Source organism: Euleptes europaea, chromosome 14 (assembly GCF_029931775.1).
Source record: "Euleptes europaea isolate rEulEur1 chromosome 14, rEulEur1.hap1, whole genome shotgun sequence".
Lineage (NCBI taxonomy): Eukaryota > Metazoa > Chordata > Lepidosauria > Squamata > Sphaerodactylidae > Euleptes > Euleptes europaea.
In genome coordinates this window covers 61,580,864-61,725,042 of record NC_079325.1, presented here as the reverse complement: position 1 = coordinate 61,725,042, position 144,179 = coordinate 61,580,864, and the positions used below count along the sequence as shown (strand labels likewise).

Here is a 144,179-nt window from a genome sequence, read left to right as displayed (position 1 = left end):
TTATGAGATTTATCTGGGGTAAAGAAAGACACAGAATTGCATATAATAATTTAATAGAGTTAAAAGAAACAGGAGGTATGGGACTACCTGATTTGAAAATGTATTATCATGCAGCTTGCTTTACTTGGATTTAAAATTGGGTCCTCCTAGAGAATCTGAAACTATTAGAATTAGAAGGGTTTAAATTAAGGTTTGGGTGGCATGCATATTTATGGTATGATAAAGAGAAAGTGAATAAAGATTTCAATTCCCATATTATACGGAAAAACTTAATATTAATTTGGAAGAAATATAAGGATTATTTAGAAAATAAAACACCTGGATGGATTAATCCCATAGAAGCATTTTTGAGAAGAGGTGCACATCTAAATTTAGATTGTAATAATTATAGAGAGTTGATAGAATTTAAAGATGGGTTATGGATAATGAGATCACGAGAAGAACTTCAGATTAAAGATTGGTTTATGTATTATAAATTAAAAGATATATTTAACAAAGATATTAAAGTGGGCTTTAATCACTCTAAATCTATTTTTGAGATAATATTATATAAAGGTAATAAAGGAATGATAGGAAGGATTTATAAATTACTAATAGAGATGAATTTAGAACAGGAAAGGATTAAATTGGTGATGGTAAAATGGATGAGGAACCTTGGATATAATATAGATTTGGAGATATGGGAAAACTTATGGAAAAAGGAATTTAAATTTACTATTTCGAATGAAATAAAAGAAAATTTATACAAAATGTTTTATAGATGGTACATAACTCCAGTGTTATTGAGTAAGATGAAAAAAGAAGAAAAAGCGTTATGCTGGAAATGTAGTAAAGACACTGGAACTTTTATGCATGTATGGTGGTCTTGTAAAAAAATTAAAAGATTTTGGTGTTTAGTTTTGAATGAAACAAATAATCTGATTAAAGCAAAAATTAAAAAAGACCCTGCTTTTTGTCTATTAGGAATCCCAAAAAAAGGTTTAGATAAAGCTGATAGAGTCATATGCCAATACAGTTTTGCTGCAGCAAGAATTACTATTGCTAAAAAATGGAAGCAAACAAATAAACCTTCAATTAAAGAATGGAGGGAAAAATTATGGTTTTATATGCGGATGGCAATGATTACAGATTTTTTACATGGTAAAGGTTTGGAAGAATTCAAACATACTTGGTTAAAGGCCGCCGCATATTGGGATAAACTGGCAAAAACAGATTTTAAAGCTATATTTAACGAATTATAGTTTAATGTGATGTTTAATTAAGAAGTAGAATAACAGGCTGTTTTTATTTACTGTCACAACACTTCGCCGGAAGTCCAATGGTGAAGGGCACTTTGGTGGGTGATAGGTTATGACGCATTATAGACCACTGGCTTTTTTCTTAAAGAATAGATAGCAATTATTAATGTATTAGCATAGGTCTTAATACTGCGTTGTACATTTTTTTTCCTTTTTTTTGGTTATGTTTGTATTATTTTGTTTTTTCTTTCATTATTTGTATTATATGCATATATTTTTCTTTTTTTCTTTTTTTTGTATTCTTTATTAAAAATTCAGTAAATTTTTTTAAAAAAAACCTAAACCCTAACCCTAACCCTAACCCTAACCCAACCCTATCTTTAACCTTATCCCTAACCCTAACCCGAACCCGAACCCTAATCCTAATCCTAACCCTAACCCTAACCCTAACCCTAACCCTAACCTTAACCCTAAACCCTAACCCTAACCCTAACCCTAACCCTAACCCTAACCCTAAACCCTCACCCTAACCAAAACCTTAACCCTAAACCCTAAACCTAACCCTAACCCTAACCCTAACCCAACCCTATCTTTAACCCTATCCCTATCCCTAACCCTAACCCTAACCCTAACCTTAACCCTAACCCTAACCCTAACCCTAACCCTAACCCTTGCCCAACCCTAACCCTAACCTTAACCCTTACCCACCCCTACCCCTACCCCTACCCCTACCCCTAACCCTAACCCTGTCATGGTCTCTGACATAACTGGGGTATTCTGTGAACATGTTCAGGATTAATTCCATATAGAGCTAGTACACTTCATGCAAACTGGGCCACTGCAGAGGTTTGTGTAATGTATAATGAAATTCTGTGTAATGCTGACAGGATGATGGAATACTCTCAAGGTCAGCTCTATCAAGAGCTACTTAATAAAGTCGCTCTAGTCCTTGTCCTTGAAGGGGCAAAGCAGATCACCTTTCCTTATCTATCAATAAGACGCGACCAAAATCACCTTTCTGACTCAGCTGCCAGATGTCAGAATTACAAAAGCAAGACACTTTTGTCCTTCTCAAGGTCTTAGGATATCTTAATGTACTAAGAGTACATTAATAGCTGAAACTGTACTTCTTATAGCTTAAAGGCATTAAAGTTCTTTGAAAGATATAAGTAACATGCTTTCTTGCTCTTCTGTAATCTTGCTAAAGGCTATGTAAACAAAGACACTTTGCAAGTGACAATGTAAGCTATAATTGTGTTTTATGAGTTATATAGTTAAATGTTGTTCTACAGATCTGTTGTGCTACAGATCTCTAAGTAGTCTCATTTAATGTGTATTGTCCTAACGAAGAGGATGGTATACAAATTATGTATATAACGTGATCATGTAACTCAGAAATATGTGTTTATACTTTAAGCAAAGTGGACTGAAAGGAAAGGACGCCCATATATGGAAAAACAGCTGAGCAGATAATACTGAAATATTATCATGATTTAAGTTAGGATGCTTCTAACCAAATCTTTCTCCAAAGTATTAACCATATTTTGACAGGATTTCTGTAACCTTATATTTTGAAGGAAAGTGCATTGCACTAAGGATACTTTATGAGTATATTCTGACTCAGATACTCCTTCATTGAGGCATAGAGAGTGTAAATGATTACATGCTTTATAAACATGTTTAAGACTAATGATGTCTAGCCTTATATGATATTTTAAGGCTTTGCAACCAAAAAGCATATATTATATAATGTAAATAAATGTGTTTTTTATACTTCTACTCTTGTGCAGTATTATAAATTTATTGGCGTGTTCAAGAGATTTTCTAGGAACCATAATATGTTTCTAGGAACCGTTGTTTCCGGTCTAGTGGTGTCTCGCTGAATAAGATAACAAATCCCTTCTCAGGAAGGGATCCTTTCTAAGAATGTAGGCGCTTAATGGCCCGAACCACGACAACCCTGACCCTGACCCTGACGCTAACCCTAACCCTAACCCCAAAACCTTACCCTGACCCTTATCCTAACCCTAACCCTAACCCTAACCCAACACTAACCCTAAGGCAACCTAACCCTAACCCTATCCCTAACTCTAACCCTGTCATGGTCTCTGACATAACTATGGTATTCTGTGAACATGTGCCGGATTACTTCCATATAGAGCTAGTACACATCATGCAAACTGGGCCACTGCAGAGGTTTGTGTAATGTATAATGAAAGTCTGTGTAATGCTGACAGGCTGATGGAATACTCTCAAGGTCAGCTCTATCAAGAGCTACCTAAGAAAGTCGCTCTAGTCCTTGTCCTTGAAGGGGCAAAGCAGAGCACCTTTCCTTATCTATCAATAAGATGTGACCAAAATCACCATTCTGACTCAGCTGCCAGATGTCAGAATCACAAAAGCAGGAAACTTTTGTCCTTTTCAAGGTCTTAAGATATCTTAATATACTAAGAGTACATTAATAGCTGAAACTGTACTTATTATAGCTTAAAGGCATTAAAGTTCTCTCAAAGATATGAGTAATATGCTTTCTTGCTGTTCTGTAATCTCGCTAAAGGCTGTGCTACTGACTACTGTAAACAAAGACACTTTGCAAGTGACAATGTAAGCTATAATTGTGTTTTATGAATTATATAGTTAAATGTTGTGCTACAGATCTCTATGTAGTCTCATTTAATGCGTATTGTCCTAACGAAGAGGATGGTATACAAATTATGTATATAACATGATCATGTAACTCAGAAATAAGTGTTTATACTTTAAGCAAAGTGGACTGAAAGGAAAGGACACCCATATATGGACATAAAGAGCTGAGCAGCGGCTAGTAAGCCATTTTTGCACTGCACATCATATCAGACAAAGGGAATAAAAGGTATCCCTCCTAATGGATAAGAAAGAGGAGATAAAGGATCTCTCTTCACCCTTAATGAGTCTAGAAACAGTATAAATACAGCCACAGTACAGCCAGCACTTCAGATTGTTATTGCTGGCAGTCTGCAGCTGTCTGAAGTAACATTTCTCCATCTCAGAGGCCTGAGATGTAAGACATTGAGATTCTGATCCTTGCGTGGACAGCAGTTCTCTGAGGTATCTTGAAGTATCAAGATCTGGATATTTCAACATCTCTTACTTACAGTCTTCTTGTGAGACTGCTCTATTCCTAGAAGAGGATAGAGACCCTTAGAATTCTGATTCTTTGTATGGGAACCTAAGTGCAGTGATCTTCCCATATATTGGAACACTGAGAGTCCATTGGATTTATGGATTCTTACAAACTAAACCTATTTGGCTTACCAATGCTAAAGAGCATCCTGAACACAGGGCTAATAGCTAGACCTCTGAGATAGTGTCAGAATGTCCTCTACTTAACAGAGGGACTTCTGAACCTCCTCAGAGCAAGAGACCAGAGATGTTGCTGAAGGGAAAGGAGACTCTCTGTACTCTGTGAGATATGCACAATGCTGATACATAGTACAGCGCATACAAAGATTGGCACAACCAAAGAGACTTTAAACTGCTTTCAGCTAACACATAGTATTTATATATTCAGCATTGCTGTCTAAAACTAGAAAGAATATGCATAGCATGTACATAGACAATGCCTGATCTTAATGATGATCAGTTAAGAATATTAGAAGTCTTTAAAGGATTCAAGAGTTAGAAAATACAGATACTCTGGGATAACTTCATATGTTCTCATAGAGCTTAGATTCTTAGAGGACTACAGATGACACAGCAAGGTATAGTGTGTCTTCTGTACTGAAATATTATTCTGAATGAAAGTGCATTGCACTAAGGCAGTGATGGCGAACCTTTTAAAGACCGAGTGCCCAAACTGCAACCCCAAAACCCACTTATTTATCGCAAAGTGCCAACATGGCAATTTAACCTGAATACTGGGGGTTTAGTTTAGAAAAACCAACTCATACGTTAACATCTTTTGCCATAAAAGAAAAACACAATAAGCGAGCTTTCAATGATACAAACAACTTTTTATTGAAAGGCATGCTTTTGAATAATTACTGTGATTTTGCTGTTGTGTGCATGCTGATAATTTGTCTACCCTTGGCTCATACTTTGTAAGTTTGAGAGCAACACTTGCAGCACTCAGGTCATCTGTTAGTCTGTTTCTGGTGTCAGATTTGATATAATTGAAAGCTGAAAACAGCTGCTCACAAGCATAAGATGATCCAAACAAAATAAGGAAAGCAATCCCAAGTACTTTCATTGACTTAAAATTATTTGGCAGAGAATTCCACAATTTAAGGATTTCATTTTCAGAACTAACTGTGCTATCCTTTGTCATCCATAAAATTAAATCATGACAATGACTGACAAACACTGTACATTTTCCCCATCTGCATTCTCAAAACTCTGCAGGGGGGCTTATTGTTGAGTTGTGCATCTGAGTGGCAAATCCAAGGCAAAACCTCCCATTCACAAATGGCCAATAACCCCCCAAAACCCGGCAGCACTGTGAGGGGAGGGAAAGGGGGGGAGGAGGAGGGCGCTTTACCTCACACACTGTCCTGCGACCGGCCCTTCCCGGGGCGGCGCAGGCTTTTCCCCGGTCCCACCTCTCACCTGGAAACCGGGAGAACCAGGAGGCGGCCGCAACGACCTGCATGGAGGGAACGGGGTCCGGCCGAACGATCCAGATGGTGGGGTGGCCAGGAGGGCAGTGGCGAAAGAAAAGGTTGCCCCGTAAGCCCATGGGAGCCGGGTCGGCGTGCCTCCTCCTCAGGGGAACCTCCTCTTCCCTCTGCAGGCTGGTGACCGGACCTGGGATCGGGCGGAGATCCCAGGGAGACGCACCGCACAGGGCCCAACAGCCCCCAAGAACGCAGCGGACCGCTGCAGGGGCGGGCGCCAGGAACCATGCGCCAAGGGGGATGAGCGAGGGGGAGGTGAGGGGAGGCGGAGACAAGCGCCGCCAGCTTCTGAGCGGCCAGGTGGGCATCGGACAAGCGCGGGTGGGGCGGAAAGCGAAGGGTCCGACCCTTCGCCTTCTGCCCCGCCCGCACTCATCCGACGCCCAGCTGGCCGGCGGGCCGCTCAGAAGCTGGCAGCGCGTGTCTCCGCCTTCCCCTCACTTGCCCTCTTGTCTACCGGCTGTTTGTGGGGAGGTCCCTCGCTGTGCTCCTCTCTCGTGCCGGCCGCAGATCAGCTGAGAGAGAGGGAGAGAGCTGCGTGCCGGCAGAGAGGGCTACGCATGCCGGAAATGGCACGCGTGCCATATGTTCGCCAACACGGCACTAAGGATACTTTATGAGTATATTCTGACTAAGATACTCCTTTATGGAGGCATAGAGAGTGTGAATGATTACTTGCTATATAAACATGTTTAAGACTAATGATGTCTAGCCTTATATGATATTTGTGAGGGCCATGTGTCTCTGACTCCCCTTCCCCATCCCTGCTTCCTCTATCTCTGTTCCTTTGAACTCGTAAAAGCAGTTCACACCTCCCTTGCCTTCCTGGGCCCCGGCGCCTCATCCGTCTTTCCCAGGTGCCGCTCCTGCCCTCCCCTGCTGCGCTTCCTGCATACACTCCCTCGGGCCGAATATGGCCTTGGGGATCTGATAGTCCTAACAGTCTCTCTGGGACCTGTTTGATGTTTTGTATTGCACCAATCTATCTTGTAACTTCCCACGACAAAAGAGACTTGTAGTAGATATATACTGTAACCCCGATAAGCCAGCTCACTTGCAACTTCAAACCCGTGTCTGTCTTGTACTATCTGAAGTCTTCAATAAATCCTTTGTTTCTGCATCCAAGTCTGAGCAAGTGATTTAGCGAAGTTAGCACAGTTAGGTTGAGACTTTGACATTAAGTTGCAAGTCTTTGCCTTTTCGTTCTGCATCTGTACCTTAAGGGACAGTAATGCCAGGTGAGGAGGATACCTCAACTCCCCCGCGTTCACCGGACAAAGCCGAGGTTCCGGAGAAACCGGACCCAAAGGAGGAAGGTGCCAGGCGGAAGGTACCCGGTGCCCCCCACCCGGAACCGGGCTTGGGTATGAAACCCAAGAACACCTTCAACTCCTGGCTGGACTCTCCTAAGGGCTGGTCGCTTTCCCGGACCGAGGCGAAGCACCGCCGCTTGGGGTTGTCCGGTACGGGACTCGAGGACGACTCCGCGCGTAGGGAAGTCCTGATGGACGAGGAACGGAGGCAATGGCAGGAGGAACGCCAAACCATGCTGGAGCGGATGGATGCCATGCAGGCCGTGATGGGTGAGATGGCTGCCGCCATGGACGCTCTGAAGGTACAGCCTCCCCCCGGCAACCCCCCGGATGGAACGCCGACGGCTCCCCCCGTTCCTCCCAGCGCTCTGGCCTGCCGTGACCTGAAGATCACGTATGATGGGTCGGGGGATCAGTTAACCTTCTTTATGGTCCAAGTGGATATTTTTATGCGGGAACAGGCCCGGACCTTTACCTCGGAAGAGTCCCAGGTCCAGTACGTGGCCTACCTCCTACAAGGCGAAGCGGCCGCATGGATGGTGTTACAATATGAGCTCCGCTCCCCGGTGCTGCGGAACCTGGATGAGTTCATGATTGCGCTCCGCAACAGGTTCGAGGACCCGAACCTGGGGGAGCAGGCCAAGGCCACTCTGATGCAACTGCGCCAAGGGACTAAGTCGGTGGCGCAGTATGCGAGTGAGTTCCAGTCTCTGTCGAGCAGAATTTTGGACTGGAGCGAGGCTACCCGAGTGCAGTGCTTCAGGGAAGGACTAAACCCGGACCTGCAACATTGGGCCTTCATGCAAGGTAACCCCCCGGATGTCGAGGGCTGGGTGCGCCACGCCGCCGACATCGAAAATCGGAAGCAGCTTCTGACCCTGTCCAAACAGCGCACCGGCCGCGACTTTAAGCCAAGGGGGGACAAACCGGGCGGCACTAAAGACTCCCGAACCCCGGGTGGCGGCGGCCCCTCAATGGCCGAACGCCGTAAGCGTTTCGAAACCGGGGTGTGCTTGGTGTGCGGAGGTAAAGGCCATTTTGCCTCGCAATGCCCGTCCCGCTCCGGGCGCCCGACTCCCTCTTGCCCAAACCCGACCGAGCCGGAGAAGACCCCGGCGGAGGGCCAACCTCGACGCCGAAGCGGCGCTCCCGGACGCCGGAGCGCACCCACCGCGCTACACGCAAGCGCTCAAGAGGGAGCCTCCACCTCCACTGGTCCATCGGGACCCCGGATTACAAATGCAGCTTTTGACTCCGCCGAGTCACGGATTACAACTACCACATCTCCTTCATCCAGTGAGGAGGAAGAGTGGGAGATGCCGGCAAAAAACGCCGTCGGTCTGCTGTAAGAGGGGCTCCTCAGCAGACCGTACCTATCGTTGTGCAAGGAGCTCCACCGATGGTAAGCGCCCAAGAGGATAATGTGTACGTCCGGGTCCACCTGTCTTTACCCAAAGGGGGGCCAGTGTTAGAATTCCCCGCGCTAGTTGACTCAGGGTGTGCCCGTACCTTGATTAGTGAGGAGACTGCCAAGAAATTACGGGTCCGACGCAAACGGCTCCCGGGCCCTCTCCGTTTCTCTCAAATGGACGGTAGTGACTTTAAAAAGGGGCCCGTCACTCACCGTACCACTGCAGTGGTCATGGCGGTGGGAGAACATTGGGAACGACTGTATTTTACCATCGCCCCCATAGTTGCCCCCGTAGTTTTTGGGATGAATTGGTTACAGGGTCACAATCCCACTATTGACTGGGTCAAGCGGACCCTCACCTTCCCCGAGGACCCATGCGCCAGGCACGACAAGGACCAAGTACTTTGCGCCCCAGCCGCCGCGTTGGTGGGTTCCCCCGAGCCCATCTCCGCTACGCCCCATCTACCCTCGGAATACTCCCAGTTCGCGGATGTGTTTGATGTGAGGGAATGTGATGAACTGCCCCCACACGAGAAACCGATTGCGCGATCGAGATCGTGGGAGAGGGCAAGTTGTCCAAGGGGAAGGTTTACCCCATGAGTCCTAATGAGAAGACGTGTTGCGAGACTATTTGGACACTAACCTAGCAAGGGGCTTCATACGTCCCTCCAAAGCTCCGTACTCCGCCCCCGCCTTTTTTGTCAAAAAGAAAACAGGGGACTTGAGACTGTGTATTGACTTTCGTAGACTGAATGCTGTCACGCAGTCTAACGCTTACCCCCTCCCTCTCATTCCAGACCTTCTAGCACAATTGAAGGAAGGCCGAATATTCACCAAACTGGATTTGGTGGAAGCCTATCACCGCATCCGCATTAAGGAGGGGGACGAATCCAAGACGGCCTTTTCAAGTTGTTTTGGCATGTTTGAATATTTGGTGATGCCGTTCGGACTTTCTGGGGCTCCGAGTGTTTTCATGCAATTAATCAATGAAGTATTACATGATTTGTTATTTCGGGGGGTGGTGGTATTCCTGGATGATATTCTCATTTACTCCGACACCATGGACGAGCATGTCCGCCTGGTGCGTGAAGTCCTCCAACGTCTGCGGGACCATAAATTGTATGCTAAGGTGTCAAAATGTGAATTCCACCAACCTTCCATCACTTTCCTGGGCTATGTCATTTCCCACCAGGGGTTGGAGATGGATCCCGGTAAGGTTCAGGCAGTGCGGGATTGGGAACCCCCCACCACACGCCGACAACTGCAACAATTTTTGGGTTTTGCCAACTTCTACCGCAACTTCATACCCAATTTCGCGCAGGTGGCTCTTCCCCTCACTTCCCTCTTGCGCACCAAGGGGAAGGGAGTTAACGCCGCGCTACCCTCCGCCAGGTTGCAGTGGTCCCCCCCCTGCCAGCAGGCTTTCGATGAGCTAAAATTGCTCTTTTCGTCCGAACCCGTGTTAGCCCACCCGGACTGCTCTAAGCCCTTTGTGGTCCAGGTGGATGCCTCGGACATGGCCATGGGAGGGGCACTCCTGCAGAGGGATGACAGTGGGGATTTGAGACAGTGCGCCTACTTCTCCAAGAAATTTTCTCAGTCTGAAATCAACTGGGCTATCTGGGAGAAGGAGGCGGCGGAAGTAAAACATGCCCTCACCATCTGGAGATATTTTCTCGAAGGGGCGGACTTTCCGTTTGAGGTGTGTACCGATCACAAAAATTTGGAGGCTCTCAAGGGGGCTAGAAAGCTCAACGCCAAACAGATTCGGTGGGCTCAATTCTTCGCCAAGTTCCGTTTCACCCTTAAGCACGTCCCCGGGAAAGAAAATGCCCTGGCAGATGCCCTGTCCCGACTTCCCCAATACCGCAATGACTTTGACCGTCCCGTGGACTCCCTGTTCACCCCCGAGCAGCGGGGGGAGGTCCCAGGTTTAGCCGTCACCACCCGGTCCCAAGCCCGCCAACCGAGTAGTCCCATGCTCAAGGGCGTTCCGGAAGCCTTCCAGCAGAGACTCCGGGACGCGTCTCTGCAGGAAGCGGAACAACAGCTTCTTCCCACCGGCATGGAACAGCGGGATTCCTTCTGGGTGCAGGGTGGAAAGCTCTACGTCCCTTCGCCTCTCTGCAAGGAGGTCTTGGGACTTGTCCACGGGGCCAAGCTTGCGGGTCACTTTGGTTTTGTAAAAACCCTGCACCTGGTGAGACGGCAATTTTGGTGGCCGGGCATGAGAGCCGATGTGGAACTATATGTGCGCAGCTGCCCCATTTGCGCCACTGCTAAGAAAACGATGGGAAAACCCCCGGGGCTTCTGAAGCCCTTAGAAACGCCCTCTCGACCCTGGGAAGTGATCGCCATGGACTTTATCACCGATCTACCTCCTAGCCGGGGTAAAACGGTCCTATGGGTGATCACGGACCTTTTCTCTAAACAGGTCCACTTCGTCCCCTGTGCCGGACTCCCCTCGGCCCAGGGACTAGCCAAACTATTCGTTACTCATGTCCTGAGGCTTCACTCGGTTCCAAAGAAGGTCCTCTCCGACAGGGGGGTCCAGTTCGTTGCCAAATTTTGGCGCGCCTTCCTGAAACTAATGGGGGTGGAGGAGCAGGGGCTCTCCTCAGCTTACCACCCCCAAACCGATGGTCAAACCGAGCGTGTAAATGCCGTGGTCGAGTGTTACCTCCGATGCTATGTTAATTACCACCAGGACGATTGGGTGGACCTACTGCCATTTGCTGAGTATGCCTACAACAACGCCCCCCACTCCTCCAATGGGTTTAGCCCTTTCCAGGTGGTGTACGGTACGGAATTTGGCCCTTTCGGCTCCACCCCCGTCACTCCTGAACTCGAGACAGTCCCAGAGGTCCAGGAGTGGGTGCAGGTGGTTCAATCCACTTGGCCCTGGTTACAAAAAAACCTGGAAAGGGCCAAACGCAAGTACAAGGAACAGGCCGACAAACATCGGTCCCTGGGCTGGGAGCTCAAGGTGGGGGAGCAAGTTTATCTCTCCACCAAGAACCTGCGCTCGCTTCGGCCCTGCAAAAAGCTTAACGATCGTTTTGTGGGTCCTTTCCCCATTTCCCGGGTGATCAATGATGTCACTGTGGAGTTGGAACTGCCAAAGACCCTTAGGGGCGTTCACCCCGTATTTCATATCAGCCTTCTCAAACCTTTCGTACCTGCTCCCCAATTCCACTCCCCCCCTCGACCTGAGGTTCCGACAGTAGTAGGTGGGGACACACACCTGGAGGTGTCCAAGGTTTTGGATTCCAAGTGGAAAAAGGGAAAACTGTATTACTTTGTCCGGTGGAAACATCTGGGCCCTGCACATGATGAATGGGTGGCAGCCCCACACATGGCGGCCCCCCGCCTGATCCACGAGTTCCACTGCGCCTACCCCGATAAACCTCACCCTCCCGACCTTGCGGGAGGGGGGCCTTAAGGGGGGCAGAATGTGAGGGCCATGTGTCTCTGACTCCCCTTCCCCATCCCTGCTTCCTCTATCTCTGTTCCTTTGAACTCGTAAAAGCAGTTCACACCTCCCTTGCCTTCCTGGGCCCCGGCGCCTCATCCGTCTTTCCCAGGTGCCGCTCCTGCCCTCCCCTGCTGCGCTTCCTGCATACACTCCCTCGGGCTGAATATGGCCTTGGGGATCTGATAGTCCTAACAGTCTCTCTGGGACCTGTTTGATGTTTTGTATTGCACCAATCTATCTTGTAACTTCCCACGACAAAAGAGACGTGTAGTAGATATATACTGTAACCCCGATAAGCCAGCTCACTTGCAACTTCAAACCCGTGTCTGTCTTGTACTATCTGAAGTCTTCAATAAATCCTTTGTTTCTGCATCCAAGTCTGAGCAAGTGATTTAGCGAAGTTAGCACAGTTAGGTTGAGACTTTGACAATATTTTAAGGCTTTGCAACCAAAAAGCATATATTATATAATGTAAATAAATGTGTTTTTTATACTTCTACTCTTGTCCAGTATTATAAATTTATTGGCGTGTTCAAGAGATTTTCTAGGAACCATAACAAGTTTCTAGGAACCGTTGATTCCGGTCTAGTGGTGTCTCGCTGAATAAGATAACATATCCCTTCTCAGGAAGGGATCCTTTCTAAGAGTGTAGGCACTTAACGGCCCAAACCATGACAACCCTGACCCTGACCCCAAACCCTAACCCTAACCCTAACCCTAACCCTAACCTTAACATTAACCCCATCCCCATCCCCATCCCCATCCCCATCCCCAACCCCAACCCCAATGCCAACCCAAACCCCAATGCCAACCCTAGCCCTAGCCCTAATTTTAACCCTAGCCCTAACCCTAACCTACCCCTACCCCTAAGCCCTAAGCCCTAACCCAACCCTAACCCTAACCCTAACCCTAACCCTAACCCTACCCCTGGCCGTGGCCTTGGCTCTAACCCTAACCCTAACCCTAACCCCTAACCCTACCCCCTACCCCCTACCCCCTACCCCCTACCCCCTAACCCTCACCCTAACCCCTCACCCTAACCCATAACCCCAACCCCTTACCCCAACCCCAACCCCAGCCCTAGCTGCAGCCCCAGCCCTAGCCATAGCCCTAGCCCTAGCCGTGGGCCAGGCCAGTCGTGTGTTGGAGGAGCTCCCACTTCCTGGTTTAGCTTTTTGCCTTTTTAGGCTTTAAATTCTTAATTTTCTTTGGGAAGTTTGATTGCAATTTGTTCCTTAGAAGCTTCCCCAACTGGGGAGCGAAAAATGGAGGGCCCCACTGCGGGGGGGGGGACCCGGAAACGGCAATCAAAGTTTCTCTCATAGAAGGCAATGAGCAGTTTAGGCCGTGCCACCCTCCTTTGTCTACTACGGAGGTTTTTGCAACTTCTCAGCAAATCGCTTCAACCGAGGAAACCCTCCAGCTACAAGCCCTGGAACTCTCAGCAACACGGCAAGAGACCTCAGCAAGTTCACCAGTACTAGCAGAGTGTGACTCGTGCCAGTTAATATAATCAAAAGTACAGGTAGGAAAAGTTGTCCTTTTGCAAGAGGCTTCTCCTTTGGCTGCCTCCCCTTCTCAGGCCCAAGAAGTAAATGACCCAGAAATAAAACAGCAAATTAGCCTGTGTAAAGCCCCTCTGCAGCACCCAGAGGGTGTGCCTCTGGAATTGTCACAAGTTATGACTGGGAAGAAAGCCCAATTAGAGATTGCGTATGAAGAAACTAACTCTTCCCCTGGAAGAGTACTCACAGAAGAAGAGAATGCAGGAGGCAGCCATTTTGTCACCAGCAAGGGCTCTTGCAATTTACTGGAAAAAAACCCTCCCTTTGTCTTGCAAGCTGAACACCCAGGATATTGAAGATATTGGGAGGAGGGTTTTTGATGAGAGGAGACAAAAGGCAGAAGGCTTTTTAGATAGAGAAATGGGTTTATCAAAATCCCCCAGAGACGCTGGAAAAAGGGAAGCTTCTCTTAAAATGGCCGACAGACCTCAAAACCCAGCTGTAGCTTCCCCACCTTCTATAGACACCTCGGAACTTTCTCCACAAATACAAATACTCTCATCCCAGGGGCAGGGAACACCCTTAGCACAGGCAGCCCCAAACGTTCCGATGACCCCGGTGATCCAAGTAATTTCTAGTGTAGATGAGCAGGCCCATAAATACGCAGAATAAATTGATAAGGCTAACCGGCGGGCCATGGATGTTCACACTAGAATACAAGAGCTAGATGCTGAAATAATCTTATGTACCAACCCTCTCAACTTTACTAAGCTTTCAAAACAAAGAGATATCCTGTTGAAAGTTTATTACAGAGAAGAACGTATGGTTGATGCGTATACCCAAAAATTACAACTTTTGCAAGCTGAGAATGCAGGGAGAGAGCAGGGTATTGGACTTTCCAATATCTCAATAAAAAAGAGGCCACGTAGCAGAAGTTATTGTTTGGGGGAACAGTCGGAGAAGACATCAGGCTTGCTTGTGCCAGACCCTTCAGATCGACCTGGTCGTCCATTGAGTCCTCAACCATCTCAGAGACCCCCCTTTAACTTACAATATATTCGACCTGCAGGTATGGAAATGGTTATGGGTGGCTCTCCTCCAGAGACCCAGCCGGCTAAAAAGAAGAAAAAGAAAGAAAAACACACACATGAGGGGGCTTTCACTCAGGTGACCCAAACGCCCCAAAAACCCTTTACTCAACCACAACTAGAGGAAGAGGACTTTCAACCTTTCAATTCATTGTCTCAGGAAGATTTGACCATCCTTTTCAGTGGACACCCCACAACTGATGACAGTGGATGCAGCTACCGAGGGGAGGTTGGGAGCCACACGCCCTCATCAGCTCTGTCTGCTTCTTCTTTGGGTGAGGTTAACACAGTAGCATTGAAACCCACCTTGGGAGCAAGGGAGACTGTACTGATGGAAGAATGGGAAAAGGTCAAACACAGCCCTATGTCTGAAGGGCTAGAGCTGTTAGTTTCAGAAGACCATAAACTTGACATGGTAAAATTCTGGGGCTTTATCTTAAGTCATATGTATCTACCAGTGGTGCCAATGACTGGCTTGAAAAAACAAAAATAAGGATGCTATGCTCACCCTGCTGGACAAACAAAAAACTTACTTTTAGATTATATTACTGGCCAATTGCATAATGACTCCCGTGCGATGAAAAAGGTGGTCTATGGTAGATCCCTGTCTGTTAATATAGTGGACAGGATGGTCATTGGTTGTAGAAGCCATACTTCTTTAGAGGAATACCCACAGTGGTTGCATGGCCCTCCTGCGGGACATTTTGCGGTATTGGGAAACCAGACGGGTGGATGCACACCCTGGAATACTGGACCGACCTACAGAAAGTGACTCTGAACTTACCCAAGCTGAATGGGTGGCCTGGTGCACTCAGGCCATTCATGTTATTAAAGTTAGGATTCAACAAGCCAAGTCTGAAGCAGAATTCTCAGCCAGAGGGAGAAATGCCAACACGACTGCAAAGCAGCCTCATCGTCATGGATCCAAGATGCCTCCTACTGTTCGGGTGCCAACCTCAGTACAAATCCAGCAGATGGGGACCGGAGTAACAACATCTGTGCTTGAAGCATGAGAGGCCCGATATAGTCATCAGGGGGACTCTGATCCTCAGAGTCTGTTGCGTACAGGCAGGTCTGAGTCTCTGCTTCCCACACAGCAACTTATCAATGCTGGAGGAAGCAGGACCTGACGCGTATTTTACTCTTGCCGGGAGGGGCCGGCAGCTCTTTAACACAATACAGGAACAAGATCACAGACAGATACAAGTTCCTCACCTTTAAGGTCTTGGCTGCAGGCACGGCTTTCTTCCAAGTTCAACACCACGGCAAACCGGACTCCTACATGAAGCTTCTCAAGATAAGAGACAGTCAGCATGCAATAACATTTGCTCCCACGAGGCACTTAACGGTCAGTCTTGCTTATATTGCCTTCGTGACTCTCCAGGTGTTTCAGCTCAACTGTCGGTTTCAGACTCTGATTCCTCCTGCGCCAACTTACGTCTTTTGTCCAAAAGCCGGGCTGACTTTCTCCTTTGCTGCAATGCCATTCTGCCTTTTACTCTCCTTCTCTCCACTGGTGGAGGAGACCCTGAAGGTGAAAGGCTTTCTCTTCCCTGTTCTCTTGTTTCAGCCGGCCGATCCTCTGGCTCAGAGGCCCCATCTTGCTGTTTCGGTGTTATCTCTTGAGAGGGAGTGAGGGCTTGTTCAGTCTCCTCTTCCTCTGAAGAGTAATTCTCAGGCTGACTCACGACAGAGTCTCCTGCAAACCGGTGAGGAACAGAGGTCTTATTTTCATCCTGGGAAAAAACTCTTCTTGGGAAAGAAAAAGCAGGGTGGACAGGGGGATGGGGAGGAGCAAAGTTTTAGCAAACAGGAGAGTGGGAATGTGTCTGGAGTGGAGTCCCTTCCTAGCTCTGAAGCGAGGTCTGGGAGTGAACTAGATGATAGCTCTGAAACGGGGGGGGGGATAGAGAAATGTGGAGGGGAGGAGGCTGTATTAGATCTTAAAAGGAAGAGTGTCTACACACCATCTGTATTGCAAAGCAACATTATGCTGGCAGGAGTGTCTTGTTCTTCCCCTCCAGGAAAGTTTTTCTCCCAAGGGGAGGTGAATAGAGGGCCGCGTTCCTCATTACCAAACTGTTTTCAACTAGAGATGACGGGTTATTCTCAAGTTATTCCATATTTGGGAAAACAACAGCCATTGCCCCAGAGACAAGGCCAAAAAAGGAAAAAGACTTTGGAAGGTTTGGAGAGAACAGAGACTGATGCGTTTTCCGCTCTACCTGCCCGAGAACTTTTCCGTAATCGACTTGAGTTATTCCCAATCCGGACGGAAGGACTCTGTAAGTAAAGTGATCATAACACCTGTAACATCTGCAACACATGTAACACCTGTAACTATTCCAAATCTCCCTAGGATCTCGTTCGAAGAAACACAACCAATTGTAGATGTCTCTGTTAATAGTTCTGTAAATGATCCCGCCCATACAAATGCGGATTTAGGGACCAACAGGTCAGAGTTATTGGTTGAGGAGCTTACACCAATCATAGTAGACACATTGGAGGTGGATTTAATCCACCCTGGCCAGCCCCCAAAAAACCCACACGTACCTACAGGTCTGTGTGTAATCACATCAGATGAACTTACGAAGTCCCTACCCCTCCCTATACACAAAGATGATAGAAGAAAAGAGGAAGAATTTTTATCCTCTTCATCCTCAACTACAGATAGGGGTACTCTTCCAGGGGAATCAGAGGAATGTCAAAAGCTAAATCCACACAAAGAAGGGGAAGGGGAAAGGAAGCACCCTTCTCTCCTTCACGAGAGGCCTTCTGCACCAACCACTTATGCAGACTTACATATAAATCCAAACCCGACTACTAATTTGCCTTCCTCTTCCTTTCTTACATCTGGTCAGATTATTAACTCTGGCCAGACTACTACATCTACTACATCTATTTTTTCTGGAGCGTCTGTACCCACTGTAACAACTGCACCTACCCCGAGATCTATGTCAAACTTACCTACCCCTTTAACTACATCCCTTCCTGTCATCCTACCTGGGGCTACTGTTACAACTGAGACTACTGTTACACCAACAACTGAAACCTCATTTAGTCAAACAAGCACACTTGCATCCCCTTTGACATCCCTTTTGACAACCACCCCCCAAACACCTACCCTTCCAATACTGACACAACCAAGATCATATGCACAAACTCTGAAAGGGACCACCAGGAATTCTGGGGGACTTGAGGAACAAAGGAAGGAGAGGGCCCCTGGGGAGCTGCCCCGTAGAACTTTTGACTATGGAGCGAATGGAAGATGAAGATTTCTTAGAAAAGTTCTTCGATGAGAGAATGGATGCCGATACTGATGATTTTGACCCACGTCAGCGTTTTGTGATTAGGTTCAGATACAAGGGCCTAGATTTGGAGAAACTAACAGAGGACCACATGGTAGAGGTCATCCTCTTAGGCTTTTTAAAAATCCCGAGAACTGATATCCTAGCAGTCATTATGCCACCAGGTTTTCGAGAAACTGATGTCTGTTTGACCTCAGAGAGGGCCTACCAAAGGTTTTGGGGGACGTTTCGGGACTTGGCACACTACCGCCCAAATCCCCTGCAAGAGTATGACGTGATACCTCTCTTTAGAGGTGAATCTAGGGTTCTCACTGTGTCTTTCAGGACAACTAACATTCCAGAAGAGGATGTTGATCAATGGTTACAGAGGTACTGTAAAGTGTTGATGCCGCCCAGAAAAAGTCTCAATCAATGGGGCATTTGGAAGGGAGAATATAAAGCAGTAATAGCCTTACAAAGAGATCAAAGGAGTAACCTGCAACATCTCCCCAAATATTTTTTCTTGGGAAATGATAGGGGGATCACTAGGTATAGTGGCCAACCCCCAGCCTGTTTCCAATGTGGAGCGTTTGCTCACATCCACCAGCACTGTACCACTTACTTGTGCTCCGTGTGTGGGAAACCGGGTCATGCTTCCATCCACTGCAAGGTTGGCATAGTTTGTAACCTATGTGATAAACAAGGCCATACTTACCTACTATGCCCCCGGGCCCACTATAACCAGATTTACCCCAATGTTTTTCAGAAGCTTATTAAATCCCACCCCCACCTATATCAACCAAATCAAGAAGGAACTATGGATTCCTTTTCTGACATAGTCAAGGAAGGGGTTTAACTCACCCAGCTCTGTGTTTAGCTAAATAAAGAACTGTTTGCTTTTGAACTTAACCTCCTCCTTGCTGTCTGTTCATTGGACTCTTTCTGTTTGATGTTCTGGGAACTGACTTCGTTCTGGGAACCTACTTTTGTTTTCAATATGTAATCTCTTACCTTTTCTGTGCATCTATATTACCAGGTTTCAGCAAGACAGCTCCATAGCTGTCATTCTTTCCTTTATGCTCTGTTATTCTATTTGACCAGTAAAGACCAGCTTCTTTGGATCTAATTGTCTATGTCGTGGTTTCTGGTTCATTTGGATCATTATGACAGCTATCACTCAATTTCTGCCTACTTCGTCAGGCTGGAGCCCAGGAGAGTTCGCCTGCCACTCGGATGGGAGCGTGGAGAACGCTCTCTGGGTGATTCCACCGGGGCCGGTGCCCCGTGCGGTTCGTCTCAAGTCAGCTGGTTGTGATCCCCAGACTACGGGTGTCTGGATCAACCCTGGAAGGTGACGACCCCAATCTCTTACGGGACGTTGTAGCCGAGCTGAACAGGACTAGCACGGAAGTTAGTCACCTTAATGGATTACTACAGTCCCAATGGCGTTCTCTAGTGACTTTTCCTTGGATGTCTGAAGTTGAGGATACCAACGCCTGTCTAGACCTCCAAGTCCTTGATCGGTTGGTGGATGATGCCCAACTAGCAGCGGAGGATTTACAAATACTAACCGGTCTGTTGGATAAACTTATTACTCGTGAAACTCACTCAACAGGAGCCATGGCAGGTGCTGCACCGGCAGGTTTTTCCTTAGTGCCGAATGCAGCCGACTGTCAGGCAGAGGCGAGACGGATCGCTATCCAAACAGCGCTTCTATTTGTGGATCTCACCAAGGATACTACGGTAGCCACTCTGTCACAAGTGTTGACCCCAACTTTTGGGGCTGATGCACCTGCGCTCGCGGTCCAGATTCAACCGCTATTGGGTGGGGAGTCCGCTCCTCGCTCTCTTGGAGAAGGAACTTTTACCGCTCGTGACCGCTGATATTGCCTTGAAACTTGAGGCCGCTCAAACTCTCGCGGATAGAGAGGCAGCGGTGGCGAAGGAAGCGGCGGCCAAAGATCAAGCCGTGCGGGACAGGGAGCAGCAGTTGGCTGCGGAACGAGCACGGGCGAGTGTGCGCCCCAAAGATCCCGAGCAGACCGGCCCTTAGTGGGGACCAACGTTCTCCCCGACTTTTGCCCCGTCCCGCACCACCCAATGCACACGGCGTCTCGCAGAACGGCTTCGGGGATCCGACAATTCTGACGAGGAGGACTTATATGGAGACAGCTCACACTGGGCCACGGGTTTCCGGACCAGCCGGGTGCATCGTACGGGGGGACCTGAGGACGAGGTACACTTGTTGCGAGCGCAAAACCGAGAATTATATGATCGTGTAGACCGCCTCCAGGAACAAATGGAGCGTTTGTTCCAGGAAAACGAACGATTACAGTGGGTGCAGGTAACTCCAGCGCAGCCCATCCTTCCCGGGCCCGCCGCACCAGTTCATCTACCGGTTCAACCGGTGGTGCCACCCCAACCACCGGCTAACCTCTCCATTCAACCACTTGCCCCTGGAGCGCCAGTTGCCCCAGCCCCCGGGGCACCCGTACAACCGGGACAACCCATACCCGGTCCATGGAAGCAACCTCGATTGAAAACGACCTATGATGGCTCGCTCGAGACCCTACCCTGTTTCCTACATCAAGTGGACAGTTATATGCGGGAACAAGGACACTTCTTTCCCACAGAGGATAGCCGAGTCCGCTTTGTAGCTTCTCTATTGACGGGGAAAGCCGCTGACTGGATGGTCCTTCACTTTGACACTCGGTCTCGGTCTATCCGCTCCCTCAACAATTTTATGACTGCCTTGCGGAGATGATTCGAAGACCCCTTTATGGGAGAATGAGCCAAAGCAGAACTTCTACAACTCAGACAGGGCTCTTCTCCAGTCCGAGAATTTGCTGATGAATTCCAGAGGCTAGCCAGTAGAATAGTAGACTGGCTGGAAGCCACCCTAATCCACTACTTCAGGGAAGCCTTACACCCGGACATTTTGAACTGGTCATATATGCGAGGCAATCCTAATACCCTCGAGGATTGGATTTTACTGGTGGAAGAAGTTGAAAGCCGCCGGCGTTTCATATCCCTGGTCCGGCAACGACACAAGGATAAGAGTGCCCAGAAAGCCCCAGCAAGAGCGCCGCTCCCCAGCCTGCGGAGACCAACGCGACCACCTCAGGATCGCGAATCAAGGTTCCAGAGGGGAGCTTGCCTCGTGTGTGGGGAATTGGGCCACTTTGCAGCGACTTGCCCTCAACGACCGGAGACCACCCGCCCCAGTGTGTCACTCCGAGCTTGAGGAAGACCTCAACGCAGAGGCACCGCGGCCACCAGCAGCACAGCGCCAGGACAACCCACACCCTCTGCACTTCACGTTGAGGAATCAGCTAACCTTTCTGCACCAAGCGACCCCGCAGGGTCTCGGATTACAAATGCCCCAGTGGGGGACGATTCTCCTTCTTCTGACGAAGATCAATGGACTGCTCCAGCTCTAAACCTGGAAACCCCTCTTGATCTGTCAAAAAATGGATTCGGTCTATGGTGAGTGGAGCGTCTCCACAGACCCCTGCAGAATCTCCTGCTAAACCCAAAGCTCCCGACAAGGTGAGTGAAGTGGAAACCACTGTTTATGTGGATGCAGTATTACAACACTATAAGGGGGGCCCCCAACTGCCTGTCAAGGCACTTATTGACTCTGGCTGCGGGCGCACTTTAATTAGTGAAACCACATTTGCAGCTCTCAAAGTCAAGTCCGAGGCACTACCCGCTCCCGTCCAATTTGCCCAGATGGATGGAAGCCCTTTCAAGGGGGGACCAGTTGATCATCGCACACAGGGAGTGGCGATGGGTATAGGTTCCCATTGGGAACAAATAGACTTTACCATAGCCCCCATTCGGTTCGAAGTTGTCCTAGGGATTAATTGGCTCAAGGGCCATAGTCCTTATATAGACTGGGAGACGGATACTATTTCCTTTACCAATCCTATGTGCGAGCAACACCGACAAGGAGTCGCAGTGACGTCTCCACCCACTCCGGCTTTAACTTCCAATACCGCATCACCACCGCTTTTGCCCGATGCCTACAGAGACTTTGCAGACGTCTTCGATATTAAAGAATGTGACGCCTTACCCCCCCATCGTACCACTGACTGTGCCATTGAGGTAGTAAAAGACTGCACACTGACTAAAAGCAAGATTTACCCCATGAGCGTTTCCGAACGCGCTGTGTTACGTGACTTTTTGGATAAAAATCTTGCTCGAGGGTTCATTCGGCCATCGAACGCTCCCAACTCAGCCCCAGTGTTTTTTGTCCGCAAAAAGGAGGGTGACCTGCGTTTATGCATTGACTTCCGAAAGCTTAATGCAGTTACCCAAGCCAACGCCTACCCCATACCGTTGATCTCAGATATCATGGGGCAGTTACAGGAGGGTCGTATCTTCTCCAAATTGGACTTGGTGGAAGCTTACTACCGCGTCTGAATTCGTGAAGGGGACGAACCCCTCACCACCTTCTCTAGCTGTTTTGGAATGTATGAATTTCTTGTGATGCCGTTCGGGTTAAAAGGGGCCCCGGGGGTCTTCATGCAACTCATTAACGAGATCCTCCATGATTTGTTGTACCGCGGCGTGGTGGTTTATTTGGATGATATTCTTATTTATTCAAAAACCATGGAGGAACATGTTGTTCTAGTCAGAGAAGTTTTGCAACGCCTACGTAACCACCAGCTCTATGCAAAACTGTCTAAATGTGAGTTCCACCAAAAGCAGATAACGTTTTTGGGCTACATAATCTCTCATCGTGGCCTTAGCATGGACCCCGCTAAAGTCCAATCGGTACTGGACTGGACTCCGCCCTCCACCTGCAAACAAGTACAGCAATTCTTGGGCTTTGCCAATTTCTACCGAGGTTTCATTCCTAACTTTGCTCAAGTGGTGCTGCCAATTACTGACCTCCTGAAAACGAAGGGCAAAGGGGTTTCTGCAACCTTGCCCTCTGCCAAAATACTGTGGACGGCTCAGTGCCAGACTGCCTTTGTAGCTCTTAAACGACTTTTCACGTCCTGCAGCACCCGGATCCGAACCAAATGTTTATTGTGCAGGTCGATGCATCTGATGTGGCCATGGGGGGGGCCTACTCCAGAGAGGACCGGACAGTCTCCTACATCCCTGTGCCTACTTCTCAAAGAAGTTTGCACATTCCCAGCTGAACTGGCCCATTTGGGAAAAGGAAGCTGCAGCCGTCCACCATGCCCTTACACTGTGGAGGCAATTCCTAGAGGGATCCGGGATCCCCTTTGAAGTTTGGACCGATCACAAGAATCTAGCTGCCCTCACTGGGACCCATAAGTTGTCCGCGAAACAACAGCGTTGGGCAGACTTCTTTGCTCAATTCCGTTTCGTTCTCAAGCATGTGCCCGGGAAACAGAATGTGCTTGCGGATGCCCTATCCCGGTTGCCTCAATACCCAATAAAACGTGATTGGCCAACAGACTCTTTATTTACCCCGGTGCAGAGGGAAGCCCTGCCCCTGCTAGTTGTGCAAACCTGAGCCCAAACCCGGCTCCGGCAGGATAACCATACCGCAGCCGACAAAATATACAGCCCGGACCAGCAGGCTCCCTCGCCTGTCCCTCTTGCGCCACCTGTTTCCAGCACTCCGCAGCAACCAGTCCCTCCTCCCCCTCCACCTCCACCAACTCCTGATTTGCCCCCTCCTACGAAAGGAGAGGGGGTGATCATCTCCAATACCTTCCTGAACTCCCTTTGGACTCAGTGCCTAGCCGAGCGCACTGCCCAAACCTTGCCCCAAGGTGTGCTTGAGAAAGGGGGTTGTTGGTACAAAGACTCAAAACTCTACGTGCCTAAAATACTCCGACGAGAAGTTCTACAGTTAGCCCATGGAGCCAAAACTGCAGGGCACTTTGGGTTTCTGAAAACTCTCCACTTGTTGCGCAGACAGTTTTGGTGGAGGGGAATGCGTTCTGATGTGGACTCCTTTATTCGCAGCTGCCCCATCTGTGCCACGGTCAAACGATCTCAAGGCAAAACCCCAGGACTACTGCAACCACTGGAAACTCCCAGTAAACCTTGGGAAGTGATTGCCATGGATTTCATGACGGATCTCCCCCTCAGTGGGGGAAAAACTGTACTCTGGGTTGTTACTGACTTATTTTCCAAACAGGTGCATTTAGTTCCATGTGCGGGTATTCCCTCTGCCCCCAAATTGGCCCGCCTCTTCATGTCACATGTGGTCCGGTTGCACTCGTATCCGCGCAAGTTAATTTGCGACCGCGGAAGTAGTTTTGTGGCGAAATTCTGGAAGGCGTTCCTTAAACTAGTGGGGGTGGAACAAGGGTTGTCAAGTGCCTACCATCCCCAAACGGATGGACAAACCGAACGTGTTAATGCTGTGTTGGAATGTTATTTATGTTGTTATGTTAATTACCACCAAGATGACTGGGTAGAACTATTATCTTTCGCAGAATATGCGTACAATAATGCTGTCCATCAATCTACAGGGTTCAGCCCTTTCTATGCTGTGTACAGTCAAGACTTCGGTCCTATTGCCCCGGTAGAAATACCTGAAGGGGAGGGGGAGTCCGATATAGCCTCTTGGGCACATACCCTCCGCACCACTTGGCCCTGGCTGATAAGCAACTTAGAGAGAGCCAAGCGCAAATACAAGGAGCAAGCAGATAAGCATCGCTCCCCCAGCAAAGAATTCCAAGTCGGGGAATTAGTGTACCTTTCCACTAAAAACCTACGGTCTACCCGACCTTGCCATAAGCTCAGTGCCAAATACGTTGGACCCTATCCAATTGCCCGGATCATCAATCCTGTCACTGTGGAGCTGACCCTTCCCAAAACCCTGAGACGTATCCACCCAGTTTTTCACGTCAGCCTCCTAAAACCCCATGTCGCCTCCTCAGACTGGCATCCAGAACCGCCTCCGGAGCAGCCAGTGATGGTGGGGGGGGGAGGAGCATTTCGAAGTGTCAAAAATCCTAGATTCACGTATACGACATGGATCCTTGCAGTATCTTATTCGATGGAAACATTTCCCCCCTGCCTACAATGAATGGGTGCGGGCGCAGGATGTCTCCGCCCCGCACTTAGTTACTGCCTTCCACACCGCCTACCCAGATAGACCGTCCCCTTCGCAGGCCGGGAGGGGGCCTTAAGGGGGGCAGAATGTCAGGCATATCAGTGTTGTTGGTTTTGTTCACATCCTGCCATCCAGACTCAAGGAATGTTATCCCTACCGAACCGCAGCCAAGGTTGCAAGGACTGTTATGCCTACCACTGTTATGCCTACTTTCTGTTTGATGTTTTGGGAACTGACTTCGTTCTGGGAACCTACTTTTGTTTTCAATATGTAATCTCTTACCCTTTCTGTGCATCTATATTACCAGGTTTCAGCAAGACAGCTCCATAGCTGTCATTCTTTCCTTTATGCTCTGTTATTCTATTTGACCAGTAAAGACCAGCTTCTTTGGATCTAATTGTCTATGTCGTGGTTTCTGGTTCATTTGGATCAAGGGCTTACACACTTAGAGACCTTGCTGGAAAATCCATTCCACGTTTTCTTTGCAACTCTGTTTGTGCTGTAATGTATTTCAATGGGCCCATGCAAGTCTATGGACATGCCAGGCTCCTATTATCTTAAATGGGCTGTGCAGCCTCTCCCAGTATTTCTAATTGGCTAGCCTGTCATTCGTTTTAGTACACCCCCCACTGAGCTAGTGGATTGAAGGATCCTTGAAGGTTTTACCACAATTGTATCCTGAACATTTAGTCCTCCCTCCCCATTTATTAATTTAGCTCGCCATCTCAGCCAGTGCTGTGGCTGAGATAATCAACTGGAGCCATAGTCGCTGGGTCCCAGGAGTTGTTACTTCTGATTTGTAAGTAGGGCATTCATATCACTTTAGAGAAAGGCGTGGGAGCAGTTGCAGAGTTCTTAGTGCAGAGACATTTTCCCCTCTACTTGCTCTGCACATTGCAACAGCAGAATTTCCCTGCTTTCCTCCCCTTTCTTGCAGCTATGAAGCTGTCTTTCAGCCCATTTCTTTGCAGACACAGCAGAACACCTGTGGAGATGTTAGTGTTTTCCACTCTGGCTCTCCTCTTGGTGTTGCTGGGGTACAGTTTGCTGTATGAAATGGTTTCTTAGCTCTGGAAGCTGTTTCCTGCCTTTTTTCCTGTGCTTCCTCAGGTTGCTGAAAAGTTTCTTTTTGCAGAGTTGGAAACTATTTTCCCACCCTTTTTCCTGGCTGGCACAACAGAGTGGCTTCTTCCCCCCCTTTCCTTCTCATGCTTGTTGTGAGACAATAGGAGGAAGAATTATGTTGTACTTGACAAGGAGATACTTTTTCTCTGCAGTTATTTATTTTGTTTGCTTGCTTCTTTTAGCTGCCTCTTTGGAGTGTTAAAAAGAGTGGTTTCAAGTGAGGCTTGCTCCTCTCAAGTTCATTGAGTCTTCTGGGATAACTTTGAGTCTCCTAGACTATTTTGAAATGCAACAGTGACTGGCAACATTATCTCAAAGCAGGATGATATAATTCATAAAGTTTGCCTTTTTTTGAGAGTTAATGATCTCATATTGCCTACTATACTGTTGTTATTCAAAGAACAATATCTACAAATCACTAGCCTTAACCTTAACAATTACTCCAACTAGCCCATCTATGGCACAGTTGTCTGGTATTTGTTTTACCTATTAGGAAATGTCTTGTTAAAAATGTTTGGGTGACCTTTTGAGCTGCTTGATTGTCCTTTGAGAGGACCATCCCCTTACCCTGTTGGGTGCCCAATAGGTTTTCTCCTCAGCTGCTGCCTGTGCATTAGCCCTGTTTACTGATTTATAATCCCAGGAGGCAGACCGCAGTTGCTGGTGCCTTTGGGACTCTTGCAAGTGGTAGGGGGCAAAGGATATAGAACACTTTTTATAAGACTGTTGTGGTACTTATCTTAAAATAAAAAAATATAAATTGTCAGTTGCATTTTTTCAAGAAACTAATCTGTTTAAAACTGTGCCCCTCTGAGGTCTGCGCCCTAGGCAAACCGCCTAGTTTGCCTAATGGTGGCACTGGCCCGGCCTACAGCACCACTCCACCTTCCCTTCAACATTTTCAGTTGTCTTGCACAGCTCATATCCATCCGCTACTACATTCCAGTCACGAGAATCGTCCCACCAAGTCTCTGTAATGCCTACTAAATCATATCCCCCTGTCTGCATTAGAAACTCAAGCTCTTCCTTCTTATTGCCTGTTTTGGTCATTGGTACATAAGACACCTGAAGCCCTGCACTTTTGGCTCCTTTAGACCCGGCTCTCCCAGGTGGGTCTCTGCTGTTTGCTCTCTTTGATTGAAATCCCTATGTTTGTTGTCTCCTTCCCCTTGTGGAAGTTTCAAACCCTCCTGATGAATCTCCCCAGGTTCTTCCAAACACATTCTTCCCCAATCTTGATAGGTGAAGTCCATGATGTGCTAGTAGGCCGTCTTCCAGAAAAGCTAGCCCGTGGTCCCCGAATGCAAATTGCTCCTGCCGGCACTAGCAACATAGACCCTGGTTCACCTCCATTATCTTCTGTTCACATCACATTCCCTTTTCTGTGATAGGAAGGATTGAAGAGAAATCCACCTGGCCCCCGTTCCTTTCAGCTTCCTCCTGAGAGCTTCACTGTCAGCCTTAGTGCTTGTGATGGTTTTCACAGCTATGTCATTTATTCCTACATAGACCATCACAAATGGGTAATGATCTGTAGGTTTTTCAAGAGAGGATCCATCTTGAGGCAATTTTCCTGAAGTCTTTTTTGCCTTCTGCAAGTACAGTGTGCAATGATCTCTTTCTAAGGACAAGTTCTTAGGATAGATAAATTAGCTCATGTGTTTCAGCTGGGAACCTAGTAGTGGAGGGGGGAACTCATTCATACCAGAGAAAGTTCCATGGGTGCAGCTCCATGATTAGTTGCAGAGATTAGGAGGCTAAGGCCAGGTTTCTCCATAAGTGAAGTTAATGAGAAGAACACATCTTCACCCTTTCCCCCTTACCTCCTCCTTGCTGCCACAAAGACACTTATATTAACTCCTGGAATCTATTTGCATCAAGAACCAACTATGCTGTATTAGGACTCCAGTAAGTAAATAGCTAGTCAGCTTTATTATTTTATATGCATCCTGCTACCATCGAACTGTATGCCTTGCTTTTAAATATATTTTCTAGCTTCCTTCAAGAAAGCCTTACTTAGGGTGTTTTTTTTGGCCTGGTTTGCTTGCTGTTGCTTATTGTCCAAATGCTTGTGTGATTCTCTAGGCCACCTTGTTACTCATAGCTCAGTAATTCCCCAAATTTAGCATTTTACATTGAACTTCTAGTCTCGCTTGGTTTTCCTATATCTTCTTGCTATTTTCATATGTCCAATAAAAATTAAAACTCGAGTATCATCTCTCTCACTGTCTGCTACTTCAAATCGTATCCCAAGGTATTGCCTAAGTTTGCACCTGTTCAATCACAGATCAAGCTATCTTGTCCTAGGAATCTGGAACTGAATTTGTGAAGGAACGTTCACAAGTACCTGTGGGTTTCCAGAAGATATTTTTCTTCAAATTAAGAATTACTCTTCTACTAAAAACTTCAAAACTAACTTATTATAGTGATAACATGAATACATTAATATCCAGGGAGATGCCTGTCTGCCTTTTCTTTGTATCCTGGTAAGCATGAGCCAAGTAGACTTTCATGCGGGCGTTAAACAGACCACTACACCATCAATTTCAGGAAAAAAATAACTTTACTTATATAAGAAGCCATTCTTTACAGAATGAAAATGGGTATGTTTAAACAAAAATTGACTGAACATCTGATCAAAGGAAAATAATATTATTAATAAAAGTATCTTCTCAGCCTAGGTCTAACATTTGCCATCCTTAAAGATTCCAGATTTATGTTCAGGCTATGTTCATGTATCTCTCCTCCATGATTTTGTTGGCCTCCTTCCCTGAGATATCTCTCACCTCTCCCAAACCAAACGAATAATCAAATATCGTCTTCCTCCACAAAAGAAAACATTCTTCTACCTATGAGACCCCTCCCATTCTAACTAGTGGAAAACAACCACTGAGCTCTCAGAAGATCCTTGCAACCTTCAATGGTTAGAACTGCTCCTGGGGGCTCCAGGAAAGAGTCTTTGTTCTTGTGGCTGTCTCCATCAATGTATGAATGGACAGACTGAAAGCTATATAGGAAAAAATTGCTCTGCGATCTTCTGCCTATTCTATGTTAATATTCAAGCATTTACAGAGTGCAAATTCAAGATATACAGTACATTTTTATCCAAATATCTGGAGTGAAGTGGGTCTCTTGCCTCAGAAGGCAAGAAGGACAGTGAGGAGTCTGGAAACTAAACTCTACAAGGAAGTGAGTTTCAGCTTAATATCAGGGAACCCTTTCGGCAGGATCGCCACAGGTGGTAAGACTGAAGGTTTTTAGGGAGGATGAATGGCCATCTGGCAGGAATACTATAGTTGCATATTCCTGCACTAAGCATGGGGGACTGAACTAAATGATCTCAAAGACACCAGTGAAACATTTTTAAACAAGCTGTTTCTACCCCCCCCAAGAGAGTTAATCCTAACCACAAAACCAACTATTTTAATCTACATCCAAAACCTTACATTTCCACATTTTTCTTTAAATGGTATCCAAAATCATATTAAACAGAGGTATACTCCTGTAGGTTGATTATGACTTCGACCTACAAGATTAAGCCATTTAATGGAAAATATTTTGATTTTTTAAAGCCCAGTTCTGAAACCTAAAAATATCAATGTGTTCCAAATGCATATGTGGTTTCCAAATGCCTCCCTGTGGCAGCCATGCTAGGTTTGCCTTTTCTTCTCCAGGCCTTTGGAAATGTCTGTTGTGCCCAGTGACAGAGACCCTGCTCAGTCAGTGAACTTTGCTCACATTCTTGAAGCCAGATATCTGACCATGTTTTGAGGTTGGGATGTTCACTTGAAAGTCAACCTTGCTAACTTTGATCAATTAGAAATTGTTCATTCTAATCCTGTCCAGCAGCAAGTCTAAATATAGACACTGTTGGGATGTTATGAGAACACCTGAGTTTTCTTTATAAAAGGAACAGATTGAGTTGGTGGAGCCCAACGAGCCAAAACTGATTCCATGAGAGACTGTGCTTTTTATCAATGCTATAAAAAGATGTGTTCGAGCGCTTTGAGTCGACCTTTCTTTTCTGTTGGAGAGTTAATTTGCATCAGAATTCTCCCTCTTTCCAGGTGAAAACAGACTGGCTTGTTTAAGGCAACTGGGCAACAACCAGCGGCTGGGAGGCCTAGCCCTTGAACTGCCACGTCTCCCCAAAAGGACAGTCTGTGACATTCCACCTCCCAAAGCGCTGCCTCCACCATCTTCATTCCCCTTCTCTTACCTGGACTGGCGGTGACAGCAGCAGGGGAGTTCTGAGGCCTTTCTCTTTGCTGTCTGGGACATCATTGTCCCAGAAAGACCCAGGGAATTGTGCTCAAATTGGAATACACCAGCTGAGCAAATTTGTATTCAGAATCATCGCCACCACTCCAAGTTTCAGCAGCACCATTAATCTGAGAACCTTCTAAGTCATTCTTGGGAAAGCAGATTCCTGTAGGTTTCTTCCATTGCACTAAAGTAGGCAACCCTCAACAAACATGCTGAACAGCAGCATGCCAGACCATTTTGCTAGGCATTTGGGGCCTGTTTTCCAACCAGGGTGAACCCAAAGGACTGGCAGTGCTTCTGGGCTCAGTGGCATGGAAGAAAGTTATGGGCTTGGTTTATGCCAAGCCCATCACCTGGATCCTCACAGCTGACAGTCAGGCCCAAGGTGAATCTCCGAGGAGCTGGTAAGTAGCACTGCTAGAGCTTGGCTTGCTTCCAATGTGTCTAGCCAAATATAACTCTCCTCTTCCCCTGTCCCATAGGCAGGTACAACATCTTCCCAGGCAGGCTGCTTTATTGGCACTCAGGCCAACAGGACTGCCCACTTGTACATTACAGTGTGTGTTTCCCTTTCACTGAAATAATTCCAGATACAAATTACTGGTGCTGGGAACCAAGTGTTGGATTTGATGGTTCCTGGGTCAGACCCTGTAACAGGACAATTCTTAATGCACTATAAATATGCGGAGAAGAGACGCATACCTTCTTTCCCAATCTTTCACTCCACATTTAATAAAAATTGAACAAAATATCACTTTAAAAAGCCTACTGTATTTCAGTACAGACCTTAATAATAAGTAGAGGTGAAAATTATTATTATTATCTTAATGTCGACTGCCTGAAAACTGTCACTTGGAGCATGTGCTGCTGACCATACAACTGGCATCCGTGATCTCTATATGTTACTACACAGAAAATTAAAAACATGAACTGTGTTGTCATTCTGTAAATTATCAGATTCTTAGACAGTTGTAAAACCCTCTTTCTATATTTAGATGTATAATCTTATGTTTCTACATAAACACTTGAAAACATTCCCCCCTCAAGTCTTCAAACCCTCTTAGACTAACACTAAAATCACACAGCATGTAAGTGTGTTACAAACTAAAAAATGTTTTGTTTGTAACACACTTATGCAGACAAAACACCCCAAACAATGCTTTTGTTCACTCTGTCTCGGACAACAGTTGGTGCTTCCTGTTGTTCAGAAACTGCAAAGCCAAGATCAGAGTCCAAAACTGGTAGAATGGACAGCGCTGCCCCTTCTATGTACGGTTGAGTGTCTGGAAAATACGAGAAATCTGTAACATGACAGGCCCCGTTTCTGGATCATTCATCCACTGAGTACTATTTAAGGGATTTTCAAGCATATCTTCAAAGGCTGCAAAATAAAGGATAATAATCAGTTGTTAGGTGTAACATACAGGATCACTATAAAATATTCATGTCAGTGACAGTTGACCGACGGCTGCTTTGTGGTATACTGGCAATTCTTTCTGTCTCCCCCTCTCTTCGCCAATATTGTACATTTTATTAGCTGGCTGGCTGGGCTGAGAGGGGCATGCCAGTTCTACTCCCCACCTTCTTCTCCCTAGCACTCTTTTCTTTTCGAGAGTTTGCCTCCTTCATTGTAAGTTTGCCTCCTTCATGCAGTTTCTCTTGCTTTCAGCTTGCCTCTCCCAGCTATAGCCTCCTGGGACTCAGCAATTACAGCTATGAAGCCCTATTTTTATTTACTTTTTAATGTATTCATGTTATTTCTAGTCCACCTTTCTCACTGAGACTCAAGGCGGATTACACAGTGTAAGTCAGTATGATCCACAGGCTGGGATGTCCAATGAACAATGCAATGGAGTTTGGATTGCAGAGATCTGAAAACAAGATGCAGCTGAAACAAAGCATAAGCATTTAAACATGACACATTAAAATGGTGCAGAAATTACTTAGTAGGAGCATGCTTTCATCAACAGATAGTACACAGTAGTATAGTGTACAGTCCTTATACATTTACCAAAGCATTTTTCTGAACCATAGTTTATGCATAGTTTGCAGAAAGCCAGGAAAGTGGGAGCCTTCCTGCCCTCCTCAGGCAGGCCATTCCACAAGGTGTGTGTGGGGGGCACAACGGAGAATGTGCATTGTTTTCACCCATTTGCAGGGTGGTGCCTACAGAAAGTGCCTGCTGAGATCAGCAAAGCTCCCATGGCTGAGCACAGGAAGAAGAGGCAGTCCTGAAGATAGAATCAGAGAATCACAGAATTGGAAGAAGCCAGACAGGCCATCTATCAACTTACACGTGTGACAGGTGAAGTCCATCTTGTCCTCAGGGAGGAAAAGAAACATGGCACACTCCTTGCAGGTGACTGGAAATGGTTCATGAGCATCACCCTTGTAGTGAACTCTTTCACGCTAGAAATACCTTGGGGAGTTGATCGAACCTGAAACTAACAGACCTAAATCCTGTCTACTGAAGGCAAAAGAGGTAACAAGAACACCAATGTAAAAGCTTCTTAACTACTTATATGGTCTCCAGGCCCGATCCCCATGCTAAGAGCCTTTTAGCTCTCGCCCTTTGGCTCATGCCAAAGGCTCGCGTCTCTGGTGAGAGAAGCCTTGTAAATCAGTTTTGGGCATCACAATTTAAGAAGGATGTAGACAAGCTGGAACATGTCCAGAGGAGGGCAACAATGATGGTGAGGGGTCTGGAGACCAAGTCCTATGAGGAAAGGTTGAAGGAGCTGGGTATGTTTAGCTTGAAGAAGAGAAGACTGAGGGGGGATATGATAACCATGTTCAAGTACTTGAAGGGCTGTCCTATGGAGGATGGTGCCGAGTTGTTTTCTGTTGCCCCAGAAAGTTGGACCAGACCCAATGGGTTGAAATTAAATCAAAAGAGTTTCCGTCTTGACATTAGGAAGAATTTTCTAAAAATCCTCAGTGGAACAGGCTTCCTAGAGAGGTGGTAAGTGCTCCTTCCCAGGAGGTTTTTAAGCAGAGGCTAGATGGCCATCTGTCAGCAATGCTGATTCTATGACCTTGGGCAGTTCATGGGAGGGAGGGCATCCTGGGCATCTTCTAGGGGTCACTGGGTGTGTGTGTGGGGGAGGTAGTTATGAGTTTCCTGCATTGTGCAGGGGGTTGGACTAGATGACAATGGTGGTCCCTTCAAACTATGATTCCATGAGTGTGACTAGCCCAAGGTCACCCAGCTGGCTTCTTGTGTAGGCGTGGGGAAACAAATCCTGTTCACCAGATTGGCCTCCGCCACTCATGTGAAGGAGTGGGGAATCAAACCCAGTTCTCCAGATCAGAGTCAACTACTCCAAACCACCACTCTTAACCGCTACACCAAGCTGGCTCTCTTACAGGCTGGGAAGGCTGAGTTCTTACAGGACATTGTGCTTTGCACTTTTGATGGTGTCCAACAGATACTAACTTGGTTAAGAGCCTACAGGTTACACTGGATCCAGCACTATTGCTGCAGAAGCAAGTTAATGGTGCTGCTTCGTGATTCACTTAGCCCAGAATATGGTCCTCTAGCTTGTCTTGGCTGAGCTGTCCATCTGGATCCATGCTATGGGGACTGCTATGCTGAGCTCATCTGAGCAAAGCCTTCTGAAGGTGCTACCCTGCAAACTGCACTTTAATGCACATTCTCCGTTATATATTCTCTGTTGTGGATCCCACCCTGTGGGACATGTTCCCCTGTATTCCCTTTCCCACTATCTCCTTTTTCCCTTCCATGGCAGCCCCCATACCTTTTCCTGCTTCCATTTCTCTTTCTCAATCAACCAACCTACCTTTCCCTGCCCTGCTGTCTTCATCTTTTCCTCCTTCCCTACCCCAGGCATCCTGTTGCCAGGATAAGTCTGGCTGGGATGCACGGTGGCCAGGCCCTGTTTAGCCTGAAGAGGAGAAGGCTGAGAGGGTATATGATAACCATCTTAAAGTACCCCAGAACGTCGGACCAGAACCAATGGGTTGAAATTAAATCAAAAGAGTTTCTGTGTAGACATTAGGAAGAATTTTCTAACTGTTCCTCAGTGGAACAGGCTTGCTCAAGAGGTGGTGAGTGCTCCTTCTCTGGAGGTTTTTAAGAAGAGGTTGAATGGCCATCTGTCAGCAATGCTGATTCTATGATCTTAGGAAGATGATGAGAGGGAGGGCACCATGGCCATCTTCTGGGCATGGAGGTGTGGGGGGAAGGTGGTTGTGGGTTTCCTGCATTATGCAGGGGGTTGGACTAGATGACCCTGGTGGTCCCTTCCAACTCTATGATTCAATATACGTTGATAGATCTGATAGATTTCTCAAAAAGACATTGCAGAGATGAAAGAAGTACAGAGGAGGGCAACCAAGAAGATCAAGGTGTTCAAGCACCTTTCCTATGAGGAAACTCTAAAGAGTGTGATTTTTTGGTTCGGAAAAAAGATTATTAAGGGGGGAATATGATAAAGATTTATACATTTGTGCATGAGGTGGAGAACTTTTTCTCCATATCCCATAATACTAGAACTTGGGGGCATCAAATGAAGTTGATGGGCAGACAAAGTACTTCTTTAGTCAACGAGTAATTAAATTATGGAATTAACTGCCAGTGGAGAGGGAGGGTGGGAATTTTAAGGGAATGGAGGATTTTGCCTATGAGAAAAGCAACTCTGAACCCCAAATGCAGAGTCTCTACTCACTTATGGGAAACTCTTTCCCAAATGGAGTATCAAGAGAATCCAGTGTCCACTAAAACTCTTTGGCTATAAGGCGTGTTAGCAATTTTTTTTAAGGATAATAAAACACTGAATGCCATGAATATCCATTCAGAAACGTTTGCAGACAGTGACGTATATTTTTATCCAAGTGTGAAGCTGAACATCATACACCCATAGTCCTGATAAATTGGGATTTCTGGCCTCCTTCTCTTCTGTTTGCAGCTTTAAGTATTTTATGTCTCTGCTGACTGAACAAAGCACTTCATGTATCTGATGGGTGGTCTCTAGCTCACAAAAGCTTATGCCACAATAAATAAATCTTTCATGTGCCTCTCCAGTGTATGGGCTACAACAAACTAATGCAAAACTTGCCTGGATTCTCTTTCTAAAACTTACATTGTCCTTGCAATAGCTACCTGATGAGAGGACTAAGGAAAAAAGTTATTTTGCAATGAACTTGCGAGATGATAACGATATTTCCAAACAGAAATCAATCCAGTGAACTACAGCCCTGTACATATTTTGCATACTAGCAGCACCACTTACCAAGTAGTGTTTTAGGATTTGTTAGACCCAGCTGTACCACTGGGTTTTCTAGGATGGCTTGGAAGAGGGGACTGGAAGGGTCAATTCCCTTGTCTAAATCCTCAGGAGTGGGTTTCCGGTCTCCCAGCAGCCATTCACACTACAGAAGTCAGAAGGAAATATGAAGTGACAAATAAGAAAAATTATTATGTGGGAGAGCAATGGCTGTTGCTTAAAAAAATGGTTCATATCTTACTATCGCTCCACTGGCAGCAGAACTTTCCCTGCCTTCTTCTCACCCCGTAATTGACAAGAATAACTGCTGCACTGCTGCCCTTAGCATCCCAGAAGCATTTCAAATAGAGTTCCAGCTTTTGGTATTCCTTAATAGAATGTCCAGAGGTGCACAGTAGCTATCCTTCTATGGATCAGACAAAGGAGCTCACCCCAGCAGCCTCCCGTGACCTCCCCAATGGGATTGCTGTGGAAAGGGAGCCTCACAGACAAAATGGCAACGTGGGTTGGAGGGCTGTGAGACAGCCTCTCCTTCCTCTTCTGCCCAGAGAGCAATGGTGGGATACAACCCTATGCCACAGAAGGGGCAAACCAGACAACCCCCCTGCAGGAAGGCCAGCGGCTGGAACGGGATTCTCATCTTACACTGTGTGTTGCTTGTTACCCACGTGACGGTTTGCGCTTTCATCCCCTTCTGCTGTTACAGAGTCCACAAAGTCTAAACATACATTAAATGGTGACTTTTCTATATGTGGATTTTTCTATAATTTGTTTGCTGCTAGAATCAAATAGTATATTTTGTAATCCATTAGCTGACTGAAAAGTTTTTATCATAATTGAAATACATCTTGAGTCCCACTGAGAAAGTTAGACTATAACTGTCGATGATGCTGATAATTATGGCAGTTTGTATCAAAATTAACAACAAATATTTTAAAACACAGAGATTGCACCATTAGATGAGCCAGTTAACTGAAACAGTGGGCAGGATGTGCATCACACTAGAAAATAATACAAAAGCCAGGAAGTGCCACGTAGTAGTATACTCACTGCTGCATTTTGCTGGTTGTTGTTCACTCTGAGTGCATCCACCACCTCTTTCTCATCAAAGCCCATCTCCATCAAGGCAATGATGACCTAAAACCAGAATTGCAGAGCCCATTACTACTTTGTTCCACTTCCCCCCAGCACACCCACCCTAGCAACCTTGGTCTCCCAACAGAACAAGGAGGGCAAGGGGTGTATGAAGCACCATGCCACACCCAAAGTGGAAGCAAAGGTCGTGTTTCCAGCTGTGGGAGAACAACCCTGCAGGCCCCTATTTTTATTGATTCAGCTGTCTCAGATATCAAGCTGCTGGACCTCAATGAAGAGTTCAGCTCTTCAGCTATATACCATTGATTCCCTTTCACAGACAAGGTTTACTCTCCACCGCTGCCAGAAGGCCACTAAAAGCATTGCAGTCTAAAGAACTGCAGTCAGCCTCTGTTCCAAACGCAAAATCTCTTTTCTTATTCTATATCCAATGTATAAACAAGGAAATCTTGGAAATCGCCCACTTGGGACATTAACAGAGCTATACAGACTGATGGCATCTCCTTTGAATTTTGGTAAATGTGACCCAACTCTGAATAAAAACAGAGTTTCACTTACCTGTAACTGTTGTTCATCTGGTGGATCTTCTATGCAGGCACACATTGGGACTGCGCAGGCGCACGCCAGCCATGGCGTGCTTCTAGATTTGTCAGCTTCTAGAAAAATCTAAGAGAGTGCTCCCCCTCCCCTTGGGGCATGCAATCTTCCCGTCCCTCAGTCACATGACCCAAGGGAGAGGGAGCACTCTTCCCTCCAGTTCTCCAACCTGCCCCCAAGGAACCAACCACTGGTCTAGCGGAGAGGTCCCACAGCGGGGAAGGAGGGAGGGATGTGTGCCTGCATAGAAGATCCACCAGATGAACAACAGTTACAGGTAAATGAAACTCTGTTTTTCATCTGCGTGGCTTCTATGAAGTCCCACATTGGGAGAGTAGAGAGCTCGCTTACCAGGACGGTGGGTGTGGGACAGTCACCGAAATAAAGACTGCAGTACAGCACGTCCCACGGCTGCATCTCTCGCAGAGTCCACATCCACAGCGTAATGTTTCATAAACGTGGAGGGCGTGAACCAGGTGGCAGCCTTACAGATCTATCTTTGAAGAAAAGGCGATAGAAGCCGCATATGCTCTGGTAGAGTGTGCTTTGATCATAGGAGGGCATTCTTGGTGAGCAAGATCGTAGGCCAATTTGATGGTAGACGTGATCCACCTCGAGAGAGTCTGAGGAGAAGCACGACAACCTTTACGGTGTCCCCTGAAGCAAACAAAAAGGTTATCGTCCTTACGAAAGTTCTGAGACCTCTTAATGTAAAAAAGGAGGGCTCTTCGGACATCGAGGGAGTATAACGCCCTATCAGCATCTGAATATGGGTGAGGGAAAAAAACCAGGAGGACAATGTCCTGGGTAAGGTGGAAGGCTGATACTACCTTGGGCAAAAAAGAGATCTTTGGCTTCAGTACCATCCTATCTGAGTGGAACTTAGTATAAGGAGGGGAGTGTGAGAGTGCTGATAAGTCACCCTCGCGGAGGTAATTGCGACCAAAAAGGCCGCCTTGAACGATAGCAGAGCCATTTCAGAGGTGGCCAATGGCTCAAAGGTAGGTCTCATGAGTTGAGAAAATACTAAGGAAAGACTCCACTGAGGAACGGGCAGAGTGACAGGACGATACAAATTAGTGAAACCTCTAAAAAACATTTTGGAAAGGGGATGAGAAAAGACTGAAAAGGAGTCGATATCTGGGTGAAAAGCCGAAATTGCGGCTAAATAAACTTTAATAGATGAATTAGATAAACCATCATCTTTGAGGGTTAGCAGATAATCAAACACAACAGACAGTGGGCAAGTAATTGGCGAAATATCTTTGACTTTAGCCCAATCAGAAAAATGTCTCAATTTTGCGTCATAAGATCATCTCGTGGAGGACTTTAAAGAGTGCAATAAGACCTTAGCTACCCTGTCAGACCACTGCCCTGGGGCCGTACCCTCCAGGCAGCGAGTTGTAGATCTGGGGGGAAGGGGGAGGGATCCTTCGGGAGAAGGATGTAGTTCCCTTGCGCAAGTGACATGAGCACTGCGAACCACGGCCTCCTGGGCCAAAAGGGAGTGACAATGATGGCATCTGTCTTGTCGTGGTTCAACTTGGCTAGGACTTTGTGAAGTAGAGGGAATGGGGGGAAGAGATAAAACAGAGCCCCATTCCAAATCGTCTGAAAGGCATCCCCCAATGAGCCCGGGCTAGCTCCCGCCCTCGAATAAAACCTGCGACACACGGAGTTGAGGGGTGTCGCAAAAAGGGTTACCACTTGTGGGTAACCCCACTGTCGGAATATTTGGTGGAGTCAGTCGTCGCTTAAGGTGCGCTCATGCGTTTGATTGGGAAGGCGACTCAGAGCGTCCCCTAACGTGTTGCTCCTGCCATGATGTGAATCGCTACGAGAGTAGAATGATGAGCTATGGCCCATTCCCAAATGTCGCTGGCTTCTTCGGAGAGTGAAACGGACCCTGTGCTGCCCTGCTTGTTTATATAATACTGGGCGGTGGAGCTGTCCATAGCGATCTGAATGTGATGTCCGTCCAGTTGCCCTGCAAATGAAGACAGAGCGAGACGGATGGCATGAAGCTCTAATAAATTTATGTGCAACCGGGATTCTAAATGTGACCATGTACCCCGTGACGTAAGGTTACCACAATGAGCACCCCATCCAGAAAGGGAAGCATCTGTGAACAGGTACCTCTCAGGGGAAGGACAATGAAAGGGGACACCTGAGAGGATGTTGATGTCATATGCCCACCACTGCAGGGAAGCAATGACATATCTGGGGATGGATAGGCATTCGTACTGGGAGTCAACATTGAGCCTGAATGCCCGGAGGAACCAATTTTGGAGCGGAGGCATACGAAGTCGTGCACAGCCTCCACAGCCGTGGTGGAGGCCTAACAACTGCTGAATGTGGTAGGCTGTCTGAAAGCATTTCTTAGTGAACTTGGCCACCAATTTTTGGATTGCGCGACCTCTTTGAACAGGGAGGAAGGCCCTGGCTTGTTCGGCATCCAAGCGCACTCCAATAAAGGTCTGTACCTGTGCAGGGACAAGTTTTGACTTGGAAAAATTAACTAAAAGACCCAGATTATGAAGGACTGCAAGGACTAAGTCCACTTGCGTGGCCAACTGTGATTGAGAAGGACCCACGATTAACCAATCGTCGAGGTAAGGAAATATTACACAACCCTTTAGGGCAAGGTGAGCTACCACAACCGCAAGGCACTTTGTGAAGGTCCTGGGGGCCGTAGATAACCTGAAGGGTAACACATTGTACTGGTAACATTTTCCGTTACATTCAAACCTCAGGTACTGGCAACACTCTGTGTGAATCGTGATGTGGAAGTAAGCATCGTGGAGATCTAGCACTGCGAACCACATGTGCCTGTCCAGGAGGGGAAGCACTTCTGGGAGCGAGAGCATTTGAAATTTTCTGGTCTTGGAGATCCAGGATAGGGCATTTCCCTTTTTATCCACAAGAAAAAAGCGGGAGTAAAACCCGCGGTTCTGGTTGGCAGATGGAACCTCTGAAATAGCCCCCTTAGAGAGGAGATTGTAAACCTTTTGTACAAGAAGGTCAGGGGCCAAGGGTCTATGTGGAGGTAACGCAAGAAACTCTATGAAGTAACCGACATTTATTATTTTCAGAACCCATACATCACCACGAATGGAAGAAATCAGACAGGCGATCACTAAAAACAATGGACACGTCTAGTCATGCCTGTTACGGTTTGTTGAAACGGCCCGAAGACCCTCTGGGGCCTTTGTGGACCCTAGGTTTGTTTTGGAACTTCCTTTCATTCTGAGGGCGAGGAAAGGAAAGGCGGAATGAAGGTTGTGTGAAAGACCCTTGAAAACGGTATGGACGGGAAGGTTGGTTGGTTTGTCGGCCAAAATAATGCCGCTTGAAATCAGGCGCCTGAGGGGCAATCCCTAGAGACTTTGCATTTGTCTTATTCTTTTTCAAGCGATCCAGGAAGGTATCTGTTTGGTCGCTAAATAGGGCCGTCCCTTCAAACGGAAGGTCTTCGATACGTGCCCTAGTATCATAGGGGAGCGCAGACTGACGAAACCAAGTGTGTTTGCAGATGACTATGGCGGAAGCAATGGCTTTACTGGATGAGTCCGCCACATGGCGTGCTGCCGTGAGCTGCTGCCTTGCTAAAGACATACCCTCGGACTGAATGGCTATCGCCGAAGGGCATTGGTCATCAGGAAGGACGGAAATTTGAGGGGATACACAATCCCAAAGGGAGTACTGATATCTGGCCATGACCGCAAGGAAGTTGGAAATGCGGAGGCCTACCGCACTAGAGGTATAAATTTTTCTAGCAAGGAGATCTAGCTTGCGACCCTCTCTATCCTGTGGAGAGGAATGTGCTCCTGACCTATATTTACCAGGCAAAGCCTCCACTATAACGGAATTAGGAGGGGGATGCTGGTAGAGGAATTCTCCACCTTCTCTGCGAATCTTATGTAGATTCTCTACTCTTTTGGTGGAAGAGGGGACTGAGGCAGGCTTAGCCCAGTTGGTACGGACCACTTTGAGAATGCTTTTTATCATAGGGAGGGCCACAGGGCCTACATCAGGGTTATGGAGAATATCCATTATATCATCGATAGGACCGGAATCCTTCGGTTTAAAATCAATTTTAAGAGCTTTCGCCATGTGGATTAGTTGTTCCGCGTATAAGCGAATGTCCCTCATAGGAGAAACTGGTTTAGAGTCCCCAACAGTGTCCTCGGGTGAGGGAAGTGAAGCGTGGGATTCCTCATCCTCATCAGGGGAGAAGGAGGCATCATACTCGGATGGATCAGTGTCCCTTGACATAGAAGGAGACCTGGATAGAGGCTTGCGAAGCGACGCTTGCCTTGGACGGAAGGAATCCTTGGAATGATCATCAGGATGGCGAGACGGCGTGTGTCGACGCCGACGAGAGCCTCCAGAAGGCGAAAGTGAACGGGAGTGCCGGTGACGACGACGGTCGACCGAAGAGCCCGAGTAGACAGAAGGAGTAGGATATCGGCGTCGAGAAACATCTTGACACTGACGAGAAGGAGACCGGCTCCTAGAGGAGTAACGGCGCCTCTGAATGGTCAGACTGCGTGAACGAAGTGAACGGCTATGTCCGGTGTTTGGCTGTTTGGATGAAGAACGGTGAGACTGGGAGCGGCAAGAGGTAGATTGGCGCCGACAAATGGATCGGCTCCGATGATAGGATCAGCTCCGATGAGAGGAACGGCTCCGACGACGGGATCGGCTCTGACGAGAAGAACGACTCCGATGAGTAGATCGGCTCCGACGAGAGGATGACCGGCGTCTGAGGGAAGCGGATCGACGTCAAGAAGAGGATCGGCTCCGACGGGTAGAGCGGCGATGGCGCGAGTTCGACTGACGTCAACTGGATCTGGACGAAGCCGGAGTTTGAGAGTGGTGTCGACAAGTCGATCGACGCCGAGGCTGTTGGCCGGGTTCGAGATGGGACGAACCTTTTGGAGACTCCACTTCTTTTCGACAGACTGCTGCAAGTCTTGTTGAGCGCTCACAGGAGGGGGTGGTTGATCAGCACCGACCTGGAGCTCTGTAGGTTCTGCCCGAGGCCCTTTATCATCAGGCCGAGGGGACTTTGTAAGCACCGGAGGCACATCTTTATAGAGGTGAAGGAGGTGCTGTTTGAACTAAGCCGAGTCTTCCTGGGCCCTGCTCGGACACGGAACCAAGGGGGTAGCCAGGGAATGAGGAGGCGAATCCTCAATGGTAATGGGCTGCTGCACAGCTACTTCGGAGGTGAGAGACGCCGATGGTTGAGAAGCTTTGGGTTCGGCGTCGAGGAGAAGCCGAGGATGATCGGCATCGAAGAGACTTCAGTGAACGTGAAGGTGATCGGCGCCGAGGCGATCTTCGCATGGCGCGAAGAGCTGCGGCCGCAGCCATCTTGCAAACCCGGAGCAATAAACTTTGCCGGATGAACAACGACCGATGAGGGCTTCTTAGAAGGGCCACCCCGCTTGGATTTTTTTGTTGGGGGACCCGGTTCGGATTGCGGCTTACCGGTCGAAGGACCAGGCTCAGCAGATTGACCTCTTGGGCGAAGAGACTCCTTATAAAGATGAGAGAGCAGGCGAGTCGACCGAACCCTCAAGGCCTTGTTGGTGAGTTTGGAGCAACTTTTACAAGTTGCAGGAATATGGCCTTCCCCCAAACAAAGGAGGCATTCAAGGTGAGGATCATTCTTCGCCATCTTGGTACCACAGGAGGTACATTTCTTGAAAAGTGGAGCTTTCTTGGGACTCCATGGCTAGAGACAAAGCTAACACGTTCTCTATCCATGGCGGCAGGAAGAGAACTGAAGAGTGCTCCCTCCCCCTTGGGTCATGTGACCAAGGGGCGGTAAGATTGCATGCCCCGAGGGGAGGGGGAGCACTCTCTTAAGATTTTGCTAGAAGCTGACAAATCTTATCTGTGGCTGGCCTGCGCCGTCCCAATGTGTGCCTGCATAGAAGCCATGCAGATGAACATCAATTCCAGAAAGTGGAAAATGTATCTAAGCAATAACAAGTACAAGCATTGAGTTGAGCAGCAAAAAACAAGCATCTGAGTACAGAACAAAATCAAACAGGTATAAACTCAATCCCTCTTTCCCTAAATCTAGATATACCCCTATGATGTTAAACAGGCACAATTCTAGTATTGGTTTTGAGTTGTTTAGGCTCATAACAGTTTTATCTTCTGCATCCATCAGGTTGGTCACCTCTCTTCAGATCATGTGCTTGTGTATGTATGTCCCCCCCCCCATGTAGATGCTTCTCTGTCTCATGCACGTTTGCCTTCTTCTTCCAAGCCCCCCCCCCCCCAATCCCTCCAACTGGAAATTCACCAGGTAGAGAAGGGGAAAGACCAGCAAACTCTAGTAACTTCTAAAACTCACTGCATAGATGTTCACAGGCCATACCTGTGCTGGCCACTTCTGGGTTGCACCGATTACCATAAGAATAGCTACTGAGCAAGCCTCTTCAGCTTGGAATTTAGGTAGAAACTGACCATCCACAGAGTATAAACCCAACATTCTCATAACAAAATGGCAAATTCTTCCATGGATAACTCTCATTTTCCCACAGGAGCTATAGGGAAACTGAACACATTCATATCCTGGCCAGTATAAAGTCCTTGGCAGTGCCATCCTACACAGACTGCTGACACCCTTCAAGCAATGCAAGTGTAGATAGAGGATAATCTGGGAATAGGAGAACCTGAACATGTTTTCCTGTCCCATTCCAACCAGAGTGAGCTGTATTTCCACCTGGTGTGGGAATTATCTTTTAGTCTGTCACCGGCATCCAGCAGACACAGTTCAGGCTCAACACTTTCCCAGTCCTCAGCCAGCTGCTGATGTGATGCATTCTTGGATGCCTTGCTGCAGCATCTGCACTTTCCTACCACTGAAGCCAAGCTCAGCTGGCTGCACACTGGCTTTGCCAAAACTGCCATCTCCCTCAATTTGCTTGGGGCCTTGGGCTATAGACATGCTGCTCTTGTAACTCTACAATAAGAACCACTGGTCTCCAGGAGCTGAATGCACTACCACAACTCCTGATTATCCAGGCTGCCTGTAACAACAAAGGAAGTGTTTGCTGGTATCTTCACTAAGGTCCATGACAGTAACCATGATGCCAAATCTTTGCTGTTTCTGGCCTTAACTGTCCTCCAGGTGGCTGGAGGCTAGGGAGGAGTTTGTGGGATGGCAGGGTTCTGATTGTTGACTGGTCTCAACCTCTCCAGGTGGCCGTGAGGTGCAGCCCCATTCTCCTGCACCCAGGACCCAGGCTATGTCATGGCCCACAAGATCCATGGAAACCCCTTGGCTCTGCCAGTTGGTGGTCTCTGAACCTTCCCCTTTTTTCTGCCATGCTTGCTCACAATTTATCTTCAGGATGGGCCACTGGACATGTGTTGACAACTGGGCTCCCAGAGGGTTCACATGGTTGTGGGGTGGGCATTTGGTTAACAGAAGATGCACTGCTAGCCCAGGGTGCTGCCAGGCCATGCAACCCATGCTGTCTGTGCCATACTGCACATCATGGTGTGGCATACTCCCCTCCCCCCACAAGACCCATTCTTTTTGATACCCCAAGATCTTCTGGCCTTGTGAAGTCAGAGGCTTTGATGATGCCATCTTTGGATATCACATCAGAGTCTCTCAATTAAGGCATGTATTTCTCCAGGAGCTTTCAAGACTGCCATGAGAACGCCAGGAGTACGTTTATCAAGGCTTTTTTGTGTAGTCAAGAAATTGAGTCCGTTTAATGCAGTTTCCTGTTCCCTTAAAGATTGGTTCAGGCCTACATTGGAAAAGTTTTAAGTTGGAAAATATCTGTGCTGTTGCTTGAAACTTGGCAAGCTGTGACCTTTAGAAACCCAGATAAGAAAATCCAGGTGCAGTTACCGGGCCTCTGAGCACTGTGAAACCACATTCCATCTTATTAACAAAGATGAGATCATGAGATAGAACCTCTGAAGGGCTGGGCTGCACCAAGCTGCAGATTGGTCTCATCACGCCATCAAACTCTTCTGACCCTCATGGTTACATGCCTAGCATGACATCACCAGCTATGTATCTGACTGATCATCTAAGATCATGCCAACTCAGACCCTTGCCCATATAGTTCGGGACTTCCATTCTAGTTTTGTTCTTGGTACCTTGCTCATGGTTCCATGATTAACTGGACCTTTGATTTTGCACCTGCCTGGTGGGTGAGACTTGTGGTCTATCCCTGCTTGCTCTTGGACAAAAGTGGACTTTGAAAGCTGAAGGACTTCAGTGGAATGGTAACATCTTGTAATTTGAACCAAATGCTAGTACTGTGTAATTTTATTACTTTAATCCTCATCTAGTAATATTATTGCACAATTTTAATAAATCCCTTTGATTATAATTTTGTCATGTTTTTGTTTCAGGAGGCTTCAATCTAATTCCAGTACATCGGCCTGGACTGGATGCACCTACCGAGTTAACTATTTTTTCTATTAGTATATATTTATTTTAAATAATAATAAATACAGAAGGTTAAAAACATATTAAAAAGATAGAACAGATAAAATTGAGATTACTATTAAACATAAAAGTATCTAGCAAATTCAAAACAAGGACACATTGAAACAGAATAAACATGCTTAATATAATATACAACAGAAAACAAGACATTGCTTCAGAGTAGCTACAAAATTCAAAAGTAGCTTAGCTAATAGTCAAATCTATCATATAAAATAGTTAAACCAATAAATGGGATATGTAAGCCAGTGTGATCATTTCTATGATATCTATAATTATTTCTATTCATTTCTATATACCGTTGGTTTTTAGATGTGTTAATAGATTATATTTGTGTACTATATAATCAAAAGTTAAGTCATTATTTATAATGTCCAGGCAATATACACAGAGAATATAATCAGTCCCTCAAATGGTATAAGTAACACGGTTTCCATTCATCATAAAAAATCATTACTTGGACTTTTGTGCACATAGCTTGCCAATTTTGTCATTACAGCATATTCTGCAATTTTGGTTTTCCAGTCCTCTAGATCTGGGCATTCTTCTAATTTCCATTTTGTTGCTAACATAACCGGCTGCTGTTACTTGAACAGTTCTACTGAAATTTTGATACCTATTGATATCTTTCCCAACAGCATTGGAAATCTAACCTTAACCAAGTTAACTGTTTTCAGGTGAAACTCACTTTGCAAGTGGTCTACCTTGCAGGGGTGACTTTCTTGACTTTAATCTCAGGAAGGTTGGAAGTGTGTGGCTGCTGGCTGTTTGAGTAGAGAAAGGGACTAGGGCAGCTACTCAGACTGAGGAGTGGGGATTTACACCTTGGGAGTTTTATAATTTGTGCGTTAACCTGCCCATCCTGAGAATTCTTTGGATTAGGGGGTTTTCGATACACCTCCAGAAACGTCTCATACCATGTCAGTGGGGAGCAGCCCCATGTCTGCAGGGCCCCCACTTTCCCAGTATCCTCATCCATACGCATTTAATCAAATGCCCAGGAAGGGACCATCAGCTCATCTTCTTCCCACTGTTCAAATTGAGATAGTTTTAAACCACGTTTTAAACCATGTATTTATATTTGTGTATTTATTCTGTTAAAAGGAGCCCCATGGCGCAGAGTGGTAAGTTGCAGTACTGCAGTCCAAGCTCTGCTCATGACCTGAGTTCAATCCCGACGGAAGTTGGTTTCAGGTATCCGGCCCATGGTTGACTCAGCCTTCCATTTAAGGTCGGTAAAACGAGTACCCAGCTTTCTGGGTAAAGGGAAGCTTGCTGGGGAAGGCACTGGCAAACCACCCCGTAAAACAAAGTCTGCCTAGTAAACATCGGGATGTGATGTCACCCCATGTGTCAGGAATGACCCGGTGCTTGCACAGGGGACCTTTACCTTTTTATTTATTCTGTTGGAAGCTGCCCTGAGGCCAGTGTTGCTGGGGGAGGTCAGGGTATAAATTTAACGAAATGAATGAAATGTCAATAAATCTGAATCACACTTGACATGCCAATTAATTCAGTCACTTGCCCCGGACACATTTCCTGTTCCCATTACATCACCTAGGTATACCCTTTACAATAAACAGTTTGAATTATCCAATGACAGCTCAAATTCTAACCTTCCCATTAATGGAGTCTCAGATCTGTCCCAAATGCCACTGCAAATCCTGGTTCTGTGCCAATTTCACTGCATCCTCTGTTCATGCCCAGGTAAATAACTTTAACTGGGTATAGCTTAAAATAATACAACTGACCACCAAAACAGTGCAGAGGTTTTTATTGGATTGCCACAAGTAAATTGCTACGGTATCGTGTAATTCAATCTCACGCTCTTCCACTGCTTTCATTTTTGTTTTCTCTTTCTATCCTGTATCTTGGAAAGCTCAATAAAATTACTTTCTGATTTTATATTTCCTTCTTTTCTGCCCTGGGAGACTTCTAGTGCCATTAAGGAACTGGGTATACGGTAGACTCAAATTATCCCTACCCCAGAATCAGTGTTCTCATTCTACATATGTAGAAGTTCTTCACACGACTGCCCTGACATGGGAACTGATCTGGGTAACAACAGTCACTGTGATAGTGAGCACCACCCTGCCCCCAATGCTGGGAACATACTGCCACACCCAGCAATATTGACCCTGGCTGGGGCCCAGGAACCTTGCTGGGTTCCACCAGGTCAGTGCCTTGTAATGATGTTGCATTGGCAACATGGCCTCAGCTGGCACCACCAGCGGGTGCATGCTGATGACATTATTGTAGCCCGGATGACAGTTACAGCAGCCCCATGGTGGAGGCAGGATGTAGCAGTCCAATAGGCCCTGCCAGCATCGTGGGCCTTGATTTTCTGGGACATAGGGGCAGCCATCTTGCTCCCCCTGATGGCCAATACCATCGCCCCCAAAGGGGGGCCTGGTTGGGTGTACATCAGGTTTTGTAAGGGCAAGGGCTGACCCATACAGCCAAGCAGATGTGGGAAAGGTGGAAGGTAGAGAAAGGTGCTTCCTTATCACTGAGTGGCTTAACAGCCACTCCCCTACTCTTATGTGGTACTACTGGCTCTGGGTGAGCATGTGGGCTGGTCCCAATATGGAGACCACTGGCTGTCAGGCAGGTGGGGTAAAGAGGCTTTGGGGCTGATCCCTTGTCCCACAGGATAGACCTTCTGAGCTGGTATGGCATAGCTTGTGCCATGGGTATATGTGGCCCCATGCCTGTCCTGGGCCATGCATCATCAAAGCCTGAGTCAGTGGAAATGGCTTGAGGTGGAATACCCTGCCACCCCACAGCTGCCAAGGACCTGACCCATGCAGAGGCCACCACTGTGGGGACATAGGAGTCTTACTGTTCCACCAGTCTCCACTTCCCAGCATCTCATCCCATAGCAGCGTGTTCAGCCTGACTATGGGGCGCTACGGGTGGCCTCCACTGCACCACAGTTCCACCCGCGTGAACTAGCCCACCTTACCAAGGGCTCCATAAGCACTGGGAGTTCCTCGTCTGAGGAAGCAGCTTTAAAGGTAATGACCGGCACGTGGAATTGAGCCCGGAAGCAAAGTGCAATCGACACAACGCCCGAGTGATGTGTTCCAAGCAGCTGACCTGACAGCAGTCTTGCTGTTTCTGAGCTGTGGTTCAAGGCCAGTCAGTCCCACATAGAGAGCCTGACAATAGTTCAGTCTGGAGGTTATGCTAGTATAGACAAGTATAGCTAGGTCTGCAAGGTTGAAATAAGAGGGTAAGCTTGCAAGCAACGGCATCAAGGCACAGTTTACACATCAATAAAGCTGGGTCCAAAAGCATCCCCAAGATCTTAACTTGCTCTATCAAAGACAGCCTAAGCTCATTTGGAATGAGCCTCACCTTCTGCAGTCACCACTGGCCCGCCATGTGAGGGACCCCAGACCATCTAGGAGATGATGGAGGTGGAGAATGGAGGAGGGATCAGCTGTAGCCAAATCCTGGTTGGGAATGAGAGTTGGGGTGGTGTGGATGGGCTTGGCCATGCATGTGGAGTGGTAGTTCCTGGGCACGCCCCCCCCCCATGTGCTGCTTTTTGTACTTTGACTTAGTGGAAGAAGGGGAGGAGTGTGTGCCCCACACCAGCCTTCGAACCACACTGGTGGCTGTGTGGGTGGTGATCAAGGAGGAGTGGCTGAACACTGGCCAGGCATGGCAAGCTGATATTGCCCAGGGGCAGTGGTACTGGTGACAGTTCTTCATAGTCCTGCAGGCTGTTTGTGAACAGTGCTAGTCACAGCCACTGGGGTGCTGATGGAGTGGTAAGGCAAGTTGGTCAGGGTGTTGCAGACTGCACACATCACACACCAGTTGCAGGAGAGTCCAGGGTGGTCCCTATGCTCCCCGGCCTATTGGTGCTGGAGTGGGGCATTCAGGAGCAGTTGCCGGAGATCCTTTGGATGCCAACTAGCAGTACCAATGACATTTGATGGAGTTCAGCTGACCCAGTTAACAGCCTTGGGGTTACACTGGACCCAACTTTATTGCTGGAGAAGCAAGTTAATGCAGTTGCTAAAAAGGCTTTCTTCCAACGCAGCCTAGCCCAAAAGATCTTGATAGATCTTGATAAGGCTGATCTGGCCACCTGGATACATGCCATAGTAACATCGAGACTAGACACTGTACGTTGGTCTCCCCTCAAAATCAATTAGGAAACTCCAATTGGTACAGAATGCCGCAGCTCAGCTATTATCGGGAACTATATGGAGCGCGCATATTTCTCCCATCCTGCAGGCCCTTCACTGGCTGCCTTCAGTTACCAGTCTCAATTTAAGGTATTGGCTGTCATATGCCCTTCATAGCATTGAATCCTTATATGTGAGACCACCTCTCCTTCCATTCTCTGCCATGACAGCTTTGGAGCAGGGTCTCCTGCAGGTGCCAACCTGCAAATGGGCAAAATCAACAACTGCCCAACCCGTGCCTTCTCCGTTGTGCCCCCCCCCCTTGGGGAATGGCCTCCCTGAGGTCAGGAAGGCTCCCAGTCTCATAGCTTTCTGCAAAGTATGCAAGACTGAATTATTCAAGAGGGCTTTTCTAGAAAGGCAATAGACTTGCACTGTACTAAACGAATCACAGTTACTTGGAAAAAGTGTTAGGGACTTTGGTCTATACTATTGTGCATAGCTTGGTAAAAATAGGATCCTACTATGGAATTTTGCATTATTTAATGTGTCATGTTAATACTTATGCTTTGTTTCAGTTCTGTTTTTAGACTTCTGGTTGGTTCTACAACCCTAATCCTATTGTACATTGAATGTCCCATCTTGTTGACTGTATTGACTCACTCTGTGTAATCCGCCTTGAGTCCCTGTGAGAAAGGCGTACCTATAAATAATGTAAATCAAAGCGTTTGGGAACTTCAGTTAGCACAGAATGCCGCAGCCAGGATGCTGACTGAAGTTGAATCATAAGGACCACATCACTTGCAGCCTCGGCCCACCTACACTGACTCCTGGGCCACTTCCAGGCATGATTGAAGGTGCCGGTGCTAACCTTTAAAGCCCTAAATAACTTGAGATTGGCCTACCTCAAGGAACACCTTCTCCCCTACAAACCTAGCCAACTACTCTGGTCACCTTCAGAGGCACTGCTTCAGGTGCCTCCACCTCCTCAGATTAGGCAGGTAGCAGTCCAGGAAACGGCCTTCTTAGTCATGGCACCAAAATTCTAAACTCTCTCCCCAGAGACACACACTTGTCTTCTTCTGTCGTTACCTTCTGCCAGTTGGTGAAAACATTTTGGGTTCATCAGGGATTTCCTCAGGGATTGCACCTTCCTGCTCTGTTTTGTCATTCTTATGCTTGTGCATTTTATTATACTGTATGTGTATTTTGATTTTAATGATGTGTTTTTGTTTGGTTTTCATTTTTTTATAGTTTTTGCCTTGGTGGCACTGATGAGAGCAGAAAGGTAAGATATACATTTGGTACATAAATAATGAGGAGCCTTTAAGCCAGTGGTGGGGAATGTAAGGCCTGGGGGGCATTTAAGGCCCACGAAATCATTTGGTCTGGCCCTTTGTGGGTCCTGGCAGATCTCTAGCTCAGAAGGATCTAAGACTGGCGATCTGCCCCCTCCCGCAGATAGGAATAGCCTTTATTCAGGGTGGATGTGAGTTTGTTTTGCTGAGAAAAGGAACCTCCCCCCCCCCGTTGCAGAAGAGTTGTTAGCTACAGAGCTGCTAGGACAGCCCAAGAAACTGTTAACCCTTTCCCACCCGGGCCACGGAGAAATGTATTCCCTCTGTACAAGAGGGCTGGGGGTGGAAGTGGCGACAATGGAGGGGTTAAAGGGGGCAGGGCCAGAATGCACAGGTGCAAGTTCTTAGCCAGTGTGTCCTCATTTCTCCCTTCAGGTGGAGGTAGCAGGAGCCGGCTGTAGAATCCAGCCCTGTCCATGCAGAGCAGGAGCAACTCCGGCGTGCGGCTGGACGGCTATGCCCAGCTGGTGCAACAGACCATCCTGTGTCACCAGGTGGGTGAGTGCACCACCGGTTGGATGCCTGCCTGCTTACCCATGCCCCAGGGGGGTTATCTGGGGCAGCTGCCTGCTTGGGGCTTGGTCGGCTAATTTTTAAGTTGATAATTTTGTATGGCCCACGAATGATGTTATAAAAATCCAAATGGCCCTTGGCAGAAAAAAGGTTCCCCACCCCTGCTTTAAGTCTTCAAAGTAAGCAGAATTTGCTAGCCTTTCCCCCCTTCTCCTCTTGGTGAATGTCCAGTAGGAAGGCTCTGGCAGACTTTTGGGAAAGTTTCCTCTTTAAGAAGGGATGCCGCTCAATCATAAACATACATCTTAGGGACTGTGAAGGAGACACACACACACACAAGCACACAGTATGAAGACAGGCAGCCAGCAAGGTGAAGGAAGACAAAACTGGCATGATGAGAACTTGAATAACAAACCAAACTAAAGATGTTCATGCTGATCTCTTTTACATCACAGGGATACATTTTAGATATAAAGGAAGATTGGGTTTATACCCATTTGATTTTTCCTATGCTCAGATACTTTGCAGCTCAGCTGTATGCTTTTACTTTCTGTAAATAATGGTTGCTAATATACTTAAGGATAGACTTATTTTTCTGAAGTCTGTGTTTTTGCAAACCCTAAACTTAGCTCATGCCTACTGAAGTTCAGAGAAGAGCCAGTCAGAACCTGTTTAGCTCTGATAATACCTCAAGTGTGAGATTTTTAAGGTTTCCCAATTTCCAGGTTAGATATGGACTATGAGAAGAGGTTTTGGATTAGGAACCGGGGCTGACTGTGAGGCTTGGCATTGTAACGCTTAGCTCCCTGTCATCCCAGTGTTGTCTGTCTTCTATATCAAGCTGCTGGGAGAGAGAAGAATCACCAGTGAGACAGTATCCAGCTATGCAAACACACAGAAGTATGGGAGTCTCAATCCCAACTGGAAGTGATTCCAGACAAAATGGCAGTGAAGCTGGTCAGTAATCCCAAAGCTCAAAGGAACTGTTACACCTGTATTGGGTGTACTCTATCAAAGACGGTTCAAAGTTTTGGAGTTCTTCTGATAACGACAGTTATCAGGGTTGCAAAAATCTGTTTTGGGTGGTTTTGGGAAGCCCTGACTTGATGAGGGCAGCCCTGAATCTCTATTTTCCAACTACTGTTTTGTTTTTCACTATAGCATCAATTTTTTAAATAAGATTTTTAGATTATATTTTTCTTGGCACAGTGAGTTTGGATTTTTCTTTCAGAGAATTTATACATTGGGTTGGACCCCAGATTAACAGTGCAATCCTAAATGAGGAAGCACAAAAGGAGCTGACTAAACTTTACGCTGGTGTATCTCTGCAACTCCCAGCTCTGCAGCGCCCACCCATTGGTGGGACTGAGGCATAGACCACTGTACTGGCATGGTTGCAGGTGGGCATTTAGTCAGCTTCCAAAGCCATTGCTGCCTGGAATCACCCCATTGAGAGGCAGAAAATTACACTACCAAGAAACACGGCGTAGCCCACAGGCGCCCATGGAAGTGAAAAATCAAGTGCCCCTCCCACTCCTGCAGACACGCCCATGAGGCCTGGAGCTGCTCAGGATACTGGCTACAGGAGCAACCAATCAGCCCACTCCCCAACACCTAATTGTCCCCCCCCCAGCCCTACAAAAACCCCAGCTAGAATGCAGCATGACTAATAGCAGAGCAAGCAGCAAGGCACTTTTGGTGGCAGGAAAAGCACAGAAAGGACACTTAGCACTACTTGGCGAGCACTTTGTGCCCAACACCCAAAGGGGAAAGCCAAGTCTGTGGCTGACCTCTCCCAATTCAGAACCCTTTTCTGTTGTCAGGACCCAAAGGGGCGGCAACACACTGGCAGGTAAGCAGGGGCCCATTCCCCAAACATGCTTTCCCTTGTTCTCCTTGGTCAGAAGCCACCCCAGTGCTGCCGCCTCCCACAGCAAAGCTCAGCAGTGATGCGGCTGAGCAGGGGTGGCAGGAGCCATGGCCTGTTGGCACCCTTGTCCCTCGTGCACAAGGGGGCTTAGAGTGTGTGTGTGGGTGCTCTAAGAGAACTGCCATGGGAGAGGGGCCAAGTTTTTGGCTCCGCACTGGGCTGTAAGCTCATTCCTTTGCACTTTGTTGGGGTAGGGTGTGGAGCCCCTCTGCTTGGGGGGAGGCTGCGGCAGAGTTCTGCCCCAAGGGCAGTGGATTGAAGTCCCCAGCAGGCCGCGACGGACATGGCTGAGCCCAGCAAAGCACTCGTGGCTGCGTGTTGCTTTTCTGCAGGTGAACATCCAGCAGGTCAAAACCTGGCCCCGGCCATACTCCTCCTCCCCACCCACCTTCCTGCTCAGGCCACTAGCCCAGCCCGCCTGCTGAGGTCAAGTGTTGCTTTCAGCCCGTTGCTCCATCTGCAGCTCTACCCCGCTTGAATGCTTGGCACCCCAGGAGAGGAACAGTCCCTTTTGCTGGAGCCCTCAGTCCCTTCCCCTGGTTTCTCTGTTGGTGTGAGGCATGTGCATTTGGTTAGTGACACTTTAGTACTGTTTTGGGGAAACACCTGGGCGTTGCTCTCCACACAACTGCTGCACTCCCAAATGCAGTTCTAGCAGAGGCACTATTGTGAGCCCTGGAAACAGTCAATAATTTCAGGGTTTATCAGGCAGCCGTGGGAGCCAACGTTTAAAGGCTCCATTGAGCGGCTAGTCTTGTTTCTCCTTCTCCTGTATCCCTATGTTGCATGAGGCAGGGGCTGTCATGTGGTTCCACAGCTGCTTAGGTTAGTTTCAAATTTGCTGGTTTTCCCCCCCCTTCTCACAGTTCACCGCCTGCGGCCTGGCTGATGAATGACTGATGGGGGAGGAGTTAAAAAAGGAGTCCTCCCAGGAGCCAGGGTCTCTGACCCGTTTCCATGCATTCCGCAAATGGTTCTGGTATGCCAATGGTTAACTGGAATAGAACCATCAGTCAGTACAGCAGCCAAAGGAGGATGGGGGTCATGAAAACGAAAGTGGCGCATAAATGGGGTGCGTATTGCAGCTCCCAGAGCAACGGTGTTTGTGGTGAGGCCTACTGTGACCGTTCAGGTCCCACTGTCCATCAAGAAAGTCAACTCTGCACAGCCAGGGCACGTGGGGTTCCTCAACACAACTCTACTGCACCAAATTTCCATGAAAGGATTTGATGGAGTCCTGAATGCCATGACGTATCATCACACATTATTGCAGAATGACCCTCCAGTAACTCCTACAGGATGGGACTGCCTGGGTAGGAAACAACCCTTCCGTGTCCCTGGGAGGATTGCCCTGACTACCCACTCCTTCCTCCCTCCTCTACCTGGTGAATAGTAGGGGGAAACCCACCTTATTTAAAAACTGGGCATAATTTTAAGAACAGGCAACTGCAGCTTCCACACAACCACAATGCTTGTACTGTTCGTTTCCCCCAACCCTCGCCCAGCACAAGCATTCCCATGGGGTGTGTGCCTGGGACATGTGAACAGTCATTCAAAAATCATCTGGGGCCGAAGCACATGGGCATATTCCCCCCTCCCCCAGATACTGCCAATACTGGTGGGCTGCAGCGTTTCCACATTTGGGCACTTCAGGTTTCTTTCAATACACTTTACCTCTAGTTTGAGGGGCACCATCGGCACACCAGGAGCATCACTCCCCACTCTGCTTCACTCACTTCCCTGCCATTCAGAGTGGGGATGTACTATTGTGTAGGGCAGGAATGGGCCAGCAGCAGAACACGGGGAGAGGCTCCTGAAACCTCTGAGTCTGGTAGGGACCCAGAATGCCAAAGGCTTTCCATGGGCTACTTGGGAGACACGTGGGAGACATTGCAAGGGAAACCCACAGTGGCACCAGGATGTGGTTTCCTGTTCTAAGGTCACTTGACCAGGGACTCGAGTTGTCGTAGTGGGTTTAGAGCCCCAAGGACCGCCTGCAAGCACAAGGGATTTCTGACAGTACAGTTACTGGACAGTCAGCCCTCCCCAAGGATGAGCTGCTGTCCCAATCAGACGTCTTGGGGCTAGGACGCCTCATGCACCACGTGTGTCCTCATGCCCCTTGCAAGGGGATGACAGCGTAAGGGTCAGGGCCCTGCTTGGGGTCTCTGCAGGAGTGGGATTGCTGGGGGCCTTGACTACTCTTTCAGCTCCCCAGTGACTGATGGAAGGGCTCTGTCCCTTTAAGGGGGAGGGGTGTGCTGCAGACACCGAGCCTCGACCCCTGGCCATGCCCCTTTCGCTGCAATGTCTGCAGGGCTAGGCCCCCAGGCCCACCAGCCCCTAACTGACTCTGCCTGCCCTATCCCTCATGGCCCAGCTGCGGCATGATTGCTGGGGGTGCTGATGCGGTTGCAGCCTCAGCAGCCTAGCTACATGCTCTTTTTCCTACTGCCTGGTCACTGACAAAACCCTTTAGGGAGCAAACTAGCAACACCATAGCTATACCAGTGGCCAGCCATGGCAGCACAGACAGCCCTTAGGATGGCACTGTACATTTCCTACCAATGGAAGGCACTTGCAGAACTTTTCTGCCTCCTCCCTCCTCTGCCAGTGCAGCCCACAGATCTCCCCAAGATGCTGTTCCTGGGGGACAGAAGACCTTCTGGAATGGCATGAGGAGCAAACTGGGGTCTGCCGCAGGAAAGGGGTATTGAGTACCCTCTTCTGTTAGCGGAAAATTTAATCTGGATCCATCCCATTACTACTTACAATATTACAGACCATTTCTTCTGAACCTCTAAGAAGCAGCTCAGTGCATTAGATTAAGGTAAAGGTCCCCTGTGCAAGCACCGGGTCATTCTTGACCCATGGGGTGATGTCACATCCTGACATTTTCTAGGCAGACTTTGTTTACGGGGTGGTTTGCCAGTGCCTTCCCCAGTCATCTTCCCTTTACCCCCAGCAAGCTGGGTACTCATTTTACCGACCTCGGAAGGATGGAAGGCTGAGTCAACCTTGAGCCGGCTACCTGAAACCAACTTCCATTGGGATCGAACTCAGGTCCTGAGCAGAGCTTGGGACTGCAGTACTGCAGCTTACCACTCTGCGCCATGGGGCTCTACATTAGATTAGAATAGCAGTAGTTGAAGTACCATAGAAGACACCTCTTTAGATTTGTTGTAACAGACAAACATGCCCCCTGGAATGAGTACATCAAACTCCATGTTATTCTTGGCATTTAAGTGACCCTTATATTTTGAGTCCTTGTCCATATTGTTACAGCTCACCAGTCATTCTGTGATCATTTGAGAATTACATATTATTAAACAGGATTTGTATATCAGTTCTTGTAGGTTATCCGGGCTGGTATTTTATTTCCTGATGTTTCGCCAGCAGCTGTGGCAGGCATCTTCAGAGGAGTAACATTGAAGTGTCTCCTTCATGTTACTCCTGTGAAGATGCCTGCCACAGCTGCTGGCGAAACATCAGGAAAGAAAATACCAAGACCACGGTCACACAGCCCGGATAACCTACAAGAACTGATGAACTCTGACCGTGAAAGCCTTCGACAATATTTAGGATTTGTATGTTTTTTTTTTACATTCTCCCCACATTATCCTTGGCACTGTGAGCTGACATGAAGGCATAAAATACTAGTTTGAGTCCAAAACACCACAGTGCTCTGCATGCACAAGGCTTTTCAGTCCCCCTCTTCCAGACCCATAAACACCCCCCAAAAACCTCATGTTTGGGGTGCCCTCTGGAGCAGCACAATTTGAAGCATAAAGGATGTCCCTCCCACACATGCATAGATATAAAAGCCTCTCTGGATCTTCACTATTTTCTCTTAAAACGTAGCACAGATTTCTGCAATTTAGAAGTATCTTTTAAAAATTATTTGTACCCACATATAAATTGCAGAAGGGGGAAAAACCCGTAAGGGAAGAGGCACAAGATAGTGCCAATCCTATTGACACACATATACAAATATATAGGGCTGCCTTGCACTGAGCTCGACCACTGGACCATTTGGGCCAGTTACAGAGCAATCCTGAGGACTGGGGGGTGGGGAGTTAGATGACAGCAAGGAACGGTGCAGCTGTGCCGCCTTCTGAAGGGCTAGAAAAAGAAAGCAAAATAGGCACTTCATACAAAACCTCGTGAACTCCATTGAGTTTCATGGGGCTACACCAGATATTTTGAAGGCGTAACTCGATACCTGCAAAATGGGATGTTCCCAGGGCAAAAGGGCTTTGGGGGCTGACTAACATCAGTTCCGCCCCTGGGAATGGCCCCCTGGATGCCAGCATGGGCTGGAAAAATGCTGCTGGGAAGGCAGTGCTGGCACATGAGGCTCGCGCTGCCATGTTGCTCCCCAGAGCCAGCATAAGTCACCCTGCGCAGGCGTCAGTGCCACTTTGGATGGTGCAAGTGGCACGGACAGTAGCGCCGGGGTCACACCGGCTCCTAAGCAGCTCTGTCCTCTCCCTTCCAGGATTGCATGGATATTGTCCATACTGACTGGCAGCAGTTCAGACAGGTCTTTTTTCACCTGGCTATATCAGAGTCTTTCTGATAGGAAACACACGGGATTGAATCTGGGATCAGTACTCCACCCAGCAACAGTGGTTTACAGAATGTTCCATTATTTGTTTCCCTTGGTCAGTCTTCACTGATACACAACAAAAGAGAGAGAGAGAGAGAGAGGAAAAAACAAGTAGAAGCAAGTGCCACAAAATCAGTGGCGAATTAAGATGCAAATTTCAACTGCATCGGTCAAGACTGAGTACCCTGCCACTAAGATATATTTACACGTATTGTATGGCAACACACCCTGAAACCCCCACACACAGTACCCGTGGATCAGGACGAAACTCTCTTTTCCTGCGTATCTTCTTGAATATTTCTGTCAGCTCATCCTTCGGCTCTTCTCTGTTCACATCAAGGCTAGCCCCAGCAACGGCTTGAGTGCCGGGTGCATCTGTTCCTACTGCACTTTCAACCAAGAACTGACCTGGCAGAGGGGCATCAACCGCGGGGTCATCTGCATGCTCAATTAGCCACTCCATGGCCTGAGTCACGGACATGCTGCATTAGGAAGTTCACACATGAATAAATGTCATTAACATCAAGACAAGAACACCAAAAGGAGGAACTGTCCTGCTCTGAATTTTGCCTTAGCATGTACAACCAACCTTGCCAAGCGGCACGGCTACAGATCATAGCCTCCGCCATTCTTTTATTTAACATTTGCTTAAAATATGTATATTCTGCAGTCATACAACATAGCTACTAAAGTGACCACCAACAATTACCAGGTTAAAAAAACTACTGTTTAAAATCAAGAACAGCATAAAAGCAGGGTAACATCAAAGCAAAACATTGGGGACATTCTAAATGATCAAGATCTTATAAAAAAGGGATTCCAGCTGACTTGTGAATTCCTGTTCAATGTTTCCAGGGTTGGGCTGTCAAAAAGGATAAGATAGCACCATCACATGCAGAAAGACATCAAGGGGAAGAATTTCTACCCAGCTCCCAGACCAAGTATGGAATATGGTCACAATTCAAATACAATATTACAAACTACTTAAGGAGGGGATCCATTAACCATTAAAAGGAAAAAAAAAGAGAATAATATAAAACAGGGACATCTCATGAGACTAACTGCCAAAGTCTACACCAAGGCTCAAATGCTTGTTCCCTATACAATTGTGTTCACATAAAGGGTGAATCATAGAGTTGGAAGGGACCACTAGGGTCATCTAGTTCAACCCTCTGCACAATACAGGAAATTCACAACTGCCTCCCCCTTCACACACCAATGACCCCTACTCCATGTCCAGAAGATGGCCAAGATGCCCTCCCTCTCATGATCTGCCTAAGATCATAGAATCAGCCTTGCTGGCAGATGGCCATCTAGCCTCTGCTTAAAAACATCCAGGGAAGGAGAGCTTACCACCTCCCGAGGAAGCCTGTTCCACTGAGGAACCGCTCTAACTGTTAGAAAATTCTTCATAATGTCTAGACGGAAACTCTTTTGATTTAATCTCAACCCGTTGGTTCTGATCTGAACTTCTGGGGCAACAGAAAACAACTCGACACCATCCTCTATATGACAGCCCTTCAAGTAGTTGAAGATGGTTATCATATCCCCTCTCAGTCTTCTCTTCAGGCTAAACTTACCCAGCTCCTTCAACCTTTCCTCACAGGACCTGGTCTCCAGGCCTCTCACCATCTTTGTTGCCCTCCTCTGGACACGTTCCAGCTTGTCTACATCCTTCTTAAATTGTGGTGCCCAAAACTAAACACAATATTCTAGGTGAGGTCTAACCAGAGCAGAGTAAAGCGATACCATCACTTTGCGTGATCACCTCGCACTATACTTCTATTGATACAGCCCAGGATCCCATTTGCCTTTTTAGCTACCGCATCACACTGCTGACTCATGTTCAGTGTTTGGTCTACTAAGACCCCAAGATCCTTTTCGCACACACTACTGCCCTTCCTATAATTATGCATTTGATTTTTGCTACCTAAATGTAGAGCTTTACATTTATCTCTGCTGAAATGCATTTTATTGGTTTTAGCCCAATTCTTCAGCCTGTCAAGATGATCCTGTAGAAGCTCTGTCTTCTACCGTATTTGCTACCCCTTCCAATTTAGTATCATCTGCAAATTTAATAAGCATCCCCTCTATTCCTTCATCCAAATCATTTATAAAGATATCGAACAACACAGGGCCCAGGACAGATCCCTGAGGCACTTCACTAGTCACTCTTCTCCAAGTGGATGAGGAACCATTAACAAGCACTCTTTGGGTGCGATCTATCAACCAATTACAGATCCACCTAACAGTAACAGGATCTAAATCACATTTTGCCAATTTGGGAAAAATTCCCAATTTGTCAACAAGATGTAAACTCATTCAGAAATCAATGAGAATACAAATTCACAGGAAAGTAAGAATTTCCCACTGGTTCTGTGATGAGGCAGCTTTTGGCTGATAGGATGAATATCCCTATGGTCAGATCCAACCTATCATACAGAGACTACCATTTGGAAGACTTCTCTTCCAAAAGCTATATCTGCTGAGATAAAACTAAGAACATAAGAAGAGTAAGCCCATTGCAAGGACAGGAAAGGGAAATTGTAACAGGTGATGAAGAGAGGGCAGAACTGAATTCCTACTTTTCCTCAGTTTTCTCTTGGGGGGGAAACAATGCTCAACATGGCAAAAACAGAACACATGATGAGGGATAGAAGTTGAAGCTTAGGATCAGCATAGGGTAGTACATAAACACCTTGCCTCTTTAAATGAAACTACGTCTTCAGGGACAGAAGAACTGTATCCAAGGGTACTGACAAAACTTTGCGATGTCTATTATTTTTGAGAATTCTTATAGAAAAGGTCTGGTGCCAGAAGATTGGAGTGGACAAATGTTGCCCCATCTTCAAGAAGGGGAAAAAGGAGGATCCGGGTAACTACCAATCTGTCAGTTTGATATCTATACCTGTAAAAGTTTCAGAAGAAATCATCAGTCAGTCCTTGAGAATTCAGCAAGAATGGCTGTGATTACAAGGAGCCAGCATGGGTTTCTCAAGAACAAGTCATGTCAGATTAATCTTATCTCTTTTTTGGAGATCAGGGGAAAGTAGTTGACATAGTTTATCTTGATTTCAATAAGGCTTTTGATAATCTTCCACATGATATTCTTGTTGACAAGTTGGTAAAATATGTTTTGGATTTTATTACTGTTAGGTGTATCTGTAACTGGTTGACAGATCGCACCCAAAGAGTGCTTGTTAATGGTTCCTCATCCTCTTGGAGAGGAGTGACAAGTGGAGTGCCTTGGGGATCTGTCCTAGGATCTATGTGGTTCAACATCTTTATAACTGATTTGGATGAAGGAATAGAAGGGATGCTTATTAAATTTGCAGATGACACTAAATGGGGAGGGGTAACAAATAACAGTAGGATACAGGGTGATCTGGACAGGCTGGAAAATTGGGCAAAAACTAACAAAATGCATTTTAACAGAGATAAACAAAATTCTGCATTTAGGTAGGAAAAGTTAAATGCATAATTATAGGATGAGGGAGTTGTCTTAGCAGCAGTAAATGCAAAAAGGATCTAGGGGTCTTAGTAGACCGTGCACTGAACATGAGTCAGTAGTGTGATGCGGTAGCTAAAAAAGCAAATGCGATTTTGGTCTGTATCAAAAGAAGCATATTGTCCAGATAATGCAAAGTGATGATAACACTTTGCTCTAGTTAGACGTCTCCTAGAGTATTGTGTTCAGTTTGGGGCACCACAATTTAAGAAGGCTGTAGACAAGCCAGAATATGTCCATAGGAGGGCAACAAAGATGGTGAAGAGTGTGGAGACCAAGTTGTATGAGGAAAGGCTGAAGGAGCTTGGTATGTTTAGCCTGAAGAGGAGACGACTAAGAGGTGATATGATAAAACAGAGTTTCACTTACCTGTAACTGTTGTTCATCGGGTGGTCTTCTATGAAGGCACACATTGGGACTGCGCAGGCCAGCCACGGATAAGATTTGTCAGCTTCTAGCAAAAACAAAAGTGAGAGTGCTCCCCCTCCCCTCGGGGCATGTAGCCTTCCCACCCAACAGTCACATGACCCAGGGGGAGGGAGCACTCTCCCCCCCAGTTCTCCAACCTGCCGCCACGGAACCACTCATGTGTATTGCGGAGAGGTCCCACAGCGGGGAAGGAGGGAGGTGTGCCTGCATAGAAGACCACCAGATGAACAACAATTACAGGTAAGTGAAACTCTGTTTTCATCTGCATGGCTTCTATGCAGTCCCACATTGGGAGAGTAGCAAGCTCGGTTGCCTGGATGGTGGGTGTGGGACAGTCACCGAAACAATGACTACAAGATGGCACGTCCCACTGCCACCCACCTCTCTAGATGAATCCACGTCGACCGCATAGTGCTTCATGAAAGTAGAGGAGGTCGATGATGTCGCCGCTTGACAGACGTCTCGGAGGTCAATTTTAAACGAAAAGGCTACCGAGGCAGCGTAAACTCTTGTGTAGTGTGCCTTGACCATGTCTGGGCAATCCACGTGCGCTCTCTCCTACGACAGCCTAATGGCTGAGGTAATGCACCTGGACAGGGACTGTGGGAGGCCCAGTGACCTTTACGGTGGTCGCTACAGCAATAACATATTAATGTTTTCCCTGCAAACATGTTTCTTTGTAGTAAGAAGAGAGAGCCCTCCGTACATTTAAAAGAATAGAGCCCTCTCCGCATTGGAAGAAGGGGTTGGCCATAACACGGGTAAAACAATAACTTGTGCAGAAGAAAGCTCGGGTTTAAACACCACTTAATCAGCGTGAAATTAGTAACCGGTGAGGAACGACCAAGAGCCGCTAATTCTCTGACACTACTGGCCGAGGTGATTGTGGCCAGGCAGGCAGTGTCATAGGATAGCAAGGAGAGGCCACCGATGGCCAAAGGCTCAAACGGTGTTTCATGAGTTGGGACAACATGAAGGGAAAACTCCACTGAGGAACAGGTGGAGATACCCAGGGATAGAGGTTGATATGTCCCCGTAAAAAAAACTTCTGAGAGTTCAGGTGTGAAAAAGAAAACACAGAAAGGAGAGTCCAACTCAGCGTGAAGAGCCGAACAGTAGTCGAGGGATTGAACAGTCCAGCATCATAAACATACGAGGTAGTCAAAAATTGACAACAGGAGAGAGGCAGCTCCATACAAACCATTGCCAGCAGCCCACAGGGAAAAATGTTTACGCTTGGCATAAAGAAAAACATCTCGTGGACAACTTAATGGGGTGCAGCAGCACCTGAGCCACCCTATCTGACCATAGATTACATAGAATTCTCCATGCTGCCATCTTGATTCTGGAAGGAATATGAGAAATATCTTGAGGAGGAACAGTACTCCCTTGAGCCAGGGGCATTAGAATCGTGAACTGAGATCCCCTGGGCCGGATGGTGCCACCAGGGTGCCACTTGTCCTGTCCATCCAGATCTTGGCCAGAACCTTGCCCAGCAAGGGGAAGGGGGGGGGATCAACCAAGGCATTTGGAATGTGCCCCTCATGGAGCTTGGGTTGTCCCCCGTTCTGGAGCACAGCTGAGGACACACTGAATTGTGCCGAGTCACAAGAGATACATTTATGGGGTGCCCCAGATTAGGAAGAGCTAACAGAGACAACGTGAGTCTACAGTGAGTTTGTGACAATCGTCAGGGTGATAACTTACAAAGTCTACGAGAATGTACTCGTGCCTGCGATGTGAATGGCAGTGACAGTGGAGCCATATGTTATGGCCAGTCCCAGACTGCTATGGCTTGTGTGCACAGCACATGGACCTTGTGCCGCCTTGTTTGTGCTGGGCGGTGCGGTCCGTTGTGACCTGAACATGTCAATCCTCGAGGACCCCTGCAAAGAAGCAGAGAGGAAGCCTAATAGAATGCAGCTCAAAAAGTTAGTGTGCAGGGTAGACTCTTGAGCAGGCCATACACCATGAGCCTTAAGAGCCGTACAATGGGGTCCCGACCCTGATAAGGAGGCGTCAGGAACATATGAGTCTGTAGACCAGGTGTTTGAAAAGGGAACACCGGTCAAGAGGACCACCAGTCCAAGAGGCAATAACCGATGTAGGGATAGAGTTTTTTTGTATTGAGGGTCAATGTTCAGCTGGAATGCTGTCAGAAAACCAACTGTGCAAGGGGAGCATCCGCAGACGAGCAAAGGCAACAACTGCAGTGGAGAACCCATGAGTCTCAAGTGGAGAATTGTAGGGGTCATTTGGAACCTTTCCTAGAACAGGTTAACTATCTTTCAAATGGAGCGTATTCCCTGTATTAGAAGGTAAGCTTTAGCGGTGGCCAATTGCAGGTGGTACCATGAATCTATGGCCTTAGAAGAGGTCAATGGAGACTTTTATAGTTGACCAGGAGACCCAGGTCGGTTAGGACGGAAAATAAAAACTTCCGCCTGACTAGCACAGGCAAGCTCTGAGTAACCGACTATCGGCCAGTTGTCTAAGTATGGAAAATGACACATCCCTGCAAGGCCAGGTATGTAACTCCCACAGATAAGCACTCATGAAGGTGCATGATGCCATAGCACGACCAAGGGCGAACCGCATATCCATAGTGCTTGCCCTTGCAGAGAAAACGCAACAGAGACTGCAGTCTTTGTGGATTGGAATGTGCGATTTGCATCACTCAAGCCCAACGGTAAACCACATCTGCTCATCTGGGAGTGGCAGGTCCTTGAGTATTTAACATATGAGCAACATATGAATTTGTGCATCTTGACAGCATCGTCAATTCCCCAGGTCTAGAGAGGCGCTTCCCCTCATTTTGTCAACTAGGTAAAAACAAGAATAGTACCCGTAGCCCCAATCCTCAGAGGGGATCTCTTGGGTGGTCCCTTTCTCTAGAAGTCCCTGAACCTCCTGTAGGAGTTGGGCGGGCGTCGGTGAAATAGCGCAAGCCGGAAAGAGGTAGGGAAGCAGCGTCTCGAGCTTAATAAAGCATCCATGCTTTATCATTTTGTGAACCCAATTACCATCAGTGATGGACATCATATACTGTAACAACCAGGTAACCGGTCTGTGAAAAGCACTTGAGCGTCTAGCTACGCCTGCTTAGGTTTGTAGGGCGGTTGAGAGATGGACTAGGACCCTTCCTGGGTCTAGGTGTGCCCAAAACATTCTCACTTCTGCCCAGCAGAAGTGAGAATGGAGGTGGAAGGTACCTTGGTACCTGTATAGGCGGGATGGTTGAGACTGGCTGCCAAAGTATCTTGGCTATAAGCTGGCACAGTGGGGCGATGCCCAAGGATGATCCTTCTTGAGACGATCAAGAAAGGTGTCGTTTAATCGCTGAAGAGCGAAGTGCCCTCAAGGGGTGGTTTCCCAATACACAACGGAGGTGCCCTCAAGGGCAAGGAGCTAGATACACGACCGAGTGTCATACGGAAGGGTGGACTGGTTAACTCAGCATGCCTCTGAAGGACTATGGACGAGGCCATGACCTTGCTGGAAGGGTCTGCAACGTGACGCGCCACAATAAACTGCTGTCTGTCGAAGGTCATGTTTATGCTCCAAGCAGTGTAGTGTGATGGGCGTTGATCCTCTGGTAGGATACTAAATTGAGATGAAATTCCATCCCAGAGGGCATATTAGTATCTGGCCATGATTGCCATGAAATAGAAATGTGAAGGCCAATGGCATTGGAAGTATAAACTTTTCTGGGTAAAGTCTCCAGTCTGTGTCCCTCCCGGTTAGGGGCAAGGAATGTGAACACTATTTATATTTGCCCGACAGGGCTTCGACCACCATAAAATTTGGGACAGGCTACTGGTACGGAAAATCACTGTCCTCACTGTGGATCTTGTAAAGGTTCTCAATTCCTCTGTTGAAGAGGGAACCAAAAATGGCTTGGTCCGGTTAGAATCCACCACCTCCAAATGCTTGTATTATTGGAAGGACCACAGGACCTGCTTCAGAGGAAAGTAATATACCCATGATGGTCGTCATCCGAGACGTCCGGGGGGGGGGAATATATATTAGAACCTTAGCCAGACGGATCAATTCTACATATAATCTCACATCCCCCAGAGGGGGATGTGATTTAGTATCTCCTGCAATGTCTACAGGTGAGGGTTGCGGGGTGTGGAATTCCGAGTCGGAGACCTGAGTAGCCGTTGCATCGGACTCGGAATGGACCATATCCTTTAATGTAGAAGGAGACCTTGGTTGGAAGAGTCTCCAGGGAGAGTCTTTGCCTCAGCAACATAGGCTCTGAGAGCGTAGGTGCTGAGAATGTAGTCGCCAAGAGGCCGTGAGCGCCGAGAGGCCGTGGGTGCCAAGAGGCCGTAGACTCCGAGAGGCCATGGGCGCCAAGAGGGTTGACGAGAACCCATGGGCGCCGAGAGGCCGTGGGCCCTGAAAGGGTCGCTTAGAGGCCATGGGCGCCGAGAGGCCGTGGGCAGCGAGAGGCCGTGGGCTCCGAGAGGCCGTAGGCGCTGCTTGTCCGGAGTCGGAATAGCAACACCCTTATGCGGCTGCAAAAGGAATTGAGTGCGGAGCTGTTGCTCATCCTGGGACCCGCTCTGAACAGGCAGAGGGGTTAACCAGGGAATCATGAGACGTTTCCTCAAGCTCTGTAGACATCGTCACTCGGCGCCAAGAGACATCGACGACAATGGGAGATGCCGAGGTGAGTTAGATGCCGATCGGTACCGAGGTGGTGCCGGCGCGGGTCAGCGCCGAGGTGACTCTGCATTCCGAGTGACAGGGGAAAGAAAACTTGTCCGGTTTAATGAGGGTTTTCACCGATTAGAGGTCCGAAGGGAGGATTTGTCTCGCCCAGACGTACCTCAGATGTCTTGCCGAGTTTCCGAACGGGGAATTTTCCTCAAGGTGGAGGTAACCTCGCCATGCAAAAGTGATCAGTCCGAGTCTTCAATGCCCTCTGAGTGATCTAGCACAGCTCTTACATGAGGAAGGCAGTTTTTCTGTGACAATCGGACTTAATTATTTCTTGAAGAGAGGAGCCTTTATAGACTCCATAATGAAGAGAAGCTAAAGACACGTTCTCTCTCCGTGGTGGCAGAAAGAGAACTGGAGGGGAGAGTGCTCCCCATGGGTCATGTGACCGTTGGGCGGGAAGGCTACATGCCTCGAGGGGAGGGGGAGCACTCTCTTTCGTTTTTGCTAGAAGCTGACAAATCTTATCCGTGGCTTGCCTGCGCAGTCCCAATGTGGGACTGCATAGAAGCCACGCAGATGAACCATCTTCAAGTATGTGAAGGGCTATCATATATAGGTTGGCTCTTAGTTGTTTTCTATTGCCCCAGAAGGTCAGACCAGAACCAACGGGTTGAAATTAAATCAAAAGAGTTTTCAGCTAAACATTAGGAAGAACTTCCTGACAGCTAGAGCAGTTCCTCGATGGAACAGGCTTCCTCAGGAGGCAGGAAGGGTTGAATGAATGCTGTGGCCCTTTCTTACATGTCCTGGGAAATGCCGATCGCCACTTTGGGGTCAGGAAGCAATTTTCCTCCAGGCCAGATTGGCCAGGGAGCCTGGAGGCTTTTTGTTGCCATCTTCTGGGCAAGGCGTAGGGGGTCACTGGAGGAGTGGGAGGAAGGAAGTTTTGAATTTCCTGCATTGTACAGGGGGTTGGACTAGATGACCCTGGATGTCCCTTCCAACTCTATCTTTCTATCCTGCTGGGCCAGACCAGTGATCCATCCAGTCCAGCAATTTGTTTCAAACAGTGGCCAATCAGTTGCCCTGAAAGGCTTCCTAGGACAAACTCAGAGGTTTACTGCTTCTGCAAAAGGATTCTTTGACGGTGGAAGTTAACTAGTGGAAGTTAACTCACTTAAAAGAAGGATGTGTTCCAAGAACCATCTTACACCCTCAGAAGATGCACAAGCTCCTTATTTACTGAGCATTAAACTCTATTACCCTATAGACTGCCATAATCCCCACCAAGATTGTTTATTTTGTCAGTCAACAGGCCCAAGTGACAGGTAGCCATAGGCTAGAACGGAACAGAACCAATATGAAGTCACGTGCAGTCTGTGGAGCTCCGGTTAAACAATAGGCATCTCTTTAAAAAACTAATTAATCTAAGGAAGGTCAGACAAGAGACATGGCCTTTGTAAGCAAGGACAGTGGAAACTGTTGTAGACTGTTGCCTTAGTGTGCAGGTGTTCAGACCTTAGTTGAGATCATCTTGGAGAAACTGAAGAATATCACACACTCCTGGGCCCTCCAGATTTGCAATGGTGGAATGCTACTATGACACAAAGGTCTGCCAGAAGACATTGTAAACTCTGTTGGTGGATGGCCTGTGAGATGGCCTCCATGAAGGTAGCTGAAGTGTTCTAGTATAAATTGCTAGTGTCACTCAATCTCCATGCTAGTTGCTCCCAATACCTTTGCTGTCTGCCGTTTATACGGGTGATGCCTGCCACCGACCATTTGTAACCCTTTTCAGTCCTCATTATGGAATGGCTTTCCTGCATTAATCAGTTAGGATCTTCCTGATCTATAGCAAATTATGTAAAGTAGAACTGTTTTTAAGGTCTTTTAGCCAAAATATTTATAGATTTTGGTATATAACCTTTGGGCTTTTTTAGTCTGTTTGGGTCCTGTACGTCAGGAAATATTGTACATAAAATTGGTCCCCAAACCAGAGCTTCCTGGGCCAATGTGGGTGACATTTCACCTTGGTACCACAGAATCCAAGGGATCCAAGGGGGAAATCCAGGACCCACCTGGAGATTGGCAAACCTAGGGCAGGAATCAATCTATTGGTGATTTGATACCACACAACTCATTTATTTATTTATATTTTAGAGTTATATCCTTGGGGTGGGTAACAACCAGTCAAATATACATTTAAAAAGAGAAACAATTAAAACAAATTAAAATCCATAAAATACAAATAATAAGATGGCGCCCTATGTTTCCAGCAGAGCTGACTCCTGAGACTAACAGGCCCTCTGCAAAATAAGTGGGGAGGGGGACTGAGGGGAGAATACAGAAGAGGTGACCGGTGGATGTAATAGAGCAGCCAAAAGTCCTCAACCATGTACCTGGCAGAACATGTCCGTATTGTAGGCCTTATGGAACTGGGCCAGATCCCGCAGGGCCCTGGTCTCCTCAAACAGAGACTTCTACCAGGCAAGGGCCACGACTGAAAAGGCCCTGGTCAAGGACAGTCAGACTGCTCTCAGTAAATTTTGAGAACTAGAGTGAAGTATCCTTGGGGGGGGGGGGGGAGAATAGCAGGAGAGGCAGTCCTTCAAGTATGAGGGTCCCAGACCATTAAGGATTTTAAAGGTTAACACCAGCACCTTGAACCTGATTTGAAAGCATATCAGCAACCAATGCAGCTGGCGGAGAATAGGTCGAACAGAAACTCTCCAAGGGGGCTGAGGTGGGGCACTGTTTCAGAAGCACGTGACACTGAAACCACCCCTGCCCCTCCAGCTGCACTTGCCCCCCAGCTGCCGGAACTAGCAGCGACGATTTAGCAGCCCCCATTAGGAACACGAAGTCAAAAACTGCAGCCCCCAAGAAGTCAATCATCTGCCACTGCGCAACAGCAACATTTCTGCCCGTGTGCATCAGAGTGTGTGCTCTGCAAGAAGGTGCTCGAGAGTGGGCAGGGTTTGGGCCACCTCTCCAACAGTAGCCTGCTCAGCCTCCTGAAGACTCAGCACAGGGCAGTGCTGCTGACAAATGAAGTGGGTGCTGTGTGAAGGGGGAAGTGGCTTCCTCAAAGGGCAAGGGTCGCCAGAGGGCAGAGGTTGAATCACCAGCCCAGGGAAGCAGGGAGGTAGATGGGCAAATAGCAAAAGGTGGGAGGCAGCAAATGCCAGACCCACATCTCAAGAATAAGCGGCAGGTCACCCTGGAGGAGTCTGGAGGGGTGCAGGAGGAGGCCTTCTGCAAACGTAAAAATGCCAGGATTACTCGTCGCCTAGGGGAGATGATAGTCCTGGATGACCAGCCGTTCTCCCTGGTTGAGAATACTGCTTTCTGTAAGTTTGTGGTAGAACTGGCACCCCATTATCCCAAATGACCTTTAGCTGCAGGGTGGTGTCAGGCAACTGGCACGGCAGCAGTTGGCCAGGGCCCGGGTGGTACATTATTCAAGTGACATTTGGAGCAGCCAGGGTGCAAGACATGCCTACCTTCCCTGACAGGCACAGGTGCGAGGTGGAGACATAGAGCAACACACAAGGGCAGGATACAAGTGGGCCCTGTTGATTGTGGAGGGCAGCCACACAGCTCACAACATTCCAGAGACTCTGAGGGATGTGCTGCAGCAGTGGACAATGGGGGTAGATATGGTAGCAGCACTGCAGGCTGAGAAGAAGAAAGGGGTGCGGTGGGTGGCCCACACTCTCAACCTAATAGTTCTTTGCAGGGTATGGAAGACAAGCGCAAACCTAATATAACTGAGTGGGCCAGAGAGGTGGCCAGGCATTTTCACCGCAATGTCTGGAGCAATGAGCTGCTGCAGAAGAGTAACTTGGCACTGGAGACTTCCATTGGTGTGGCTGCTCTCTTGGCAGAGAAGAGTGGGGCATTCTGGGGGTCAAGCGGTCTGTGTCCTCCGAAGCTTTGAGGGTGCAACGCAGGTCCTTAATGGGGAGGCAGCCATCCTTAGCCATGTGATCCCCATGTTCTAGGGCTTGGTTGGCACGATGGAGGGCATAATGAGGGGACAGTCTAGGTGGGTGGGGGACTCCATAGAGGGAGAACAGCATTTTTTCCAGCCTGAAGTGGTGGCCCTGGCCAGCAAACTGAAGGACTTGTTCCGCTACAGGCTTGGCTCCTGGTGGAAGAAGGAGGAGTATGTTCTAGCAACCCTCTTGGACCCCCAAATTAACTGGGGGGGAATGGATACTAGGTAGTGGCGAGGGAGGAGGGCGCAATGCCAGCCAACTTTCCATCACATGCAGCAGCAGCTAGTGAAGAAGGTCTGGCTAGCACTGAGGGGTCACACAGAGCAGGAAGAAACTAGCAGTGTCCACAGCAGCCCAATCAGCAGTACCAGCAGTTGTGTTCTGGAGTCCAAGCCCCCCCCCTTGCAACCACGGGGCAGGGCTTTCTGGGACACAAGCATGGCAAGGGCCTGCCCTCCAGAGACACCACCCAGAGGAAGGGCATGGCAGAGGAATACATGCAGGAGCCCTGAAAGACTGATCCCTTGGCAAAACGAGACTGATCCCTTGGCTTACTGGGCTGAGACCTGGGCACTGCTGCCTGGAAATAATGGCTGTTGCTGTGCACTCGCCACATTTTCTCAACTCTTTGTCTTGGGCACAGTTACTGGGAAGGTGTCAGAGGGCAGAGGAAAATCCTTTAAAATGTTTTGCCTGTGTGTTTTTAAAGGGGAAAATGACTTTAATGGAATTACAGAATCCGGAAATTCCTAATTTTTTAAATTCTGTATTACGAATCAAAAGGGATGTAATTCCAAATTCTGGATCTGAATTTTGGTGCTAGTGCATATCCCTAATAAAAACCACAAAAAGGGTGCAATGCTTCAGATCCTCTTTTTTACTCTTTAGGAAAATAATCCTATTAATGGTTTCTTCCCTTTTCTGGTGAGTTAAAGGCTGGCAAGGTAACTGGATAGCTTGGTGGATTCCTAGATCCTGGTCTGTCTAGCCTCCCCAAAAGGGACATCTGTGAGAGGAGGACCTGATGATTGGAAGGGCACCTACATCTCTTGAATAATTTTCCAGGGGCATGGTCCAGCTACAGAGTACAACCCTGAGAAATTCTCTCTAGCACCCAACAACTGGAGGTGGAAATTTCCCAAATGCGGGGACAGCTTGCTAGCCTGGCATGAGACCAACTGCATCTACTTGGCACCACTGTGGGTATTTCTGTAGGAAGAGCTGTCCCTGTCAGTTGATGCCAGGATATGTAACATAAATTTGGTGAAAGGTTTGGAAGAACAAAAGGATATAGAGGTTAGAATCATAGAGTTGGAAGGGACCACCAGGGTCATCTAGTCCAACCCCCTGGACAATGCAGGAAATTAACAACTACCTCCCCCCCACATCCCCAGTGACCCCAGGTTGTCAGTTCTTTGTCCTTTTCTTAAGGATGGGCAAGGGTTTTTACTAATCCTTGGTCTTAATCAAGATGACATCTAGTGCGTCAAAGAGCCTGGAAGCAATGAAGGAAGAGTTGGCAAGATGGCTTTGGAAAGCTCTTGATCCAGGTGCCTCTATGGACTCTCACAGAAATTTGCAATAAATTCAGTGCTGAGTTTGCTAGGAAAGCTGCCAAAGAGATCTTGAACATGCCTTTCAGCTCCTTGGGCAAACCCACATCTACCACAGTATGGTTGGTGGTCCACAAACACATGAAACTGCCTTATATTGAGTCCACTAGTCTTTCAAGGTCAGTCTTGTGTACTCCGGCTGGCCATGGGCTCTCCAGGGTCTCTGGTAGTCTTCCACATCCCCTGATACTTTTCACTGGAGATGCGAAGAACTGAACGTGGGACCTTCTGCATGCTAAGCAGATAGAATTGGAAGGGACCACCAGGGTCATCTAGCACAATGCAGGAATTTCACAACTCACTCCTACACTCCAAGTGACCCCTACTCCATGCCCAGAAGAAGGCAAAAAACCTCTGGGATGTTGATTTTCTTGTTGTGGAAAGGAAGCCAGAACTAATTATTAGATTTACACAGCTGGCTAGATATGCAAGTTTGAATCGCATGTGAATAGGAGATACATCAACATTTTTGAAGTCATGTTAAAACCTGTCTACAGTCAATTTTTAAGGATCAGGAGAAACTGTACCAATATACAGGAATTTCACAAAGATGCTACTATCTAAAAACAAAACTTGGCAGCTAGAGAATTCCGTCCATCAGATCTTAAATGGCTTATTCCTAGGCTGCTGCCTACAAGTAGGAAGGGTCTTATGCCAAGCAAGAAAAAAAACTGACCTTGGAAGGTGTTTGTCTTAGAAAGAACATATATAAAAAATCCCTGTGGGAACTGCACATTTTGCAAAGTTACACGCAGTATGAAAAGTTCCATTAATCCTAGTAACAAGAAACAATATATTCTTAAGAACTGTACCACACACAGTTCTGACCAACTTAAATGCCCTTGTGATAAGATGTATGCCGGCAAAACTTCTAGGAAGGTTAGAATAGGCATTTCTGCATGTAAAAGCAACATTCATCACAAAAACATGGGCATGTCTTTTTTAGAGTACAACCATTGTCCCACAGGCTTTATGTTTGGGGCTAGATTCACATCAGATCACCCCAATGGCAGAATGGTATTGAAAAAAGAGGCAGAGTGGATTTTGAGATTGAAAGCTCTGGCCCCTTATGGATTAAACAAAAGTTTAAGTTTGCTACCGCTCACAAGGTAAAAACTGTGTCCAGCTCACATTCTTTCCTTTGAAGCTCAACTGCTGTTGGAACTTTCTGCCAACACTATTCTACATGTTAGCTATATTCTAATTCATAACCGATTTGTGATACTCGTCTGTATCTTTCGTTTAAGAGTATTTGATTTCAATACTGTGCATTTTATCACATGATTTCTCAAAACGTACCTGTGAGGCAACTGATACTGTATCTCTTCACTATGCACCGGCTTTGAGCCAGTGGGACAGCTACATGTCAACTATACTTCTTACATGCTCAGCTACCACTGTCTTTTAAAAATGCTTTTAAATATGTATGTTTTAGATTATACATCTGTCTGCCATTCATGAGTTTTTATTATATTTTTACATTCCCCTGACAAAGCATATAGTCTGTGGACCACAAGCCAAAAATTGACACTAGTATCAGGCACAGTGGCAAAACTTCTTTGTTTTTCTGAAAGGTGTGCACGTGTGTTCAGTGCTGTCGAGTTGCTTTCGACTTATGGCGACCCTATGAATCAATGTACTCCAAAATGTCCTATATTGCAGACTGAGGGTCATGGCTTCCTTGATTGAGTCAATCCATCTCATGTTGGGTCTTCCTCTTTTCCTGCTGCCTTCAACTTTTCCTAGCATTATTGTCTTTTCCAGTGACTCTTGCCTTCTCATAATGTGACCAAAGTACAATAGCCTCAGTTTAGTCATTTTAGCTTCTAGGGAGTTCAAGATTGATTTGAACTAGTACTCACTGATCTGTCTCTTTGGTTGTGCACAGTACCCATAAAACTCTTCTCCAATAACACATTTCAAAGGAAATCAACTTTCTTCCTGTCAGCTTTCTTCATTGCCCAGCTTTCACACGCATACACAGTAATGGGGAATGCTATGGCATGAATTATCTTGGTTGCCAGCAACTCATCCGTACACTTAAGAATCTTTTCTAGCTCCTTCACGGTTGCCCTTCCCAGTCTCAATCTCCTTCTGATTTCTTGGAAAGGTGTATGTCTATGTATTTCGTTTTAAAGTGATGACATGTTCTGATTGGGAGCTTAAGCTTTTATAATGTCATCGCAATGACCAAAGCCAATTTCACCTATCAATTTGTGAACCAAGTGACCAATTTCAAATTTTAAAGCACTGTTGGAAAGCTAAATGGTAATGGATAAATGCACTGATAGTACTAGTTATTTCTAGGGAAATTTATTATCTTTCCAACAGTACTGTAACATTTGAAAAGGGTCATTTGGTTTATGAGTTATAGCTCAAATTAGAAAAGGTATGAAAAATTGGATCCAGACATCTTGATGACATCATAAAAAGCTTACGCGACCAATCACAACAGGTTGGCAGCCTGAGACAGTGCCTTCTTGGTCATGACACCAAAGCTCTGGAACTCCCTCCTCAGGGAGATTCATCTGTCCCCTTCTGTTGCCGTCTTCCCCCAGCAGGTGAAAACTTTTTCTTTCTTTAGGCATTCCCTCAATGATCCCTTCTTTGTAAGCAATGTTTTGATTGCTGTTTTTATGTTTTGTATGTATTGAACTCTTTTTTTTTATTTTTAATGATATGTTGTTGGGGTGGCTGATTTTATTAATGGTTTTAAAATATGAGGAAAGGTTGAAGGAGCTGGGTATGTTTAGCCTGAAGAGGAGAAGACTGAGAGGGGATATGATAACCATGTTCAAGTACTTGAGGGGCTGTCATATTGAGGATGGTGCCGAGTTGTTTTCTGTTGCCCAAGAAGGTCGGACCAGACCCAACGAGTTGAAATTAAATCAAAAGAGTTTCCGTCTAGACATTAAGAAGAATTTTCTAACAGTTAGAGTGGTTCCTCAGTGGAACAGGCTTCCTCGGGAGGTGATAAGCTCTACTTCCCTGGAGGTTTTTAAAAAGAGGTTAGATGGCCATCTGTCAGCAATGCTGATTCTGTGACCTTAGGCAGATGATGAGAGGGAGGGCATCTTGGCCATCTTCTGGTCACTAGGTGTGGGGGGGAGGTAGTTGTGAATTTCCTGCATTGTGCAGGGGGTTGGACTTGACGACCCTGGTGGTCCCTTCCAACTCTATGATTCTATGATTTTTATTGTGTAAGTTTTAAATGGTCAGCCATCTTGTACGGGCAGAAAGGTGGGATACAAATTTTGTAAATAAAATAAATAATAGGCAAAACACATACAAACTGTATTTTTCCCTCCAATTTTTCTTGTGCATTTTCTTGTTCCTCCCCTTCCCCCTCATCATCTAAAATGTCAGGTGGAGACTGAGACGGCGGGAGGGGGGAGAGGGACCCTGTTACCTGAAGGCCTAAACTGCCAATGAAAAGAAATGGTACTTCTGAGATCAATTACAAAGTCAGCCAAAATCCTAAAGAGTTGGTTTGGGAGCTGAGAAGAAGCTCCTCCCTTGTGCTTGTGACTGGTGCCTACTGACCAAGAGAAGATGCTATCCCTTCAGATGGAGATTGCCTTGTCCCTGATCCACTGGAGGAAAAGTTTTCAAATAAGCACCATCTACTAAAAGTACATTGGGATGACAAGACTAAAACTCAGTGATCCTCAGCAGTGGTGGCCTTGGGCACCATGACACCTGCTGATGTGTTGCTTGATGCCCACCTGTTTCTTCCTCAAAACGTCTCATCCCCAAAGCAAAATGCTAATCATGGCATTCCTTTACTGCAATGGAGTAGAAGGTGCTTCAGAAAAACCCAGGAGAAGCTTTGTGTCTGCAAGGAGCACACATTTGGAAACAGCTTTCTCCATCATAGGAGGATGATAGGTTTAGAACCTCCTAATAACATAGAATGAAAGAGTTGGAAGGGGCCATACAGGACATCTAGTCCAACCCCCTGCTCAATGCAGGATCAGCCTAGAGCATCCCTGACAAGTGTTTGTCTGCTTAAAGACTGCCAGTGAGGGGGAGCTCACCACCTCCCTAGGTAGCTGATTCCACTGTCGAACAACTCTTACTGTAAAAAAATTTCCCCTAATACCCAGCCTTTCTGCCCTCAATTTAAACCCATTATTGCGAGTAATATCTTCTGCTGCCAACAGGAACATTTTGCAATTGGTCCCACCCTATGGCAGCCATTTTGGTTGCATGGGTCTGGCCTCCTCCACTGTAGCCACATTGCATAGTGTGTTCAGGTATCTGGAATATTTGTATCAGCATGGGCACAACTGTGTACTGATGTATATTATTCCAATCGTAACAGCCTGACATTCCCCTCAATAAATTATCTCTGAATTAACCATATTCCAGGTCTCAGTACTTTCCCAAACTTGCTCTAGGAGCTTCATCACTTTGTCACAATATCTTGGTTGTTCCTCATGGTGGTTACTGCCCAGATTGGGCACTTTCCCTTAAGCCAGGTGTAAAACCTAATCCAGAAGCTGCTTGCAGCCAAAGACAGCAGAATGGTTCCTTTGCTACATGCAGGATCCCCTTGTGTGAATCTGGGACCAAATTGGAAAGAGGGCCTGCATTTCCACAAACTGGGATATAAATGTCCTTCCAACTACCCGTGACAACTGTTGAATCTCAGCAGGACATGGATGCTGCAGTAATCCTCGTAAAGTAAGGGTATAAAGTTGACACATTTTTTTTTGCTCTATAGAACTGAACATGTCTGCCTTGTCCTTGTGAAGCTGGTGGCTCAGCTGACATTTGGTTTGGCTTCTAATTGTGCACTAGAATCCATCCACTAAGCTACACATCTGAAGGAACAAGGTGCCTAAATTAGTGAATGCCAACCTCTAATGGCTCCAGTACAACAGAATCAAGTATCCAAGTGTATCTTCTATAACAAAGAAGCTCATTTTCCTTAGCCATAAGACCCTCCCACTTTACTGCGAGGCCAGCCAATTACAAATGTACAATGTTCTATGACGTACCAGTGAAATCAATTTTGAGTCAAATACCTTACCCGGCACAAGCTCCCCAAAGTTGCATGGGTTTTACACTTACTGGCTTAAACGAAGAGCTTTGACAGCTCTACTCTCTGGAAACCCCATTTCTGTCAGTTGGCGCAAGGCAATCTCATCCACTCTGTCGTCTTCATCTTCATCCAACATGGCTAAAGACAGAAAAGTGCTTGAATTAAGCATGCAAAATCAGATCAACATACAATAAATGTAGAATGTTAGGCATGTGACAACAAAAAATCTTCAAGCACAGGAAGAGATTGGACTTTCTAAATGATAGACAAGTTGGGATGCCAGGTCAGGGCATCAAACTCTACACCAAATGGCAAAAAAGCAACATTTTTAGAGCACAGAGCAATGAGTTGGCCAATACCCTAAGATCAAGTGGTTTCAGGGTATCCCATGAGAGACACAAGGCATTTCATTACCTGAGCCTCCCATAGAAGATTCTGGCCATTATTTGGCAAGGAGTGGGAGGGTGGGCTGACTGCAGTGGAGATATCACAACAGAATAAGATTTTTTTTCTTTAGTTTCTTCTGGACTATCATACATTTCTTTAGTGTCTTCTGACTTTTATTCCCCTGGCAATTTCAGTGGACAAGTACACTGCTATGCTTCCCTCAGTATTACTGTATATAACTCATCTGCAGCAGTTTCTCAATACCTTAATTTTGCATTGGGAATAAACAAAAGAATTTGGGACAAAATCTATGTGCCCATTAAGCTGAAACCATGTGCAGGTATTGACAGTAGAATTATTTATGCTGCTCTTAAGATTCTGTGTGTTAAGTGCCGTCAAGTCGCTTCCGACTCACGGCGACCCTATGAATCAATGTCCTCCAAAACATTCTATTTTTAACAGCCTTGCTCAGATCTTGCAAATTGAGGGCTGTGGCTTCCTTTATTGCGTCAATCCATCTCTTGTTGGGTCTTCCTCTTTTCCTGCTGCCCTCAACCCTTCCTAGCATGACCATCTTTTCTAGTGACTCTTGTCTTCTCATAATGTGACCAAAATACAATAGCCTCAGTTTAGTCATTTTAGCTTCTAGGGTCAGTTCAGGCTTCATTTGATCTGGAACGCACTGATTGGTTTTTTTGGCAGTCCACGGTATCCGTACCTCTCTCCTCCAACACCACAACTCAAAGGGATCTACTTTCTTTCTATTAGCTTTCTTCATTGTCCAGCTTTCACACCCATACATAGTAATAGGGAATACGATGGCATGAATTAACTTGATCTTGGTTGCCAGTGACACATCCTTACACTTCAAAATCTTTTCTAGCTCCTTCATGGCTGCCCTTTCCAGTCTCAATCTCCTCCTGATTTCTTGGCTGCAGTCTCCCATTTGGTTGATGATGGAGCCAAGGAATTTCAATTTCCTCATTGTCAACCTTAAAGTTGTGTAATTCTCTTGTAGTCATTACTTTTATCTTCTTGGATACTTCGAAGTGTTCTCTCCCCCCCCCCCCAATGCTAGGCACCTCTGGGGAAACTTTGGGATGCCACTCGGGCGAGGGAACATGTGGTTTCAAAAGGCTAACATGGAACACGAGATGGATCTTTCTCAGAGTCTTAGGGAGGAGGAGTTTCACAGTTACTGGATTGATGATTGTCGCTATGGGGAAAGGACCAATGAATTTTTCACTGAGTTTCTTGCATGGGCGTAGGGACTGTAAGTTTTTAGTGGACAGGTACACTAAGTCCCCCACCTTGAACTTCCACCCAGGAGAGTGATGCTTATCGGCTTGGGCTTTGTACCTTTGCTTAGCCCGTTCCAAATTCTCCTGTAACCAGGGCCAAGTGGTTTGAATCGTGTTCACCCACTCGGAGATGTCTGCACCTCCCTCCTCCCCTGAGACATCAACACTGCCCAGGGGACCGAATTCTTTCCCATATACAATGCGGAAAGGGCTGAAACCTGTAGACTGATGTACAGCATTATTGTAGGCGTACTCCGCAAAGGGTAAGAGGTTTACCCAGTCATCCTGATGGTAACTGACATAACACCGCAAATACCATTCAAGTACCGCATTCACTCGTTTGGTCTGGACAAACCCTGTTCCACTCCCACCAACTTGAGAAAAGCCCGCCAAAATTTGGCAACATATTGAACCCCCGTCACTAATTACCTTGCGTGGAAACGAATGATATTTGAAGACATGTGACACAAACTAACGGGCTAAATTTGAGGCAGAGGGCAGACCCGTTAAAGGAACCAAATGAACTTGCTTAGAAAATAGGTCTGTCACCACCCACAGTACCGTTTTCCCTTTACTGAGTGGGAGATCAGTCATAAAATCCATTGCAATTACTTCCCACGGTCCTGAGGGAGTTTCTAAAGGCTGTAACAATCCGGGTTTTTTCCCCGGAGACCGTTTTGAAGTGGCGCAGATGGGACAACTGCGAATGAACAAGTCCAAGTCAGATCGCATTTTCGGCCACCAGAATTGTCTCCGCAAGAGGTGTAGTGTCTTAACAAACCCAAAATGTCCTGCAGTCTTTGCTCCATGCGCAAGGTGCAGCACCTCCCTCCGAAGTACTTCCGGCACATATAATTTGGCATTTTTGAGATAGAGTTCCCCGTGCTGGTCAAGATCCATGGGGAGAGTACGCTCAGCTTGATACCCATGGAGTAAGGCGTCTCTGAAAGAAATGGGTAGCCCCTCTAGGAAAGGATCGCTCGGTGCTGGGGTAGAAAGTTCGAGAGGCTCCCTGGGCAAAGAGCTAGCAGGTGCTTCCTCCGGCACTACAGTCAGCAGTGCTGGGGGAAGGGGGGTGAGCGTTTTCAGTGAGCTAGTGGGCGCTTCCGTGACTTCCGGGGAGCGTTGTGTTTGGGCACGGGTCTGCACGGCTAACGTGCATTCCCCTCTGTGCGGGAGTGAAAAGAGTCTCCGTGGGGCATTCTAGCTTATTGGGATACTGGGGAAGCCAGGACAAAGCATCTGCCAGCTGTTTTTGCTTCCCCAGGATATGTTTTATTACAAACTGAAATTTGGAAAACAAGTCCGCCCACCTTACTTGTTTGGCTGAGAGTTTGTGGGTTCCCGTCAGGGCTTCTAAATTTTTGTGATCTGTCCAGACCTGGAAGAGGGTATCTGCCCCCTCTAGGAAATGTCTCCATACTTCCAAAGCGTGTTTCACTGCAGCCGCCTCCTTTTCCCAAATGGGCCAGTTCAGTCGGGACTGGGAAAATTTCTTAGAAAAGTAAGAGCACGGGCATAATTGTCCGTCGTCTCCCTCTTGCAACAAGGCTCCTCCCATGGCCACTTCTGAAGTGTCTACTTGAACAATGAAAGGCCGTTGACAGTCTGGATGCTTCAGCACAGGCTCAGTGGTAAACAACTGTTTGAGAGTCTCAAAAGCCCTTTGACATTCCACCGTCCACTCCACACGAGCGGACAGCTGAGTTGCTGCGCTCCCTTTCCCCTTGGTTTTAAGGAGGTCGGTGATGGGCAATGCAACTTGGGCGAAGTTGGGGAGGAACCCTCTGTAAAAATTTGCGAACCTGAGAAATTGTTGGACTTGCTTCCTAGTTGAGGGCGGCTCCCAGTCTACCACTGCTCACACCTTTTCGGGTCCATAGCCAGTCCCTGGTGCGAGATTATGTAACCCAGAAAAGTCAATTGGTCTCGGTGGAACTCTAACTTGGAGACCTTAGCGTAGAGTTGGTTCTCTCTGAGGCGCCGCAGCACTTCTGGGATCATGGCAACATGTTCTTCGTAAGTATTGGAGTAAATCAGAATATCAGCCAAGTAAACCACCACTCCTTTAAACAACAGGTCATGCAGGATCTCATTCATCAATTGCATTAAGACCCCTGGGGCGCCTTTCAACCCAAACGGCATTACTAGGTACTCAAACATTCCAAAGCAGCTAGAAAAGACAGTCAATGGCTCATCCCCCTCCCGAATTCTAACACGGTAATACGCTTCGACCAAGTCCAATTTGGTAAAGATGCGTCCCCCTTAGTTGACTCAATAAATCGGGAATCAGGGGAATGGGGTAAGCGTTGGTTTGGGTGACTGCATTGAGTTTGCGAAAGTCAATGCATAAGTGCAGGTCTCCTGTCTTTTTGCGCACGAAAAAGGCCGGGCGCAATTCAGTGCGGTGGAGGGACGGATGAAACCTTGAGCTAAGTTTTTGTCCAGAAAGTCTCTGAGCACAGATTTCTCTTTGGGGCTCATGGGATAAATTTTACTCTTGGGTAAATTGCCCTCCCCCACCACTTCAATGGTGCAATCCGACTGTTGGTGTGTGTGTGTGTAACACATTGCACTCCTTGACATCAAAAACATCAGCAAAGTCCTCATATTTGGATGGCAAGTGAGAGGGGTCAAGAGGCACATTTGGCTCAGCCGCTAGGGCGGGTATTGGAACTGCTACCTCTCGTCGATGACGGTCACATTGGGGTTGGGTAAACTCAATTGTTTTGGCTGCCCAGTCTATGGTAAGGCTGCGCCAGTTCGCCCCCCAAACTACTGCATAACGAATGCCGGGTACTATAGTGAAGTGTATTTGTTCCCAATGGTGCCCTATTCCCATGGCTACCCTGCCCCCCCTGTATGTCTACTGCCCCCCCGTATGTCACTGCCATCCATCTGAGCGAATTGGACGGGTTGGGGTAGGCAGACCGCTTTTACATTTAGGGCTTTGAACGTCTCTTCATTAATCAGGGTACAGCCACAACCAGAGTCTACTAGTGCTTTGACAGAAATTTGGGGGGGGGGCTTGTAATGTTGTAAAACCACATCCAGAAAAACTGTCCTCTACGTCTCTCACCATCAGCAGAGCTTTGGGTTGCACAGGTGCAGGGGTCTGCGGTGGCACTCCCTCTACCACAGACCCAGTCCGTTTTTTGGCTGCTCAAGAGCGGGGACCAGGTTCAATGCTGGCGTTTCCCAGGTCGCCTCCTCCTCCGACGCGTCAGCGCTGTCTTCAAACGTGACGGCGGTATTTGTAATCCGAACCCCCAATGGGGTAAGCAAAAGTGCATTTGTAATCCGCGACCCGGTGGGGTCATACAGTTGGGCGGTGGGATCCCTGGAAATCTCTGCATTCAGAGTAAGAGCAGGAGGGGCCTTGTGCCCGGCGGTGGTGGCGCGTCCGGTAGCCGCGCTCCTCCGGCGGTGGCCTCCACCCGCCCGAGTTGTACTCCCAGGGCAGGGACTCGAGACTGGCCATTCCAGTCGTACTGGGCAAGCTGCCGCAAAGTGGCCGTGGTCCCCGCACTCAAGGCAGGCTCCACTCTGGAATCATTTGGTGCGCTATCAGGAGCCGGCCTCTGGGGAGATGGAGCGGGGGCTCGTGGGGCTGTTTCCTTAGCCCTGCATTTGGAAAGGGCAAGGAGTTGCCGACAACTTTCTACTTCCTCCGCAAGCCATATCCACCCTTCATGGGTAGGTGGGTCTCCTTGCATAGGGCACCATTGGGAACAAATACACTTCACTATAGTACCCGGCATTCGTTATGCAGTAGTTTTGGGGGCGAACTGGCTGTGTGGACGCAGCCTTACTATAGACTGGGCAGCCAAAACAATTGAGTTTACCCAACCCCAGTAAAAATTTCGGGATTCAGTGCTTCCTGGAAGCATTGTATCAATGTGGCCTCGCTCCAGTCAGCAATTCTGATAGCGAATCGTTGGAATTCACTAGCAAACTCCCTTACAGATTTGGTGCCTTGGTGTAGTTGGAGAATGGTCGCTTTAGCCTTTTCACCCCGGAAAGGATCCTCAAAGCGCCTCCGCAACGCCCGCATGAAGTCAATTAAAGTCAGGATGGATTGGGCCCACAAGTTGAATTGTTGAATCATCCACTCTGCCGCTGTTCCCTCCAGCAGAGACAATACATATCTGACCCGGCTGTCCTCTGTGGGAAAGGTGGCCCCTTGTTCTCTCATGAAACTGTCCACTTGCTGCAAGAAACACGGTAACTACTCCGCCAAACCGTCAAAAGTTATTCGCAGATCTCTGTGCTGAGCATAGGGACATGGTATCGGTTGCGGCACGGGCGCACCGGGTAGCCCCGGGGCAGGCTGTCCTGGCGGTGGTGCGCCTGGTTGCCCAGGCAGCAGCACGGCCGGTGATCCCGGTAACGGGGCTCCCGGTAGGCCTGGTTGCCCTGGCAGCGGCGGGCCTGGTAGCCCAGGTTGTGGCGGGACTGGTGCGGGAGGCTGTGCTCGTTGCAACTTGCCAAACTCCCGCCACATTACGTCCATTTGGTCACGCATCTGGGCCATTTGCTCCTCCAACGCCTGGTTTCGATCCTGCAGACGTTGGATTTCGTCCGTGGCCCCCCTGGTCCGTCTGGGTCAAGGCCCTTGGAAATTTGTAATCCAATCACCGAGGTCTTCTTCGGCTGGATAATCCCCAATGTCTTGTGGAAAACTGCTGGGGTGATCGGCTCTCGCCAGCCGCAAAAAGCAAGTCGTTGCTCTGCTCGGGAGGTCATAAAATGAGGGCAAAGATGGGAATGTCCAGTCCCCCTCATACCTGTCTGGTGTTGCTGGACCCTTGGGCTGCGCTCCAGATACCCGCGTGGCCGCAAGCGCCTCCAGCTCGGCGACCTGGGTAGAGGCCGCTTCAGCAAATGATTGTTCAGTCTCTTGGCGAAAACGGGGTTGAGTAGGACTTGCCGTCTCCACTCGTTCCTCCATGAGGGAGAAGGGTATGGGATCGGGCCCCTCCAAGAAAGTCTCGTTTCCTCTGGCCGCATTCTCACCCACGCGGCGGTACCGATCCAACAGCCTGTCCCTGCTGTCCCTCAACCTCTCTGCGCAGCGCTGCCGGCAGGTCTCCTTCCACTGCGGGGTTCGGGAACTCCTGTCAAGGCTTCAGCGCCACCGTAGATCTGACTCCATGACTGCGGCTTCTCCCGAGTCCACGGCCCATTGCAAGGACTCTCCCTCCAGGATGGGTCGCTGGAGGCTCCTTCACGCGGCCTCCTCTTGGGCGCGCAGGGTCTGTATCCTCACCTCCTCCTGGAGGAGTTGGCGGAGCACTTCTCTGGCAGTAGCTGTTCCCGGTCTCCCTTCCTGGGACGGCCTGTCACCCCCCCTCCAGAGCAATGGGTGAAGTCAGCCGCTGCCGCAATGCAGAACTTGGGAAAGAGGCTCAGGCCTCATTCCACACAAAACAAATCAAAGAAATAAAAGTTTAAAAAAGCAGAGTGGGATTAGACTTGTAATGTCAGCTCTGGGCTCACCAGCTAAATCCCACAAAACGGCTCTTAGGCAGGTGTTCCATAAGAAGTTGATTTATTGAGAAATAAGCACAGTGAATGGCAGAATATGACTTGGAAAAAAGCAACGAGTCTAATGGGGAATTACGGAGGGTGCTGGAAATATAATAGAAAGCAAACTTTTGGAACGGCACTTGGTTGCCACGGCAACTCAGATAGGCCCCTTCTTCCCAGGGCCAAGTTTTCAGAATAGGATGGAGCACAGACATAACAATACAGATGATGTACCAACAACATAGCGACCTTGGGGCTAGCACCTGGCAAGCCTCTGAACAACAGGCTGGTGCCTGACACTCTGATTTGGAGAACCGGGTTTGATTCCCCACTCTTACACAGGAAGCCAGCTAGGTGACCTTGGGCAAGTCACTCTCTCTCAGGCCCACCTACCTCATAGGGTGTCTGTTGTGGGGAGGGAAAAGGAAGGTGATTGTAAGCCAGTTTGAGTCTCCCTTAAGTAGTAGATAAAGTCTGCATATAAAAAACAACTCTTCTTCTTCTACCACATCACACTGCTGACTCATGCTCAGTTTATGGTCTACTCCTAGTTCCTTTTTGAACTACTGCAGAAACAAGTCTCCCACATCCTATAATTATGCATTTGATTTTTCCTACCTAAATGCAGAACTTTACATTTATCTCTGTTGAAATGCATTTTATTAGTTTTAGCTGTTTTCCAGCCTGTCAAGATCATCCTGTATCTTGGTTCTGTCTTCTAGTGTATTTGCTACCTCTCCCAATTTAGTATCATCTGTAAATTTTATGAGCATTCCCTCTATTCCTTCATCCAAGTCATTCATAAAGATGTTGAACCACAGGGCCCAGGACAGATCCCTGAGGCACTCCACTTGTCACTCCTCTCAAAGAGGATGAGGAACCATTAACAGGTACTCTTTGGGTGCCATCTGTCAACTAGTTACAGATCCACCTAATAGTAATAGGATCCAAACCACGTTTTATCAACTTTTCAACAAGAATATCATTTAGAACCTTATCAAATACCTTACCACACCATTTTCCTGATCTAACAAGGCAGTAACTCTCTCAAAAAAGGAGATAAGGTTAATCTGAGATGACATGTTCTTAAGGAACCCTGTGCCAGCTGAAGGACTGACTGATTGATGATCTGTTCTAAAAGCTTTCCAGGTATAGACATCAAGTTGACAGGTCAGTAGTTACCTGGATTTTTCCACTTCTTGAAGATGGGGACAACATTTGCCTGCTAATTTTCTGGCACCTCGCCTGTTCTCTAAAAAGTCCCAAAAATAATGGACAGAGGATCTGAAATTACATCCATGAGTTCCTGTGGATGCAGTTCATCTGGCCCTGAGGACTTAATTTCATTCATCTTTCTCTGAAGCAAATTGGTTAATTTTGCCACAGACACATATTCAAGCATTTTTGTAATCCAGTCTGTTAACTCTAGTGTCTTCCTGTCTTTCCAATACTTTGCAAACAAGATTCTGGCTGCTGTCATTGCATATTGGTACAGTTCCTTGTTGACTGGTTTGATTTGGGGTGGAGTCATTCCAAGCAGGAAATATTTGGCTTCTACATTGAAGTTCACTTGAAACATTGTCTGTAGTTCCGCGTGTATCATCTTCCAATACGTCTATGCTTTCTTGCATGTCCACCATTGGCAGAAATAGGCTCCTTCAGTTTCAGAACACTTCCAACAATTTGCTTGGTTTGACTTGTACATTTTTTGTAAATCCTTCAGGGCAAGATGTCATCTATAAAACATTTTTTACCACTTCTCTCTGATGGCTTGTGAGCTGGAAAACTTAATTTCTTCCTTCCACATTTCCCCCCACGTTCTCATAGGAATCATCTCACCAAAATTTTGCATCCACTTAACCATACAGATTTTCACCTGTTCAGGAGCTGTTTCTATGGTTAGTAGCAACTTGTATATGTTTGAAAGAAGATGGTCCAATGATTTAATAATCATTTGTTCAAACTTGTTTGTTTTCTCTTTTCCTTTTTGTATATAGTCCGTTCTTAATATATGGGTGAGTTGTTGATAGTCAAACCATGAGATCTTAATGTTTGCCTCTGTCAGCTCTTGAAGTGTTTTAATTTTCCCATCTTTCTTAAGAAGATCTTTATAGGTTAAAAAGTCATTTTTAGATCTGCCTGCAAAGTCCATGTATGCCTCTGTCGGTGACATCAACCGGGGCGGAGATGGGCTGAGAGTCCTCTTTAATGAGTTCCACATTTTTAGCATTTGAAATGTCAAATTCTCCTGATTCTTATCCTTTGGGATTGACAATGGTTTGTCAGGCTATAGCCAATGGTGGAACCCCTGTTCCAAGCAGGCTTTCTCAAGTCTGATCTTACAGTCTTCAGGTCTCAAGATTCATTCTGTCATTGCCACTAGGGTCCCATAGGGTGATATAGTTTCAAATTTGGCATAGCCAATCCTCCTCTGCTTTTATCATTTTGTAATATGGCAAATCTTATTCTCGGTTTCTTACCATTCCACACAAATTTATTGATAATGCGTTGCCACCTAGCAATTGTCTTAGAGGTTATTCCGATTGGTAGTGTCAGAAAAAGAAAGTTGAGCCTCGGTAGCACATTCATTTTGATCGTTGCCATTCTACCCACCCAAGATATCTGGAGTCTATTCCATCTTTGGAGGTCCTCTTCTATTGTGGCCCATAATTCTTTATAATTTAGGTCAAATAAAGTAGCTGTGCCTGTAGAGATTTTTATTCCTAGGTACTTTATGGATTTGTTCGGAATTGTACATTGTAACATATCTTGAATCTCAACTTTATCCTCTGTGGAGATGTTAAATGTAATCAGATTTGTCTTTTGTTCATTCAATTTGTACCCTGAATAGTAACTAAAAGTATCAATTTGGTGGATAATCTCTTTCATTGAAGTCTTTGGATTTTGACAAATTAACACCATGTCATCTGCATAACTCCGAATTTTATATTCTTGTTCTTCATATTTTATTCCTTGAATTTTTGCATCAGCTCTAATTTTGTTAGCCAACACTTCCATTGCTAAATTAAACAGTAGTGAAGAAAGTGGGCAGCCTTGCCTTGTTCCTTTTTCTATCTTCAACTGAGTTGTCAGCATCCCACTGATAAGCAGTCTCGCTTTCTGCATGGTATATATAGCTTTTACAGCAGTTAGAAACTGTTCTCCACAATCTATTTGTCTTAGTACGTTAATGAGAAAATTCCAAGAAACATTATCAAATGCTTTCTCTGCGTCAAGAAATAACATAGCCGCTTTCCGCTTATTGGACTTAATGTAATTGATTGTGGCCAACATCATCCTAACACTGTCTTCAACTGACGCTTTGGTATAAACCCTGTTTGATCTTTGAAAGGCATTTCTTTAGTCTTTCAGTTAAGATTTGTGTCAGTAATTCGTAGTCCACATTTAGTAAAGAGATCGATCTGTATGCCCGTGGGGAGCATCTGTCCCTCTCATCTTTTGGGATTAATGAGATATGGGCTTCTTTCCATGATTCAGGTATTTTACCCTCCATGATTCAGGTATTCTCTCTCTGCAGTCTGGAGATTGGTTTTAATTCTGGGGATACGCCAGGCCCCACCATGAGGCTGGCAACCCTAGGTGGGATGCCCTGCAGGGTTTCGTTGCAAACCTGCAATGCCAAATTTTTCAGAATTCAACCCAGGAGAAGAAAAAGTAAGTCATTGAAAACTTTTTGTAGTTGAGGTATTAGAGCCTTTTCCATCACTCTATAGTAACTAGCTGTAAGTCTATCTGGTCCTGGAGCTTTGTCCAATTTTAACTTCCTGATAGCATCAACAATCTCTTGGATCGTGACCTTCTGATTTAGTACTTGACGGTCCTCAGATGAAAAGCCCCTCAGATTGGCTAATCCGGACGGGATTACTCCAAAATGTTACAAGCTTTTTGAACAACTAACTCCTATCTTTGTATCTTTGTATAATGAGGTAATTGAACATGGAAAGATTCCACCATCCTGGCAAGATGCACATATATTTTTGATACCAAAGGAAGGCACCGATCTTTATCTTCCTCAGGCATACAGACCAATCTCTTTGCTGAACATTGACTATAAATCGTTTGTCTCTATAATCACCAAAAGACTTCAAAAACATATCAGCAAGTTGGTGCACCCAGATCAAACCGGGTTTATTCCAAAGAGACTTATGAGAGATAACATACGATTGGTTCTCAGTGCAATCAAACACATTAAGTCAAAATCATTAAAGACCGTTTTGTGTGGAATGCGAAAAAGCCAAGAATCAGATTTAAAGTCCTGCAAGACGAAAAGAAAAGAGGAGGATTAGCACTACCCAATCTTAAGCTATATTATCATGCTGCCTGTTTAACTTGGATTACAGAATGGATTAAACATCCTAAAAGTAGACATGTCACTTTAGAACAAGCGGATTTTGGGCAAGGATTCCATAAAGCTTTGTGGGACTCCTCAACAACAACTCAAACGGATAAAACATCAGAGGACTGTGATATCAAGATGGCGATACTAAAAGTTTGGAAAAGATATAAAAGAAGAGTCAGTCCCTCTCCACCATCCATAATGTCTCGGATCGAAGCCTATCATGATAACGTTAAACTGAAAACGGCTGTTCATTTCAAGTACAATGACATGGTAGACCCTACAGGAGAAATCAAAAGTTTAACTAAACTTCAAAAAAAATTCCAAAATCTTCAACTGAGGTCCAATCTACAAAAAGACTGTTAACATCCTCGCCCATTTCGAGAATTGACTGAATTCAAATTGACAATAACTAAAAACGATAATTCACTTGTTAGGAAAAATCTACAAACTCCTCTTGAAATATGACACAGAAGAAGAACAAGTGAAAATCAATATGATCAAGTGGATGCAAAACTTTGGTGAAATGGTTACAATGGAATCATGGGAAAAACTCTGTACGTCTGAACTGAAATATACCGTGTGCCAGGAAGTGAAAGAAAATTGGTATAAAACATTCTACAGATGGTACATGACCCAAAATAAGATTTCACAGATGACTTCCTCCGGAAATAAAGGCGCTTGTTGGAAATGCCAAGAAACGGATGGTTCTTACTTTCATGTTTGGTGGACTTGTTCTAAATTACAAACGTTCTGGAAAAAGATCCAACGAGAATTACAGACAACAACAAAAACGAAGATAACACTAGACCCTAAATATTTCCTGCTCAGTATGGTCCCATCAAATTTGCCTTCGAGATTTCATGATGTTTTTAAGTATGCTACAACGGCAGCCAGAGTGGTTCTGGTAAGAACCTGGAAGCAAATGCAAATACCCGAAATAGAAGACTGGAAAGAAAAACTGCTAGACTACGCCAGTATGGCCAAAATGACTTTTATGCTGAACCCCAATCACAACGAACTTACAGAACAATTTGACGAAAAGTGGGAATCATTTTACATTTACATGACTTCCAGTTAATCAAATGATTGATATATACCGAATAGCATTAGAACGAGTAATAGGCAATGCTTTATCCATTATGTTCCAACCATTCGTCATGTAACTCCTGGGTTTTCAAACGGTATAATATACTTCTATTATGTAATAGGTAGATAATCTGATTGATTTTTATATTTTTTTACAATTACATATTCAGATATATTTTATTTTACTTGATTAATATTCATGCTTGTTATATGGTATTATATTCGACTAAGTTTATTTTTCCATTGAATCTGCTATATTGTTTTTGTATATCAAACGGTTTTTACCCTTCCCTTCTTTTCCCTTCTGTATACCCTTAATTATAAAAATAAACCTTAAAAAAAAGATACGAATTTAAATTTAACTGGTCTGTATTGGTATTTTGATATAGCTCTGTATAAAAAGTTGAGAAAACTTCTTGAGTATCTTCTTCTTTATTTGCCATCTTCCATAACTGCCAGTATCCTTCTTTTCTCCGATTCCTTCTTTAACATATTAGCTATTAATTTTCCCGGTTTGTTGGCTTGCTCAAAATATTTGTCTGACAAATCTTAGTTTCTTCTGCATTTCTTCTACTTTGAGTCCATCAATTTTGTGTTTCAAGTCACGTATTTTTGCCAAGTCTTGTTTATTTCCAGATTTCTTATGTTCCTCCTCTAGCTGTCGTAGCTGTAAATGTAAATTTTCCAATTGTTGTTCTTTTTTCTTCAATTTCGACGCAATTGCGATCAATCTTCCTCTCATGTATGCTTTACTTGTGTCCCAGACGGTCTTTGCATCTACATCTGCAATGGAATTTCTTTTTAAAAAATCTTTAATCTCTTTTTGACATTGTTTTGATATATCTTGTCTAAGTAGTAAATTGTCATTCATACGCCATCTTCTGAGACCTTTCCTTTCCCCTCGGAACTTCAGTAGTAATGGATTATGGTCTGCAAAAGTCGCTAGTAGGATATTCGCCTCTTCCAGATGATTAAGTAAGTATTAGAAATCAGTCCTAAATCAATTCTCGAATAGGAACTATGTCTATTAGATAAAAAGGTGTAGTCTCTCTCTTTTGGATGTTTAAATCGTCACACATCAGTTACACCCCAGTCTTTCAAAAATTGAAATACTATCTTTGGTAACTTGTTCCCTTTGAATTGAGTTGATTTGTTCATAGATCCATAACCCCATTCGCATCTCTGATAATAAATTTTTATTTCTCAAATATTTATAGAAAGCAGTTTATGGAGTAGCCCTGGCTTCTTTAGGCTCCTACCATTTTTCCTTCTCATTGGAAGTTTGTGATTATGCCTTCAATATCATGCTTTTAAGAAACTCTCACCCCTCTTGAACTCCCTTCTCCTTACATATTTCTAACAATGGGATTCTACCCAGCATAACTTTGTTAAAATTAGCTTTTCTAAAATCCTACCTATATGTCTGACTACGTACAGCTTTTCACTTCCCCAAGGTCTTAAATTCCAAAATTACATGGTCACTATTACTCAGGGTGCCCACTACTTTCACCTCATCAACATGTTCTTCCCTGTTGGTGAGAATCAAGTGGTGGATTGTTTCACAGTAATCTGAAGGCAGTAAATGTATAAGAATACTGAACATGCCAAGAGCCCTGCTGGATCAAACCAGTGAGGGTACATCTAGTCCAGCATCCTATCTCACACAGTAGTCAATCAGTAACACCAGAGGGCCAATGACAGGCCATAGAGGATGTGCCTCCTGGCACTGGTATTCAGCAGTTTACTGCTTCTGAATGTGGAAGTTCACTCACCATGGCTAGTAGCTGTGCCCTCCATGGATCTGTCTATTCCCCTTTTAAAGCTACTTATGCTTTTGGCCATCACTACATCTTCTGGCAACAAATTCAACATTTTACTCACTTGTTGTGTAAAGAAGTATTTCCTTTGTCTATCCTCAATCTACTGTCCATCAACTTCATTGGATGCCCTCAAGTTCTAGCATATTGAAAAAGACAGAAAAACTTCTCTCTACCCCTTGCATAATTTTATAAACTTCTATCATGTACTCCTTTAGTTGTCTCTTTTAAACTGAAAAGTCCCAGACTCTTCAGCCTTTCATCATACGGAAGGTGCTCCAATCCTATAATCATCTTGGTTGACCCCTTCTGCAGGTTTTCCAGCTCTGCAATATACTTTTTGAGATATGGTGACCGGAACTGAAGACAGCATTCCAAATGAAGCTGCACTACTGATTTATATAGGAGCATTGTAGTACTATCTGTTTTATTTTCAATCTCTTTCCTAATAATCCCCAGCATAGGATTTGCCTTTTCTGGACTCACTGCCCCGCAAAGGAGACCCAAGATCTCAAAAGTTATGTAAAACAAGCTGACTAGGTAGCTTTGTGGACCTGGATAAACAGTCTGGGGAATATTCCTAGCCTTTCAAATACATTGCAGCATGCATATCAGTTTATATGTTTTTGGAATATACACCAAATATAGTTCAGGGCTTCCATTCCAGACAGAAGAGCAGTTAAGAATTGTTTCATACCATTTGCCTTCTTAAACAGTTCCACTGCATCAGGGTTCAACGCTAGCAATTTCTGCGCAACTTCTATAAGAGAGACTAAGATCTTCCGAAGCTCTGTCTGGAACTGCAAAAAAGGAAACAGTTAACACACTTTCTAACAAGTCAACTCCACTACACTTGATCTTAGCCAAAAGGCCGAGAAGCGATACGATTATGCCAATAAAAGTATTGATTGATAGATTGATTGAAGTCAACTAAGACCAATGTATCTCATGCTCTACGATCTACACCAACCCCTGGAAGAGTGTAGGCACAGAAAAGAGCTCAGTACCAGTACCACTAGGCTTATGACTCTACCCCAAATAAGCCTGAAGGAACTTTGATATATGCCAAGATGTACTATGACTTAGTGATTGGTGTGTTGCTACAATTAAACCAAGGACAGATTTTCAGGACAGAGAAATACTGTTTGGCCTCTCAACAGCATCATACATTTTTACAAAGTGAGATGAACAGATTGGGAAAAAATAACCTTGCTGTAACCAACAGAATTTATACTTTACAAATACATAAGCGGACTGGTGCACAGCAGACTGCCCATTTCGGTCGGGACAACCAGCTTCCACTCCCCGCCTGGAGGGGATACCTCGTGGAAGAGGAAGTGTTCGGAGGAGAAGCGCTGCGATGGATCGCAGTGCCGCACCGGGGCGTAAAGCGCCCCCAGTCCTCCATATCGAGGAGCCGGCACACGAGGTCTCGCCAGCGGACCCGTCGGGGTCCCGGATTACAATTGACCCATCGGGGTCCCGGATTACAATTACCCCAACAGGGGATGGTTCTGCATCGTCGGATGAGGACCGCCACTGGGAGTCTGCTTTGAACCTAGAGTCTCCCCTGGATCTTTCAAAAAACGGACTGGGTCTGCGGTGAGTGGAGCGGCCCCGCAGACATTTCTGCCAAACCCAAGGCTCCTGTAATGGTGAGTGAAGTGGGAGAGACGGTATATGTGGACGTAGTCTTACAACATTATAGAAAGGGACCCCAGTTACAAGTTAAAGCCCTCATAGACTTGGGATGTGCGTGCTCTTTGATCAATGAAGCCACTTTCAAGGCACTCAAAGTAAAATCAGTACCGCTGCCGACCCCTGTTCAGTTCGCCCAGAGGGATGGCAGTAACTTTAAAGGTGGCCAGTTGACCGTTGTACTTGGGGTGTGGCGATGGGCATAGGCCATCATTGGGAGCAAATCGACTTCACTATAGCCCCCAACATACTGTGGTGTTGGGAATAAATTGGCTGAGGGGACACAGCCCTTCCATCGACTGGGGGGCCGAGATTTTTGGCATTTTCTAGTCTAGGTTGCGACATCGGTATGAAGTAGCTGTTAAAACCGTGCTCCCAACAACCCCTGCCTTGGCTTCAGATGCCCCGGAGTTATCCCAACTACCTGCCGAATATCAGGACTTTGCAGATGTCTTTAATGTGCAAGAGTGCGACGTACTACCCCCCCATCGCAGATCAGACTGTGCTATTGAGGTGGTGGGGGAGGGGAAACTGCCAAAAAGCAAGATTTATCCCATGAGCACTTCTGAAAGAACAGTGCTTCGTGATTTCTTAGACAAAAACCTGGCTCGAGGTTTTATCCGACCCTCTACCGACCCGTATTCGGCCCCCACTTTTTTCGTGCGCAAAAAGACCAGTGACTTGCGGTTGTACATTGACTTTCGGAAACTCAATGTGGTCACCCAAACCAATGCCTACCCCATTCCTCTGATCTCAGATCTTTTGGGGCAGTTGAAAACAGAACACAGAACCTTTATTGGCATTTACAGTAACAAAACAAACAGGTAAAGCAGCTAGATATAAATCTAAAAAAGAATGAATACACAGTTCATCAGTAAATTTTATAATAAACAATTAAATGAGGGTTCCCCTCCTTCTTTCTCCCTCCTTTAGGACCTTGGCCAGGAACTCGGCTACTTGAGTGGTAACTTCAAAGCTTTTGTCATCCAATAAATTGCCTATGTTTCCAATTTTGGGGCAGTTAAAGGAGGGACGCATTTTTACCAAGTTAGACTTGGTTGAAGCCTATTACAGAATCAGAATTCGAGAAGGGGACGAGCCCCTAATAGCCTTTTCTAGTTGCTTTGGTAGGTTTGAATTTTTGGTGATGCCTTTTGCACTGAGGGGGCTCCAGGGGTCCTCATGCAACTCATTAATGAGATATTGCATGACTTGTTATATAAAGGAATGGTGGTTTATTTAGATGACATTCTTATTTACTCTAAAACCATGGATGAACACGTTGCCCTGGTTAGAGAAGCGTTACAACGTCTCAGAAACAATCAACTCTATGCTAAGGTGTCCAAGTGTGAATTTCACCAAAAACAGTTGACTTTTCTGGGCTATATTATTTCACACCAAGGACTCACAATGGACCTGGAGAAGGTACAAGCGGTAACCAATTGGGAACCACCCTCAACCCATAAACAGGTTCAAAGACTTCTTGGATTAGCAAATTTCTACAGGGGGTTCCTCCCAAACTTTGCTCAAATTGCACTGCCCATCACAGACCTCCTTAAGACTAAGGGAAAGGGAAGCGCAGCCACTCTGCCCTCGGCTAAGGTGAATTGGACGCCCCAGTGCCAAACTGCATTTGACAGTCTCAAACGACTGTTCACCTCCGAACCGGTATTAAAACACCCTGATTCGGACCAAATGTTTATAGTCCAAGTGGATGCTTCTGATGTTGCAATGGGGGGTGCATGGCTTCAGCGAGGGAAAGACGGTCAACTCCATCCGTGCGCTTACTTTTCAAAGAAGTTCACGCAATCTCAGCTCAATTGGCCGATTTGGGAAAAACAGGCATGCGCAGTTAAACAGGCCCTCACGGTATGGAGATAATTTTTAGAGGGTTCCAAAGTCCCTTTTGAAGTGTGGAGCGATCACCGAAACCTGGAAGAATTGACGGGGGCTCACAAACTGTCCACGAAACAGGTGCAATGGGCGGACTTTTTTGCCGTTTCGCTTTGTATTAAAATATGTGCCAGGGAAGCAAAACTTGTTGGCTGATGCTTTATCTAGACTGCCCCAATACTCTACCAAGATTGAACGCCCCACAGAGTCCCTCTTCACTCCTGCTCAGAGGGGTTTGCTGCCCACTTTGGCGGTGCAAACCCAGTCGCAGACCCGGCTCCCAACGCAGCCTTCGCAGGGGGGGGAAGCCCAAAGCCCGACCACGTCAGTCGGCCCGACCACACCTCCTTCACCGGCTCTGGTTCCACCCCTTGTGCGATCCCGAAGTGTCAGCCTAGGTGAACCAACCGCCCAAACCCCCCTAATGGCATCGGCACCTACTCCTGCAGCGAAACCTCCTGGCGTGGTGCCCACAATGCCGGACATGGAAGGGCTAACTGATTCTTTCAAAGAATCTCTTCGTTGTGGTTGCCAAGCCGAACTCTGCGAAAACCCTCCCCATGTCTCTGATTGAACGCGGGGGTTACTGGTATAAAGAAACTAAATAGCATATACCTAAGGTTCTATGGAGAGAAGTACTGCATCTGGTTCATGGGGCCAAAACCGCGGGGCACTTTGGTTTTCTTAAGACTTTACATCTACTGAGGAGACAATTTTGGTGGGTGGGCATGCGAACTGACGTGGAAACGTTCATCCGCAGTTGCCCAGTATGTGCTGCGGCCAAGAGACCCCAGGGCAAGCCGCCTGGACTGTTGCAACCTTTAGAAACCCCCACCAGACCCTGGGAAGTGATTGCAATGGATTTTATGACTGATCTGCCCCTCAGTGAGGGAAAGACTATTCTTTGGGTAGTCACGGACCTGTTCTCGAAACAGGTGCACCTTGTACCTTGCGCAGGTATCCCTTCTGCCCCAAAACTGGCCCGCCTCTTTGTGACGCACATCTTCTGATTGCACGGATACCCGCGCAAGGTGGTCAGTGACTGCGGAAGTAGTTATGTGACTAAATTTTGAAGAACTTAACTAAAATTGGTTGGGGTGGAACAAGGACTGTCAACCGCCTTCCATCCCCAAACGGATGGCCAAACAGAATGGGTGAATGCGGTATTGGAATGCTACTTGCGCTGTTGTGACAATTACCACCAAGATGATTGGGTTGAACTGTTACCCTTTGCTGAGTATGCTTACAATAATGCTGTGCACCAGTCCACAGGGTTTAGCCCTTTTCAAGCTGTGTATGGACACGACTTCGGCCCTATTGGCCATATTGACATGTCTGGGGAGGAGGGAGGTGCAGATGTGGCTGCCTGGGTACACACAATTCAAACGACCTGGCCGTGGTTGATAAAAAATCTGGATCGAGCCAAACGCAAATATAAAGCTCAAGCAGACAAACACTGGTCACCAGGTAAGGAGTACGGGGTGGGAGATACAGTTTATCTGTCCACCAAGAACCTACAGTCAATCCGCCCGTCGTATCATCAACCCAGTCACTGTAGAACTCTCACTCCCAAAAGCACTAAGGCGAATCCACCCCGTATTTCATGTCAGTTTATTGAAGCCGCATATTCCCTCCCCGGAATGGCATCCCGAACCACCGCCTGAGGTGCCTGTGCTGGTGTGTGTGTGTGGGAGAGCATTTTGCAGTTGCTAAAATCTTGGACTCTCGTGTCCATCACGGATCCCTCCAGTATCTTGTTCGTTGGAAACACTTCGATCCTGCTCAGGACGAGTGGGTACGCTCGCGTGATGTTTCTTCCCCTCGCCTGGTCCGTGAATTCCATGATGCCTACCCACACAAACCAGCTCCCAGAAACTGAAAGGGGGGTCTTTGGGGGGGCAGAATGTCAGGCCCAGCCTGGGCAGTGTACAGAAACAGCCAGGCATGGTCTGACAGAGGATGTGTGTTATCACCAGGTGCTGGCCAAGGTTGGCCCTACTGCCAAGTATTTGTTTTGACTCAGGATTCTGTGGCAATCATACCTCAGTGGGAGGGGGTTACCATGGCATCCTGAATTGTTCTATGCCTCCTGATATAGGCCCTGTGCCATGCTTTTAGTTTCCGTTAGTGTCCACTTGACTCTTAGCTGCTGTTAGCCTGTAGATCTTCCAATAAATCAACTCTCTTTTGGACTACTCGTCTGTAGTTTGTCTACTCGTCTGTGGATATTTGTTTATGGGATTATCACGGGACTAGTGCTCACACCAACCATCATTTGACAACTATTAATTAAAATTATTAAAATGTAAATTCAGAAAAGTAAGCTCCATATAAACAATCATCATAATATAGTTTATGTTGAAAGAGGAGAAGGAGGAAGAAGAGGAGGAGGAGGAGGAAGAAGAATTGGTTTTGGGACTTCCGGGTCGGATGACCCTCCCCCGCTACAAGCGCGGAGTCGCGCTCCTGCTGCCTCGCTGCCGTGGGGAGATCAATCAGCCCCGTGAAATCCAGCAAGCGGCACCCCTCGGAGCAAGAGGGGATGCAGAAACAGGGGCCGGTGGCGGCCCTGTCATCTGAGCGATAGCAGCCAAGAAAACGGCGGCGGTCACTCTGATGGGGCTCCGCTGAATTGCCGGCGCCATCTTAAAGGAACAGCAGAAGAAAGCGAGGTGGGATCCGATTTTCTTTTATATTTTGGAAAAAAGGCTTTTTTTTTTTTTACTTTTAAAAACTCAAACTTGGGGTGTGAGGCAAAATTGCTCTTAAAGGACTTAACTCAGTACTATCTATAATTCTGTTACGCTCTGTGTTTTGGACTTTGGGCTTTTTGCCAGTTGAGTGACGCAGTTTAAAAATATTGTCGAAGGCTTTCACGGTCAGAGTTCATTGGTTCTTGTAGGTTATCCGGGCTGTGTAACCGTGGTCTTGGAAGTTTAAAAACTTTACCAAAGCAGGAACTTGGAAGTAAGAGAAAGAAGTTGGAGAATAATCAAGTGATATGGAATGAAACTATATGAGATGTCATAGTGATTGTTTTCTCTAAACTGATTCTCTCATCTGAAATAATTTTTATATAATGAAATAAGAGAAACCTTTTGCCCCCCCCCCCCACTCTCCCTTTTTGGATTACAATTGTCAGTTGTTTTGTCTTCAGCTTGTACAGTTTACAAATGGGAGAAAAAGAGAAACATACCAAGGATATTCTGAAGGATACAAAGCTAGTGGTACCACTTCCTCAGAGAAGGCCCTCTGTGACTCAAATTGCAATTAAACAGACAACCTCTCCAGGTGCACAAACATCTGTTACAGCTAAGATGACTCCAAAAGCAAAGCCTGAAGTAACATTGTCTGCTGTATTTGAACTTTTAACTAAGACTCATCAAGATGTTACTGAAATGAAGCAGGAGTTATCCCAGAATACAGTTACCACATCCCAAAATTCTGCTGCAATAGCTACTTTGCAAGATACAATCTCATCTCTGACTATTAGGCAAGATAGGGTTGAAACCAAGTTAAAGAAAAATACACAGGAAATTAAAGAAACTAAGAAGAAGGTGGACACCCTCGAGATGGCAATTGCATCCTCATCTGACAGAGATGAGAAGCAACAAGACCAGATAGCGATGATAGAGCTTAAGATAAAGGAATCTTCTCTTCGTATACGTGGACTGAAAGAAAAAGTTGAAAATCGGGATCTACGTGGATATTTGGCAGTTCTTTTGGCAGACTTTCTACAAGAATCTGAAGAAGTTACTACAGGAATGATTGTGACAGCCTATAGAATGAATTCTGCTTATGCAACCAGAAACAAAGTACCTAGGGATTGCCTGCTTCAATTATTCTCGAGGAGTCATCGGGATTTGATACTCAACACTCATTACAAGACACCTCTAAAAGTTGAAGATGAACCTTTGAGATTGATGAAGGAAATACCGACAAGATTGCTGAGGAAAAGGAAAGACTTCATGGAGATTGTTCAATGTTTAAGGCTCAATGGAATCCAATATAGATGGGAATATCCTCAAGGCATCTCCTTCACTTTTAAAACAAAAAGGTTTAAGTATACAGAAGTGGATAAGGCTGAGCAATTCTTAAGAAGATATGATGCAGAACTGGTGAAACCTACTAAATCAACTAAGCAAGTTCCAATCAGAGAATCCACGGAAGAAGAAAAGGCATCAGAGGCATCTGGAGGGGGAGATTTGCCAGCAGATTCTCCAGAGAACTCTCCAATTGATGAAGCTGAAGACTAAAGACTGGAGGGAAGGGGGGCAACAAGATATATGGTTGTTTAAGTTGTGTATGGAAAAGTATGGGATCTAACTGATTTTTGATATGTTACAGGTATTATCTTGGAACATCAACGGTCTGAACTCTCCTAACAAAAGGAGGAAAATATTTCATCAGCTACATAAAAGTAATGCTAATATTATTTGCTTACAGGAAACTCATATACTCCCAAAGGACATATTTAGATTGGAACATTCTAGGTTGGGTACACTTTTTACGGCATGTAATGATGGTAGAAAAACTAATGGAATAGCTATGTATATACCTATTTCATTAGAACCAAAAGTTATCTTCCAAGATATGGAGGGAAGAGTTTTGTTAGTTGAAATAACATGTGGCTTTCAGAAGATAATGCTTGTGGGAATATATGCGCCTAATATGAATCAAAAAGTTTTTGATGATAAATTAGCAATATTACTAGCCGAATATGCCACAGAAAAAATGATATGGATGGGGGATTTTAATGGTGTGAAAGTACCTAAGATAGACAGATCTGGGAAAAAGAAGAAAGCAACTAATGAAGGAAAATTACCAGGGGTTTTTGATGCTCTTATTGATCAATGGAATATGTTTGATGTCTGGAGATTGGCACATGGCAATAAGAAAGGATATACTTTTTTTTCTCAGAGACACCTTACATACTCCAGGATAGATATGCTATGGCTATCAAAGGGTTTAATAGAGAATTCAGAAGATTCAGAGATTTTACCTAGGGTTCTATCTGATCATAATGCGGTTTCAGTTAAAATTCAAATGGGAGATATAAGATATAAACCCTGGAGAATTAATGATTTCCTCTTAAAAAATATTAAAATAGTTACCAAATTGAAGATGGATATACAGAATTATTTTAAAGAAAATACAGATAAGGGTACCCGGGAAGATATAGTTTGGGATGCTGGTAAGGCAGTAATTAGAGGATTGTTAATCCAACAAAACACAAGGTGGTATAGGGATAGGGAGAAAAAGAGAAAACATATATTAGAGGAAATAAGACAAGGTGAAAGATATTTAAGTAGATTGCAAGATAAAGTAGCTAAGCAGGAACAGCAGGTTAAGATTAGAAATTGGCAACAACAATATGAATTCTTAATAGCTGAAGAAATTGAAAGTAAACTTATGTATAATAAACAAAGATTTTTTGAATATGCAAATAAGCCGGGTAAAATGTTAGCTTGGCAACTTAAACAGAAAGAGAAAAAAATACCAATAACTCAAATTAAAAAGAAGGGCAAGATTATAAGAAAAAAAGAGGAGATATTAGAAACATTTGTAGAATTTTATACAAATTTGTATAAAAAAATGTAGTTTCAGAGGTAGAAATGGATAAGTATTTTAACAAAGGGGATTGGGGAAAAATAACACAGGAAAATAAAGATTTTCTGGACTCTATAATATCTAAAGAGGAGTTAGAAGAAGTAATAAAAAAAGTAAATTAAATAAATCTCCCGGCCCAGATGGATTTAATGCATTTTATTATAAAACATTTAAAGATCAGTTAATTTCTTATTTATTGGAAGAGATGAACCTAGCACTGAAAGAAGGTATTATTCCTCAAACTTGGAAACAAGCAAATATAACATTAATACCAAAGGTAAATTCTGATTTACTGGAAGTTAAAAATTTTAGGCCAATCTCATTGTTAAATGCTGATTATAAATTATTTGTAGCAATATTAGCTAATAGATTTAAAAAAGTATTAAAACAAGTAATACATGAAGACCAAGCTGGTTTTTTACCTGGAAGGTTGATGAGTCAGAATGTGAGGGTGGTAATTGATCTTTTAGAATATGCAGAACAAGAAACAACACCAATAGCGTTGATATTTTTAGATGCTGAAAAAGCTTTTGACAATGTTAATTGGCAGTTTATGTTTAAGATATTAGATTTCATGGATTTTGGTATGAATTTTAAAACAGCTATAGAAGGAATATATACACAACAAACTGCCAATCTGATTATAAATGGGTCATTATCACCAAATATTGAAATACAAAGGGGAACGAGACAGGGATGTCCTCTTTCCCCTTTATTGTTTATTTTAGTATTAGAATTTTTACTGCATAATTTCAGAACAAATGATGATGTAGTTGGTGTACAAATAGGTAAAAATCATTATAAATGTAAAGCATATGCGGATGATTTAGTTTGTTTTTTGATTGATCCGATTGAACAAATTGACAGATGGAACAAAATGTTGGAGGTTTATGGAAAGCTTTCAGGTTTTAAAATTAATAAAGCTAAAACCAAGATATTAACTAAGAATATGACTCTTTCACAACAACAAATATTAACAAAAAGGACGGGGTTTATTATTGAAAATAAAATTAAATATTTAGGCATATGGATATCAAATAATAATCTTAATTTATTTCAAGATAACTATGTGAATCAATGGCAACAGATAAAAAAGGATTTGACAAGTTGGGGAAAACTACCATTATCATTGTGGGGAAGAATTTCGGTAGTTAAAATGATGATATTACCTAAAATGCTCTTCTTGTTTCAAAATCTCCCAATAGTTAAGGGTGTACAGATATTTGATGTTTGGAAAAAAGATATTATGAGATTTCTCTGGGGTAAAGAAAGACACAGGATTGCATATAATAATTTAATTGAATTGAAGGATACGGGAGGATTTGTTTACCAGATTTAAAAATGTATTAAATAGCAGCATGTTTCACCTGGATCAAACATTGGATTCTCTTAGAGAACCCGAAACTATTAGAATTAGAAGGATTCAAATTGAGATTTGGGTGGCATGCTTACTTGTGGTACGAAAAGGAGAAAGTAAATAAAGAATTTAATTCTCACATTATTAGGAAAAATTTATTAAAAGTATGGGAGAAATATAAGGATGTTTTTGAAAGTAAAACTCCCGGCTGGATCAATCCTGTAGAAGCATTTTTGAGAAGGGGTATACATTTAAACTTGGATGGTAATAATTATAGAGAACTGATAGAATACAAAGAGGGTATATGGGTACTGAAATCAAAAGAAGAACTTCAGATTAAAGATTGGTTTATGTATTATAAATTAAGAGAAGTTTTTAATAAAGATAAGAAGTTGGGGTTTAATCAAATTAAATCAAAATTTGAGATTATATTATCAAAGGGTAATAAAGGATTGATAGGGAGGGTATATAAATTACTTATAGAAATAAACTTAGAACAAGAAAGGATTAAACCGGTGATGTTGAAATGGATGAGAGATTTAGGTTATAATATAGATTTGGAAATATGGGAAAATTTATGGAAAAAGGAATTAAATGAAATAAGAGAGAATTTATATAAAATGTTTTATAGATGGCATATAACCCCAGTATTGTTAAGTAAAATGAAGAAAGAAGATGAAGCTTTATGTTGGAAATGTGGTATGGAAATAGGTACATTTATGCATGTTTGGTGGTTTTGTAAAAAAATAAAGAGATTTTGGAGATTAGTTCTGAATGAAACTAATAATTTGATTAAATCAATAATTAAGAGAGACCCCGCCTTTTGCCTATTGGGTATTTCAAAAAAAGATTTAGATAAAGGTGATAGAGTCATATGTCAATATAGTTTTGCAGCAGCAAGAATTGTAATAGCAAAAAAATGGAAGCAAACAAATAAACCTTCAATTAAAGAGTGGAGAGAAAAATTATGGTTATATATGCGGATGGCTAAAATTACTGCTTCTTTACATTGTAAAGATATGGAGGAATTTAAATCAACATGGTTAAAAGCTACCGCATATTGGGATAAGGTGGCAAAAACTGATTTTAAAAATATAGTTAACGAATTATAGTACAATATGATTTTAAATATGATATAATTATAGATATTATTTTGTAATGTCATAACACTCCATCGGAAGTCCAATGGTGAAGGGCACTGTGGTGGGGGGGCGGGATTTGGATTCAGGGCACGATGGGATTCAGTGATTTGTATATTGTAATAATGGATATGTAGTGCGCTGAACATGTATTTCTTTTTTCTTTTTATATGCATTCTTTTTTTTTTGTGTTTATGTTTTATTATAAAAACAATTAAAAAATTAAAAAAAAAGAATTGGTTTTTATATGCTGACTTTCTCTACCACTTAAGAGAGACTCAAACCGGCTTATAATCACCTTACCTTTCCCTCCCCACAACAAACACCCGGTGAGGTAGGTGGGACTGAGAGAATGTGACTGGCCCAAGGTCACCCAGCTGGCTTCTTGTGTAGGAGTGGGGAATCAAACCCGGTTCTCCAGATCAGAGTCCACCGCTCCAAACCACCACTCTTAACCACTACACCAGAGAGAGTGTCCAGCGAGAGTGAAATGTTATCCCAATGGTTTTTGAATATTGTGGTTTCTATTATCAGATTTGTGTCCATTTAATTTCTAATTTATCCTATGTATAGAGCAGAAGGACACTAATGACACTGTGGCATATTATCACACTGGAGGATGAGCCAAAGATGGTACAGCTAATGCTATTCCATCCTGTAACAGTATTGCCTGAGTATATACAGGAACAACGTTGGCACCTTAGTTTCTGTATAACTGTTTACCATATGATGTAGCCAGCACCCTAGCCATTTTAGCATATCATGGATCAGTTCCAACAACGGCCGCCTCATATGCTATTTTAATAATGGGCAAAGGAGGAGTCACCAACACATTAAAAAAATTACAATCAGTTCTCCAGAAACTACATTGTGCAATAGGAATACACCCTCAAATGAACTGCATTCGTTTTAGCTATGTCGACCTAGTATGCATGGTTGTGAAGTGCCCCCTTTTCTGATCCAAACCCCGGGCCTCGAGGAAGCAGTGCCTGGCTTCAAAAGGAGAAGGATCTCCCAACCAGGAGTCTCCAGTCCCCTGGCTGCTGGGTGTTGCCTGGTGAGGCAGACCCTTCAGTCCTCTTCTTCCCCACCATTCAGCATTCCTCTTTTCCCTCCCCCCACCCTCCTTCCCCCTCGCTCTTACCAGTGAACTGCCTCAGCTGGGTAGCAATCTGTCTGACTTGACTTCCCAGCGCCCATGCTCCCTCTCCCATCCTCGGCTCTTTCCCCACCGAGATGGCTCCCATTTGTGCTCACTGCCACTTTGCAGTCAAGTCACTCATGAGGAAACTGTGGCCGCTGACTTACTCGTGAGGAGGCCATCTGTGCCAGTTTCGCCTGCCCTGTCATCTGCTGGCTGCGCCTGGCTGGCTCCTGTGATCTGCTGCCAGCCAGGTAAATTGGACGTAAAACTTTGGCCCTTCCCCCGGGATTCAATCAGGTTGCTGCTCCCTCACCCGTCTGCTGCAGCCTCCCCTCTCTGCTGCTTGGTTCCTGGGAGGTCCTCTGCCCAGCCATCCTGTCTGATAAGTGTATGGGTGATGTTCTGGGGTAGTCTAGGGAAACAGTCCCTAGACAATGGTTTATTCTTGGGCTCACTACAATGGTCAACTGTTGGTTCAGAGGCTAAAGCTTCTCAAAACGTGTGTCAAGGCAGCACTCGCATGTGCCTCTGTTTTGGCACACTTTGATCCCCTCTCTCCTGGTGCTGCTAGCCTGTGATACTGTATATGTGGGAGTGGGGGCAGTTATTTTTTCATAATATTATTATTAATATGACAGGTCAGACTCTCCAAGGCAAGAGATGTTCGGAGGTGGTTTACCATTGCCTGCCTCCACGTCACAACCCTGGTGTTCCTTAAAGGTTGCCCATCCAAATACTAACCAGGGCTGACCCTGCTTAGCTTCTGTGATCTGATGAGATCAGGCTTAAAGAATATACAAAAATATAATAAGATTAAAGAAGAGTTAATGTTTGAAAGGCCCTGACCTGGATGGTCCAGGCTAGCCTGATCGCATCAGATCTCAGAAGCTAAGCAGGGTGAGCCCTGGTTAGTATTTGGATGGGAGACCACCAAGGAAGACCAGGGTTGCTGTGCAGAGGAAGGCACTGGCAAACCATCTCTGTTAGTCTCTTGCCATGAAAACCCCCAAAAGGGGTCGCCATAAGTTGGCTGCGACTTGACGGCATTTTACACACACACACACACGTTTGAAAGAGTAGCCATTTGCCTCCTGGTGGAGACTGGGTAGAAAAAATGGAGAAAGAGGTTCTGTAGGACAGCCGCTGGATTTACTGTAGAACTGAGCTGAAGTAATAATGATGCCTAAAGTTTGGTTTATAAAAGGCTAGGGTAGCTTGCTCTGGGACCAAGAGAAGATGCGAAGAATTGTATCTCCCCACATCTGTCCCTGATGTTCCTCACCTGTGGCCTTTTGGTTACCACCTTCTAATTGCTCTCCCATTGAAGGTGGCCCTGCCAGAGTGCGTGCTTTTCTCTACAGGGGCTCCTAGTGGAATTGTAAACTGCCTTGAACCACTAGGGAAAGGCTGGATATAAACAAACAAACAAATAATTCTTTATAATACAAAAGACAAATGAAATGTGTCTATTTTCCTGCCTGATTTCTTCATTTACATTTTCAAACAGGAAAATTAAACTGACCAAACTTCTGAATGAAGCTTCTGAGCCTGATGTTAGCTAAATATCTCCATACTCCTCTTCTTCACCCTCAAGCTTGTGACAACTGCCGGTATCACAATCACCTGGTACTTGACAGCTGTCAATAATCCTATCAAATTCTAATGCCCTCAGCTCCCATCCTCTCACCCACCGATTTCCCCCCACTTGAGAAGCAATCTTATCTTTGTGCCCCAAGACTCACCTGCCTGGTGAGTCAACCTGCCTCAGGGCATTTTTACAATAAGTATTGGCACCCTTGTGGCTGCCACTGACCTCCAAGATGTGAACCCTACACCTGGAGTGCAGTCCTTTTCCCCTTCCCCTCTTGCAGCTGCCATTCTGGAACCTCGTTCTGCAGGAAGGTGACTATAGCCCACTTGAGAATCTCAATCCTTTACTTTCTTAGCTCTGTGTGTGTTGGGAATTGTTTGTGTGTGTTTTACCCTATTTGATTACGTTTAATAAAACCCTTAAAATTCATAAAAGCCTCCTCGTTATTGGGTTGCTCTCCATCTGGCTAGCTCACCTAGTGGCGAAATTGGTTAAAAGGTTCCCCTCGCCAGCCTCTTGCATAGCTCTATCTAGTCTCCAGCTAATTTTCCCCAATAAAGGAGACCTTCCTGTGGGTGGCATAACATGGGCCCCGGGGCTGCAACAACAGAGCAGAAAAGAAGCTAAGTACTCACATCCCTCATGCTGTGGTGAGCCACACTGCGGTCTATGCTGTGGGATGGGAGGCTGGTGGTTGCTTTCAGAATCGCCTCTTTATCTGGAGCTTTCTGTTCCAGCTTCCGCTAAATGAGAAGAGAAATCGGTTCAGAACATACCACATGTATGTGATCCACATGGTAGCATTTTAGCACTGCTGAACCTAGAGGTGCTGTCAGACTCAGGCGTCCCTCGCAACCGTCAAGAAAAACGCATCCAGGCACGGAGCTCTGAAGCAGTTAAGACTTTATTAGAAGACAAATAAAGAAGCTGACTGCCATAGTGGCATGGAAGGTTAATAATGAGGAATCAGGGTGAGAATACATGGTAAAAAAGGCACTGCAGACAGTAAGATAAACAAGGCGAGTAGAATCCGAGATAATACTTCCCAAGGGTAGGAAGACACAACATGGGTGTGTGGTGAGAATTTTTATATTAAACATTAGTTTGGCTTAAGAAGAACCATCTTTATACCTTAATATTATAACCTGTAGCTTAGAAGCCACATGAAGGCCTGACTATGGCTTTTAAGGGGCAGGCCTCTAGCTGACCCCAGCTTCAACTGGGCTCCTGGCCTTAAAGGGTACAGGAGATTGCATTGCTAGGAGTTAGTCAACCAAAACACATTAGGTGCCCCAAAATTATGTGTAGGGATAGCAAGGTCATTTAGACAGGCAGCAAATTGTCTGCTTACGCATGGAGGGAATTGTTTTTGTACACGGGCTGACGGACAAACAAATAGTTGTCAGAGACCCTGGATCTGGGAAACTTATTTTGGAACAGGATATTTTCCAAACAAGATTAGCCATGTCGAAGGCTTTCACGGTCAGAGTTCATTGGTTCTTGTAGGTTATCCGGGCTGTGTAACCGTGGTCTTGGAATTTTCTTTCCTGACGTTTCGCCAGCAACTGTGGCAGGCATCTTCAGAGTAGTAACACTGAAGGACAGTCCTTCAGTGTTTGTTAAATTCTGTGTGTGGGTTTGTTAAATTCTGTCATATATATTTAGCCAAGTATTGCTTCTTTCTTTGCCTTATATTCTCTTGTAAATCCAATAAACTGCATGGTTTACTGTTATAAGTTTGGTGTGCTGTTTAAGAGTATCTTGTGGGCTCTGCTTTTGGTAAGTGAGCAGGCAGGGAAATCCAATCACAAAGAACCGGGAGGGGGGAAGCAGAATTCCCCCCACAGGGTGCAGCTGTGGAAAAAGGATAAGCATGAATGTACCCAGGCATGAGAACCAGTAACATGTGACCCAGGACCTTGGTGTCAGGCCAAATGGTGGCCTGCTCCGGCTAAGAGCCGTTTAGGAGCACAGTCAGTTGAAGGCTGAGAGCCAGAGCCTGACAGGTGCGATGGCCCACTAAGTGCCCAGGCCTAAAACACTGGCAAATGGGCGCAAAACAGAAAAGAGCTATTGTGAAAAATTTTGTTCTTCAAAAGAAGTGAAATACTGCTGAAAAAACTGTTAAAGCCAATGTGCATTGCAGCAAATCTTAGATCAATATATTGGACTTACAGACAGGTTCCCTTCTGGTTATCAGGCAAATACACCTCCAACACAAAAGGAAGTTTTTAGGACTAAACTGCAGCAAAAAGAATGTAATCTTATCTCGAGAAAACTCAAGAGTGGAATGAAGAAGAAAACATGCAGAAAAACAGGAAAGAAAGGAGTTCAACAATGCCCCTAACTTCACCTGCTTATTTCAGACACACAACCTTCTTTCCTGCTCAAGAGTGGGATTAAGACATTTTCTCCAAGCTTTTGCCTCATACTGGCACTTACTAGTGCCTCGTTCTGGCACTAACTGCTTACTATTAATTACGTTAAATAAAAAGCCATGTAAATAAAAAACACAGGGTCTTATTCCAAGACACTGAAAGACTGGACAATTGTACCAACTATTTTGTCGGATTGCACAGAGAAGCCATTGACATTCATTAACATCAGCACAACTTTAACAGAAAAGAAAAGAGTTTAAGAATGAATAAGGCTTGGCTTCCTGTCCTGAAAACCTCCAGACTAACAAAGACTACAGTCCACAATAGCCATGCGGATTACTTTGGATTCCACATGTTAACAGATCACTTCAGGATACAATGGTTCCACATTAACATACCGCACCCTCATTAGAACATTATCTTGATACTTACAGGACAATTATTAGCACATTACCTTTAATACTTTGCAGGACAATGACTCAGCTCAAACCCAACCCCCTTCTGACTATATATTACTCTTCCTACACACTTGACACTGAGAGACACTGTCCTTCAGTTACTCCTCTGAAGATGCCTGCCACAGCTTCTGGCGAAACGTCAGGAAAGAAAATACCAAGACCACGGTCACACAGCCTGGATAGCCTACAATAACCGATGAACTCTGACAGTGAAAGCCTTCGACAAAAAACTATATGTGTTTTCAGAAATATCCATTACGACGGAAAGTAAATCACTGGATTCTGGATAGGCATAGGATTGAGCAAACTTCAACTACTTAGGCATCTACTTTGACTCTTCCAGTGGAAATCTCAATATTTTTGTCTTCTTGCATCTACTAAAGTACATTTATCTGCAATTATGAGATTATTTTATCATTCAGGAGGGCAATCTATTTCATTAGCTCTGGAAGTCTATAAGGCAAAAATTAAACCTTTTCTGCTTTACGGAGCCCCAATTTGGTTTCCTACACTTTCCCCTAAAATTGAAACTTTGCAATCAAAATTTTTACATGCCATCTTTCAAGCACCTAATTGTATTTCAAACTCTTACATTTAGAGGCTGGTCTTGGCTCCATCTCCCTGCTAGCATGGAAAGCTGTGGTGAAATTTAGATTTTTTTTGTATTAAATCAGGATTTTCTTCCCGATCTTTTAAAATGGACTGAGCTTGACCCTTTTGTGTCTTTTTGGACAAAGACAGTAGACAAGACTTTCAAGTTTACAGATTTCCTATCCAGGTTTTCCCTCAGACCTCCCTTCTGTAATGAAAAAGATACTCACAGATTCATTACAGATTCTGTAATGAAAAAGATACTCAAAGGAACCATCTTGAACTATGTGCTGATGTCCAAAGGAAATGTGAGCCCTCATTCTGGGGACAGAGCACCCCATCTTTTCCAGTGCTCCCAGATTATCTTGTATTTTTAACCATTCCAACTTTTTGAAGACTTTTCTTCTTAGTCAGACATAATGCCTTAGCCCTCAAGGAATTATTTGGCAGATTCTTAAATACCCCAATCGAACAGAGAGTCTTCTCATGTGGAAAGGCAATGACAGAAACACCTACCCATGTTTTATTCAGTTGTGATTTATATTCTTCTATAAGATCTTCTTTTATTACTCAATTAATTTCACACTTCCTGTATATTCTCATGACTACCACTTAAAATTATCTGCTGTAATGATAAGGCTGTTACGCTGTCCATAGTTTATTATTAATAGTTAGAAAACTGTATATTGTGTGTGTAAAGTGCCGTCAAGTTGCAGCCGACTTATGGCGACCCCTTTTGGGGTTTTCATGGCAAGAAACTAACAAGAGGTGGTTTGCCAGTGCCTTCCTCTGCACAGCAACCCTGGTATTCCTTGGTGGTCTCCCATCCAAATACTAACCAGGGCTGACCCTGCTTAGCTTCTGAGATCTGACGAGATCAGGCTAGCCTGGGCCATCCAGGTCTGTATATTAGGGGATGATTTTTTTTTTTTTTTACACTAAGAGTTGTTCAACAGTGAAACCAGTTACCTAGGGAGGTGGTGAGCTCCCCCTCCCTGGCAGTCTTTAAGCAGAGGCTGGACAAACACTTGTCAGGGATGCTCTAGGCCAGGGGTCCTCAAACTTTTTAAGCAGGGGGCCAGTTCACTGTCCCTCAAACACTGTTGGGGGCCGGACTATAGTTTGAAAAAAAATATGAACAAATTCCTATTCACACTGCACATATTTTATTTGTAGTGCACAAAAAATAAGAGAAACAATGTAATATTTAAAATGAAGAACCATTTTAATCAACATAAACTTATAATATTTCAATGGGAAGTATGGGCCTGCTTTTGGATAATGAGATGGTCAATATCTGGTTCCATATTTGTCACTGCTAGTCATAGCAAGTGATACAAGTCCATTCTAAGTAATAGCCATGAATACCCCTCTCCTCCATGAATATGTCCACTCCCCTCTTAAAGCCCTCCAAGCTGGCAGCCATCATCACATCCTGGGGCAGGGAGTTCCACCATTTAACTATGCGTTGTGCGAAAAAATACTTCCTTTTATCTGTTTTGAATCTTTGAATGTGGAATCTTTGAATGTGTTTTGAATCTTTGATGTGGAAGACCTCTGCCCAAGACCCTGGAGAGCCACCGCCAGCCTGAGTAGGCAGTACTGAGGGGGACCAGGGGCGCCACCCTGAAATCTCTGTAGCCCTATAAAAGAGCAAAAATCCAGCAGTACCTGAGAGACCAACAGAATTTCTGGCAGGGAATGAGCTTTCGTGAGTCACAGCTCCCTTCTTCAGATACCAATCTCTGAAATCTCCGCAGAGGCTTAGCGGAGGAGTTTCGGCTGGGCGTGCTGAGGGTCCCAGGGCTAACCCCTGGCAGCATCTTTGGCTAAAACGGCAGGGAGGAGGTGACAAGAAAGACCTCTGAGGCCTGAGACCCCAGAGAGCAGCTGCCAGTCTGAGTGGACGAGGCTGACTCTGACGGACCATCCCAGAGAAGGCGGCGTAAAGCGACCCTCCGGCTTGCTCTACCCCTGCTCCAGGAGGGCAACCCCCAGGCCCAGCATGGCGGTCAGAGCGGTTATCCAAGGGGTCAGTCCAAGACACCAGCTGCCCCCCCATCCTGCTTTCCCAGAAAGAAGGCAGGGAGTTCCTGAGGACCGCGAGAAGTCAGTTAACAACAAGCTGCTCATGGCTGCCCCTTTGCCCTGGCACCGATCCTGGAGTAGGAGGAGGGGGCGAGGTCGCTCTTTCTGGCACAAGGGGCCTGGGGCAGGACTGGCACAGAAAGGAGTTCCTTCAGATGCCTCCCATGGCATGGCATGGGACAAGCAGGAAGCGGGCACACAGGCTGCCCTCTGAGGTTCGCATCTGAAGATGGGTGTGAACTCAGATCAAGGGGAGGGGGTGAATTCCACCTCAGGATTCTGGGCAAGTCGGTCTTCCCCTGCAACTTCAGCTCCCTTTTCAGAAACCATATAACCAACCCTGCAAGGCAGTTGTGAAGGCACGCCAGGAAGCATCGTCAAAACACAGTCCTCATGCATGCGCACGAACACAACTCTCCCTCCCTCTCCTCAAAGATCCGAATGCTCCAGCCCACCCCACCCCCTCGCAAAACCGCTCCCCAGGCACGTTGAGGGCTGGAAACGGGAGTCTGAAAAGTGTTTCTCCCCCCCCAACAGGCCAAGAGGGGGAAAGCTCCGCAGGGCGAGGCCTTTCCTGACCTGAAAAGTGTTTTCCCCCCTGGGGGGGAGCGCTTGGTGGGCTTCGCGGGGCTCAGCAAGGACGAAGGCCTTGGGCGAGGTGCGCTCCTGGCGCCGGAGCCGGCCGGCCAGCAGTCACTAGAGGCCACCCTGCCGCTGGGGCCCGGCGTCCGGGCCATCGGGCAGAGCAGGTCGCGCTTGCTGGGGAAGGCGTGCAGGCAGGCGGTGGCAGCAGCGGCTCCCTCGCTGCAGGTGCGGCAATGCGCAGGAGCCCCGAGCCCAAGCGTGGCAGCTCCTGGCCCTGCCGCAGGCGGAAGCTGAAGCTCTTGTGCAGCGCACCCCAGCCCGCCCGGCCCTCTGCCGCGGTGCTCGCCCACGCCCATCAGCAGCCGCCGCTGCTGGCATGCCCTAACCTGGCGCCGCAGCACCTGGCAAGCGCCCGCCTGCATCCCGCCCACCGGGAGTGGCGGCCCAGCAGCCCCGGGGCGGCACAGAGCAGGGGGGCGGCTGGACCTGCATCCTCGCGGCTTGTCTCTCTTCCCTCTTCCCTCCCGTGTGTAGGGAGCTGGGAGGAAGTGACCAGTGGTCACTTCCTCCCAGCATTACCTTGCGGCTGCACCCTTTTAAAGGGGCCGGGTTCAGGACCCTGACGGGCCGGATCCGGCCCGCGGGCCGTAGTTTGAGGACCCCTGCTCTAGGCTGATCCCGCTTTGAGCAGGGGGCTGGACTAGATGGCCCCTTCCAAATCTATGATTCTATCTCCTTCCCCTTCTCAGCCTTATCCTTGCCACTTGAAAAGAAATTGGTTGATAGACTATTTCTATATAAAGTGATTGCTGAGAAACTAAATGAATTCTTCTCATCTGTTTAGGGCAGATTTCTTCTCCTGAACAGAGGTTTTGGGAAGGGGAGAATGAGGAAATGGGGCAAATAGGGATAACAAGGCAGCAAATCCTAGAATGTCTACATAAACTGCAAAGTAACATGTCACAGAAGCCAGATGGTATTCATCCTAGAGTTCTTCAAGAACTCAAATGGGAAATTGCTGAACTTCGAACAATGATATGTAACATGTCCCTTAGTTCAGCCTCTGTACCAGAGGACTGGAGAATGGAGGGTGAGAGATTCAAAACAGATAAAAGGAAGTATTTCTTCACACAATGCATAGTTAAATTGTGGAACTCCTTGCCTCAGGATGTGGTGATGGCTGCCAACTTGAAGGCTTTAAGAGGGGAGTGGACATGATCATGGAGTGCTATTCATGGCTACTAGTAAAAATGGATACTAGTCATGATGCATACCTGTTCTCTCCAGGATCAGAGGAGCATGCCTATTATATTAGGTGCTTTGGAACACAGGCAGGATAATGCTGCTGCAGTTGTCTTGTTTGTGGGCTTCCTAGAGGCATCTGGTTGGCCACTATGTGAATAGACTGCTGGACTTGATGGACCTTGGTCTGATCCAGCACAGCTGTTCTTATGTTCTGTTTAACTAGGAAGCCCTGTAATGGATACCAGTGTGCTCTGAGACAGGTACTAAGAATCCTCTTTATGGAAGTAGCAGATTTGCATATTTCATGGTCCTTTAGACAGCCTTCAATCCTTTCTCTCCCATCTAGCTGGCACAAAACAATTTCTTTCACATCCCTTCTCAAACACTGCTGACAAAACTCCACTCCAAATGTAAAACCATGGGTGAAGAAAAAATGTGTGCACAGGTAACTGTTCTCTGGTTGACTAGCAAGGACCTCACATATCAGGCAAGGCATTTGGGTTAGATAACATGTGGAATATTGGGTTTAGCAAACAGTTAAACACAGAATGGGTGAAAAAACGGGGGGGGGGGAGACTGAAACATGTACAGAGGCTGCATGGACACCAGACCAGAGGAACAGAAGCAAATTACTGTGATCTGCATTCTCCCCCCGCCCCCCATACACCCCTGCAGAGCCTCTCCCTGTTATATGACCTGAAAGAGTTATGGCTACTTCTCAAACTTTATTATTAGACCTTACCCAAGAAACAGGAAAGTAAAATGCAGCTGTGCCACATAGTGGTTTTTGGAAATCTTCATAGGACGATGATGTGGTTCTTATGTCTAGGATTAGTGTTTCTGCATGATAAGTTAGGCCTGCTTTTTAGGGTGGAGAAAACAGCAGTACACGGAATACTGCCATAAAGACAGAGCCCAAGTTAGAGTATGTCATGGCTTCAATGAAGCAAGAAGAAAATTAGGAATCCTCTTCATGCATTCGGTAATCTGGGCCACAACACCAGGAAGTATCCATCAGAAACTTGTTAATACAAGCTGAAATCAAAGCAACCCCACAAACCCTCCAAACTCACCTTTTCTTCTTCAGAAACATCACACATTTTGGGAGGGGCAGGAGGAGCTCTCTTCTTCATCAGCACTAAAACATCTAACAAAGAAAAGGAATTGGAACACAAGAACACAATGTGGATATTTTCTGCCTTGAAACACTTTTAAAAAAGGTGGAGAGAGATATTGGTTAAGTCACCAACAAAGGGAGATAATGTTACAAAGAGGAGCTGCGCTTCAGGAATGAAGACATAAATTGTAACATTAACAACTCTTTAAAGGTTTCAGAAGGCAGCAGATACTTTTCTGAGTAATAAATAATAATTAAAATGAAATAGTAAAAACTCGCATAGCCTTAAAGATGCTGGGCCCAATCCAAAGGGGGGCAGGAACAGCAAGGAAGGTTCCTCTGGCCCATGCAGCAGGCCCACACTCTCCCCACACGGTAAGCTTTAACCAGCCTATAAGCGCTGCATGTGGACAACAGCTTCCATCAGAAGGGACTGGAAGAAGGAGCACAGGCATGAGCTGCTGGCGAGAGGAGTGCTTTCTGATTTTCCTAAACTCCTGGAGAGTATTGACTGAGGTTGCTGGGTGAGAGGACAGTAAGTGGGTGCTTGGAGCCTGATGGAGAGGGGTTTCTACTTGGTCCTTTTCGGGTTTTTTGTCTGGTTTGTTGCTGAGTGAGGAGGGCCTGTTTTTTGGCCCCGCCTTCTGCTGTTGCTATTGAGAGGTGGGGGCTGTGAGCCTTTAGGACTCCTCCTCCTCAAAGGGCGAAAGCCAGAGGGCTCTTGGCCTGTGGCTCTAGGCCTGGGAACCCTGTAAGCAGCTAAGAAGTTTTTATATTCATATATGTGTAACCACTTTTGGTTTTGGTAGCTCCTAGGTCAGTCCTGTAAGTTTCAAGGGCAAGAAAATCAATACACTAAGATAATTCTAGGGTGAAGGAATCCACTTGGAAGATGATGATGAAATGCTCAAGGTTTACTTCGTCATCTGCAGGGAGTGCGCCATGTTTGTTTTCCTCCCTGAACACAACGTGGACTTCACTTGTTAAAAGTGTAAACTGATAGGACTCTTCGATGAAAAGGTTTGGAGCCTGAAGGAAAGGATTGCTACCCTTCATGGGATCAAGGAAGGGGAGGATTTCATTAACAGAAGCCATGAGGCCCTGCATAGGGTTGGGGAGACTATTCAAAGGGACAACACAGTGGTTGACTGCCCTAATGAACCCCCTCTGAGCGCTACAGCATGAACCTGAAGGCATTGAGTTACACAGAGCTTGGAGCCACTGGAACTCAGGAATCGATTCCAGGCCCCTGAGGCTGAGAAAGAGAGGGAAACACTGCCAGAGGAAGAACCACAAAGAGGGCATGGGGATACAAAGAAATGGCACTGGAAGGAAAAGGAAAGTGTTGGTCATTGGTGACCCTTTGCTGAGGGGTACAGAGCATCATGTGAACCTCAAGCCCAAGAGGTTTGTCAGGGGCAAAGATTAAAGATATTGCAGACTGGATGCCAAAACGGAACAAACCTATGGATCACTACCCAGTTATGATGGTCCATGTGGGAACGAATGGCACAGAAGTGAACACCGACACAAGCATTAAGGCTGACTATTGAGCTCTCGAGAGGAAGCTGAAGGGAATGGGGACACAGGTGGTACTCTCTTTGATCCTTCCTGTCAGATGAAGGGAGATGCAGCAGGAACAGAAGATAATGGAGGTGAACCACTGGCTGCATTGGTGGTGCCAGCAGGAGCGATTTGGATTCTGGGACCACAAGCTAGTTTTTCTGGAAGATAGCCTACTAGCATATGATGGACCTCACCTACCAAGATTGAGGAAGAATGTGTTTGGCAGGAACCTGGGGAGATTCATCAGAAAGGTTTTAAACTGACACCACAAGGGGAAGGAGATGACCAACATAGGGATGTCAATAATGGACAGCAAACAGCAGAGGTCCATCTGGGAAGGCCAGGTCAAATGGAGCCAAAGGTGCGGGGCTTCAGGTTTCAATGTACCAATGCCCAAACCTTGGACAATAAGAAGGAAGAGCTTGAGCTTCTAATGCAGAGAGCAGGATATGATTTAGTAGGAATTAAAGCAGGGTGGATTTGATTTAAATAAAATCAATTTAAATCACTAGCCAGTAAGACTAGATTTAAATCTTTTTTTTTTTACTGTTGTGATTTTAATATTTACAAACAGATGAAGAATTCCTTTTTAGAATAACTTTTCAGTTTAGTTTTACAGTTACATCAAAAAATTACTGATTTGGTTATACTATTAGAAATGCATCGATAGATAATTATGAAATTACTGTGAGGTGAACAATCTCCAGTTTCATTCGGGCCACTAGGCCTTGCATTTCTTTGTTGCAGTGTTTGCATTTAGCATGCATGCCTGCCTGACCCGTAAGTAGAGGAACGTCATTACAATATTCCCAAACTAGGTCTCTTTTATGGCCTGCTGCCATTATAGTTTTTTTCCTTCAGGGAGAGAATAATATGATAAGCTTCAGGCTATACACACAAAGATCCCAAGACTTGCAAAAAAATAAAATGTTATCCCACTCTGCAAAAAAAGGAAGAAGGATGACCCAGGCAACTACAGGCCAGTCAGTCTGTAAAAGGGACCATCTGCAAGCATCTGAAGGACAACTTGGTGATCCGGGGAAGCCAATACAAATTTGTCCCCAACAAGTCCTGCCAGACCAACCTCGTTTCCTTTTTTGATCAAGTGATGAGCTTACTTGATTATTGGAATGCCACTGATGTTGTCTACCTGTGTGTGTGTGTAAAGTACCGTCAAGTCGCAGACAACTTATGGCGACCCTTTTTTAGGGTTTTCATGTCAAGAGACCTACAGAGGTGGTTTGCCAGTGCCTTCCTCTGCACAGCAACCCTGGTATTCCTTGGTGGTCTCCCATCCAAATACCAACCAAATGTAGGTTGTCTACCTACATTTCAGTAAAGCTTTTGACAGGGTTCCCCATGAAATTCTGATGGGTAAACTGGAGGACTGTGGACTGGACTCTATGATAGTTAGGTGGATAGGGAACCGGTTGGAGAACCACACTCAAAGATTAGTTGTCAATGGCATTTCATCTGAATGGAGAGAGGTGTCCAGTGGGGTGCCACAGGGCTTGGTTTTAGGCCTAGTACTTTTCAAAAAAATTACAAATTATCTGGATCAGGGGGTGGAGGGACAACTCATTAAATTTGCAGATGACACCAAATTGGGAGGAGTAGTGATCACACCAGAAGATAGAGATAGAATTCAACGAGATCTGGACACACTAAAAAAGTGATGGATGTGAACAAGATGCAATTCAACAAGGATAAGTGCCGAGTTCTACATCTGGGTAGCAAAAATGAGAAGCACACATACTGGATGGGGGATACATTTCTGGGTAACACTGTGTATGAACAAGATCTAGGGGTTTTGGTTGGTCTGTAAGCTAATTATAAGCAGTCAGTATGATGAGGCAGCAAAAAAGGCTAATGCCACTTTGGGGTGTATCAATAAAGGCATAACATCCAAATCGCAAGATGTCATAGTTCTGCTGTACACTACATTGCTCAGGCAGCACCTAGAGTACTGTGTACAGGTCTAGAGGCCTCACTTCAAAAAAGATGAGGACAGAACATAGCAGGTGCTGACGAGAGATGAGGATGATCACCAAGCCCTATGAAGAAAGGCTGAGGGAGTTGGGAATGTTTAGCCTGGAAAAGAGGAGGTTGAGGGGGGACATGATTGCTCTCTCTAAGTATTTGAAAGGCTGTCCCTTACAGGAGGGCAGGGAGCTGCTCCTGTTGGCAGCAGAGGATAGAACTTGCAATAATGGGTTTAAATTACAGGTGGAAAGGTACCAGCTGGATATTAGGAATTTATTTTTTTTACAGTGAGAGTAGTTCAACAGTTGAATTGGCTGCCTAGGGAGGGGGTGAGCTCCCTCTCTCTGGCAGTCTTCAAGCAGTGGCTGGACAAACCTTTGTCAGGGATGCTCTAGGCTGATCCTGCAATAAGCAGGGGATTGGACTAGATGGGCCATATGGCCCCTTCCAATTCTATGAGTCTGTCACCTTTGCTGCCCCTCCCCCCCTTGGGTCTGATGACAATTCTCTACCAGGAGACCCTTCATAGCACTATGGAGAAAGCACCATGACACAAACTGGCTAGGATCCCAATAATTTCTGCTAATGGAAGGTGGCGATTTTTGCCAATTCCTCCCTCTGTAAACTTCGGATTCACCCTTCACGCTGTTCTTAGGGGTCCCCTGTCGCCCAGGATCAGAATTGGGTTGAGAGCAGGGAGGTGCCTCTGAGAACCAGGTGTGGCTGTTGAGACCTAAGCCTTGAAAGTGATGGCTGGGCTATCCAGAACAGGATCTATGCAAGGGCCAAGTGATGGCGCAAGGCATGCCTACAGCACGTGGCCCAGCTACTGACCACGCTAGCAATGTCCTTTAGTGCCCTCTGGTGCGTAACAAAATTCCATAGCCTGTACTTATTGCAGGACTCACAGCAGCCACTCAGCCAGTTATAACCTGGCATATGTCTGACAGCTTAAATGCATTCTCACATTTCTCAGACCACATACACTGGCGGCTTGGATATGATTTCACTGTAAACACTCGCATACCTCTGTCTTTAATGTTTTCCTCCAAGATGGTTTTTGTGTCGCTCAACACCTTCTCTGAAGCAGCATGGATCAATTTATGATGTGTTACACTTTTTGGATCCTCCAAGCTCCCAGGCACACACTAGGGGGGGGGGGAAACTATGTTACTAAACAACGGAGGACAGGAAACATCTCAGTCTTTCTGGTTCAGGCCACAAGCTGTTATGTTGCTAAGGCTCTAGAAAGGCCAAGCACAGAGTACCTTCTTCTTAGCTTGAGCAACTATAAGCACACATAAAGGCATCAATGAGGATATATTATGGAACTGAGAGAGCAGAATCTCTGATGGAACAGAGAGACCTGAAGTTTTCCCCAGGGAAAATTGCTTCCTGACCCTAAAGAGGCGTTTGGAATTTCCCTGGACACGTAAATAAGGGCCACAAGAGCCAAACTAACGCAACCCTTCCTGCACTCCTTCTCATGATCTGCCTAAGTTCACAGAATCAGCATTGCTGACAGATGGCCAACTAGCCTCTGCTTAAAAACCTTCAAAAAAAGAGAGCCCACCACCTCCTGAGGAAGCATGTTCCACTGAAGAACCACTCCGTCAGGAAGTTCTTCCTAATGCTTACCTGGAAACTCTTTTCATTTAATTTCAACCCATTGTTTCTGGTACAACAGAAAACAACTCTGCACCGTCCTCTATATGAAAAACCTTCAAGTACTTCAAGACGGTTATTATATCACCTCTCAGTCGTCTCCTCTTCAGGCTAAATATACCCAGCCTTCAACCTTTTCTCATAGGACGATCTCCAGACCCCTCACAATCTTCACTGCCCTCCCCTGGACACGTTCTAGCTTGTCTATATCCTTCATAAATTGTGGTGCCCAAAACAGAACACAATACTCTAGGTGAGGTCTAACTAGAGCAGAGTAAAGCAACACCATCACTTTGCATGAACTTGACACTGTACTTCTGTTGTTACAGCCCAAAATCGCATTTGCCTTTTTAGCTACTGCATTACATTGCTGACTCATGGTCAGTGTTTGGTCTACTAAGACCCCAAGATCCTTTTCACACATACTACTTGCCCCATCCTATATTCATGTATTTGACTTTTCCTCCCTAAATGCAGAACTTTACATTTATCTATGTTGAAATGCATTTTATTAGTTTTAGCCCAGTTTTCCAACCTGTCAAGATCTTCCTGTATCCTGGCTCTGTCTTCTACCATATTTGCTACCCCTTCCAACTTAGTATCATCTGCAAATTTAATAAGCATCCCCTCTATTCCTTCATCCAAATCATGTATAAAGATGTTGAACAACACAGGGCCCAAGACAGATCCCTGAGGCACTCCACTCATCATTCCCCTCCAAGAGGATGTGGAACCATTAACAAGCACTCTCTGGTTAACTGGTTAACAACCAGTTAACAGATCCACCTAATAGTAACAGGATCTAAACCACGTTTTCCCAATTTCTCAACAAGAATATCATGTAGAACCTTATCAAAAGCTTTCCTGAAATCAAGATAAACTGGATCCACACCATTCCCCAGATTCAGCAAGGCAGTAACTTTCTCAAAAAAGGAGATAAGGTTAGTCTGACATGAATTGTTCTTGAGAAACCTGTGTTGGCTCTTAGCAATCACATCTACCCTTTCTAAATGCTCAAGGACTGACTGTTTGATGATTTGTTCCAAAACATTTCCCGGTATAGATCCCAAGCTGATGGGTCAGTAGTCACCTGGATCCTCCTTTCCCTCCTTCTTGAATATGGGGACAACATTTGCCCACCTCCCACCTTCTGGCACCTCACTTGTTCTCCAAGAATTCTCAAAAATAATGGACCGGGGCTCAGAAATTACATCCATAAGTTCTTTTAGTACTCTTGGATGCAATTTATCTGGGCCGGAGGGCTTAATTTTATTTAAAGAACACTAGGTGTTTTTGTACTAGGTGTTTCTGCTGAGCCTAGGCTGCAACTCCCTTCCCTCGTCACGTGCTCTGTTTTTGCCATGTTGAGCCCCGTTTCCCTCGCAAGAGAAGACTGAGGAAAAGTAGGAACTGATCCGTTACATTGGCGCGGCCTCTGTGCAGTGCCACACGTGGGCCTGCCTGCCCAGAGGACCACTCAACGAACCACAGTTACAGGGAAGGGCAACGGGGTTCTCCGCTCTCCCTTCATCATCTGTTGCCATCCCCCCCGCCCCGCCCCGCCCCCCCCTCTCTCTCTCTGCGTGGTCCTGATGTGAAGCGGGCCGGGCGCGGGGCTGCGGGGGGTGCAGAGGGGCTTCAGAACAAGGCCCGCCCCAACCGGCAACGGGGGTGTCCTTCCAGCGGGACGGGCGCGTTCAGTCCAGGCCCTTCGGCAGCCAAAGGAGGCAGCCGGCTGTCTTGCGAGGAAGCAAAACCCTAACTCTGGCGGAGGAGGAGGAGGAGGAGGAGGAGGAGGGGGGGGGCGCCGCCCGAGGCCACAACCCGAAGCCCCCCCCCCCCGCTCGCCCGCGCTCGGGGACGACGTGTCCGCGCCGCCGTGGAAGCCAAGCGCCGGGCGCGCCGGTGCCTGTCAGCTGCTGCTGCTGCTGCCGCCGCCGCCCGTGGCTACGGGGCCGGCGGCCGTTTGGCTTCGCCCGGATGTACCGCTAGGCGCGCCTGAGGGTCCCGTCCAAGGCCCCCTCGGTGGGTCCGTCCGTCCGTCCCCCTCCCCCCCCCGCCGGGGCCCCGGCCCGCCGCGCGGGGCTTACGTGCTTGAGGCAGCGCTCCTTGAGCCGCTCCACCGCCGTGTCGTCGGCCACCTCCTCCAGCCACTCGGCCCCGTCCAGGGCGCAGATGCGGAGCCGCAGCACCGGCGCCGCGAAGATCTTCTCCTCCTGCACGAACATGGCGGCGGCGGCGGCGGCGGCGGCCTCAGAGGCCTCGCCAGGCGCCCCACGGCCCGGCCGCCGGCACGCACGCACGCACGCACGCCCCTCCCCCCACACGCAACGCCTCACGGATCCGGAGCGGCGGCCGGTAGCCAGGGGAGGGGCCGTGCCGCGCGGCCTCCTGGGAGTTGTAGTCGGCGCGGTGGCTCAGGTGGCCCCCCCGCGCCCCGCGCCCCCCCCCGCGCCCCCCCGCGCCCGCCCCCCCCCGCCCTGCGCGGCCCTCGTTCGTCTCCCCGCCCGCCCGCGGCCACTCAACGGCGTCGTCCGTCCTGGGCCAGCGGGCAGCCACCCCCACCCACACACCCCCGGTATCCTCGCCTTTCCCCGCTTCCTTCCCGCCTCCCAGCCCACCCAGCAACCCACGATTTATTTGCCCCCCCCCCATCCTCAGCTACGCTTATTATTAACATCATTTATATCCTGCTTTTCCCTTCAATGGGGACCCGAAGCAGCTCTTGTTGTGCCTAAGTAATCACTCCTGCATCACTATTCAGACATACACGCAAGCTACACTGACTCGCAAAAGCCATTAGCTGACAAAACCGCAGAGGCCGCTTCCCAGCACCCCCTTCCCTTTTCCTTTAGCACCAAGCGCATGGGCGCGCACGCACGCGCACACACATTGCAGAGGCTGGAAAACTCCCCCCCCTGCTTGCGTGAGGGGGGAGCGCGCCCTCCAGCGGCCTCCCGCCCCCACCTCCTCCTCTTCGGTCACTTTCGCTTCGCCCTGCAGAAGGGACACTGCGAGCCTTCTCCGGGAAACAGGCTCCATTCATTAACGTAGCGAGGCTCGCACAGGCGCTGAAGAAACTCATGACGTTGCATTGGCCAGCTAACCTCGGATGCTAAGAAAATGTTATCGTTGCTGTATCGGAATGCCAAACGTCTACAAAACCTCTTGCGTTTGCCCAGCCTCGGGGTGACGGGATCGCGGAGCTGTTTGTCTGGATCCTGACTCGCCCGGTTTATGACTTCTTGGCCAATCAAGAAGTAACAGTGGCCCAAAAGATCTCTCGGTAATAATTGGCATCCAGACTGCTAGGGAAGCTGGGGGAAGGAATGTCTACCTAGATATAGGCTTGCTCTCTGTGTGCTTTAAGTAAGTGGGTTAAGAGTCATGGAGTGTCAGAGCGAACTATAAACAATGACAGGAGAAACTGGATGAGACTGCAACTGTACTGAGCCGCCTCTATGTCTGTAGTGCTATCAGCTTTACCCTGAATGTTGATGGGTTGTCATATCTTGAATTTGGATAAATATCCCTTCCTCAGTATGATCAGGACTCAGAGATTTCTGCCCACTAGGGCCTCTGAGTCAGCAGCTGCAAATAAACTGTTTTTTCTTGATAACGATCTCGGGTCTCTCTCTCCCCCCACGACCCCCTGTTTACCACAACATTTCTGGTGCCGTGCCTCGTGAATGGGGGGAGAGATGGGGTGTTGCCCCCCTCTTACCCACCCGGCTTGGGGTGCTGGGCCAGGGTGCCTTTGAGTCCTTTCTGCCAGCACGACCTTTTTTGGTCGAGAGAGTTACGCATGGACACCCTGGTAGGGTGTTGTTGGAACCCAACAGGATCGCAAGAACCAGCACCTCCGGAGGAAATCACAGAAGGCAGGTGAGAACCAGGAAAGGGGTTTTTAGTTCAGTTCTGGTGCCCTCTGCAATCAGAGGAAGAAAAGTTTGATCAACTTTTACGGTCCTGCCCTATTACAGCCATCAGGTTTGTGTGAGGCTCTCCAGCCACCCTGGGCAATTCCCAAAAAGTCACTCGCTCAGACGATCAGGTCAGAAGCAGGTAAACTTTATTGTAGAAGCAACAGGTCCAGCCAGGCCCTCGCAAAGGCAAAGCTGCTAATGACTACTTAGAAAATAATGCATAGTTTTAAACATGTCTACATCACAGGTTCATAACCCAGAGGCCTGGGAAAGGGATTGATAACACAGTCTAGGGCAGGAAGGCAAAGCAGACATCAAAACACAGTCTTGGGCAGGAAGGCAAAGCAGAAATCAAAACAAAGGACTTGCTCATTAGCAGTTGCTTGTTAGCAGTCAAGGACATGGGGGGGGGGGAGGGAATCACTGGGAGTGAGAACATACCGGCAGAGGCCTGACTCATGTCAAGAGCCTGGCTCTCGTACCAGACTCTAGCCGCTTGTACGGGCAAAACCAAGAGCAAATCAACACAGTACCTCACATTCTGCCCCCCTTAAGGCCCCCCTGCCACCTCTGGGTGTGGTTTGTGGGGGTAGGCATTGTGGAACTCACAGACCAGGTGAGGGGCTGCAACATGTGGGGCTGCTACCCATTTGTCGTGTGCAGGCCCTAGGTGTTTCCAGCGGACCAAATAAAACAGTTTTCCCTTCTTCAGCTTGGAATCCAATACTTTAGAGACTTCAAGATGAACCTCCCCACCCACCACTGTAGGCACCTCCGGCTTGGGCTGAGGATGGAAATGGGGGGCTGCGGTGTACGGTTTGAGAAGACTAATGTGGAATACTGGATGCACTCCCCAGAGCATTTTAGGGAGGGCCAACTCTACTGTGACTTCATTGATTACTCGAGTGATAGGGTAAGGACCCACGTACTTGTCACTGAGTTTCTTGCAAGGACGTAACGACCGTAGGTTTTTGGTGGAAAGGTAAACCTGATCCCCCACCTTCAACTCCCACCCTGGGGAATGACGTTTATCAGCTTGTTCCTTGTATTTGCACTTTGCTCTCCAGATTTTTCTGAAGCCAAGGCCATGTGGCTTGTACCACCTGTACCCAGTCTTGGACTTCATTTACACCCTCAATCTCAGGGGAAAGGGTTGTGTTACCAAAGGGCCCAAACTCCCTGCCATATACAACCCGAAAGGGACTGAACCCTGTGGAAGAATGAGGAGCATTATTGTAAGCAAAAGGTAATAGACCCACCCAATCATCTTGGTGATAGTTCACATAACACCGCAAATAACACTCCACCACAGCATTGACTCGTTCTGTTTGTCCATCTGTCTGAGGATGATAGGCAGAAGACAATCCCTGTTCCTCTCCCCCCATCACCTTTAGAAAAGCTTTCCAAAATTTAGCCACAAATTGAGGTCCTTTGTCGGAGAGGACCTTCCGTGGGACGGAATGATTTTTCACCACGTGTGTAACGAACAGGTGTGCAACCTTCTGGGCTGAAGGCAACCCTGAACAGGGAACGAAATGAACCTGTTTGGAAAACAAATCAGTTATTACCCACAACACGGTTTTACCCCAGCTGGGAGGCAAGTCTGTAATAAAGTCCATGGCTACTACCTCCCAGGGAACAGAGGCTTGAGAAGTCTGTCTGCTTTCCCATATGTTTTTTTGCAGTGGTGCAGGTGGGGCAACTGCGCACAAACAAATCAACATCAGCTCTCATACCCGGCCACCAAAATTGGCGTTGCAGTAAATGCAATGATTTGACAAACCCAAAATGTCCCGCCACGCCTTTGGAGCGGGACAATCCGGCGGAGGGGGCGCCGTGGGCTGTCCAGCCCCAACGGGCATCGCAGGCTGCTGCGGGTTCTGTCGCAAGTCATCCAACTCGCGGGCCATGTCTATCATTGCGGCCTGCATGGCGTCCATCCGGTCGGTCATCTCCATCCCCTGCCATGGCTATCCAGAAGTAGGATAGGAGCAGAGGCCGGAGCAGAGGACTAGCAGCTTAATGTGAGGCTCTCCAGCCACCCTGGGCAATTCCCAAAAAGTCATTCGCTCAGACGATCAGGTCAGAAGCAGGTAAACTTTATTGTAGAAGCAACAGGTCCAGCCAGGCTGTCAGGCTGCTATCTCGGTTTCAGTATTGTTTCTGTGTCTGTACTGTACTGTCTAGCCTCAAGGTCGACCACACATACCAAGGCCTGGGAATGCTGCTCCTGGGAAAGTGTACTCTGTTTATGTGTGCTGATGCTGTATAATCTCCCGCCATTTACTGCCTTATATTATCGTTCAGCTAGTGAGACTCTCATAGCTGCCATAGTCCCCTGTATGCACTGTATTGCCTTTTTGACCAGTAAAAGCCATCTGCTTGGACTCTATATGACTCTGTGGTGATTTCTGGTTCGAAGGGTCAGGAGCTTACATTATGGCAGCTATCTCTCACCTTCTTCATTGTACTACTTGTCAGGCTGGAGCCCAGGGGGGTTCGCCTGCCACTTGGATGGGAGCTGCGAGGCTCTCCGAGTGACCTACTACCCTGGATTCCTCTCGGAAGGACCCCACCCTGGTACAGGACATAGTCGCTGAACTCTTCAGGACTACCCTAGAGGTTTGCCGCTTGAGGGACCTGGTACAGGAACAGTGGCAATCTATAAAAGGGATTCTCTGGATGTTAACGTCGGAGGATACTGCTACTCGTTTAGATCTTCAAGACTTGGATCAATTGCTGGACGATGCCCGGTTGGCAACTGAGGATTTACAAGTACTAACTGGACTTTTGGATAATCTTATTTCTCGAGAGACTCTTTCCTCTAGTTCTGCCATGGCAGGAGCCCCGCCAGAGGGTTTTTCCCTCATACCGGATGCGGCCAGCTGTCAGGCTGAAGCCAAGCGGGTCGCTATTCGCACCGCTCTTCTCCTTGTGGAATGTACAAAGGACACCCCGGTAACCACCTTGGCTCAAGCTTTGACCTCGACTTTTGGAGCCGATGCACCCGCACTGGCGGTTCGAATACAACCCTTGCTGGGCGGGGAACCCGACCCCATACTCTCACTCCTGGAAACAGAACTTTTACCGCGCATTACGGCGGAGGCTGCCCTAAGACTTGAGAACGCCAAAGTTCTTGCGGATAAGGAAGCCGCCGAAGCGGTTAAGGTCGCAAGAGAGAGAGAAGCTGCTGAAGCAGCCAAGGTGGCAACAGCAAGGGTTAGGGATCGGGCGAAAATGGATACGCGTCCCAAGGACACTGTACAAGGGCTATCAGGTCTGTCATTTTCCCCGGCGTTTGTCCCGTCGCGCGCGACCCAACGCGCACGCCGTCTGGCTGACCGACGTCGAGACTCAGGAGAGTCTGAAGACGAGGATCTATATGGAGACAGCTCTCAATGGGCCACGAGCTTCCGGACCAGTAAACCTCATCTTACTGGTGGCCCAAGTGAGGAGGTTCACCTCTTACGAGCCCAGAACCGGGAGCTCTCCGACCGTGTCGATCAACTCCAAGAGCTAATGGAACGTATGCTTCAGGATAACAAGCAATTACAACAAACCCTGATAGCCCAGGCACAGCCCGTCCCGATACCGGGTCAGGGGGTGCCCATCCAGCCACCCCAGCCACCCGCTAATGTGCCTGCTCCACCCCTGCCTCCCGGAGCTCCCGTTGTTCCTCCTCCCGAACCACCCGTACATCCGGGACAGCCTGCGCCCGGCCCCTGGAAGCAACTCAAATTGAAGACTACGTACGACGGATCTCTCGAGACTCTGCCTTGTTTCTTGCATCAAGTGGACAGTTATATGCGAGAACAAGGACAGCTTTTCCCCACGGAGGATAGCCGGGTGCGTTATGTAGCTTCCCTTCTGACAGGTAAAGCAGCTGACTGGATGGTCCTCCAGTTCGACACCCGCTCTCGTGCTATCCGTTCCCTCAACAACTTCATGACTGCTCTGAGAAGGAGGTTTGAGGACCCCTTCCTGGGGGAAAGAGCCAAAACGGAACTCTTACAACTAAAACAAGGCTCTGCTACAGTTCGAGAATTTGCCGATGAATTTCAACGGCTAGCAAGTAAAATTGTAGGTTGGCCCGAAACCACCCTAATTCACCATTTCAGGGAAGCCTTGCACCCTGACGTTCTGAACTGGTCATATATGCGGGGTGATCCCGATACCCTTGAAGACTGGATTCTATTGGCCGAGGAAGTGGAAAGCCGCCGACGCTTTATTTCTCTAGTCCGTCAAAAGCACAAGGAAAAAGGCACCCAAAAGCCCCAATCCAAGGCACCACCGCCCGTCCCACGAAATCCTCCACGTCCACCCCAGGAACGTGAAGCCCGATTTCAGAGAGGTGCCTGTCTTAATTGCGGAGAAATGGGCCACTTTGCAGCTGTTTGCCCACACCGCCATGGATTATTTCGTCCCAGCACGATAACCCGAGCCAGAGGTCGTCCACCACGCAGAGGCACCGCGGCCACCCGCAGCGCAGCTCCGGGAAGACCCACACCCTCTGCACTCCATGCTGGAGACCCAGCCTCCCTGCCTACTACAAACGACCCCGCCGGGTCTCGGATTACAAGTGCCCCATTGGGGGACAACTTTCCCTCTTCGGATGAGGAAAATCCATGGAATTCTCCAGCCTTAAACCTGGAATCTCCCCTCGACTTGTCAAAAAACGGCTCCGGTCTGTGGTGAATGGAGCGTCTCCACAGACCTCTCCAGATCCTCCTGTTAAACCAAATGCTCCTACCAAAATCAAAGAAGTGGACTCCACCGTCTACGTGGATGCAGTTTTACAACACCTTAACGGTGGCCCCCAACTACCCGTCAAAGCACTCATCGACTCCGGTTGCTGTCGCACTCTCATAAGCGAAGCCACTTTTGCTGCACTCAGAGCCGAATCTGAGGCTTTACCCGCCCCTGTCCAATTTGCCCAAATGGACGGGAGCCATTTCCAGGGGGGTCCAGTTGATCACCGCACCATAGGGGTGGCAATGGGAATTGGCTCCCACTGGGAACAAATAGACTTCACTATAGCCCCTATCCGTTTTGAAGTGGTCTTGGGTATTAACTGGATTAAAGGACACAGTCCCAGTATTAACTGGGAAACAAACACTATCTCCTTCGCTAGTCCCATGTGCGACCAACACCGGCAAAACTTTGCGCTGTTATATCCGCCCGTCCCAGCTTTAACCTCCGAGGTCCCAGCACCTCCAATCCTACCTAACGTCTATCAGGACTTTGCAGATGTTTTCGACCTTAAAGAATGTGATGCCTTGCCCCCCCACCGGGTCTCGGACTGTGCAATTGAGGTGGTCAAGGACTGCACATTAACCAAAAGCAAGATTTACCCCATGAGCGCCTCCGAGCGTACTGTCCTCCGAGACTTCCTAGACAAAAACCTCGCCAGAGGGTTCATTCGTCCATCGAATGCCCCGAACTCGGCCCCTGCGTTTTTCGTCCGAAAGAAGGAGGGCGACCTTCGTCTGTGCATTGACTTCAGAAAGCTCAATGCAGTCACCCAAACCAACGCCTATCCTATCCCATTAATTTCTGATATTTTGGGACAATTACAGGAGGGCCGGGTATTCTCCAAGTTAGACTTGGTGGAAGCTTACTACCGAGTCCGCATCCGAGAAGGAGATGAACACCTCACTGCCTTCTCTAGCTGTTTTGGGATGTATGAATTCCTCGTAATGCCGTTCGGATTAAAAGGGGCCCCGGGGGTCTTCATGCAACTTATCAACGAAATCCTTCATGATTTACTGTATCGCGGGGTAGTGGTTTATTTGGACGACATTCTTATTTATTCAAAAACCATAGAAGAGCATGTAATTCTGGTCCGAGAAGTTCTGCAGCGCCTGCGCAATCACCAACTCTTCGCAAAACTGGCTAAATGCGAGTTCCATCAAAACCAGCTCACATTTTTAGGATACATTATCTCCCACCAAGGTCTTCGCATGGACCCTGTCAAAGTCCAAGCCGTTCTCGATTGGACTCCCCCCACCAACCGCAAGCAAGTACAACAGTTTCTGGGGTTTGCGAACTTTTATCGAGGGTTCATCCCTAACTTCGCCCAAGTGGCTCTACCCATCACTGATCTCCTAAAAACCAAAGGAAAAGCAAGCGCGTCTACCTTGCCCTCTGCAAAAATCCTGTGGACTGATCAATGTCAAGCCGCGTTTGTAGCACTCAAACGTCTCTTCACATCCGAACCCGTACTACAGCACCCAGACCCAAACCAAATGTTTATTGTGCAAGTCAATGCCTCCGATGTAGCTATGGGAGGGGCCCTCCTCCAGAAAGGTCCGGATGGTCTCCTTCACCCTTGCGCTTACTTTTCGAGAAAATTTGCGCACGCACAATTGAACTGGCCCATTTGGGAGAAAGAGGCAGCGGCCGTTCACCATGCACTGACTCTATGGAGACAATTCTTGGAGGGTTCCAAAATTCCCTTCGAGGTTTGGACCGATCACAAAAATCTAGCTGCCCTCACAGGGTCCCATAAACTGTCGGCGAAACAACAACGTTGGGCGGAATTCTTCGCTCAGTTTCATTTCGTCCTAAAACATGTTCCTGGAAAACAAAACGTTCTCGCAGATGCCCTCTCCCGCTTGCCGCAGTACCCGGTAAAACTCGAGAGACCAACCGACTCTCTGTTCACCCCTACGCAAAGAGGAGCCCTGCCTGTACTAGCCGTGCAAACTCGATCTCAGCAACAACATCCCAGACCCAGCTCTCCAACTCCTCCAACCCAATCGACTACCCAACCGCCTCCGCAACAACAACGAACCGGCGATTCCACCCCTCCAACCCCACCGGCTGCCCTGCCGCCTGCAATCTCCGCACCACCGCACGTAAGCACTACCCCCATCGCAAGTCCTAAAACCACTGTAGCGGGGGGGGGTACCCGCCAAGGTTCCCATCTCTGAATCCTTTTTAAATACCCTTCGGGACCACTGCCTTTCAGAACGCTCTAATCACACCCTACCCCCTGGAGTAATAGAACAGGGGGGCTCTTGGTACAAGGACTCAAAATTATATGTACCCAAAGCACTCCGAAAAGACGTTTTACACTTAGCTCATGGAGCAAAAACAGCTGGACACTTTGGATTTCTAAAGACTCTCCACTTGTTGCGCAGACAGTTTTGGTGGGGGGGAATGCGTTCCGATGTTGACTCTTTTATTCGCAGCTGTCCTGTTTGCGCCACAGTGAAACGATCACAGGGTAAACCCCCGGGGTCACTGCAACCCCTGGAAACACCCAACAAACCCTGGGAAGTGATTGCTATGGACTTTATGACTGATCTCCCTCTCAGCGGGGGGAAAACTGTATTATGGGTTGTTACTGATTTGTTTTCCAAGCAAATCCATTTAGTTCCATGCGCAGGGATCCCCTCTGCTCAGAAACTGGCCCGCCTCTTCGTATCACATATCTTCAAATTACATTCGTTTCCGCGCAAAATAATCTGTGACCGCGGCAGTGGCTTTGTTTCCAAGTTTTGGAAAGCATTTCTCAAGTTGGTGGGGGTAGAACAAGGGTTGTCTACTGCATACCATCCCCAAACCGATGGACAAACTGAACGTGTCAATGCTGTACTTGAATGTTATTTACGCTGTTATGTTAACTACCACCAAGATAACTGGGTAGAACTATTACCTTTTGCTGAATATGCCTACAATAATGCTGTGCATCAATCTACAGGTTTTAGCCCATTCTTTGCAGTGTATGGACAGGATTTCGGTCCTGTTACTCCCAGAAATGATGTGGAGGGGGAGGGAGATCCTGATGTTGCTTCCTGGGCACACACCCTCCGTACCACCTGGCCTTGGCTCGTTAGCAATCTCGACCGAGCCAAGCGCAAATACAAAGCACAAGCTGATAAACATCGTTCCCCCGGGGGCGAGCTGCGAGTGGGTAAATTGGTCTATCTTTCCACCAAAAATCTACGTTCCACCCGTCCGTGCCTTAAGCTCAATGCTAAGTTCATTGGCCCATTCCCCATCACACGAGTCATAAATCCTGTCACAGTGGAACTAGCTCTCCCCAAAACCCTGAGGCGTGTACATCCCGTTTTCCACATTAGCCTCCTGAAGCCCCATATTGCCTCTCCGCAATGGCATCCCGATCCGCCTCCCGAACAGCCCATTATGGTGGGGGGGGAGGAGCACTTCGAGGTCTCCAAAATCCTTGACTCTCGTGTTCACCATGGAAACCTACAGTATTTAGTCCGTTGGAAACACTTCCCCCCTGCCTACGACGAATGGGTTCGCGCACGAGATGCCTCCGCCCCCAAACTCGTCGATACCTTTCATGCTGCCTACCCGAAAAGACCGTCCCCCTTACAGACTGGGAGGGGGCCTTAAGGGGAGCAGGATGTCAGGCTGCTATCTCGGTTTCAGTATTGTTTCTGTGTCTGTACTGTACTGTCTAGCCTCAAGGTCGACCACACATACCAAGGCCTGGGAATGCTGCTCCTGGGAAAGTGTACTCTGTTTATGTGTGCTGATGCTGTATAATCTCCCGCCATTTACTGCCTTATATTATCGTTCAGCTAGTGAGACTCTCATAGCTGCCATAGTCCCCTGTATGCACTGTATTGCCTTTTTGACCAGTAAAAGCCATCTGCTTGGACTCTATATGACTCTGTGGTGATTTCTGGTTCGAAGGGTCAGGAGCTTACACAGGCCCTCGCAAAGGCAAAGCTGCTAGTGACTACTTAGAAAATACTGCATAGTTTTAAACATGTCTACATCACAGGTGCATAACCCAGAGGCCTGGGAAAGGGATTGATAACACAGTCTTGGGCAGGAAGGCAAAGCAGACATCAAAACAGTCTTGGGAAGGAAGGCAAAGCAGAAATCAAAACAAAGGACTTGCTCGTTAGCAGTTGCTTGTTAGCAGTCAAGGACACGGGTGGGGGGAGGGAATCACTGGGAGTGAGAACATACCGGCAGAGGCCTGACTCATGTCAAGAGCCTGGCTCTCGTACCAGACTAGCCGCTTGTACGGGCAAAACCAAGAGCAAATCAACACAATACCTCACAGTTTGGCTGGAAACCGCAGAGACCTCTGTCAGGAAAAGGTTTGGAAATGGTGGGTGGCGTGTGAGGGTGAGTGAGTGATTTTGTGTTTGATTGAAGGGGTGGATTGATTGTGTGAGAGACTGTTGTGGAACACTTTTGCATACTTTTGTACACATTTTGGGAGGAATGGGTGGAAAGAAAGCTCTGTAGTGACACCTCCGTGGGTGCCATGCAACTTTCCAAAAGTCTATCAGAATGTGGCCCTTCGTATATTTTGTGAACTGGACTGTGTTGCATATAGGGTCGGCTGGTCCGAAGGTAGTGGGTTATGGTTATTTCAACTGATGGTTCTCAGTCACAGACTGAGGACATAGCAATAACTGTCTTGTGTGATTTGCATTGTACAATAGTGGTGTAAAGCAATTGGTAAAAGTCAGAAGCTGTCAGGCCTGTGTCTCAGTTTTGCTTTTCCATCAAGGATTGTTTTGCATTCTTGAACGCTTTGAAGTAGACAGTACTCCGTGGGAACGGAGGCATCTCTAGACTGTTTTGAAATAGTAATCTATTGAGCCTGATCTGTACTGCTGAATACTGAATGCTTTTTTCCATGCTTTTATATAGCCAAGTGTATCCCAGTGCCCCCCCATTGCTGTCTTAGATCCTGAATGCTCTGCAACCCTATGCTGCCAGTAAACCATCTTCCTTGGACCAATGTGTCTCCTGTCGTGGTTATTGGTTCTGACTAGGGGCTAGTGCTGACATTAAGACAGCAATCATCACTTCTTCTTTTACCTGTCAGGCTGGAGCCCAGGAGGGTTCGCCTGCCACTCGGATGGGAGCAAGTTCCGTGCTCTCCGAGTGATCTCTCAGTGGCTGGAGCCCCGTGTGGTTCGCCCCTGGCCCGGTGGACCTAATCCCCGGGTAGTGGGTTCCTGCTAGGAGCCCTGGAAGGCTTCCATCCGTGGTCCCTTCCGTCGAGAACGCCGCCTGACAACCCCGACCTCGTACAGGATGTTATAGCCGAACTATTTCGAACTAACACGGAAGTTAGTCGCTTGAATGGGCTTGTTCAGACTCAATGGCATTCCCTAGTCGCAACGGTCCCCTGGATGTCTGACGCAACCAATGCCTGTCAAGACCTCCAGATCCTCGACCAGTTGGTGGATGATGCTCGAGCGGTGGCTGAGGATTTACAACTATTGACTGGATTGTTGGACGAACTTATTGCTCATGAACAGCAGTCAGCTTTGGACGCGCCAACCCGTCCTGCTGACATGGCGACCCCGCTCACACCACCCCCCGAGCTCTGCCAAGTTGAGGCTAAAGCGGTAGCTGAGCGAGTGACTGCCCTCTTCCATGGACACACTGCGGCCACTATTTCTGTGGTGGAACTTACAAAACACCTTACCCCCGATTTCGGTGCAGCCTTGGCGGTACAGATTCAACCCATGCTGGACCTGCCAGATAAGCGCGCTGAACTCCTCTACCCCTTGGAACAAGAAGCTCTCCCACTCATTACCGCGGCGTTGACAGCCCGACTGACCGCCGATCTGGATTTAGCCGAGCGCAAGAAAGCGAAGGAGCAAGCGCGAGCCGCGGCTAAAGCCGCGGCAAAGGCTCGAGCGGAACAGGAAGAGAGAGATCGCTTGGCCCGTGAACGGGCGCGGAGTGGCACGTGTCCCTGACAGCCCAAGGACTATGAGTTACCTTCATTCTTCCCATCTTTCGTCCCGTCTCGTAGCATTCAACAAACCCACAGATTGGCGGGGACTTTGCCCGAGAGATCGGATTTTTCCGACGAGGAGGACTTATATACAGAAGAATCCTCTTGGGCCACTGGATTGCGGTCCAGCCAGTCCCACCGAATTAGCGGTGCTGGCAACGAGATGCTTTTCCTACGTAACCAAAATATGGATCTCACGGAACAGGTCGCATGGTTGCAAGATCAACTGGCCTTAGTACTCAGGGACAATGACCAGTTACAACGGGCTCAAACCGTGCCCGTTCCCGTGATACCGCAGCAGCTGCCGCAACAACCAGCTGCCCCGGTGGGTCCTCCTGGCGGAGGAGGTCCCGCCGGAGGGCCCGTCGCGCCCGATGGAGGACCTGTGGCTCCAGGAGGAGGTCCTGTAGCCCCTGGTGGGGGACCCGTCGTACCGGGCAGAGGACCAGCAGCTCCTGGCCCCTCAGCGCCCAGAGGAGGGCCTGTTGCACCTGTCTTGCCGGGAATTCCAGCCCCTGGATACCCGCCTATGCCCCCAATGCCATGGAGACCGCCTAAACTGAGGGTTACTTACGACGGCTCTGTCAAAACCTTACCCCATTTTTTGCATCATGTGGATAGTTATATGAGGGAACAACGGCAATTCTTCCCAACTGAAGATAGCCGCGTCCGCTTCGTTGCCTCTCTCTTAACGGAAAAAGCGGCTGACTGGATGATTCTACAGTTTGATACCCGGTCCCGCTCCATTCGTTCCCTCGACAATTTTATGTTTGCCTTGCGACGGCGGTTTGAAGATCCCTTTATGGGAGAGAGAGCCAAAGCGGAACTTTTACAACTCAGGCAAGGCTCCTCTCCAGTTTGGGAGTTCGCGGATGAATTCCAAAGACTTGCGAGTAAGGTAGTGGACTGGCCAGAAGCTACCCTTATCCACTATTTTTGCGAAGCATTGCACCCAGACATTCTAAACTGGTCTTATATGCGAGGCGACCCAGACATCCTTGAGGACTGGATTTTGCTGGCTGAGGAAGTTGAAGTTTGTTTTGCTAGTCCGAAATAGAGCCAAGGAGAAAGGCGGACAAAAACCGCCCACCAAACCTTCAACTCCCCACCCGCAGAGATCAACCCGGCTCCCTCTGGATCGCGAGTCCTGTTTCCAGAGAGGGGCTTGTCTCGTTTGCGGGGGAATGGGTCACTTTGCAGCAGCTTGCCCTCAACGCCCTGAGACCACTCGCCCAAACTTGCCACCTCGAGCTCGAGGACGGCCTCAACGCAGAGGCACCGCGGCCGCCCGCAGCGCAGCGCCGGGACAACCCACACCCTCTGCACTTCACATCGAGGAGGCGTCTAACCTCCCTGCACCAATCGACCCCGTTGGGTCCCGGATTACTCCAGTGGGGGACAACTCTCCTTCTTCCGACGAGGATAATCAATGGAATTCCCCAGCCCTTAATCTGGAAACCCCTCTCGACCTGTCAAAAAATGGGCACAGTCTGTGGTGAGTGGAGCGTCCCCACAGACCCCTGCAGAATCTCCTGCAAAACCCAAGGCTCCTGTCAAGGTGAGTGAAGTGGAAAACACTGTTTATGTAGACGTAGTGCTACAAAGCTACAAGAAGGGCCCCCAAATACATGCCAAAGCACTAATAGACTCTGGTTGCGGACGCACTTTAATCAATGAGGCCACGTTTGCAGCCCTAAAAGTCAAATCCGAAGAACTAACGACCCCCATCCAATTCGCCCAAATGGATGGCAGCCAGTTTAGAGCGGGTCCAGTCGATCGTCGCACACGGGGAGTAGCGATGGGTATCGGTTCCCATTGGGAGCAAATAGACTTTACCATAGCTCCCATCCGATACAAAGTGGTTTTGGGGATCAATTGGCTCAAGGGTCATAGCCCTTACATAGACTGGGACGCTGACACAATCACATTCGCCAGCCCAAAATGTGAGCAACACCGACCTGACCTCGCGGTTGTTCCTCCACCTGCACCTGCCTTAACCTCTGATGCAGTAGTGCCAACACCTTTACCTGAAGTATATCAAGACTGCAGATGTTTTTGACATGAAAGAATGTGATGCCTTACCCCCTCATCGTGCCACGGACTGTGCCATTGAAGTTGTGAAAGACTGCAACTGTCCAAAAGCAAGATTTACCCTATGAGCGCCTCCAAACGCGCTGTGTTACGAGACCTTTTGGACTAAAATCTTTCTCGAGGATTTATTCTGCCGTCAACCACCCCTAATTCAGCCCCCGCTTTCTTCGTCCGTAAGAAGGAGGGTGATTTGCGTTTGTGTATAGACTTCCGAAAACTCAACGCAGTTACCCAGACTAACGCTTATCCTATCCCTTTGATTTCGGACATCATGGGATAACTACAGGAGGGGCGTATATTTACCAAATTGGACTTGGTTGAGGCTTATTACCGGGTTCGGATCCGCGACGGGGATGAACCCCTTACAGCCTTTTCTAGCTGCTTCGGCATGTATGAATTTCTGGTGATGCCTTTCGGATTAAAAGGGGCCCCGGGGGTCTTCATGCAACTCATTAATGAGGTCCTTGACTTATTATATCGTGGCGTGGTAGTTTATCTGGATGACATCCTTATTTACTCTAAATCCATGGAGGAACACGTTACTCTAGTCAGAGAAGTGATGCAACGTCTCCGTGAACATCAACTCTATGCTAAGTTGTCCAAATGCGAGTTCCACCAAGAACAACTAACGTTTTTGGGGTACATCATTTCACATCGGGGCCTCAGCATGGACCCTGCTAAAGTGCAAGCAGTCCTTGACTGGACACCTCCCTCCACCCGTAAGCAAGTGCAGCAATTTCTAGGCTTTGCCAATTTCTACCGGGGTTTCATTCCCAACTTTGCTCAAGTGGCACTGCCAATCACCGACCTCCTTAAAACTAAAGGTAAAGGGGTGTCAGCTACGTTGCCCACCGCCAAGGTACTTTGGACTGATCAATGTCAAACTGCTTTTACAGCCCTCAAACGACTTTTCACTTCTGAACCAGTGCTGCAGCACCCCAACCCGAACCAAATGTTTGTTGTGCAAGTAGATGCATCCGATGTAGCCATGGGGGGGGGCTCTTCTCCAGAGGGGGGCTGACGGTCTTCTCCACCCCTGTGCTTTTCCAAAAGGTTTGCGCACGCTCAATTGAATTGGCTAATTTGGGAGAAAGAAGCGGCGGCGGTTCATCATGCCCTCACCCTATGGAGGCAGTTTTTGGAGGGGTCTGGGGTCCCCTTTGAGGTCTGGACCGATCACAAAAATCTAGAGGCCCTCACGGGGACCCACAAACTGTCCGCGAAACAGCGTTGGGCTGACTTTTTTGCCCAATTCTCTTTTGTACTGAAACATGTACCTGGGAAACAGAACGTGCTTGCTGACGCTCTTTCCAGATTGCCCCAATATCCAGTAAAAATAGACCGTCCCATGGACTCTTTGTTCACCCCGGTGCACAAAGGGGCTCTGCCCGTCCTGGCAGTAACAACTCGGTCCCAAACTCTGCTCCAATCCCAGACCCAAGCAACGGATGGCAGAGCAATGGGCGCTAAAGAACCGACTCCCTCTCCAAATCAGCCTGCGCCGACCGTCACCGGCGCTTCGCAGCACCCGAGGTCCCCTCCCCCTCCATTGCCACTGCCGGCGACTCCGGATTCCTTTTCTGCCATGGGGGGGGGGAGTGATCCTGCCCAATTCCTTCCTGGACTCCCTTCGCACTGAATGCCTGGCCGAACGTTCCACTCACACTCTACCCCAAGGCTTGCTTGAACGGAGTGGATGTTTGTACAAGGACTCGAAACTATATGTGCCTAAAGCGCTTCGAAGGGAAGTCCTACAATTAGCTCATGGAGCTAAAACGGCAGGAAATTTTGGTTTCCTAAAGACCCTTCACTTGTTATGCAGGCAATTTTGGTGGGTGGGCATGCGTACGGATGTGGATTCCTTTATTCGCAGCTGTCCCATTTGTGCCACTGTCAAACGATCCCAGGGTAAGCCTCCGGGACTCCTTCAGCCACTGGAAACTCCCAGCAGACCCTGGGAAGTGATTGCTATGGATTTCATGACTGATCTCCCTCTTAGTGAGGGAAAAACTGTACTTTGGGTTGTTACTGATTTATTTTCCAAACAAGTACATTTGGTTCCATGTGCAGGCATTCCGTCTGCCCCCAAGTTGGCCCGCCTTTTCCTGTCACATATTGTCCGTCTACATTCCTTCCCGCATAAGATAATTTGCGACCGCGGAAGTAGCTACGTGGCCAGATTTTGGAAGGCATTTCTCAAGTTAGTGGGGGTGGAGCAAGGTTTGTCTAGTGCTTATCACTCCCAAACGGATGGGCAAACTGAATGTGTTAATGCTGTCCTGGAGTGTTAATTACACTGTTATGTCAATTACCATCAGGATAATTGGGTTGAGTTGTTGCCTTTTGCAGAATGTGCATCAGTCTACTGGTTTTAGTCCATTCTATGTAGTGTACGGTCAGGATTTTGGCCCCATTGCTCATGTGGATATGACGGGGTGGAGGGGAGTGTCGAAGTGGATTCCTGGACTCAGGCCATCCGCAACACCTGGCCCTGGCTAGTGAAAAATCTAGACAGGGCCAAGTGCAAATACAAGGCTCAAGCAGATAAGCATCGTTCTCCCAGTAAAGACTTTCAAGTGGGTGACCTAGTGTACCTTTCCACCAAGAATCTGCGGTCCACCCGGCCTTGCCTTAAACTCAGTGCCAAGTACATGGGACCATATCCCATCGCCCAGATAATTAACCCTGTCACTGTAGAACTGACTCTTCCGAAAACCCTGAGACGTATCCACCCTGTTTTCCATGTTAGTCTCCTCAAACCCCATGTCGCCTCCTCAGATTGGCACCCAGAACTGCCCCCTGAGCAGCCTGTGATGGTGGTGGGGGAGGAACATTTCGAAGTTTCTAAGATTCTGGACTCTCGTATACGTCATGGCTCTCTTCAGTATCTGATTCGTTGGAAACACTTCCCCCCTGCCTATGATGAATGGGTGAAGGCATGAGATGTCTCCGCCCCGGATCTAGTGCACGCCTTCCACACTGCCTACCCCGATAAACCGTCCCCCTTGCCAACCGGGAGGGGGCCCTAAGGGGAGCAGAATGTCAGGCCTGTGTCTCAGTTTTGCTTTTCCATCAAGGATTGTTTTGCATTCTTGAACGCTTTGAAGTAGACAGTACTCCGTGGGAACGGAGGCATCTCTAGACTGTTTTGAAATAGTAATCTATTGAGCCTGATCTGTACTGCTGAATACTGAATGCTTTTTTCCATGCTTTGATATAGCCAAGTGTATCCCATTGCTGTCTTAGATCCTGTATGCTCTGCAACCCTATGCTGCCGGTAAACCATCTTCCTTGGACCAATGTGTCTCCTGTCGTGGTTATTGGTTCTGACTAGGGGCTAGTGCTGACAGAAGCGTTGAGCTTGGTATTTACTGGGGAAGGGTTTCTCCGTTTGAATCAGGTCCCGTATATTGATGGGTGGAGTGACTCTGTTACAAGAAAGTTGCCAAAATCTGCTTTTTGGGCTCATGAGAATTAGTGCCCTGTCATGGTTTTATGACTCTCTTTGTTGTGCCTGAGTAGCTAGTGCATCTAGTCACGGCTCCCCACGCCATGCCAATCCTGTCTATGCTTCTGCTAAAGTCTGTTTTCCGGGCTCTCCAGAATAAACAGCCCTCTCCTGCCCGTTTAACATACAGGAGAGGAAGAATTTTTCTTCCACTCAAGGGAAGAAAATGAAAGCTTCAGAACAGTAACTGAAAAGCCTCTGCAGGCAGGCTCCCCCCCTTCTCCGTCAGCCCAAGAAGCCAGCACCGTGTTTGCATACCAGAGAATGGGGAGGGGGGAGGCTGGAGGAAGAGCCAGAGAGAGAGAGAGAGAAATAAAAAATGCCAAGTCTCAGTTTTCACAGAGACATCAAGGTTTTTCCAAGGCAGAAAAGGGGGGGAGATGTTCACCTCCCCACCCCACAACATAGACGATTGTCTTCGTACACAAGCATCCGAAAGCAGAAAATCTCTGCTTCCCCAAAGCAGCAGCCAAAATGCATACTGTAATCAGCAGTCCCACAGCCTGTGATCTCCTCCTGGACATAGTATACGATCCCAGGCTTCTGGGAGAGTGAAACGTAGGAACTTGAGAAAAAATCCCCTGCATGAGAGACATTACTCTTCTGGCTCCCACATGTACCAGGAGCAGCCTAGCCGACCAGACTTTTCTGGAAAAGCAGACCTCCCTTCAGTCCTCCCAAGCAGCCTCCTCAGACCCCCCCTCCGAGCCTCCGTGTGAAAGCAGGATCAGTCTCACCGGCCCAAGCTCTCCACAGACTCTTCCCATGATAGCAGCGTCTCCAGTCTGGGGGGGGGGGGGCTACAAGAAGCCACTCTTTTCCCTGCAGCTGAAGCCCAGGTTGGAGCTTTGTTCCCCATGCCGCTGTCTGAATGGGAGCCCCAGGTATTCCAGTGCAGAAAGAAAAGGGTTTGAGCAGCCCTCTTCCATGTAGAGGGACAAGCCCCAAAACGTACATGCTGGCCAAGGGGCAGACCAGACGTTCCCAGATAGGATCCATGACAGGAAATCCGAAGAAGAAAGGCAGAAGCACCCTTGGGGGGAGGGGCTCTTCCTGTCGACACTGACTGCCCCTCAAGTCAGGAGCAGGGGGGGGGAAATGAGGCAGCCCTGATAAAGTGATTCCTCTGTCTTAAGATTGAAGCTGACCCTAAGGGAAATAAGCTTCACACTGAAGACCTGCATTACTCCCCAGCTGTGCATACTCCAGCTCCAACAGTCCCTGCTACTTCTGGGCTAAAATTCCACAGCCCAGTATTTCTCAGCTCAGTGCATCCATGCCTTCTGCAGCTGACAGGCACTAACCACTTGCCTGGCTTCCAGCTTCTGTAATTACCTGCCCGGTGGCCTCCCCAGTAACCACAGCACAAAGGAATCCAGGCAGCCTGATACTGAGCTACCCACCACAAGAAGTCAGCTTTGCCTGGAGCTTAAAAATGACTGAGGCTGCCCCTGGCTGCATGAACTTTAAGAAAAGTCCACCCCACCCTGATAGACTGAGTGCCTACCAATGCTCCACAGCTAACTGTACTCAGGATGCCCTGAGTAAAAGCCATCCCTGCTGCGGATGGACCTCTTTGAAATCTCCTGACGCAACCAACTGCTCCGTTCCAGACATTGCATCCAGCCCTGCAGTGGCCCAGCTCAACTGAAGATCAGTCCATCTTCCCCCTCTTCTAAGCCTCAACAGGTCCCCTCCGACTGCCATTCCAAAGTTACTTTTCATCAGCTAGAGTGCCCAGCGCCCAGATGTGGAAAAAAATTCTGATGCAGCAAGGACAGTGGGTCAAGAACTTGGCAATGCAGATGTGAGGGCCATGTGTCTCTGACTCCCCTTCCCCATCCCTGCTTCCTCTATCTCTGTTCCTTTGAACTCGTAAAAGCAGTTCACACCTCCCTTGCCTTCCTGGGCCCCGGCGCCTCATCTGTCTTTCCCAGGTGCCGCTCCTGCCCTCCCCTGCTGCGCTTCCTGCATACACTCCCTCGGGCCGAATATGGCCTTGGGGATCTGATAGTCCTAACAGTCTCTCTGGGACCTGTTTGATGTTTTGTATTGCACCAATCTATCTTGTAACTTCCCACGACAAAAGAGACTTGTAGTAGATATATACTGTAACCCCGATAAGCCAGCTCACTTGCAACTTCAAACCCGTGTCTGTCTTGTACTATCTGAAGTCTTCAATAAATCCTTTGTTTCTGCATCCAAGTCTGAGCAAGTGATTTAGCGGTTAGCACAGTTAGGTTGAGACTTTGACATTAAGTTGCAAGTCTTTGCCTTTTCGTTCTGCATCTGTACCTTAAGGGACAGTAATGCCAGGCGAGGAGGATACCTCAACTCCCCCGGGTTCACCGGACAAAGCCGAGGTTCCGGAGAAACCGGACCCTAAGGAGGAAGGTGCCAGGCGGAAGGTACCCGGTGCCCCCCACCCGGGACCGGGCTTGGGTACGAAACCCAAGAACACCTTCAACTCCTGGCTGGACTCTCCTAAGGGCTGGTCGCTTTCCCGGACTGAGGCGAAGCACCGCCGCTTGGGGTTGTCCGGTACGGGACTCGAGGACGACTCCGCGCGTAGGGAAGTCCTGATGGACGAGGAACGGAGGCAATGGCAGGAGGAACGCCAAACCATGCTGGAGCGGATGGATGCCATGCAGGCCGTGATGGGTGAGATGGCTGCTGCCATGGACGCTCTGAAGGTACAGCCTCCCCCCGGCAACCCTCCGGATGGAACGCCGACGGCTCCCCCCGTTCCTCCCAGCGCTCCGGCCCGCCGTGACCTGAAGATCACGTATGATGGGTCGGGGGATCAGTTAACCTTCTTTATGGTCCAAGTGGATATTTTTATGCGGGAACAGGCCCGGACCTTTACCTCGGAAGAGTCCCAGGTCCAGTACGTGGCCTCCCTCCTACAAGGCGAAGCGGCCGCGTGGATGGTGTTACAATATGAGCTCCGCTCCCCGGTGCTGCGGAACCTGGATGAGTTCATGATTGCTCTCCGCAACAGGTTCGAGGACCCGAACCTGGGGGAGCGGGCCAAGGCCACTCTGATGCAACTGCGCCAAGGGACTAAGTCGGTGGCGCAGTATGCGAGTGAGTTCCAGTCTCTGTCGAGCAGAATTTTGGACTGGAGCGAGGCTACCCGAGTGCAGTGCTTCAGGGAAGGACTAAACCCGGACCTGCAACATTGGGCCTTCATGCAAGGTAACCCCCTGGATGTCGAGGGCTGGGTGCGCCACGCCGCCGGCATTGAAAATCGGAAGCAGCTTCTGACCCTGTCCAAACAGCGCACCGGCCGCGACTTTAAGCCAAGGGGGGACAAACCGGGCGGCACTAAAGACTCTCGAACCCCGGGCGGCGGCGGCCCCTCAATGGCCGAACGCCGTAAGCGTTTCGAAACCGGGGTGTGCTTGGTGTGCGGAGGTAAAGGCCATTTTGCCTCGCAATGCCCGTCCCGCTCCGGGCGCCCGACTCCCTCTCGCCCAAACCCGACCGAGCCGGAGAAGACCCCGGCGGAGGGCCAACCTCGACGCCGAAGCGGCGCTCCCGGACGCCGGAGCGCACCCACCGCGCTACATGCAAGCGCTCAAGAGGGAGCCTCCACCTCCACTGGTCCATCGGGACCCCGGATTACAAATGCAGCTTTTGACTCCGCCGA

At 47.2% G+C, this 144,179-nt stretch overlaps 1 protein-coding gene across 2 annotated transcripts; it reads right to left on the bottom strand.

Moving 5' to 3' along the window:
• Positions 1–31,599: 31,599 nt before the first annotated feature.
• UBAC1 (UBA domain containing 1) lies at positions 31,600–122,489 on the bottom strand. Of its 2 annotated transcripts, XM_056860499.1 has the most exons (10): positions 122,343–122,489; positions 119,615–119,735; positions 114,995–115,068; positions 107,212–107,319; positions 92,842–92,944; positions 77,694–77,802; positions 58,646–58,877; positions 36,708–36,794; positions 35,664–35,802; positions 31,600–31,792 (listed from the first exon to the last, which is right to left on the bottom strand). In XM_056860499.1, the coding sequence occupies exons 1-10, from the start codon at positions 122,478–122,480 to the stop codon at positions 31,677–31,679; spliced, it is 1,227 nt and encodes a 408-aa protein (XP_056716477.1). In that variant the 5' UTR covers positions 122,481–122,489; the 3' UTR covers positions 31,600–31,676. The 2 variants fall into 2 exon arrangements, with proteins under 2 accessions (XP_056716477.1, XP_056716478.1); XM_056860500.1 differs by lacking the exon at positions 107,212–107,319.
• Positions 122,490–144,179: the final 21,690 nt, after the last annotated feature.

What these genes read in the sequence shown, in the direction of transcription:
- UBAC1 (XM_056860499.1), bottom strand. Translation starts at nt 122,480, where the DNA reads ATGTTCGTGCAGGAGGAGAAGATCTTCGCGGCGCCGGTGCTGCGGCTC. An exon ending in GGAAAACATTAAAGACAGAG is followed by an intron (nt 115,069 to 119,614) that starts GTATGCGAGTGT and finishes TTTCTTTGTTAG; the next exon opens with ATGTTTTAGTGCTGATGAAG. An exon ending in ACTGTTTAAGAAGGCAAATG is followed by an intron (nt 77,803 to 92,841) that starts GTATGAAACAAT and finishes TTCTGTCTTTAG; the next exon opens with CCATGTTGGATGAAGATGAA.